The sequence below is a fragment of the Plutella xylostella genome, chromosome 9 (genome assembly GCF_932276165.1).
Source record: "Plutella xylostella chromosome 9, ilPluXylo3.1, whole genome shotgun sequence".
In the NCBI taxonomy this organism is placed as follows: domain Eukaryota; kingdom Metazoa; phylum Arthropoda; class Insecta; order Lepidoptera; family Plutellidae; genus Plutella; species Plutella xylostella.
Genome location: NC_063989.1, coordinates 1,891,407 through 2,010,265, shown reverse-complemented (window position 1 = coordinate 2,010,265; position 118,859 = coordinate 1,891,407). Strand labels below are relative to the sequence as shown.

General features: G+C 37.6%; 6 protein-coding genes across 9 annotated transcripts; 3 read left to right on the top strand and 3 right to left on the bottom strand.

Moving 5' to 3' along the window:
• The first annotated feature begins 5,510 nt into the window (after positions 1–5,510).
• LOC105387280 (xaa-Pro aminopeptidase 1) lies at positions 5,511–11,005 on the top strand. The gene is made up of 11 exons (XM_048623074.1): positions 5,511–5,708; positions 6,318–6,524; positions 6,961–7,177; positions 7,463–7,551; positions 7,729–7,907; positions 8,298–8,562; positions 8,705–8,912; positions 9,451–9,684; positions 9,779–9,850; positions 10,132–10,286; positions 10,713–11,005. Exons 1-11 carry the CDS (start codon positions 5,511–5,513, stop codon positions 10,932–10,934), a joined length of 2,046 nt encoding a protein of 681 aa, XP_048479031.1. The 3' UTR covers positions 10,935–11,005.
• Positions 11,006–13,261: 2,256 nt separating this feature from the next.
• LOC105389137 (STAM-binding protein-like A) lies at positions 13,262–19,461 on the bottom strand. Its single transcript, XM_048623031.1, has 9 exons — positions 19,131–19,461; positions 18,434–18,701; positions 18,065–18,184; positions 17,486–17,628; positions 16,204–16,348; positions 15,703–15,840; positions 14,411–14,523; positions 14,028–14,130; positions 13,262–13,594 (listed from the first exon to the last, which is right to left on the bottom strand). The coding sequence occupies exons 1-9, from the start codon at positions 19,256–19,258 to the stop codon at positions 13,532–13,534; spliced, it is 1,221 nt and encodes a 406-aa protein (XP_048478988.1). The 5' UTR covers positions 19,259–19,461; the 3' UTR covers positions 13,262–13,531.
• Positions 19,462–21,024: 1,563 nt separating this feature from the next.
• LOC119692986 lies at positions 21,025–26,409 on the top strand. 4 transcript variants are annotated; one of them, XM_038114868.2, is made up of 3 exons: positions 21,025–21,789; positions 22,453–22,596; positions 23,289–26,409. In XM_038114868.2, the coding sequence occupies exon 3, from the start codon at positions 23,463–23,465 to the stop codon at positions 25,719–25,721; it is 2,259 nt and encodes a 752-aa protein (XP_037970796.2). In that variant the 5' UTR covers positions 21,025–21,789; positions 22,453–22,596; positions 23,289–23,462; the 3' UTR covers positions 25,722–26,409. The 4 variants fall into 4 exon arrangements, with proteins under 4 accessions (XP_037970796.2, XP_048479150.1, XP_037970798.2 ...); XM_048623193.1 differs by having other exon boundaries at positions 21,025–22,596; positions 23,289–23,882; positions 23,921–26,409; XM_038114870.2 differs by having other exon boundaries at positions 21,025–22,596.
• A 135-nt stretch (positions 26,410–26,544) lies between these two features.
• On the bottom strand, positions 26,545–106,099 carry LOC105389143 (tolloid-like protein 1). Its single transcript, XM_048623195.1, has 21 exons — positions 105,813–106,099; positions 95,184–95,455; positions 59,713–59,957; positions 58,759–59,318; positions 55,310–55,649; positions 54,172–54,392; positions 52,697–52,875; positions 47,787–47,894; positions 47,281–47,403; positions 42,628–42,765; positions 31,174–31,377; positions 30,791–30,903; positions 30,477–30,625; positions 30,065–30,270; positions 29,501–29,673; positions 29,272–29,400; positions 28,826–29,052; positions 28,432–28,546; positions 28,170–28,350; positions 27,655–27,905; positions 26,545–27,477 (listed from the first exon to the last, which is right to left on the bottom strand). Exons 2-21 carry the CDS (start codon positions 95,377–95,379, stop codon positions 27,235–27,237), a joined length of 4,101 nt encoding a protein of 1,366 aa, XP_048479152.1. The 5' UTR covers positions 95,380–95,455; positions 105,813–106,099; the 3' UTR covers positions 26,545–27,234.
• LOC119694574 lies at positions 65,846–68,219 on the bottom strand. The gene is made up of 2 exons (XM_038121250.2): positions 66,365–68,219; positions 65,846–66,102 (listed from the first exon to the last, which is right to left on the bottom strand). The coding sequence occupies exons 1-2, from the start codon at positions 67,449–67,451 to the stop codon at positions 65,861–65,863; spliced, it is 1,329 nt and encodes a 442-aa protein (XP_037977178.2). The 5' UTR covers positions 67,452–68,219; the 3' UTR covers positions 65,846–65,860.
• On the top strand, positions 98,934–99,566 carry LOC125488955. Its single transcript, XM_048623072.1, has one exon. The coding sequence runs from the start codon at positions 98,934–98,936 to the stop codon at positions 99,564–99,566; it is 633 nt and encodes a 210-aa protein (XP_048479029.1).
• Positions 106,100–118,859: the final 12,760 nt, after the last annotated feature.

The following is a 118,859-nucleotide window of genomic DNA, read 5'->3' as shown; positions in this document are numbered from 1 at the left end:
AGCATCGCCTAGGATAAGTCATAAATGTTTGCTTATTCAATCTTTACAATTTACAGGTTATCATTAGGACATTGGCTATTCTATCCATACCTAAGGAATAAGGAACTACGAATTTTATATAGTTTTCTAGAACCTTCATTGATCCTCCGAACCACGGTTGGTAGGGACCATCAGCCATTATAAAATCTTGGAAATTCTGAAAATCTTGACAATAAACCTAGATTTACTTTCGCTAACTGTAAAATAATAAAACACAACGACCTGACGCATTTTAACGCAGTCAGTTCATAAATCATTCAGAATATTTAACGTCCCTCGAGCTATAATCCTCCAAAATTTAAACTCAATAGAAACTATTTCTGATGATGCCAAAAAATAGTCGTGAAATAGTCATAAATAGTCGTGTTTTCCAAAAAAATAGTCGTATCATACTTTCGGAGTTAGAGCTATACTTTATGGAGGATTATAGCTGGAGGTCTCCAGCTATAATCCTCCAGCCTCTGCAGAACAAACGGTAAGGCCTATCGACTTGGTTAAGGTCTCAAAAAATAGTCGTGAAATAGTCGTAATGACATGCCAAATTTCAGAAATAGTCGTCCAAAGATAGCCGAGATATAAAGGTACTTTGCTGCAGCCCTGGTGGAGGATTATAGCTGGAGGTTTTGAAAATATCGAATATCTTTGGAACTACTATGACTATCGGTTTGAATTATGTCTCAAAAAATAGTCGTGAAATAGTCGCTTCTATTTATTATAATTTTAAGCTTGATAAAAGCTGTTAAATAATTATATCAAATTCTTCATACAAATCAAAGTGGACGAGAATGCCAAAGCAAGCCAGTACACAAAAATAATAGCACCGTAGCATTGAAGTACTCATGTCGAATTTATCTATAAATAATTTATTTCGTCATACTTTGCATCAATAGTATCTAAACTAATCTTTGGTATGACATTTTATTGCTTTTGCCTTTACCTTACTGTGTACAGAGAAAACGTATGCCTATACACGCACACATTTATCTCTGTTATCTTGACAAACGATAGTGATGACGACTACGGCGATGTAGTACCTAGGTCAGTTATTGTCATCCCTTACTATCCCGTAATCAGACAAATATTGCTATCCTTGTCTCCTTTCTAACCGGCATGCATCGCACGCATAGAACGCGTGAACGAACGTGTCACCGGTTGCATCTTGACAAGCAATAGCAAAGCGGTATTTATTACGTCCCTTACTATCCCGGGATCACACAAATAGTGCTGTTCTTGTTTTTTTATTAGCGTTGATGTGACCGCCACCTCCGCCGGTGAAATTGGGATTAGTTTTATTGAAGACGCAGTACAGGGTAGCACTCAAGCGATAAGAATAAAATACGGATTTTGAAATATAACTCATTTAATTACAATCACAGGCCGAATGTACTTTTATTTATACTTAAGTTATTCATTAAACAATCTTTAGGTAGATTAGGTTTCATACAATTATCTCAGTATTCTTTGACTATTACCTATAAACATATTTAGTTTAATTTAAAATAATCACAGTTGGTTTATTGCTAAGTAATAATATAATATTGACGTAGTTTAATTAAAAATAATCATGGTATGAACTTAAATATGTAGTTATTTTACTATTTAAAAATAATTATTTTCTAGCCCTATATCATAATAAGCTTAAGTTAAAGTAATCACAGATTGTTCATTAGTAGGTTTAGGTAAGTATAATCACGGTTATTGTCATAATGAAATATAACTCATTTAATTACAATCATAGGCCGAAAGTACTTTTATTTATACTTAAGTTATTCATTCCTTCATTCATCTTTAGTAGATTAGGATTTAATTATTTTTAGTCTCCATAGTAAAAACTCACGTGACCAACTTAGTTAATATTTAAATTCTGATTTCAGTTTCAGGCTTAGATATACCATGCTGCACATGTAGCATTCGGCTTAGTATACCCTTTTTGCAACACCTTGTATAATTGTTTTAATAAATATACCTAAATAACTTCGTAGGTGATAATAGCGTATCTATAATGCCCAGATAACTGAATCCTGTAGGTGTAGAACTTGCAAAAATTATGAACAGCCACTGTAGCTTGTGACGTTATTGAAGAACACACGTAAGCTGCGCTGAAAAAAAAATAAGGCAAATTAACGTCATATTAATAAAAATATTTGTTTTTTTTTTTTAATATTATACATATAAATATGATATACGAGTAGGTAGATACGAGTAGTAATAACGTTATTTCACCTAGACTATTTGTTTGGTAATTTATTGTCATTTGGAGACCACAGCAAACAGTGGAGTAAAATTTCTTATCAGTAACTTATTGCAACAATAACTTGAAACTGCGAACTTTTGTGCGAAAAGGGTAGAGTAGAAATACTGTTCATTAGTGTATTCGCTTTTTTCAATATATATGTCCCATAACCGACCTCTATTGTTTTTGAGCGAAAGAGATAGCTGAGTAAACAATTTAGCTTTTGTCCAAAACCGGTTTGGTCGGACGGTGCGTTTGAAACTTGTATGAAATTTCACAGGGTGTGAATTACTTACATAGGTATTGGTAGTTCAGAAACACGTTTTTGTCGCTTGTAACTGATAGGTACAAATGAGTTTTGACAAGTAAATTGGCTGTTATAACTTTATCAACTTCAGCACCACAACACTGTATAGGCCTAGCATAAGCACAATACCATATGAAAATAGTGATAAATTCTTACCCAGGATTTGTTATCTGGTAGTCATGATAGTTTATCGGCGCATTACATCGATAGGCTGTGTTTTCACCTGAAATAATAATAGGTAGGCTTATAGGTAGGTTACACATATTTTTTTTAATACATATATTTATTTGCCTAGTTTCATTCAGAAATACAAACAATAACGCCTTTTTTTGCTATTGAGGGTTAAATATTCACATTTAACCAGGCCTACCATATGTAGGTAATCGATGATACCCACATATTTTCGTATCTACTAAGATATGTACATGAATGCCTTGATTGCATGTATGCACAATTTACTCGCTCATAGTGTAAAATTGCTAATTGAATAACAATCCCCATACATATTAAGCATAGCTATTAAAAAATAATTTGGCTACGTTACTTCAATAAAAAATCATGTTAATAAATAAGCTGAGCATAACAAAATGGGATGGCTTGCTTTGATATTGAGTATTAAAAAGGATACTTACTTGCAATATTCAAACATAGCACTCACTAAACACTCTTATCTGCATCCACTAATATCTTTTAGAATATAACATCTTGAATATTCATTTGCGTATAGAGCACTCACAATATTTTAACAACCAACAATAACACCGATCGTGACCATAGTTTGCACTAAACTGTAAACAAATTATCAAACAAAACATGCAAAATACTAACCCCAACTCACAGACTACTTAGAAGAACTAACGTCACCGGTGGCGGCGCGCGGCGGCGCGCGGCGGCGGTCACATAAGGGACGTAATAAATACCGGTTTTCTATAGCTTGTCAAGATGTTATGCGGTCGCTCACGCGTTCTATGCGTGCGATGCATGCCGGTTAGAAAGGAGACAAGGATAGCAATATTTGTCTGATCACGGGATAGTAAGGGATGACAATAACTGACCTAGGTACTACATCGCCGTAGTCGTCATCGCTATCGTTTGTCAAGATAACAGAGATAAATGTGTGCGTGTATAGGCATACGCTTTCTCTGTACACAGTAAGGTAAAGGCTAAGAGCAAAAGCAATAAAATGTCATACCCAAGATTAGTTTAGATACTATTGATGCAAAGTATGACGAAATAAATGATTTATAGATAAATTCGACATGAGTACTTCAATGCTACGGTGCTATTATTTTTGTGTACTGGCTTGCTTTGGCATTCTCGTCCACTTTGATTTGTATGAAGAATTTGATATAATTATTTAACAGCTTTTATCAAGCTTAAAATTATAATAAATAGAAGCGACTATTTCACGACTATTTTTTGAGACATAATTCAAACCGATAGTCATAGTAGTTCCAAAGATATTCGATATTTTCAAAACCTCCAGCTATAATCCTCCACCAGGGCTGCAGCAAAGTACCTTTATATCTCTGCTATCTTTGGACGACTATTTCTGAAATTTGGCATGTCATTACGACTATTTCACGACTATTTTTTGAGACCTTAACCAAGTCGATAGGCCTTACCGTTTGTTCTGCAGAGGCTGGAGGATTATAGCTGGAGACCTCCAGCTATAATCCTCCATAAAGTATAGCTCTAACTCCGAAAGTATGATACGACTATTTTTTTGGATAACACGACTATTTATGACTATTTCACGACTATTTTTTGGCATCATCAGAAATAGTTTCTATTGAGTTTAAATTTTGGAGGATTATAGCTGGAGGCACGTAATATTTATAGAACAAAGCTCTACTTTTGTCCTTTTCCCCCTAATTTGTGACACTGCAATACTAAATCAAACCGTTTTAATCTCTACCACCCAGACATACAGTTTTAAATCCAGACGGCAAAATATTCAGTCGGGTTGTTAAAGGGCAGGGGCAGGGCAGGGCCCACTGCTGTCAGAAAAGGGAGCGCGCGCAGAGAGGGACGACAATACTGAAGGATCCTGTTGTCTCGCTCACACTCGGGAGCTTTTGAAAGCTCTCTGTTAAAGACTTTCTCGCGACTTCTGCTCGCCTGGTACATGCCCGCGCCTTGAACAGCGCCGCGGCCCGTCGGGGCGCTTTCTCTTTTGCGGGGCATGGAGGGGCTCACGCGGCCCCACTCCCCTGTCGTTGAGCTTTCGGTTTATCGATCGCTCACCTAGGTATGGGCATTGCATTGAAATTGCAGTTACATATTTGGAATAAAAACTTAATTTGGGTAATGTAAAATACCAAATACCTACATTTATGAAATGAGAGCTTTCTGCTACACACTGAAATAAAGTCAATCCAGGTTACGAACGACAGCTGATGTACTTGTAATTCTACGTTCATTCGGATGTAAGTAATGAATTTGAAACAAAAAGCTCGTCCACGTCCACACACGACCGTCAAAGCTCGACTACGCCGTAGGGTTTCAACCTGTGTAAGCTCAAAGCTCGCATAGCTCTATTAAGCGGTCCAACGCGGCAACGGTTTCAATATTTCAATAGGAATTATTACTTTTGTATTTTCTACCACACTACGACTTACCTAATCAGGTTTTTTGTATTCAGGTTTCAATAAATCTTTCCACCTATGGGTGGCAGTTAAACTTTCATACTTAAGTACTTACATAACATAGGTACCTACATTTTTTTTCAGAGTATACTTTTTCCTATCAACGGTATCGGTAGAGAGTTACTGAAAATGGGAGCTAATGTTATCATTAGCCCATCTTAATTAGACCTAGCAATTACCATCACAAACTTTTTGAAAATTAACTTCTTTGATCATCTTTCCAGCCAGCCACGCTGCGGTCAACCGTCCAGCAGCGCACGCCAGCCCCCCTACCACGACACCCATGGTCCCGCTCCCGACCGTGATCCCCCGTACCACGAGCGCGCACGTGGAGCTAGCCACCGCTCCTGAGGCCTGCGCTGATGGGTTGGGAACCAGCTCTCCTCTGGCCCGGCTGAGAAGTGCCATGAAGAATACTAGTTATACGCAGCAGAATGCCTTCTTTGGCGCTTTTGTGGTGTTCTATACGGATGAGCATTTGGTATGATGTAGCTTGCTTTTTAAAATGAACGAAACTAAATATACTTACAGGGTGTTGCATAAAGGGTAAGTATACTAAGCCGTAAGGAGGTGACTCAAAAGGTCATTCTGAACAACTTTTGTTCTTTGAGTTTTCACGGAAAATCACGTAAAAACTGGTTCAGTATGAACTCGTAGACCAAAAGTTGTTCAGAATGTCCTGAGTTATCCCCTTTTGGCTTAGTAGGTACCTATACCCTTTTTGAAATAGTAAACCATGTAGAAATTAAACTATCTTGTAAATATTCTGGCTGTTTTAATACACAGAGAGCAGGAGTATTATAAGATTGACTGAAGTGTATAGAAATCGGAGCTATAAATCCGGAGCTCACGTTGCGGTGCCGCACCGAAATTACATGGCAAATACTTTCTCGTGTGGCGTAAGGCACCATGTGCTTCCCACATCAACAACTTTTTAGTTTCTTACATGTTTCATCAATATGTTTTTAATTATTAAGCTGAAAATACAGTATAAGAGGTTTTGCTTGCTTTACTACCAGAAAACACAGTATAAGAGGCTTGCTTTACTTCAACCCATTCCTAACACCAATTTCTCAAATCTTTCCCCCAGAGCGAAGACCCGTCCCCCTTCGAGCGGCGCCTCCAATACATCAGCGGGTGGGGCGGCGCGGGCGCCGGCGCTGTGCTGGCGGAGGGCGGCGCGGCGCTGTGGGTGCCCGCCGGAGACGTGCGACGAGCCCGAGAGACTGTGACTTGCGCCTGGCTGGTGATTGATGCTGATGATCCGAGACAGCCGACCATTGCGCAGTGGATTGGGGTAAAAATGAAAGATTGATTATTAGAAGATACTTTATGTATGACTTGGAAATACAGAGTTGACATTGCAAATGTACAAAAAAATAACTTCTTAGCGTGTTGTTAAAAAATATTTAACTAGGGTATGTTATTACGATGTTAAACTAAGATAATTATAGTCACTCTCACTAAATACGATGAAAGTCCAGTCAGATCAGCGTCACATTCTGACTACCTAGGGTGCGCTGGACGTATAAGCAACACACGATACGTCACCTGAGGCGGCTTCGTGGATTCCTCGAGGTGTGCAAATAAAAATACCACAAAAAATAGGTACTTATATCTAGCATATTGTGTCAGCTATGAATCCTTCCAGCTCCATGATTCAATTACCTTCGGTTTACACCTGCAAATATCCACTATACCCTACCCCTAATCACTGCCAGTCCCACCTCCAGGAGCGACTCGGGCGCAGCGGCCGCGTCGGCGGCGACGCTCGCCTGGCCAGCATGGACGAGTGGCAGGACCTGTCGGCGGACCTGCAGCGGAAAGGACTCCAGTTGGTCCACATCCCCACGCTGGTGGACCAGCTGTGGAACGACGAGATGGACCCGGAGTTGAAGAGGCCGGAGTTCTCGAAGATTGTGGCGAACTTGCACAATGCGGAGTATACAGGTTAGTTCGTTTCTGGGGTCCTTTATGATGAGATACAAAAGATATGTCGGATATCTGTGACTCACCTCTCCCGAGTCATATAGAGCGTTATAATGCTCTGATTCCTTTATGATGAGATATGTCGGATATCTCTGACTCATCTCTCCTGAGTTCTATAGAGTGTTATAATACTTTGATTGAACTTTCTAATACAATCACGATTAAAAGTTTGTCGGTCCATTCAATGTTGTCCAAGGAAGAATCTTATAAAATCTTACTAATAAATCAATTTGTGATATTTTCCAGGAGTGAGCTGGAGGGATAAGGTGACAATGGTCAGAGCAGAGCTTCGGGCAGTAGGTGTTGATGCCATGGTCGTCACGGGTTTAGATGAGGTTAGTATACATTACTATGCCACTGAAGATTAAGTGAAATTCATACATAGCCAACCTTCTTGAGTATTTTATTTATTTATAGTAATCCACCGCTCTAGACAAAAAATATAAACCAACATAATCTATCTTAAAATAGGCCATAAACAGTAACTTTTAAAATTGACCTTCATCTCTCAGGTGGCATGGCTCCTAAACGTGCGAGGTCGCGACCTGCCCCACGCGCCTCTCCTGAAGGCATTCGTGGTGGTCAGTCTCCAGGACGTGAGGGTCTACGCGCCTCCGGGCAAGCTCTCCATGCCAGTGAGGGAAGTGCTGGCCGTCTACAACTGTTATACGACTAATGTTAATTGTACCAAGTAAGATATAACCTATTGTCTCCATAAGATCTACTTTTAGAATTTGCTCTTGTAGAAATAGAGACATCGGTTCTTAGCTGGACAGGCTGTGTGAATTTTGCAGTTGAATACATTTATGACAAATACTGACATACCCGCAAGCTGATTTACTACAAAGTGATTCCTTTCATACAAAGTTCAAGGTATATTACACTTAGGGCCTGTTCCACAATGTCTGGTTAGTGGCTACCTGTTGGATAAAATACATGCTGTCACTCTCTGTCATTATTTTTTAGACAGTGACAGTATGTATTTTATCCGACAGGTGACCACTAACCAGACATTGTGGAACAGGCCCTTAGGTACCTAACTCTCTCCCAACCTATAATTTATACACACCACAATACCCAGGGTAAACGACTACACAGCAATCTACACGGACCTGAGGCGTTCCAACGAATGGATGAAGATCCTCATTCCTGCCCCCGGGACCTTCCAAAGGGGGGCTTCGGCCGCCATAGCCCAGAGCGTGCCTCCAGCCAAGAGGCAGGTGCAACTGTCTCCGATCATCTACCTCAAGGCCCAGAAGAACATGGATGAAGCTAAAGGCATGCGTCGGGCTCATTTGAGGGATGCGGTCGCTATGTGCACGCTTTTGAGCTACTTGGAGGGAATGGTGAGGTTTCTTACAGTCCTTAAGCCTTAGTAATGTATGTTTAATCAGTTTGGTTGCTAAAGCATCTCACAGCCTTTCCAGGAGATACATTTTGTGTACCAAGGCTAAGTATTTTTTTATACTATGTCCTTACATTTCACAGGTAAAGAAAGGCCTAGACGAGTTATCAGTGGCCACCAAAGTGGACATAACGAGGGCCACACAAGCCGGCTACGTGGGTGTCTCAATGAAGACCAGAGCTGCCTTCGGCCCCAACGGCGCGGATCCTGACTACCTGGCCACCAACATGACTAGGAGGCGTATCTTCACTAACTCCACGCTGGTGATACGGTCTGGAGGACAGTACGATGGTAAGAATAAGAGTAGCTTTCCACCAAAGATGTGCTGTGCAGCTATACGGCTATGTTGTGAAAGAAATCCGTTCCCGTTCCCACTAGTGCTATGCTATGTGTACCAATGATGATGATGAGTGTATGTCAAACGCATTCATAGCAACGTAGCATAGCACATCTCTGGTTAAAATGTACGCTAGTGAAGGGATTCTGCATATAATGTTGTTTAAATTGGATCAACAGTAAGGGCGCCTTCAAATTAGTCGCTAAGTGTCGCGCGACTGCAGCGCTGCTGCAGCGCTGCAGCCGCGCTGCTGTCTAAATTCCATATAAATTATTAACGCGCGACTGCAGCGCTGCTGCGGCGCTGCAGTCGCGCATCTTTTAAATTACAAAATTTATATGAATTTTGACAGCAGCGCGGCTGCAGCGCTGCAGCAGCGCTGCAGTCGCGCGACACTTAGCGACTAATTTGAAGGCGCCCTAACTCCCCACACCCAAATTTCGCGCTCTAACCGTCACATTCTAACCAAACTATGTACTTTCCCCCAAACAGAAGGCACAACCGTCGTCACCAGAACTGTCCACTACGGGATCCCGTCTCGCGAGGAGCGTAAGGCCTACACCACAGTGCTGCGCTCCCTAGCTGCCCTGGCGTCTCTGCAGACCCCGGCGCTGTTGCCGGCAGCCCACGTGGACCCCGTGGCCCGCGCGCCGCTGTGGGCCGCCAAGCAGGATTATCCATACCCTACAGGGCATGGGGTGGGCGCTGCGCTGAATAGGCGGGAAGGTAATGTTTTTAAATATTGATGATGAAGCATGGAAGTTTTGTGCCACTTTAGCTTAAAGTAAGTATTATTTAATGTGTGTCTTTCTGATTTCAGATCCAGTTGTTATTGACTATCGGCAAGATACCAATTTACATACTCTGAAGGAGGGATACTTTATTACGGCTGGTAAGTCTGCACTTTTGTCACTCTACGGACCGATTTCGAGCATTTCTGGTTGCAACGCCACCTTCTATTATACACCTCCCATCGTGAATCCAAAGACCAATAGCACATTTTTGTTTTGTTTGACATACTCGTAAGCCTTCAACTCTATCTCTTGGTACCAGGCTTCAGTTAGTCTTTTTGTTCGACACAGTAAGCGTAATGGGCTGCCACTATCTCACTCTGCTGTATACCAAACAAAGCATACCTACGACCTACGATTGACTCTAAACTCCCTCTTCCAGAGCCAGCATGGTACGAACCAGGCAAGTTCGGGGTCCGTCTGGGCAACATCGTGGAGGTGGTGCCGAAGCCGCGGGAGTACCTCGGGTTCCAGGAGGCCACCATGCTGCCCTTCGAGCCCAAGCTGATTGATCGCAGCATGCTCACTGAGTATGAGGTAGGACTATCAACTATTGGTTGCACTACGCCAGCGTGGCAGACTAGGCCTTTCTTCATTGGGAGGGTTTAGGTCGTCATGAATTGAGATGATGAATCACATTGATTTAGGTACTTTAAGTGTATGTACTTTACTTTTATCAAAACTTTGAGATAGAAACTTCGATATATTGGAGTAACTATTATTTTGGCAGCTGGATCTGGCTTGATCCCGGAATTCTTACAGGAAGCTAACGGAAAAATAAGGCTCACAAATATTTAAGGCTTTAATTTACCTATAGTTAAGGGAATTATAAGGGATTGTTAAGACGGTATGAAGACTTATTATGTGTACCTCTATATGTCTGGAGATCACCATTATTGTCTAAATAATACAATATTCTCAGTATTCCCGATTGCCTACAATAAATGCACTGTCATCTTCCAGATAAACTGGCTGAACAGCTACAACACTCGCATCCGTACCACCGTGGGCCCAGAACTGTCGAGCCAGGGCCTCATGGAAGTGTTCTACTGGATGATGAACAAGACCGTGCACGTGGAGTCTCCAGCCAGGATGAGGAAGAACATCAACTCTGGCCAACCAGAAGTCTACCCTTTAGGCGTCGCCGCCGTGTTTATTATCGCTTGCTCTTTGATCTTCTCGTAGAGTGTCTTGATGCTTTGATATGTGGAACTGTAGGTATACGTATGATATAAGTTTAGTCGTTTGAAATCGCAATAATTGTGAATTGGCTTGTATTTGCTCTACGTTTTTTTTTGTAAAGTTGAGTTTCATTCGGCTATGTATGTGCCTTAATAGACTGGTTTGCGACGGGTGAAACATTTTGCAGTCATGGTAAGTATGTTAGAAGCTATAAATAATGTTCATACAGTACAGTTGTGTTTAGTTGCCGCATTATGTGTAGGTTTGTCTTATAAGCAATATTTAAATACTTACATATTAATAATTTCAATTAACAGGTAATCACCTAACAGATGAGAATAAGAATATACATTTATATTAGACTTAAGTAAGTTGAAACTCCTCAACACCATATCGTATCGTATTTAAGTGCATTATTAAAACACTATTAGGTAGTTAGATAAAATATGTAGTAGATAATCATAATATCACACAGCTACGTAATAATTAGCACAAGTGCCTAAAAATTATCTTAAGTAAATAAATATGTACTTAAACTGAATAGTAAATTTAAGTATAACTAGGTATGTAGGATCTTGTTGAAGTTCATAAACTACAAGACTATACATACTTACATAATATTATGTAGCACCGAGTGCCTTAAAAGTGTAGTATGTAAAATACAGTAGTAAATATTAGGTATATTAAGTAAGTACTTACCTATAGTAGTATGTATAGTAGCGGCTTTTGAAACTTATACATAATATTATGTATTTATAAAATCCTGAACTCACTGTATTGATAGTATCGTTTTGGCTGATGACAGTTTTAGTAATTATGTAAATAAAATACCATCATAAATTAAGAATATGATATAGTCGAGATTGGTGTCTATTCAATTTAGCTTATTAAGTTTAGTTTGCCTATATCGAACTTATTATATTAGTAAAAATTAAATAAGAGCATATTCGTTGGAATTATAGTTTTTATTCATTGGTCCGTGTTAATTGCACATCACACATACATAACAATGCTCTTAGCTAACCTTATTTAGTTTACTTCAGAAACATAATGGTGGTGGAGCCTACATAGTCACACCAGGTTTTTGGCCAGTTGGCAGAGAGGTATATATGTAAATGATAAATCTATAACAAAATTAGCGTAATACAAGTTTAGTTTCCTCTGTAGTTAAGTTTAACTTGTTTAATGTAGATTTCATAATAATGACATACACCATGCCATAGTTAATTAACGGCTTATTATTAACTATTCATATTATACCTACTAATAGCCAGTAATTTGAATTTATAAAAGTCATAGTACTTTCCACTACAAAAGGTGGAAGTGCCTAAAAATATTTCTGAAGTAAACTAAATATCACATTATAAATTGTATACGTATTCACAAGCTCATAACTCATAACGTAACTAATGTGCGTTTTTATAACTCACTTAGTTCAAATTAGTATCTCTGTCCACTTATCCGTTATACTTTATAAAATATAGCAAGGACCCTGTGACAGCAGTCCAATCCATAAATTTTATGTCATTTTAGTTTTCAAGGGAAAATGAACTTATCCCACAGGCAGAAGTCAATCAAACGTCATAGGACTCTTGCTTTATTTTAGAAATAATTAAGTATAGTTAAAAACAACAACAATTTAACTTAAAACATGTTGGTAAATAAAAACTATTACGGAAACTTTACAAGTCCCGTTAAAAATAAATCAACTCTAAATATTTAATGAACAATATGAACATTGAAATGACTTTTCATTCTAAATAAAAACATAATGATATACGAGTATATATATTTCTTTAACACGTACCTAAAAGCTTCAGTCTTCAGGCATAGCCGTGATATCACACGAGAATGATAGTCGTAATATAAATTATATTTTCTATACACAATAAGACACTTCACTTTTATGGCATAAGCTTCGAACAAAGTGCTGGTATACTATGCAGAACCGTTTACTACACATTTAATGCCCATAAATCTTAGTTAAAATTTTATTAATACTTTTAGTATAATGGCCTTCTAACCAATAAATCTGCAGCCATATTCCTGCCATGCCAACTTAAATCATTTCAACTTTTTTTTAAAGTGAATATTAGTTTGAGCTACATTGACGCTCAAGTGTTGAGAATTGAGATAGAGTAAAAGAAACTCGTACGGTAATGGACGACTCACTATCGTTTTCATAACGCAGTCATAAGTTATAGGTAGAACACAGTAAGTACCGATTTTGAGTACTTAAATTATTATGTCCATGTTTGTTCACCGTACGTATATACTGTCTTATTACTTTTAAAACCCAATGTGACGATGACCGATACAATTGTAGTTCAAAATATACGTTAGCTATAAGGTTAGCTAACCCTAATCACCGTTTAAAAATTTCATGCGAAGTAACATGACAGGTATTTCTTAGCCAACTTTACTTTACTAATGACGATAGAAAAGTATAAATTGAAGAATGGTTTGATTATTTACAAATGCATTAAAAAGCCGTGAACTGTGAAGTCTGAAAATATGTTATAACTTAGTACAATAGTAAAGGCATTCGTAGTCTTTCGAAGCGTGGTTGAATACAATAATTTATATACCTTTGTCTGTATTCATCTTCTAAGATCGACCATTTCCACGGTCGCCGCCGGATCTACTTTTATGTGAGTGACATCCTGAAATAAGTATAAAATATATTTTATAATGAATTATTTATTTATTTATTTATTTGATACTTTATTGCACAAATATGAAATATAAGTGTACAAAAGGTGGACTTAATGCTAAATAATTGAGCCAAAGCGGCGTATTAAATAATGTATACCTACACATAATTCATTAACTGAGCAATTATATGTTATTATTTATTATACATAGATTGACCATTAGGCTCATAAAACAACTTAAAAAACGGGTACTCCACTGCTATACTACTACTGCATATGCCTCTCCCAAGGAGCGCAACATCTCTGCCATTCCTCATCCAATCCAATCCAATTAATACTGGCTACTGGAAGGGCGTCCCACGCTACGTGCTTGGCCGTGGTCTCCAATCACGAACTAGTTTATATATTTTTTTAATATGCAGTGAAGCAATTATTAACTCACGTAGAACAGTGGCGGGTCCTCGGGGTGCGGGTGGAAGCCGGTCTGCCTGCAGTTGGCTATGAACTGCATGCCGTGGTTTGGCGTCAGAGCGAAGTAACCCGTCCTGGAGAGTAATGGAAAAAGAGATGGGTTTAGTTTGTAAGTTAGTCAGCTGTAAAGTAAAGTATGTATATTATACATTCTATATTATACATTGTATAATGTACATAGTTAAAGAGTAATAACGTAACGTAACGAGTAACGAGTAATAGCTCGTTTATTTAGTCTACGTATTTAGCGATTGACGCTGCTCTGACTATGTAATCCTTTCACCACGGTGATTAACCGTAATCTAATACCTCTTTTGTTTGTCACCGACACTGTAAGAAGAAGAAGTAGCTTACTCGTTGTATTTGGGCGCGCAGACGATGGCTATAGCCTCGGGCATCATGAGCTGGTAGGAGCACTGCGTGTGGAGATCCACTGAGGATAAGAATGCCGTCTGCGTCGGGTGCGTCTGTAACAACGACAATATGTTTGGTAATTAATCTTTATAAACATAATATATTAGAAAAGAAAATTATTAACGGGAAGGTGTAAAGAAAATTATGATCGTAGATAAACGTCAATATAGCGCCAATCGCCATAAATACAGTGCTGTGATAAGATGGAACACGCATTAAACGAGTTTATCGACGTCGATAACAGACCCGTGCCGCGGCTGCAGAATGCGTTAAAACTAGAGATGCCACGAATATTCGGCAACTATTCGGTATTCGGCCTATTCGGCCAGTTTTTTCAGTATTCGGTATTCGGCCGAATAGTGCGTACTATTCGGGCCGAATACCGAATACTGTAAGTTTCGTAAATCATGTAAAAAATGACTTGTTATTTTAATCAAAATTGTGTATTTATTTCTAAATCACAAAATTTTATTACTTAAAATTAATCAGTAGTAAGTTGTGCTGGATAAAAACGAGCATTTCAGCATTTTTTGGTAGACCACGATTGCGCTTTTCATTGTTACCATCCTCAGAAAATAACCTCTCACTATAAACGCTACTTCCAGGTGAAGAAAGATAAGTTTTTGCAAATTTCAAAAGGTTCGGGTATTGTTTTTTTGTTTGCTGACCACCACTTGTAAGGATCGGCCATCCGATCTAGGCGAACTATTATCAAATAAAAATTCAACTCGTTTGCCACAGCATTCTAACTCCTAATAATTAGCATTTCTCATATAATCTGTAGCGACTTCTTCAAAGCAGTTCCAGGAACAAAAAAACAGGTTGTAGCGCCGAATATTCGGCGGCCGAATATTCGGCGCTTCGGCCGGTAGCGTCGCCGAATATTCGGTATTCGGTATTCGGCCAATTCACTATTCGTGGCAACACTAGTTAAAACCAAGTGACGCCATTGGTGTGCGCTATGCCGCTACGTCGCTATTCATTTATTAAAAAAATATCGCGCTCTCTTAGCATTCGTTCACAAGAGTATAATTATCAGTATGCTCACCAGTACGTCCAGTACGAGTTTGCAATTTACGTAAAACTCAACGAAAAGTTTACGCTTTGTCCGGTCATCTGCATACAAATCCATCAAGTGACCTCACTGTTGTTGTGACACATAGTATGACGACGCTTGGGGTCGGAAGGCCGTGTGTGAGATGTCACCACAAATTATTATTATTATGGCTCACATGTATCCAGCCGAGGGTGATGAGGCTATGCTGGTCCTGGTACATGAAGATGTCCTCCTCGTTGTTGGTGCTGCACGAGTCCGCCGAGCCGCTCTGCTGCGGCACTATCACGTGCGTGATCTTCAGCTCGTTGCGCTCCTGGTAGCATGGAGAGAGAGGAAATGTTAGAAATGGGGAAAAAATAAGTGTGAAATCGGCTGTAGCTGTAGTCCTCTATACATTTGACAAAATAATATTATGCTCCCCATTATGAATTAGTTACCCATTAGCCCGTTGTTCCTAAAACCGACATAAAATCTCAGTAATATCCACTCTGGTATGCTACTATTGCAGTAAACTCATCACCAGCCATGTACTCAATATACTTACCCGTAGTATAAAGTATGCTTCACTTGGCTAGTATGCCGGCCAGTACGCCGCAAGTCTCCACCTTAATATTAATATTTTTCGGCATTATCACTTCCCATTCCACATCACTAGTATTCACTCCAGTACACTCACCAGTATACCCGCCAGTATGCCGCAAGTCTCCACCTTGTTCTTGGTGTTAGTAGCGGCGATGTGCAGGAACTTGCTGAGCACGGCGCCGGGCACGCGCACCGGCCGGAGACCCGACATGGGGTGCCGGGGGGAGGGGATTAGGTCTCTGGAAGAGGTAAATTAATATTTGAGTGGTTTGTGTGAATTTGAATATTATTATGCTGCAAAGAAATATGCTCTTACGATTTTAAGTTAAAGTAGTAGGTTGTACTTAGTCGATCATGTCTGCTGCAGAATTTGTAACTGTTGAAATAGGTGTTTTCTACAATAGTTCACAAACAAACAAGTTGCCTGTTGTATTTACATGTAGTTGGGTGTGGTTACACGGCCAACGACAGTAGATTCTCTTAAGACGCCTAAGACCAACAGTACAAGATATTTTAGATGTAGAATATTCTAGCTATCCTTAGTGGCGCCCACATACGTAAATTCAACAGCAAAGATTATCAGCTGAAAACCAAAACATTCTACATACTGCATAGGAGCGGTGGTAGCTCAGTCGGGTAAGCGCCCGCTTCTCACGCAAGAGATGCGGGTTCGATCCCGGCGCTGACATGTACCAATGAGTTCTTTTAACTTAAGTACATGTAGGTATACCATCGCTCTTACGGTGAAGGAAAACATCGTGAGGAAACCTGCATATCTAGATTTAGCACATCTAGATATGTGAACCCACCAACCCGCAGTGGACCAGCATGGTGGGAAATGGTCTAAGCTTAGGAAGGCAGTTTAGACCTTGGGGATCACAAAGGTTCCACTCGAGAGAGCCAGGTGCAGGTACTTACACCCCCACAGAGAATAGAATAGAATAGAATACATACTGCATCGGCCTCGAGGGCGGTATGAGCGGCGGTCCGGGCGCGTAGTGATGCGGCGGGGCGCGCGGGGGGGTGGAGGCGAAGTCGTCCGGGTACAACACTCCGTCGGTAGCATGGACCGTATTTACAGATATCCTTGTGAGACGCCTCAGTACAAGATGGTCATATCTTACCTATTGAATATTCCAGCAGTCCTTGGATGCGCCTAATCAAGCAGCAGAGATTATTAGCTGCAATCATTGACTTATATATTACTAGCTTAAGGACAGGGCAAGCCGCTCAAGAAGATGGCACCCTCGCGCTTGCTCGAAAATCTCATATATCTGCCATAATTTGATCGAATTAGGGCCAATTAAAGACATTATCTTTAAGCCAAATGTTCTGACCGGCGCATCCTTTGGCTGAAACATAATGATATAACATACTGCATCGGCCTCGAGGGCGGTATGAGCGGCGGTCCGGGCGCGTAGTGGTGCGGCGGGGCGCGCGGGGGGGTGGAGGCGAAGTCATCAGGGTATAGTACCCCATCCATAGGGGGCGCTGACGGGGGGAGGGACTCCCATTTGTCCTGGAATGGGGTTTTTATAAAGTTGATATAAGTACAATGATGGTAACATAATGTAACATCGACATGTTTTACTAATTCACTATGGATGTTATATCTAAAAATAAATGTTTAATAATAATTATAACCCATGGTTCTTTTTTATCTTCAGTTTGGGGGCAATATACTGAAGAAAGTTTAACATGGATTCTAACAGGGTCTTAGGAATAAGGTAGGTGTAGCCCTTGATAAGTATCAATAGGATTTTATATTGTCATGGATATATTGTAGAGGACACCACAATCATGATAAATTAAAACATCTTATACAAAATTTGATGTTATGACTTGTAAGGATTTGCTAGGCATTAGAAAATGAAATACTAAAATGTGGATAACATAAGATCTAACCAATCATATTTTGTTCATATCATAAAATATTATTATCTGTCTTATCTCACCGTATCTCTGAGATGGGGCGTGGTGGTTCTGTTGTCCTCATCCGCTTGCAGTCTCTGGGCTAGTTTCGCATCTTCATGCTCTTGTTTCCTCTTCTTCTCATTCTCTATGTGTTTGTTTTTCTGTGAAATACATATATTACATACATTATTTTTATGGCTATCATGCAGTGTTCGCATTGTATTTTTGATGAGGGTAAATAATAAGTATCTTTTAAATTAAAAGATTCTCAATCATTTCTAGATATCTCCATTAATTCTAACAATATTGTGATTATTTACAAGTTTTGAAGTTATTTTAGAACCCCTGCTATTTTTTCCTATGTAACTACAACAACAGAAAGCATTATTTAACAAGTCATTCAGCTATACCTGTTCTTCAATATAAGCAAGATGCTCCTTAGTATAGTTTTCTATTAGCTTTTTCTTCAGCGTCTCAGCTTTAGGCATAACCTCTTTAAGCTTGGCCTGGTTGACGGCCTTCACTTGTGCAGGAACTTGGGAATATTCCGGATGTTTCCGGATCTTCTCCAGAAACAGAGTCATGAACTTCATGTAGAGAATGTAGGCGTTCTCGAGGCTTCCCTCCGCCAGGTACACGTTCGCCATCCTCACCATCTCTAGGCCTGACCTGTAATATCTGGAAGAGGAAAAGTTTTGATTAATTGACTGATTCAATTTGCAGTTTTTAATAACTGGTTTTTTTAAGGTGTGGAAATTAAAAGTATAAATAAAAAAATGCAAGTTTTGAAAGTTTGAATTATTATTGTATAACGGAGAACTCTGAAATTTGACACTATTCAATTCGAAATTTTCATGTTCATATGAGTGATATGAGACGCTAAGTAGAAGGTGAATATAATATCAAACTCTACATGATGCAATAAATGAAAACCTAATCAAATATTCAGAGGCAATGCAGTGACTCACTGGAATTGTGGGTTATAGGCACTTCATATTTTATCTACTTTAAGTACAAAACATTATACAAAGCAGTAAATATACTATCATAGTACATACAAATCTAACTGAGAAAGGAGGATATTATTTAAAACATAAATATTCTAACCTTCTTGGTGGTACATTGGGGTCCACCTCTACCATAGCTCCGTAGTTGGCGAGTTGCTTGACCCTCGCTGAAGGCTCCAAAGAGGCCAGATCTACATTCTGCCGGCTCCGCTTCTCTTCAGACTGCATCTTCAGTCTACAATCTTTTGAAGATGTAAGTAAACGAACACAATTTTGATGATAGCACTTTCGATGTCAACAAATAGTTAGGTACCTATTCTAAACTGCGGGAGAAATTATTTAAATGGTTAAATTGGCGTGAAAATTATATTTATGAGTGCATAGGATTTATTATTATTCGTAATTTTCCCGTCTAAAGAAAATATTTTTATTTTGACGTAAGAAATTGATTCATAATCATAATTTGACATGACACTCATGACAGTGACACTGACAGTTGACAATGACAGTTACGACAGTGGCAGTCAATTCCGTCAATAGGTCAATGTTAAAGTGATGTCGATCTACTATCGTATAAAAAAATTGTAGCGCTAGTTACCTCACTACAGTTAAGGTCAAATATAGAAATATTTTAAGAGCGTAGTGAATCGCTACTTGCTTCCTTGGGTTGGGTCATAACTACAGACCACTTTCTGAAAATATTCAGTCTCCGGTATAGGGTATAGGTCAACTATAATAGGTAAAGTACGTACCTCAGAGAAGTATACAATACATGTATACTTACTTCTTAAGGTAACGTCCAGATAGTTGGGTAGGTCTAAGTAGCTGACTAACTACTTGATTGTCACACTGAATTTCTTGAATAAAATAAAAAAAAAAATACATTTTCATTCAGTTTATTAAAAATAACTTTTCTAATCTATTTTCGTCTACATAATATAAAACGCTATTAGTAAGACGTTACTACTTGCTTGAAATGTTTGTATTGGGGTACATTAACTACTTTGTCGAGTAAGTTATACAACATACCTACATAGGTAAGTATCTTTTAATATGCTTCTTACCTAGATACCTGTAGGGAGATTGGTAGGTACTTATAAAATATAATATGGTGATGTTTGGTAAGTTTTTTGGCACAATTCATGACTTAAATACTTACTAAGATATACATTATAAGTACAAAATAATTTGTATTGTATCTACTTGCAACATTTTAAGCAACTTCTTAACATTACACTAAGGACCTACTTCATTAGTGTAGGTTATTCAGAACCATTATTTACACAAATTATCAATCGGGATAAATTATTAATACCTACCCGGGTATTGTTGTTCTTAGGACCTAATTTACTTTATTCAGCTTCCTGAACTCTAGAACACATATTATTAAGGTAGCTCTATGTTAAGGCTAACTCTATGCCTACCCTAATCCATCCATAACATTATGTCTTCAGCCTTCCTCACTCAGCCATGACCGATATAATACCTACCTATAAGGTCTACTATGGTATCCCACGCTACCAACTTAGGGTGGTAGATCAAAAAATACACCATAATATCAATAAAATTCATTAAATTATCTTAATAGCTACAATATTGTCATGATATTTTTCCTTACAATAAAAATTATGCATTAGGTTTACTTTGTGCTCAAGTGAGTTCACTGCAGGTCCAATTTATTTATTAAAAAAACACAAAAAAAAAACACGCACTCACGCCTTGTACTAATGTACTCCCTTGCGGGGTAGGCAGAGGTGCATTGCTGCACCCACTTTTCGCCAGAGTGTTATGTTAGTCCCAATGTAATAGGGGGCGGGCCTATTGCCATTTTACGGGCACATCCAAGACCCGAGAACAAATATCTGTATTTAAACAAATATCTGCCCCAGCCGGGAATCGAACCCGGGTGTTGGCAACATGAATAAATTGTCTTTGCCGTGTTGGCATAATAGATTTAAAAAAGTTAAAATAAAAACACACGACAAGTTGTACCTAGCGGCGCGAGTATCATTTTTTCCCTCTCACTCGAATATAAACCAGCAAATAGCAGCAAATACTGTTTTCTTCATGGTCCTTCTGGCCTAAAGTGAGAAAGTGAAAGATCCTGCATAAAAGTTTGTTTAAAACTGCTGCTCCGTGTTAGTCGTAAGGCTACATCAACCACGGCGAGGACAAAATTTTGTCATGGCGGCAAACAAACTGAGGTGGCTCAAGGCGTGAGATTGCATCCAGAACTATCCCGGAGGCTGTGCATCTGGTCTGGGTGTAGTACAATTTCTACACATCGTGTCATCATCAATTCCTGTTTACCTACACATCGTGTCGACAAAATCGTCAATAACCATCGTTTTGGCGGTAAGGTAAACCGGCAAATCCGCGGGAAACCCAAAATCGGACAGCGCATGCGTGAGTTTCTTCAAAAAAAAAAAAAACTTTGCATCTCTATAGGCGAATTCCGAGTTTCTCGACGTGACATTGGCAGAAGTGTCATTAAAAAAAAAAGTAAAGTGAAGTTTTGTTTCAAAGTTTTACCAGCATTATTTCTGTGTTTTTTCTGATTTTATTACTTGATTACTATTGTAAATCTCGACAAATTCGCTAAATAATGGAAGATACCGACCGAAAAAGTGCAATTGCGAGGCGTGCCTATTATAAGGGCGCCATAACAAAACAAAAGGCCAAGCTGCAACAAGAAAATCTCAACTTGGCAAGTGCTGAAATGCTTAAGCTCAAAGAGGCCAAACTGATAAAGATATATGGTGAGTACGAGGAACTCTGTATTCAGCTTGATGAGGACGAGGACGATGCGACTGAGGAGGCATATCTGGAATGCATGGAGAGGGTACGCATTGCAATGAATCGCTTGAATAAGCCTCAGTCGGGAAGTCAAACTCAGTCGTGTTCCAGTTCCAAAGTGAAGCTCCCAGATGTTAGTTTGCCTATATTCGACGGAAATTACTTAGAATACGGTCCCTACAAAGAAATGTTTGATGCCATGATAGACAGTGATCCCGACATTCAGGATATTCAGAAACTCTTCTACTTGCGAAGTTATTTGCGTGGAGAGGCTCTCGATTTGATAAAGAATATGCCTGTAGTTGGGTCTAGCTACAAAGAAAGTCTGAATATCCTGGATGACAGATATAACAATAAGTCCAAGATTGTATTTCAACACATTTCACAGTTGTTAGACATTAAGCCTATCTCTAAGCCAAATGTACAATGTTTAAGAACCTTGATAAGTGAGGCAAAGCAGCATGTTGCAGCTCTTAAGAACTTAGGACAACCTGTTGAGCATTGGGATGCTTTCCTAGTTTGCATATTAAGTAGGAAGCTTGATCAATTAAATAGTAGGGCATTTTATCTTGAACAAAGCTCACCTTCTGTTCCTACTTACACTAACTTCATAAAATTTCTTGAAGCACGGGCACTTGCACTGGAGTCCAGCAATGTTCGTGACAATACAGTGAAGGACAGAGAGGTCAACATGAGAGCTGGTTCTACTCTACAAGTGAGTCAAGCCAAAACAACCCACGTAGCTGTCGACGCATCATGCAACTTCTGCGGTAAGTCAGAGCACAAAGTTTTTAACTGCCCTAAGTTCACACTTGCCTCTTACAAGGAACGGATTACATTTGTAAATTCTAAACAGCTGTGCAAAATTTGCTTAAATAGCCACAAAAATAAATGCAAATATCATTTTAAATGCCAGATTTGCAAGCTAGGTCACAATACACTTATTCACAATAGTGAACAAGTACCTAGTCAACATCAATCGTCAGGACCACAACGTAAGGCCACCAACAACCACTCTGAAGAGACTGTAGCCCTGTTGTCAGGGACAAATTACTGCGGTCAGGTGCTTTTACCCACTGCCAAGGTAGAGTTAGTTAGCCGAGGTGGTAGCAAAATAATTGTAAAGGCACTTCTAGATTCAGCGAGCCAATCATCCTTTATTACAAGTAAGTTGGCAAAACAATTAGGCAAACCCTTGGTGCCAAATAAAACTGGTGTGATTGGAATAGCCAACAACAGCAAGACTATAAGTCAAGCCATCACCACTGAGGTGTATTCATGTGCATACCCATATAAAGTTATTGTAAACTGCTTAGTCACTGATGCAATAACAGCCAAGCTGCCGCAGTGTGGGTTCAGTTTAGCTGACTTAAATATACCCAACAATATCAAGCTGGCAGATGACACATGCAATGATCCTAGTGAAATAGATATTTTACTCGGCGCTGATATATTTTTTCAGACCCTGCTGCCGCAGTCTGAAGAGCTCACCCGCCACCACCGCGATGCTGCACAACCGCGCCTAGTTCATACTCAGTTTGGGTACATTCTGGCAGGTAACCTTCCTGAATTTTCACATGGGAATTCTGCTGTTTCTCTATTCTGTAGGGACTGTAAGACTGATCTTAACAGCACAATGAAGCAATTTTGGCAAAGCGAGAGTGTGCCTCAGGAGTTCACAGAACATGAGTCTGAGAAAGTACAGTGCGAGGAGCATTTTCAAAAAACTGTAAAGTTAGAAAACAAGCAATTTGAGGTTTCAATACCATTAAAGGTGCCTATCTATGATATAAATAATTATATAGGTGACTCTCTTAGTCTCGCTTTAAAAAGATTTTTGAATCTCGAGAAAAAACTTCATAATGACCCGTCATTATTCAAAGAATACAAAAGTTTCATTGACGAGTACATTGACTTAGGCCATGCGAGTAGTGTAGACATCAGTCAGTATGACCTAAACAAAGATCCTATATACTTCATTCCACATCACGCCGTATTAAAACCTGACGCAGTAAGCACGAAACTTCGTGTCGTCATGGACGCTGGTATGAAGGGATCCAACAAAATGTCACTGAATGACCTAATGCTAACTGGTCCAGTAATACAAGCTGATATGTTTGACATCTTATTGAGGTTTAGGGTGCATAAATATTTCTTTCTCTGTGACATACGTCGCATGTACAGAAACATCCTGATCACTCCAGAGCAGCGCTCCTTACAAAACATTTTATGGCGGGACAGCCCGCAGGAGCCAATAAGCTGCCTGCAACTACAAACTGTGAGCTATGGGCTCCGCAGTTCATCATTCCTAGCCACACGATGCTTGTATGAGCTAGCAATAAGATACAAAGATGAATTCCCTTTAGGGTCAAAAGCAATTCTTCAATCAAGTTATGTTGATGATATTGTACAAAGTCACAATGATCTCGATACCATCATTAATATAAAGAGGCAGCTAATTGATTTGCTTTCACTTGGAAGTTTTAATCTACACAAGTGGTGTGCTAATAATAGTGCAATTTTAAGTGACATACCCACCGAGAAACAGCAGCATTCCGATGAACTTGAATTTCAGAAGGAGATCAAAACGCTAGGGCTAAAGTTCAATGTAAATAACGATTCCTTTCAATTTGCTCCTATGCTTGAGCAGCCTGCTACCACAAAGAGGCAAATATTAAGCTTTATAAGCCAGTTTTTTGACCCGCTTGGTCTGGCTGGTCCTTTATTTGTGCAGGCAAAGGAAATCATGCAGTCGCTTTGGATCTCTAAGGTAGGTTGGGACTCTGCACCCCCACCAGAAATATTAACTAAATGGCAGGAATTTTATAGTAGTTTAACCAGAATGCAGCCGCTTACAATTAAACGCAATGTGTGCTTAGATAATCAAACAAATGCTGAGCTAGTCGGCTTTTCCGACTCTTCTGCTAAGGCCTATGGCTGTGCTATATACTTGAGATCAACAGATAAAAATGGTAAGATATCAATGTCACTGATTTGTTCTAAGTCTAGAATAACTCCACTAAACAGTAATCTGTCAATGCCTAGACTTGAGCTAAACGCGGCCCTTTTGTTGGCTAAAACTATGGCTAGGGTGTATGATTCATTAAAAGATGAGTTACAGATTCAAAATGTGTATCTTCATAGTGATTCACAAGTAGTGTTAGCTTGGCTCAAAACTAACCCAATCAAGCTAAATGCTTACGTTGCTAACCGCATTAAGTTAATGCAACAATTAACAAACAATTATCTATGGTCTTATATTAAAACAGACCAAAATCCAGCTGATTGCCTGAGCAGAGGTGTCAGCCCATGCGATTTGATGCAACATCCACTATGGTTTAACGGTCCCAAGTTTATGTTAGATCCTGATTATAAATTTACTGAGTTTAACTATGAGGCGGTTAAGTGTAATTTACCAGAAATTAAGGTAGTGTCAGGTGACTTGAACGAAGGTGGTCCGGTGTGTGCAGCATCGCTGAAGGTAAACAGTGTAGTAGGGAATATTATTACAAAATATTCTTCTATAAGTAAGGCTCAACGAGTACTTGCCTATGTGCAACGCTTTATAAGCAATCTAAAGAAAACAAGGTCTGAACAAATAAAATGTAACTATTTAACATATTCAGAGTTGAATCAAGCTTTGCTTCTTATAATAAAGCATGAGCAAATGAAATACTTTTCAAGTAACATTAAAAGGTTACAAGAAGGAAAGCAAACTGAGTCATCATTAAAAGGTTTAAATCCATTTTTGGATGCAGACGGCTTGATAAGAGTCGGTGGTAGGCTGCAACATTCTGCTTTGCCTTACGCCCATAAACATCAGATTATCTTGCCTAATGATTCATATGTAACACAGTTGATAGTTAAAAATGAGCATGTAATATTGTTACCATAAAAAACAAGAATGTTACGTTTATTACAAGAATTTGTATCTTACCTGTAGATTTAGACTAAGTTATTTGTTTAAAGTAAGCACAATCTTTTGTAAATATTATATTTTATGCTTACACATTACACATCTATCTTGTGAATTTAGATTGAAGTTGTGTACTTATGTCAGTTATTTCAGATTTGTTTCAGAAAACTTACCTAATCTTTAATGTATAATGTCAGAGTTTATATAAGTACTTATTTTAAAGGCATATGTTTACTAAATAACCAACATAATAAGTTATTTTTCCACTAGCTATGTTAAGTGGTCTATGCCCATTATTTCAGATAGTTTTTGATAAAACTTATCTAATTATTAATTTATAATTTTGAATATGTACTTACCTTAAAAGCATAAAAAGTTATTTTTGTATACTCTCTATCTATGTAAATAAATTTACATCTTAAGTAAAGGTATAATACTCTACCATACATAACTATAGTTTGAAATAAGTAATTACAAAATGCCAATTTGTTCTATGTAATGTTTTCATTAGCCACTTACATACTTACCTAGCTATGTTTTATAAAATTTACAGTCCACTCACTTTGTCGTTGGGAGTATGTTGGCAACATGAATAAATTGTCTTTGCCGTGTTGGCATAATAGATTTAAAAAAGTTAAAATAAAAACACACGACAAGTTGTACCTAGCGGCGCGAGTATCATTTTTTCCCTCTCACTCGAATATAAACCAGCAAATAGCAGCAAATACTGTTTTCTTCACCGGGACCATCGGCTCAGTAGTCAGGGTCACTAACCACTACGCCATTCGGTCGTCTTTTTATTTATTACGGATAATAATTATTATGTTGCACCTATGCTAAAGTATTATTAACATAAAGTAAATAACATTACGTTATCTAAACTATCTACTAAGTTACTTTCCTAAAATGGCACTACATACTTTGGTTTCATTGCTGAAATTACCTATTATAATAGTTCAAACATTGACTTAGATTTATACCTAACGGTCCATCCATCCTATTTCAACTTGCATTATTAAGTAGACCACTAGTTACATTAACATTAATAATTATGCCTATGGAATAATATTATGCTACGAACAATATGAATAATTTATGTACAATTTTCAGTCGTGAAAATTAATGGTCAATTCCGAATTGGTGTGCTCTTGTAGTTAATTATGCACATTGTACTTACTAAACTTGCACTACTAATAGCTTATTATTTTGCGAGTCAACCGCTGAATCAATTAAGACATCTGAGCCTTATGTATTTAAATAAATAATACCTAAAAAGCCAGATATTACCAAAGAGTATCACACACAAAAGACTCAAAATAACTTGCGATTTCCAGACAATCCGGCACCGACATACTTTCCGAAAACCTCATAAACTTGAACAAATAAATCTGGTGTTTTAGCGCGGGCGTTATTCTGTTTCCTAAAACCTGTCGTGATGCATGCGGTGGTGCGGCGGCCGCCTCTGCCTCGGCTGTCGTGGTAGAGGCCATCGTCACGCCGGTCGCCTCACGAACCGTGGTACCGGGGCCCGGAGGCCGCGCCTCCCAACCACCAATGGGGGCATCCTCTCGTCTTCTTCTTCCTCCTCGTCCTCTCCCCCCTCTATGCTGTCCTCGTCGCTCCATTCCGGTTTTACTGCTTGGTAGGATGCGGAGAAACCCTTGAACATTACTGAGTCGTCTGTACGGAAACGCACTAGGAGAGCTTCGGTGGTTGAAACGATTTCTGGTGGCATCTGTGGGACAAAAACTTTAAATAAGAATGTGTTTTTACGAGTTATAAGAGGCTCTGTGCTGATAATCTACATATTTCCCTCTTAACAAATACTAAATATGTATTAAAACCACTCACGATCATCAAATAAATGCAGAGTAGGATAAATTTAATAATCCAAATAACCATAACCACCAACCTTAGTCCCACAAAACGTGCCATAATCCCCGGCACTACCCTCCAGCCCTCCGAACACTTGCACATAATCATATCCGCAGTTGGCTTCAGGCTCGAGCTCGAAGGTCAGGAAGGTGAGCCGCACGAACCAGCCGGTCGGCGCCACGATGCTCCAGTCGCAGTCAGCTCGGGACTCGTAGGAATCGTCCCCGTAGCGAGCGTGGGAGTAGAGGTGCTTGACTGTTTCGGAAGCGCTTAGGTAGCCGCCGCAGGCTGGAATTAGAAGATTTGTTATTATTTGGTTTAAAATTTCTTATAATATAAAACCCGTGGTATATTTTTGATGATTTTGGCTCGCACACATAAGCATAGAGTAACTTTGTAAAACGGAAACAGCTAAGTATAAAAGCACGCCTCCAGGGCGTCTCGTCAACTCGGTGGTAATATAAATGATGCACTCACAAAGCTTTACTTTGAATACTACCTAACTATCTACTTTAGAAAAGCTAGTTCAGTATTAGATCTTTATTAACTTACCAGTTGAATGTGTAGCCAAGAACCCTTTCCTCTGCACGGAAGCATCAGACTTGAACACGACGTACATTTGGTTCTGTGATGCCACAACCGGGTGTGGTAGTTTACTGCCACAGAAATGTCCCAGCGTCTTTTCATCAGCTGAAGCCCCATCGTATATTGTCACGTGATCGTAAGCACATTCCTGAAAGAAAATTATCAGAATTTAGGGCTCGAGTTAAGGGGACTAGAGTTTATGGAAGGTGCTGCAAGTGAAAAATCTTACCTGATGAGGTTCTAATTCAAAGACATTGAAGATCAGCTTGATTCTGTGACCAGGAGTGGTAGAGAACTGCCATACGCAGTCTTTTCTCGAAGGATATGTATCAGGGTAGTTGGGGCTATAAACGAAAACACGTGCAAATGTTAGCGAGGGTTTCATTACCGTAATAGGTTTAAGAGCACTGTATGTATTATTAAGAAATATTATAAATAAATGAAAAATAAACAATAAATTGGCCAGATAACTACGTATGATCAATCAAAAGCAATTTCAGATAGAAAAGGCTAGAGTATTGTTTGCCTTTCAGTATTTATTCTAGTTCTGATTTCCCCAATAGAAAACGCTCTGTTCTCCAAGAGCTAAAATACGCCATTACAGGCGATAAAATAAGTCTCACCTAACAATAGTCCCATGAGGCTGCGACACGTCATGCTTGCAGCCACCCTCCTTGCAGTCGTGTTTGTTTGGATGCAAAGTGAATCCGCTGTGACAAGCACACTCGTAGCCTCCCAGAGTATTGTGGCACTCATGCTGGCAGCCGCCGTTGTTCTCCGCACACTCGTCCACGTCGATGTAATATGCTGCTGCGAAGCCTGAGCGGTGCACTGACGGGTCTGATGTGAACTGGAATAGAAAATGTGCTATCAAAACATGAATAATGTAGGTCAAATAATGAATCACCTTAAAATATAATTATGTATATCTTCCCTTATGTGTGGGAGATTGATAGAGATAACTGTTATAGTCCACTGTACAGAGATGGTACGCGATATAAATATTGCTGCTGCGTTTTGTTGGAAGTTGACTTAGCCTTTCATGCTGTAATTAAAATAAGAAACTCACTTGAACTCTTAAGACTGATCCATCAGAAGTGACGGGAGGAGGCAGTACGGATCCACAGAAAGCTCCATGTCTTCGTAAAACATCAGCCCCGAGTCTTGAATGGACCGTTACGCTGTCGTACTCGCATTCCTGGAAAATAACCATTAATTTGAATGAATGTTTTTTCTTGCGGACTTTTTGGCCTTATGTTGAGACTACAGAGGTTTTCCTAATCATCTCATTAACTCACCTGTTGGTACATGTGGTTCCCTTCTAAATCAAAGTGAGTGAAGTTGAGCGTAATCCTGTGTTGCGGTGGAGCAACTATCTCCCAGAGACAGTTCTTAGAGGGAGGGTAGAGATCAGGGAACGAGGGTGATGTGATCGTGCCGTTCGGAGCGTAAAGAACTCCACCACATGCATCTGTAAGCGAGAAATACATCGTTACATCGATCTGGCAATAGCTCAACATCCAATCGCAACCAAACACTAGGTTGACGGAATTCTTCATAAAGGTCTATATTGTCCTTTATATACCTTAAATAATAGATACTTGGCACAAATTGGTAAATATTTAACCACCCTAAACACATAGTTGTACCAGATAAATGTGGGATCGATCCGTGAAGTCTATGTATCTGGATGATTTGATACTGTATAGACAATGCCCACAATCTTGACTGTTCAGAGAGAGCGGGATAGTAATAATAGTATCCATTGGAATTAGGACCATGCGTGCGATATAAATTATCTAGAGAGCGGGATATAGTATCCAATCAATTGGAATATAATATCAAATACCCTTAATACTCACTTTCACAGCGTTTCCCGTCCGAATGCAGCTCGTACCCGATCTCGCACGAGCACTCGTACCCGCCGAGCGTGTTGACGCACGAGTGGCTGCAGCCGTGCTCGATGGACGCACACTCGTCGAACTCCTTCATGAAGGTCGCGGAGAAGCCGGCTTTTTGGACGGTGCTGTCCGACTCGAAGATCACGAGCAGCTTGTTGGATGTGGACCTGAAGGAGAAGTGCGTTAAATTTATGATGTTTGGGATTGATAAAAAAAAACAAGCACATGGAATATGACTGTGTAGCGGCTTTCAAGACTGAAATCGGCAGGATGATTGCCCGCCTTCATTAGGAGACGGCACTTAAATAAGAAAGTGATAGTTACCTGAATTGAAGTTGTTATTGAATTAATAATATTTCCAATCGTGCCTCACCTGATATCCGGTGGAATCTTGTAACCGCAAAACATGCCAATAAGAGGACTGTCCATGGAGTCACCATCTCGCACCTTCACCTTGTCGTATGAGCACGTGTCGTGGTTCTCTACTTCGAACGAGTGGAATCTCAGAGCCACCTGGTAGTCCTGTAATACAACGGAATAAAATTATGTAGCCCCCTAAACGTTAACTACGTAAAGGGAATAAAGAGGTCTTTTTTTACACTGTCTATTTTGTGTAGAAGACAGCTCTTTATTCACAGGTTTGGCATGCTCTCAATCTCAATGTTTTGAGTTATTTTTATCACTCACCTGTGGCACAGTAAGTCTCCAGACACAAAGCTTGTTGGGCTGGTAGTCATCAGGGTAGTTCGGAGACTCCAGGTGGCCGCTGCTGTCCACTTCTATGTCTCCTCCGCAAACAGCTGGAACAATTTTTTATTTTAGGGAATGTAATGATCTCCGAATTTATTAGTTATTTTCACAGCACAGCAGTTTCACTTCTGCTGTGTTGCTCTGCCCTCATATTATGTTACCACTACAGCTATCAATCTAGATCAGTCCAATGGACTGTCCCACTCTCCATTTGCCTATTAGGGTTTCCACTAGCTGCCCCATGTATTGTACTCCTGCTCCTTGTTTTTTTAACTAAACAAATTTCGCCTTACGCTAAAAAGTCAAGAACCCCGACCAACCTTCATAATGCGCCCGGAACCCTCTCTGAGGGCGCGGCCTCGCCCCGGGCTGGTACACCACGGTCAGGCGGGACCCGGACGACCTCATGACTGGTCCCTTCCCCGAGCCGCAGATCCGGCCCAGCACGGGCGCGTCCGCGGCGTACCCGTCGCGCACCTCCACCCACTCCGAGCGGCAGTCTTCCGACTTGTGGATGTCGATCTCTGTGGAAGAATGGAAAGGGGATTTTTACAAATCAGTTGGCGAGTCAAAGTCGATCCAATGTGCATACTTATATGTGTGCGGTGTGAAGACAACTGAAAACCCAAATTTGGCGAGGCACGTCACCGTTGCCGACCCTTAGGGCTATATTTCATCGGGACACCATGGCGGCGCAACCAGTCGCCGCTACCAACAAAATGTATAGAGCTCTACGGAGAGTTACTCACCTGGTGTGCGTTTGGTTGCGCAACCGCTCTATACATTTTGTTGGTAGCGGCGACTGGTTGCGTCGCCATGGTGTCCCGGTGAAATATAGCCCTTAAATTAGCAATTTTTTGATAGTGCGATATTTTTGTTAATTGATTTATAATACAGGTCGACGAGCTCATTGCTCATAAAAAAATGAGAATTGATATAAGTATTCTGAACAGCACAAAAAGTCACTCTATAAAAATTCGTAGTGCGCCCACTCTTTCACGCGAAAATTACTGAAGGGATTTTCATGTTTTATTTAATTCACATAGTAGGTACTTATATAGCTACCTACGTACTCGTATATAGCTGAGGCTAAAACTAATATTTGGTGTACCTACCCACGCGAATTTCAGAACTAGCATGTAAATAACACAATAATTATATTGCCAGCTATTCGCAGAATTACCTACAAACTATTTGCACACAATTACAAACATTAATTAAACACACGCACTCCCGTGTCCAATGTTTCAGTATCAACAGGAGACAAGATAGTCGTCGACAAGCAGTCGAAATTTACGACGAGCAGGAACCAACGCACCTTGGCCTCTCCAGCCCTGCACTGTACAGGGTGTTACGAAAAGGTTGGGATGTTTATAGTGGAGGTAAGCATGCACACATTCACACACACATCAAAGAAATTAGACAATGACATTGTAACAACGTTTTCTGCACTGATGGAAATATACTAAAAAATATTATAAGTACACCTTATATTTATTTAGTTATGTATAATAATATGCAAATAAATGGTTAAGTACCTTGGTTACGCGCACGCATCTTTCACATACTTTTCTAGACTATCCAAAACTATTTATTTAATTTAATCAGAATTTTCATAATCCCCTTCCGGCCTCCAAACCCCCTGCAACACCTTGTATACCGTATTGTATTTTACATGAAGAAGGGATTCGAGTGGTCGGAACTAGGGACCAGGATACGCTGGTCGTTTCTAGTCGGCATTTGCTACTATTTGCCCCGTCCAGCGTAGTGGAAACTTATTGCTTTTACATTCCTTTATTCGGCCGTTGCTAACGCTACGCCTTTGACGGTCTTCGCGCGTGATTTCGCTGTTGACGTTACTTCGGTGATTAAAAGCGAACGTTTGTGTATGGGAAGTGAAAAGTCAGAGGCTGTGATCATGGCTTCATCTTAAACTGCATTGGATATAAATATTGTATTTACTATCAAAGCAAAGTGTTTATAAAAGTAGGTAGGTACGTAAGTAAGTACATAAATAAAGCCGGAATGAGTAATACCTACTAAACTATAGTGGGTCTAGTCTAGTAGCAATGCTACCATTGTGCGTTGCGGGAAGGAACAAAAATAGTTATAATAATGATATTACTATCTTATACATACATGTATTATTAAGTACCTACTTATAAACTATCTAACATCCTTATGTACCTATACAGGCAAGTCAAGTCAGGCTAGACAATCTGGACTTTCCTCAACACTCCGCCATCGGCTTTCATTGTTCAACTAAAACTGACTACCAACTACGACTGTCTACGGCTATCGTTCTAAATTAAAACCCTAAAAAGATACTGCTATAAATGCACACCCAAAGATGGGCAAGTTTCCTTGAACAATGTTAAATAAGAAACTCTTGATAGCCATCTGAGCGACGCACTTAAAGGGCCGAGTAGAAAGCTTGAAGCGTCCCCATTGTTTGCCGAGACTCGAACCCAGCCCCCCTGGGCCCCTAGCATGGCACTCACTACCCAATCTTTAAATTTCTTCTCGTTAGTGACTGAGCTTTTGTGAAATGGTGATAGGTTAATGTAGACATAGACACATCGTTTGTTTACTAAAAAAATACACATCACAAATACAAAATAACATCAATAAGAACAGTGATATGAAAAATCACAATAATTGTGGTGTGTATTATGTCAGTAAAATGGCTCTGACTCAGCATGTGCTGTACAAACAATTATACAGCGCTGATAACTCTGCCAGAACCAGCGAGTTGGGGTGGTACGCGGCTAAAATATAATATTATATTTGTGAATATAGTCATAATAATGCTATGAATATAGTCATAATAATTGTAAAATTTAACGTATGCATTTCATTTCACTCGTTATAAATGAATCTTAAAGCAAACCTGAAAATTTGTCATACGTTTGATCCTAACTTTGACTAATGAAACATGCCCCATGCCAATCCCGATTAGTACAACTCGTCGATCACAAAATACATTATTTTGGTCGGTCCATCCATTTGAAGATAGCGCCAGACAGATACAGAATAAGTACGTACATTTACTAAAACATTATTGTTGTCCCTAACAACTTTCTTCTTAGCCGTGTACTAAGAATAGTACCACTGCGTCATCTGATCCAGCAAAACAGGGAACTGTGACAGCTTAGTCCATGCTAAGCCCCCTTTCTGAGACATGATAGACACTTCTCAACCAAATTGTTACGCAAAATGCCACTGAATTTGCTCACATAGCAGATTCACTGTTTCCACAAGATTTTTGAAAACATTCTTCTTGTTTCTTGGTGGGAATTCCGGGAGAAAATGCCATTGTCATTATCTATGTTCAAAATCATTTGCGATGTGTTATTAAAACAAGCAAAGTTTCATCTTTATTTACCTAACTAACTAAATACAAGTACGTATCCCACATACGTACGGAAAATATGTAGGTATTCCCAGAGGCACATAATAGTCACAAAAGAAAGAAAGTTCGTACAGAACATGTTTCTTAAAATGTTAGTATTAGTGTTATACCTACATAAGTAATTATGTCCAAAAGTCTAATAACAAACGAACTTAAGTTTCTTGAGAAAAACATATTTCATGGATCACAATTTCTTATAATTGAAAAATAAGCAAGGAAATTAAAAAACTTGCCCATAATTTTTATGTATGAAAGCTACAAAAAGCTCATACTTGAAGTAACTACCGCTTTTTAGCATACAATCCCTCTTTTTAACACCCTTTATATCTATACTAGCTGTTCCCGCGAGCTTCGCTTCGCCTTAAAAAGTTTTCCCGTGGGCATTCCGGGATAAAAAGTTCCTTCCCAGAGTCTAGCTAGACCATCTGTAAACCAAATTTCATTCTAATCCGTTAAGTAGTTTTGGCGTGAAAGCGTTACAGACAGACAGACTGACAGTCAGACACAGTTACTTTCGCATTTATAATATTAGTTAGGATAGGATTATAATGGATTAAAGTTGAAATCAAAACTGCCACAAAGTTACTCAGTGTAAACTGCTCCATTATTCCCTATTTATCTATTTCCAGTGTAAAGGCATGATTAATGGAGTGAGAGCTATTGAAATGTTCGCAGAGAACGAGCAGGTGATATCATAATATTCCTAAAGTATGAAAGAAGTGAAACTTTTACAATATTGGAAAATATTATAATAAACACACCTGATAGACAATTTATAATAGACTGTTAGGTATGTAATAAACCGTTGAATTACACTTATTCTCTATTGAATGATTGATTCTGGTGAGGAATTGGCTTAACATTCTCAACTTCACAAGTCCGGGACAAAAAAATCTGACCCCTCTCAGAGTGACAATGGTGCTTAAATTAAAATGGGTCAGGTTTCTTAAACTGCACGTTATAACTTTTCCTGCCAACACCAGACAAAGCAAGTTTCATAATCGTAGATTAACTGTAAATACGTTTGCAGAAACTGTCGGTAAGACTACTGTGTTTCTAGACAAAGGGTATATCTTGAGATCCGTCTTGTCACGACGATTAATACCCTGTTAGACATTAGTTAATTAATTTCTTAGTCGGTTCTGTGCCAGACATTAGTCATAAACACAGTTTACATCCCGCATTGTTTACAATGAAGTAAATCGTCAAGCTGATTAAAGCGACCAGGGTCCCGTGTTCGGATCCTGCCGGGGCAAACATTTGTATAAAAATTTGTTCTCAGGTGTTAGTTGTTGTGCCCAGCTATAACGTACAGAAGCGGTAAAGTTAGACAAAATGGGGTGATTCTGGGGGTCTAGATCAAAAGTTTATCAGAATAACGCACTGAGGTGACTCCTGTTTTAGCTTGTACACTTTTTTCAAAATCCTGTATAGCTAGTGTCCTAATTAATCCCCAAAAGCACAGTGCTACAATACGTGGTCAAAACAAAATAACTTAATTTTCGATTATTTCGTTCGTTGATTTCACACGATTTAAATTGATTCGTTTGCCCTTTGTGTGTTAATTGTAAATTCCTAGTACATACGTACACATTGTGTTTAAGGACGCAATCATGCTACAAAACAGGTGCTATTTTTTTAAAACTTTTATCCGGTAGTTAGATTTTTTCAGGCACCTGCCAACGCAACTTTCACAGAAGTACATGCAAAGTACATTACATTATATAATTCTTATATTTCTTATACATGTCTCTAAATTTAAAGCTACAATTATATAATTTGAATCGGGTTCCAAAACACATAGATTTACCTTTGAGTAGGTAAGTAATATGATTCCCTTGTATACCACGTCAAAGAGCTAACAATCACACAGACAGGTAACAATGGTAATTACCTCGCATCACCAGTTTATGGAATTACAGGTGTGTAATGTGTATTGATGGATTCAGGAACATTCAGAGCAATGTGGGATCGACAATGGGTCGAAGAGCCATTGTGTGCTAATAGTCATTATGTATGTAGGTTTACATTATCATTACTTATGTATTACGTTTTGAATATCATTCGATATCGTAGAGACATAGATATTATAGGTGATCGTAATGGGAAATAGTAGATGAGTACGAATGTACATACTAGTTTGGAGGATATATAGTGCCCTAACTCCTAATTAGCTGTTTTGTTTTATGTAGCTACGACGACCGTTACAGTAACAATGTTTAGTCTTAGTTTTACAAGTTCCAGGGCGCAGGGTAACATGGGACTTTAAAGTTAGAAAGAGTATTTAGTAAATGAAGCATGATTGAGTTTTATAGATGACATAAAAGTTTTTTCATACTTTACCCAATAACGTGCACCTGAGCCAAATTGTGTAAGGAAGAAAATAAAGTCTTAACTTAATGATAGTGTTAGGTTAAGAACATCTTTCAGGATAAAAATAAACTTTGAAGTCAATTCCTAATAGAGTTGGAAGCTTAGAAATTTTTTATTTGGCTTTCCAATAGTGTTTAAAAGAGCTGCCAAGAACACATACCTTTTTGTAACAGGTGTAAGGTTGCTTCTTACTACGCTTAAAATTTAAGTATTAGTATACCTAGGTAATTATACCTAGGTTTGCGTAGAAAAAAAATAGTAAGTACTTAATGTGTATATGTAAAGACCTATGGCCTATGGAGTTTTCAATAGTGATACTTAACTCCTACAATACCTAAGAAATTTTTACTATCATTTACGACGTCCAATACTTACTTACTTATAATATTATAGTATAATTTTTGCCCAGATTAAGTTCTAGAAATTACTAATACTTAGGTATAAATAAGGGGAAAAGCAGGAAAAATAAAAGCACCAAATAGGATTGCAACAAAATCCCCTATAAAAAAACAGAGGCGGAAGATTTATGAACCGCCTGTGACCGGTCAGATGCGGGCACTTAAATAAGGGCCCAATAAATTCATTAATTCTAATGTAAATAGAGAGGAAATTCCACCAGCCCTCTCCGTAACGAAGGTAAGAATCTATAATTTGTTCTGAGATTTTGTGGTTTCTTAGCCAGTAAGGTAAATAAGGAAGAGCAGCTTTCATAACTTTAAGATTTTAGCAAAGTTAAAACCTAGTTTATACAGGATGTTGCAAAAAGGGTTAACTAAGCCGAAACCTACATGTGAAGCATGGTATATCTAAGCCCGAAAAAGAAATAAGAATTTAAAAATTCGCATTTTTTTTTAACTTTCCATAGAAACGATGTTGTTCACGTGAGTTTTCACTGTGGAAAATGACTTTTTTTTCACGAATTTTGCATGCAGGTTTCGACTTAGTATACTCTTTTTGCAACACCCTGTACCTATAGTGTTTTAAATGTTTTCAATAAATGAATTGGGTATTTGTTTGTGTTAAGATCACTTTTCTTTTTGTAAATCGTGGCAGTGGCATAAAATGCACCCGAATGTAACTGATACATAAGAGGCACTCATTGATAACTCGAAATACAAAAACTCTTTATTCTGAATAGCTTACTTCTTGTTCATTGACTTAGAAACACATTAAAGGAGGAAACACGTTAGGTGCTTATCTATTTACATGCACCGAGTTTTGTCTCTACATTTTCTCTACATCTACATCATTAGGTCCGATGAAGCAGGATAGGGTTCGATTTGTGACGGAATATTGGTAAGTTTTGGGGTTTCACGCCTAATTACCAAACTACATGCAAACTTTTAGTAAGATTTTTTCTTCGTATTATAGTAGGTTTAGGTATTCCATCCCACAGCTCTAATCAGTACTTACATTATTTTTTTTACTGTATAAAAAAGAAAGAAAACGGGAGATAAAGTTTTGAAATTTCTTTGCTTCTTAGTAAAAAGTAAGAGTACAAAGCAAGTGTCAGGCGAGGCGCAAAAAGAGCCATCTACATAAGACTTGACCTGGCCCTGTAGCACGGTACGCTATTAAGACGTGACAAAAGTTCTCCGTCGCGCTCGCTCTTGAGGCTCCGCGATATGTGTGAGCGCGATGCAAAACTCTTGTCACGTCTTAAATGCGTCCCGTACTAGCCCTTCTGGTGTGAGCTTCAGAAATGAGCGAGGAAGACGCTGAAAAGTAAAAATGTACCGTCATTTCTATAAGCCTCTAGTTACCTGTGAATCCTGTGATGCGGTAATGTTGGAAATACTATACTTTTGAATCCCGATTTTGTTTCACTGGAGTAATAACTTATTTGCAAGTTTAACGTGAAAGTTTAAAATCCCAACCGAAAAAGAAGGGTGTTATACATTATAACCCATGGACCGTATTCTAACCCCCTTATTCATAGAGAAGTTACAAGACGTTTTAACTAATAAACTGTTTTGTCCCTCTCTGTCAAAGAACAAATTGTTCCCTGTCGGAGAGGGACAAAACAGTTTATTAGTTAAAACGTTTTGTAACTTTTCTATGAATAAGGGGGTAAGTCTTTGACCGTATATTAAGTTTAGAGAACGTTTACAATGTAATTCGAAGCACAGGAGTAAATATAGACTCATTGTGTCAGTCAAAAAGTCAAGATTCGTAAATCGCAATGTAATTTGTAAACCTAAAAAGCTCTACAAATTCTCGGGTAATTCTATGGCGCTATGTATGACTGACCCAATGCCAGTACAGCTTGCAGCTTATCTAACCTAAGTGTACAGTACTGTCCGTACTACGATATAGTTTGTCTAGTGTATTCAAGAGATAATAATGGTGAACAGCCAATAAGCGCTCCACAACAGCTTGTCAAGTGATAGATCCACTTGTCTGTCCACCTGTCATAAACTTAGCTCGATTTATAATGTTGACGTATTTATGTATAGTATTATCTTTAAGGGCCCGTACAGGGTGACGTGCCGCGCCAATTTTGGGTTTTCAATGCTCTTCACACAGCACACGCAGTGACACGCACACATGTAAGTTTGCACAGTGGGTCGATAAACTTTTACTCGCCAACTTTATTGACAATTATGTTCAAGTACATTTTGGGTGATTTTAGGGTAAGTAAGTATAATTCTTACTTACACTGGTAGGCACCAGGAAAGAGTAGAAATTAATAGGGGTGCCACTTTACTCTATACTCGGAACCCGATTAGCTTTCTCAAACAAATGTGGTATTTACTTGTAGAAAGGTAACTACAAGTATTAAAGTGTAGATAATAAGTTTCGGGCATCCTCCAGCCAACTGAACCCCGACGACAAAGCAAAGTAAATACATAGTGTCGCAAAAGGGCTATACTAAGCCAAAAGGGGATGACTCAAGGAGTCATTCTGGACAACTTTTGTTCTACGAGATTTGCAAATTCGCGAAAAAAAATATTCGTTTTCCATGGTAAAAAGACACAGTCATGTCCAACAAAGTTTCTATTTTGATGTATGAGGTATTGTTAGAAGCGTATTGATGGCGCGATGGTTATAGGCTATGTGACGATCCATTAAAATGTACATAGCGCCCTCTAGAGGACATAACGTGATGATCGAAAAAATAATAATTCAACTTTGCCGTGTAAGGTATCAAATGAAAGGGCTTGATTTTCACATTACAAAAATATGCATATTGAAGGTATTTAAATAACAACACCAAAATTATTGAAATAAAAAATGATCATGAACTACTGACGTAAAATTTCATAAAATAAAAACAACTAAAAAGTTACAAATAAAAAAATACAATTATAAACAAACGAAAAACCCGACTGTACGCTAAAAACATGAAAACAAGTCCCAATGTTAATGGAAAGTATCGCAGGCGGGGAACAACTTGACCGCCACTCAAGGCCGTTTTCTAAGTAACATTCAGCTAAATGGTGAACCCTCTGCTGGTCCCCGCCTACGATACTTTCCATTAACATTGGGACTTGTCAAGAAAACTCAACAGGGGTTTCCATACTAAAGTGAACAGGACTGAAAACCATCACACTTTTTACCTTTAAATTGCGCTAGTTTTGTTAGTTTTTCTGTTGAATTTTGTCCACCTTTTCTGATTGTTTTGGCCATATCTTGGTGATACCTAAATCGATTTGATATTGAAATATCTCATTTGAAAGCTTATAAGTTGACAATGTTTTTAGGCTGAAGTGCACAAAAAATTGTTGTATGAAATTCTTTTTTAATTTAACTTATTTCTTTTTAGGTTTTGAATATTTTAAAAAAATGTTTATCTATTTTGAGGTATTGTGTCTAATTTAAGTCAAATAATGCACATTTGATTATTTTAATAAGTTTATTAAGATGTTACTAATTCAAAACAAACAAAAAAAGTATTGAAATATGGCTAGTTTTTTATTTTCGGTTTTAAACATGAAATTTTGGCAAAAATTCAAAAAAATCTTTAAATATTAAATATCTTAGAAATGGTTAAGTTTCGGATAATGCATTATAGGGTATAATCGACTGGAAATGCCTTTCTCTATCACCTCCTGAAAGGATCAGGTCTACTTACCAATAACCCTGTATACCGCTTTTTCAATACCATTAAGTACTTACATTTTTTGGTAGCAGCATAATATTTTTACTTAATTTTAGGGTTTCGAACGTCAAAAGAAAAAAAGCAACCGTTATAGGATCTCTTTGTTGTCCGTCTGTCTGACTGACTGTCTGTCACCGCCCTTTTTCTCAGAAACGGGTAAAGATATCAAGCTGATATTTCGCATAGATGGGGAGTACCCCAAAAAAAATATTATGGTACTCCCTGTCCCACACAAGTAAATTGGGGCTTATATTTTTTCCAGTTATTTTGATGTGTATCCTTTTTTTTCTTTGTTGTTTTGTATAAGTATGTGTTTCTTTTCTTTAAATCTGTATTTTTTTTGTTGTTGCTGTCTATGTGTCGAATAAATGTATATTTATCTTCAAATCACGCCGTCTATCGTTTGTTTTTTTTGTGGCTACTGTCTATAGAAGAAATTCCGTCATTGACAATTTTACGTTACGAATTTATTTTTATTTATATTATTTTTATTTTTACATTTTCGTGGAGAACCAACAGCATTTTGTTAATAAATAATTATTACTTATGAACACATAACAACTTGATGCCATTAACAGAATGAACTTAGTAAACCCAGTAAACCTAACACATCCAGAGGAAAAATAAAATCTCTTTCTCTCTCTCTGAAAAACATACTTAATAGCCTAAACTCGATGCTTTTAGCTATTAACATCTTTGAAAAAAAATTGAGCCACCACCGTGTTACTGCCCTCATCAGATCCTCACGAGACCATACCTCAACCAGCACCAAGAGACTGTATTTTTGATCCCTAACCTAATGTTCTTGCGTATTGTCATCACTTAGATCCATTCGCTATATTCCTGCTCCTCATCAGACCTTTACGAGACTGTAATGTCACGAGAATATTGCACACTATCTAATTTAATTTAATGTATTGAATATACTGGAAGAATTATGCTTCCTCAATTTCAAATCAAATTATGTTGGTGTCATAAAAGTAGAAAAAGTGCAATGACAACCAATGTGCAGTGATTTTGTATCTGTACACGATAAGATCGCGAGCTGTCAGTGCTGCCTAAACCGACGTGGCCCTTCTTTGGAGGCCAGCGGCCAACTGAGTCAAACGTCACTTGTGTTTATGATTTTATAACACAGAAAGCCGCCATAGATATTTGTATGAAGATTTGAGGGAAAAAAATTGCTCAAGTTTGGGATTAATTTACACAAAATAAGTGTGTGTTTATTAAAAAACAAGGTATTTAGCGCCTAGTCCAAGCCTTTAACTTTATAATATGATAAAAATCATATGAAAATTCTTAATAATTACGACAAAGTTGTTACAATACGGGAGTGTGATTTTCTGGTTTTTCGTCATATTCTGAATTTTATTTACAATTATCCATAATCATTTACTTGAATTCGAATCATTCAGCACCTAGCTAGACTCTTCGGCTACCTGTGTGATTTTTTTCAAGGTTGTAGAGCATCGTTTACTACATAATTCTATGACAATGCCAACCCTCGATTCCCCCTTGCAGACCCTTAATTGTAATAAGTAATTTAGTGCATACTTGAAAGTAAAATTAATTACAAAATAGAATGGATGTTTAACAGCTATACGAGGATTGGGTGAAAAACTATAGGATTTTGCCAAAAGGGGGTAGGACAATGATTTAGCAAGTCATTATAAATAAGTTTTTAAAATCGCAAAGGAAAACTATAAAAACTACTCTTCATCCGTAAAAAAGTCACATATAAAAAGTACTATGTAGACATGTCTCCCGTGGTTACAGGATTTTCAGGAGTTGAGAATAGCTGAGATGAGAGGGCGCTGCGCTGCGGTTTAACCTCAGATCATAAAAACTAAAGGAAGTAAGTAAGTTATCTCCATGATTTAAACTTACCAGTAATATTGAGCACGACCCTCTCCCCGTGAGTTGCCACGATCCGCCACTCGCAGCGCTCGGCCGCGGCGCTAGTGTCGACGCCCCAGCCGGGGGAGTTGAACCACCCGGAGTTGCCCAGCAGGGTCTTCCCGCACTCTGGAGAAGGGGAGGTTATTGTGAAAAAGGGAATGGTAATTTACATTACGTAGGTAGAGTCAGAAAGTGGTAATTTTTGCAACGGAAACAATAAGTGCCGACACTGAAAAAGTATAGTATAATACACAATCGGTAGGTATACTAACCTACCGATTGTGCATAATACTGGGAACGCAGCCTGTCAGGTACTTATCTACTAACAACCTTCTGCCACATCTATGGGACATAACTGTTTTGAACTAAAATCTGTAAATCCCTAATTCTACAGCTGAAAGCATTTCAATTTCATATTCCAAATCTCACTGAATAGACGGATTACGTAGAGCCAAAGTATTGGGCTATTATAAAATTTCTATGGGACATTGTCTACAAAATATTCAATCTGGCCGAACTGGATTTAAGAACAATGTGATGGAGTAACAAAAGCAGGGGCGTATTGAAAGATTGCGCGCCCTGGGCTCCCGTAGTTTTCCGCCCCATCAAGGAATGAAAGAAAACAAAAAGAGCAGTCAGTGTAGAGTGGTTCTACCTTTTTTGGCCCAAGATTTATTTGCCTAATCTCATATTGCATAGTAACGTTTGGTCAAAGTCTCGTTTCGCCGAAAATCGTATGGCATAAATCTCTTTTAGTAAAAAGATATTTCGCATAATCTTGTTTAGCCTAATAATGGTATGGGCAAATCTTGAATAGCCTAATAATGCTATGACATAGGTTATACAAAGTAATAATGTTCGTTTAGCTTTAACTTTGATGGAGCGTCTCCCTACATAGCGCAAACTGGTGCCTTGTATTGTGGCCGCTGTGTGAGAAACGCTCCGCTCCGCTGCTTTTGACGATAATGTGCACCTAACACGCTCCTCCTTGCTTTGCTCGTCGTCGCACCTATCTTTAGGTTACAATCCCATGGGGTTTAATGGCCTTTGTAATCATTATAATGGTCATTCACTTTCGATATTTTATTCATTCAATATCGTGATTTTCGGGATGTAGGAGAAAAATACCACAATTTGTACATTTACAACATACTGAATCGTATTTATTAAGATAATATTAGGAGAAACAAGATTATACCAATACGAACAATTTGAGCAAACGAGACTTAGGTGTTTCAAGTTTGTGCCAAAAGAGTTTTAGACGAAACGAGTCTTATTCCACATACGTCTTGGCGAAGTGATGATTCTACCAAAAAAGTTTAGACCTTACGAGTTATGCGAAACGAGTTTAGGGCAATAAAGATTAGGCGAGATGAAGGGCCATGAGATGACATAGTTATTATGGCGGAAACGCTGGAGGAGTTAGGCGAAATGCTCACAGACCTCAATGATGCCTCTAAACAAGTTGGGCTGAAAATGAACATGGACAAGACAAAGGTCATGTCGAACGAACATGTTTCATCATCGCCCGTAACTGTAGGAGGTGTCACCATCGAAGTTGTCGATCAGTATCCCTACCTAGGACAAGTGATCCGATTAGGTAAATCCAACTTCGATAAAGATGTAGCTCGTAGAATCCAACTCGGATGGGCAGCGTTCGGGAAATTACGACACATCTTCACTGAAAACATACCTCAGTGTCTGAAAACAAAAGTTTTCAATCAGTGCGTGTTGCCAGTGATGACTTACGGAGCCGAGGCGTGGTGCTTCACCAAAGGGCTTATCCACAAGCTCAGAGTTGCTCAGCGTGCTATGGAAAGGGCTATGTTAGGCGTGTCCCTGCGAGATAGGATTCGTAATGAAGAAATCCGCAGGAGAACTAAAGTTACCGACATAGCCAAAAGGATTAGCACGCTGAAGTGGCAATGGGCTGGCCACGTAGCCCGCAGAGCCGACGACCGCTGGAGTAGAAAGGTTCTGGAGTGGAGACCCCGTGTCGGCAAACGGCGTGTCGGTCGCCCCCCAACCCGTTGGTCTGATGATCTGCGGAAGGTAGCGGGAAGCCGCTGGATGCAGATGGCGGGTGACCGTTTGGGGTGGCGATCGTTAGGAGAGGCCTATGTCCAACAGTGGACTACAGAAGGCTGAGAGAGAGAGAGAGAGATGAAGGGAACCCGTGTAGAGTACCTACCGACCTACATATGTAAGTATAAAACATTGTGGTGATAGATTTGCATAGATAATGATATCTTCCGAAAAAAATAAAGATTTGTTCTTAGATTTCCATTAAAAGAATACCGTGGTGGAAAAAGACTACCACCGGTTCAGTAAAGAACAAAGGCCGGCTTTCATACAAGGTAGACCAAAAGAAGTCATCCTATGTTGATTGGCTCTATTTTTTTTCTAAATGAAAAACTTCGTTTCTGTTTTTTGATTATGTTTATTTGAACCTTTACAATTTTATTGGTAAAGTCGAGAAGATGATATCGGCCAAATGGGCGCCGTCACAATTGATTGCCGTACGGACTCGTTTTATGGCTTTTTCATCGAGCGAGCGAGAACTTAAGGCGAGAGATTCTCGCACTCGTGTCGAATCCAGAGTTACACGGGCTTATTCACATTAACACGAGACTTCAAAAAACACCACAAAAACCGTCTGAAACGGTTAAATCGGGCGATATTGCAGGAAAAAATGACAGATAAAACGAAAAAAAAGGCGACCCGATAACTGAATAAACACAATTATTCCACGTTCTTGTGCATGTATGGCGTTGTGTTCTGACCTTGTATTCTGCATTTGTCTAGTCCACCAATATAAAAAGAGCACACACTACGACCTACATATGTATAAGAACATTGTGGTGATAGATTTGCATAGATAATGATATCCTCCGAACAAAAAAAACTAATCTGTATAGACGAGTTCATTTTAGAACGTTTAGAAAGAAACTTGTGCAGGGCGACTGAGTGAGGAAAATCACTTTTTTTTTCATTAGATTTCCTCAAAAAAATACCGAGGTTGAAAAAAGTTTGACTATTCCACCGGTTCAGAAAAGAACAAAGGTCGACTTTTATACTTTAAATTTATTAAAACATTAAATCAACAACAACATGTGGAAAGATGGCTCAGGGCCGTTCTAGGCTTACGTCCTAAAATTTATTAAAACATTAAATCAACAACAACATGTGGAAAGATGGCTCAGGGCCGTTCTAGGCTTACGTCCTAAAATATTGTTCAGTACTTTTTTAAGTCTCCAACCTAAAGCCTAAGGGCGGCCTACCGGCCGCCCCTGGGCCGCCCTCCGCCGCCTGCCGCCCCGGTCTGTAGCCCTTTTAGCCCTAGGGTAAATACGCCCCTGCCGGCTGCAATTTATTAAAACATTAAATCAACAACAACATGTGGAAAGATGGCTCAGGGCCGTTCTAGGCTTACGTCCTAAAATATTGTTCAGTACTTTTTTAAGTCTCCAACCTAAAGCCTAAGGGCGGCCTGCCGGCCGCCCTCCGCCGCCTGCCGCCCCGGGCTGTAGCCCTTTTAGCCCTAGGGTAAATACGCCCCTGAACAAAAGGAAAAGTGTGGAATAAATGGAAATACTTCGACGAGTTCTGAGTCACCGGCCACTCCAGATTGATGGCCCTAAAGGTTTGCAGTCATTAGATACTGAAGTATAGGCATAAGGGTATGTTTACTTGACACAATAATTGCAATAACGGTATGCCGAGTCTAAGTTTTGATTCTCTACTCAAAAAGTTGTTTATACTTATAATGAAAATAATACTGAAGATTTAGGCAGTTGATAGGTGAAAGATTCAAAAGTAGGTATTGTGTTTACGCAGCAATCCAATGAAAACCAAAATTAATATTTTGCAGAGTGAGCCACACGGATGGATGTTATCTTGAAATGTTTTGATGAAGATAGGTATATTGGTATCAAACAGGAATCGACAATTTTGAGCGAGCTCGAGTCGTGTCCTTAGGTTTTAGTTACATTCAAGTGTCAGAAGTAAGTAAATTAACTTCTGAAAGTAATTAGTTGACGTAAAAGGCTTTGAGTCTTTGTAGACTATTCATTTATATGGGCAAGTTTTATTGAGCGAGCTACGCTTCGCGTTTTCTGGTTTCCAAGTGGGAATTTCCGCACAAAAAGTACACGTATAATTGTAAATAATTTTTCAAAATCGCTTCGTGCGGTTTTTACCTCTAGAGGCAGATTGGTGGCCAGGTACAAGGGTACATGCCCGTACTAAAATACGGTTGTCGCTAGCTGGACAATCGTTCCTTCCGTCAATTCCCATCCATTTCATGATCCTTCGGGCCGGATTTTTCATCCAACCATCCTGTACCTGTCACCAGCTGCTTGTGCACATAATACAGAGAGTGACTCGATGACCTTTTGACTCAACAGTGGCTCATACTCGTGCCTGTGACTGTACACATGTGACTCATACTCACTAGCACACTTGTACAAGAGGTTCCTATGCACCTCCAGCGGCAGGATGGTGTCCAGGTGCGTGCCTGTGACTGTACACATGTGACTCATACTCACTAGCACACTTGTACAAGAGGTTCCTATGCACCTCCAGCGGCAGGATGGTGTCCAGGTGCGTGCCTGTGACTGTACACATGTGACTCATACTCACTAGCACACTTGTACAAGAGGTTGGTCTGCGCGACGTCGCTGGCGCTGAGCCGCACGCGCTGCCCGATCTCCGGACGCTTCTTGCCGTGCACCTCCAGCGGCAGGATGGTGTCCAGGTAGGTGCCTGATGGAAGAAATGCTGATTAAATTGGATCCTGTGATGTCGAGGATAATTGTTGGCTACGAATGGGTCAGCAGCGACGTATAAGAGGTTAACACTGATATTTATCAGTCATTCAAACAGATATCTAACGCTGCCGCTGTGTTAAATACAACAGTAAATACAATAACAATAGAGTTTTCAAATGCTTTGATCCGAAAATAATGCAATAGAAGCTAAGACTGCACTCCACATGGTTTATGATCAGACGACCTCAATCTACAGTATTTTCCCTATTATAAATCTGCTAAGCAAACTTTAAACTCCGCAAATATAACATAGCTTTTTAAAAGCGTTTATTTATACATAATCCGGGTGGTCCACTAATAAATTTCCACTCTACCTACCTTTACTAAAAGTGTTCCTGGCGTAGTGCATGATGGAGTCGTAGTCATACGTCTGTCCGAGTGAGTTCACTTCCTCCTCTGACAGTTTGTTGAAGTTGTACTCCTGACCTGAGGGTAGAGAGGGATGGTTAATAATGAGGTTGTTGGAGAGAGAGAGAGACAGAAGGAAGAAAGAAGATACTTAATTGAAAAAACACAAACAAATATGAAGGTATGATGCGCTGTAAGAGGTGATGAATGTATCGATATTTTCCGCAATGGCATGTAAATAAAAGCTATAATAAAATCTATTTACATTCAGCAACACCTTAGCTAGATTTGTTTTGTTATGTTTTTGCTCCTAGGATTTGGTTGTAGTTACAAAAGGTTAAAGTTAGTACTTAATAAAATTAGTTGGTGGTTAAGATAAGTGCCGTCTAATACACACGCCCCATATCAGTTTCTGTGTAAATACACTCCTAAATGCACTTAAAACTTTAGTTTGTTAGAACTTTGCGCACCCGAAATTGCATTAAGTTGTTGGAAGCAACTCGTATAGGATTAAAATTCAAATATTAGCCTACGTTCTGTACCTACTAAGATAACAATTTCAATAAAAAACCAAGACTCTCTTTTTAGACATAAAAACGAGAAATTGTGACATCAGTCGATTTACTTGGTAAGGAATCACTCCTATTTAAAACTTAATTTCTAACACCCAAGTGTTTCTTATTTCTATAGCGTTATATATGAGTACTATACAAGTTGTTTTCAATTTGCTTTCAGTGAGTCGTAATTTTTGGCCAAAATTCATCGAGTTACCCGATATATTAATTAGGGTTCACGAAAACAAGGTTAGGGCGGGCGCACAATTCGGGGCCAATTCGCATTATTCGTACTATTGAATGGGACTTATAGTTTAGTCCTATTAGTTTGAAGTACGTGGGTGTCTTTTATTCCCCTCTTATTGTTTACGTAGAAGTTCCATTTGTATTTTGCATTGTATAATTTATCGCTGTTGAAAATTAGTAAGTATGTGTGAACAGAACAATAGACAATCATCGTCAACATTATTGCTGTACTAACTCTCTTAAGCTATATAGGTACATAGGTACCTACTATTAGGTACGTACGGAGTAGTGAAAGATAAAAAACAATGAACCATCTCATTACTTACTCAACATACTGTTTGACTTTAATTATGGGTCCAACTCTGATCTCTGAAATATTATTTGATTTGATTTAGTAGTGTTTTTTTTTATGAATTTCTAAAAGTTGTTTAGAATGTTGAGCTTGATCCCCATTTTAGCTTATTACCACTTATGCTATCGATACTACTGATTGATACTACCTAATTTAGTGAACGATCAGTTGATCTAATTCCTCGAAATTCGCCCAACTTTGTCGAAATCAGGTAAAGTATTTATCATCGGACTTCGCTTCGGGGAATCCCGTGGCCCAGACAAGTTTACCGAAATATCAGTGATTCCATCCAGGTTCACGGAATATTAACTGGGTTAGTCGATACCCGCTGAAAAAATGAGATACGGATCTCACAATTCAAAGAATGCATCGGCCTCTGTAGGTACATAAATAGAAATCCGTGAAAAAAACAATTTATAATTTCTCCGGTTCAGATGCTATTATAAACCTTTTTCCTGAAATTCCTACGGAATGCCTTAAAATGTGATTCAAAGCTTGCACGGATAAGCTATCGAACACATTCCTGCAAGAGGCTGAATAATAGAATATAATACTCTTTATTTTGCAATAATACCTATACTTACCTATTATCTTTAACTAATTATACTTATTATATTTTATACTTAGGTATATAAAATAAATAAAATATCTAATACCAATAACAAAAGAAACAGTCTTACCTTGCAGTCCCCAACAAAATACCAACTTTCCAAGGCGCTAACAATGCGATGAGATGACAATAATATAAAGTTGAAAACTTTGCCCACTGTTCGAGGAACCAAGATTCTTTGCAACTATACTAACTGTGCCGTTGACATGCCTAACTTTAGATTAAATTAAAATTTGTAGGATGTTAAAGTAGCAAGTATATTTTTAGAAATTATTTTGAAAGGTATTATATCGCCCATTGGGTTATAAAAAAGGGAATGGACAGATTGCTCTTGAGTTCTGCGCATATACTGGTCAATATTGTATACTACTCCTGCCTAGATGGCTGAACTCAATAGATAATGTATGTCACCGTAACGTAAGGTAGTAGAAATGCTCCTAGTAGGATCTCATAACGCTCTAATGTTGGCTGTTTTCTATACTTCTGCGGTATGAAAACTAGGAATCTACGAGACAAAACGACAAACTATATACACAGCGCCCGTTCTTTAGAAATAAATGTTTTCGTTCATTTTTTTTAAATATTGGTACTTAACTGTCTTGAGTATAATATTTCAACTGTGGCGGTTAAAAGGCGCAACAGTAAGTTAACCTCTGACCTACATACGTATCCCATATTCAAAACCAAATCCGTGCCTCTATTCTTTACATCACGCATCAGAGGACATCTCTGTCGTGTTGTATTAAATCTTCTGAGTATAACAATAGGAGCTATTATCGCTTAAAATAACCGTCTAAAATAGTAGACTGTTAGTGATGATCCGGAAGCTGCCTCCCAACTTCTTTGTTTTAAAGATGGCGGATAGGGGCTTTTACGTACTTTTATGTTTGTGCGATTATATGAGTTAAGCATCGTATCAGCAGATATACCTAATTATTTTTATTTCTATTGGCTGTAGGTACGAGTAATACCTATATAGTCCGTCCATCCATAGGTTATCTGGCAGATATAGCTTTAAATGATAAGACCGGCTTTTGCACCCGTTAAAAATTATGTTACAACTTGTTAATTTTATTATTCTTTTTGGCGTAGAAATAAAGAGTAAGTATACAATCTATGTATCTATCTATTAGTTTGTAAAAAGTATAATGTACATATTTATGTACTTACTTATAGCTGAACTACCCTAGCATAACTGAAAGGCTCATTCTGATTACCATGAAAAACTGAAATGGAGTAATATTCCCATCAACCAACGCCTAATGTGCAGTAAAGGTGGAAGACAGATGATAATGTCTTAATAAACGAATGCCAGTCAAATGAACCAAATTACTTTCCACGCTAACCTAAATGGGGTGTGAACACGCAAACCTCATTAAACGCGCTAAAATTAGTCGGGTATGTACTGTAGGTGTTACATTACAACACAACAAGTACATTATGTATTTTACGGTGACGGTATACGAGTGGTAGTTAGTAGATATACCCTTACTGAAGCACCGAAAACACCATATTTTCTTTTAATACTTATATTTTTTCTTTTGTGCGAATGAAGGATGATATTATATGGCAATGGCATAGCATCGGCGAAAATTGGGTAGGTACATCAATGCACCATTATCCACCCTGCACGAGATTACAAGGAAGCTTCCTATACCTACGTGTTTAATCTGTATCGAGTTTATGCGAAACCATTGGCAAAGCTCTGTCATATTAATTTCATATATTGCTATGATTTTTCAGAAAATACAAGTTCAAATATTTCAACCTTTCAGATAATTTTCACTCAATTACGCTATAAGCTTGTAAACAATTTTCTGAAAGGAATTAAATTATATTCAGAGCGCTACTGTTTATTGCCTGTAATCAGAAGCTCCTAATTGAACTCTAATTAATCACCCGAAAAATGTAACAGGAACGAGCTCTAATAGACTTTACTTATCAGCAATCATTTTATTCAGACTCTGAACTTTCACTTACCTACTAACCCTTAGATTGCAGTGTCTCTCTTGCCAGCCAAAATGTGTCCTAAATGATCAGCACTTGTTTTATCACCAACAACCGCTGGTGGCTCTTGATACATTGCACATGACAGAAACTTATAACCAGCCAGGCTGTCTCTTGTTCACTTGTTGCTGTCCTATGGTACCCCGGTGGTACAGAGGGCCTTTACAAGCGTGCGCCACGCCGTTCTGTCCTCAGCAACCGCTCTGGCTTCCGTCCAGCTCAGGCCTTGCGCTCGCAGCTCGCCGTCCACTGTGCGCCGCCATGTGTGCACGGGGCGACCGCGTCTGCGGTGGCCGCCAGGCGGTTTCCATTCGAAGGCAATGCTCGCTTTGCTCTCGGCTCCTTTTCTGATTGTGTGGCCAATCCATCTCCATTTTCGCAATGCGATTTCTTGTTCGATGGAGGTCTGCTTACACACGTTCCACAGGTCAACGTTCCGGATTGTGTTCGGCCAGAAGATGTGGAGGATCGACCTCAGGGATTTGTTGACGAACACTTGTAGTTTGTTCATCAATCCCTTAGTCACTCTCCACGTTTCACAACCGAACAGCAGAACCGATTTGACGACGGAGTTGAAAAGGGAGATTTTCACGCGACGCTTGAGCACGTTGGAGTTGGAGTTGGACTTGTTCACTTAGGGCGAGTTTTTTGATCCGTAGTCAACTTTAACCATTAGTCAAGTCACTTGTCAAACATGACAGCTGCATACGAATTTTGTTGAATTTTAACATTTTAACTAATGGCAGCCATTTTTGACCAATGGTTGAGTTAACTAGGGATCAAAAAACTGGTCCTTACTAGCCATAATGATATATTGTCCCTTATGATCTGTCCTTATTGCATCACCTACCGCAGACTTCTATTTCATGCATTGCACATGCATGATACAGACTAGCCATGCTGCTTTTTTCAACTCCACTTACCAGTCATAATATTGTCCCTGTTTATCGCTCGTACCGAAATACCATCACATAGCCCACCCTTCTACACCTTAATTTAGTAGCCATAATATTGTCCCTATGATCTGCCCTTATTCCAAAATCAACACCCAACAATCGAACATGTTCCAAACGCATTACGAGCTACACTGCCTGTCTTTATCTCGACTTACCAGCCATAATATTGTCCCGGATGATCTGCACGTGGTGATCCCGGTCCGGCCGGGTGTGTTCGTGCCAGAACCCCACCACGTGGCCGAGCTCGTGGACCACGATGCCGAACTTGTCACAGTTCTTGCCGATAGAGATGGCCTGGGCGCCGCCGCCGCGCTTGCCCACGAATGAACAGCATCTGTGAAGAAGATAGATGAGGTGATGTCTGTGATCTGTGTGTGGTGGTGTCCAAAACGGAAGAACGAATTTTGGATTTGTTTCTTTTTGGTCATAGGTGATGTTACTCCGAGTGTTCTAGCAATACTTTATCACAAAATCGGCTTAGCCGTTTAAAAGTTATGCGACTTGTAATGTTTAATATCAAGGGTTTTTTTACCTTTGGTTATGGTTGTAGGTGTGTATGGTATGGTTGGTATGTATGGTATGGTTGGTATGTATGGTATGGTTGGTATGTATGGTATGGTAGGTTAGGTTAGGTTAGGTTAAATTGACGATGTCACATGTGAAACCGGGTCAGTAGTCAAATTAAGCAGAGGTCTAATGCGACACTGTTTTATGTTTTGTAACATGACGTAATAAAATGCTATCTGAGACGGACGGAAAACATCCCTTCCTGCCATCAGTTTCGTGGAAATATTATGGTACCAGTAAGATTGTATGTTTTTGTGCGTAATGTACATAAGTAAATTTTGATTATGTTTGACTATGGAGCAGTTATTTGGTAATTATGTATGAAATTTATCGTAGGTTGATAGCAAAATCTCATAATAAATGACAAAATATCAACAACAACAACAAAAATACGATAATGGATGAGGTTCGTATTTATGATTTTTACAGAATCACTTTCGTTTCTTTTCAGGCCCCAAAACTTACCCGCACGGACGTTCCGTAAACACAATGTAATCCTTATGATCGGGCTCCTTCTCCACAAACTTGACACACGTGAAGTTCTCCCAATGCCTCATGGCTTGCTTGAACAGGAGGGTTACTCTATACTGACGAAAAACGAACGAACGAGAGCTGTGGTGCAATTGGTACCTTTTAATGCTACGAGATAGAGTCGAGGCTTGTACAGCAGCGCTCCAATTTTCAGCAGCTTAGTTTTTCGTCATATAGAGTGACTCCCGAGGTGACCTCTGAAGTTCCTGTCGATTTATAAAGACCCGTCTTTTTGGTGTCCGAAAACTTACCCGCACGGACGTTCCGTAAACACAATGTAATCCTTATGATCAGGCTCTTTCTCCACGAACTTGACACAGGTAAAGTTCTCCCAATGCCTCATGGCCTGCTTGAACAGCGACTTGTGGGTGTGTGTGCTCCACTGAAGTTGCCTTCGATATCTAAAGACCCGTCTTTTAGGGCCCTAAAGGTTCCATTCGAAAATCTAAAAAAATCGAGCCAGGTGCAGGTACCTACTGACACCCCTAAAGAGATGAGATTAGAATAGTGCCCCAAAACCCCCAAAACTTACCCGCACGGCCGTTCCGTAAACACAATATAATCCTTGTGATCGGGCTCCTTCTCCACAAATTTCACACATGTGAAGTTCTCCCAATGCCTCATGGCTTGCTTGAACAACGACTTGTGGGCTCCGCTGAAGTTGCCGTCGATCTCGTAGGGTATGACTCCGTTTTCCCAGATGCGTTCTTTACGGTTTGTTGCGGCCCTGGGGGTGCGGTGGCGCTTTCTTATCTAGGGTGGAAAGAAGGGTTAGTTAATAGTTATCCCCTTGGGTTTTGTGGACATTATTGATGACATTAGTCATCATCATCAGCCTATAGCAGTTCACTGCTGAACGTAGGCCTCTCCCAAAGCACGCCATCGGATGCGATCTTTAGCTTTCCGCCATTACTCATTATACTTTATTATTTATAGCTGTATCTCCGCGCATTTGTAATGACCAAACATTTCATTTAATTTCATTTATTTATTGTCACATGCTTATAACACATATTATATTCTTGAATTAGCCCTGCAAAATCTCATATAATACGAGATTTTAAGTAAATTATTTACAGTTCTAGATCTTATTATCACTCTCAACCAATGAATAACATAAGTCTAGTTACACTTTAATGACTGTTTAAATTTGCAAATTATGATTTCTCGATATTTTAAAGGAAAATCTATGTTATTAAGCACTTGATAAATAAAATATAAAATAGTTAAGATTATCTATAAAAATATAGCTAGGCACTCCATCAATGTAATGATCGAACTACTTAAAAGGCGGCCATTGTGAACGTTTTCATTGAAATGGCAAAAGGCTTCAGATATAACGACACACAATACAATTCGATTTCAGCAGAAGATAAACAATGATACGAAACGATTCCATTGAATTGCTAAAAATAAATGTGATTGGTGTGGTTATAAAAGATAACTCCACAAAACTCTCGAGCCATAAATAAACATGAAAGGCTAACAGACAATTTCTATTCCAATCCCGATAGCATGGAGTCGTAATAAATTGGAAAAACAAGTTGCTTGATTTTCGAAACATCATTTGTAAGTCATAACTTTAGCCTAGATTTAGGTGATTACAGACACACTAATAATGTTCTCCTAACGACGCAGCATTCACTTCAACAAGTGAACAATTTACCAACCTTGTGTCGCGTCTCTGTTACATTTTCGACGCGACTTTCCTCCGCGTCTAAATCCTTGGACGTGTCGAGAAAAAACCAGTTCTGAAATTGCTGCGTTTCTTCCAACGGCTTCGAGAAGTTAACCTTTGGCGGCGGTTTAACTTCGAATTTCTCTTCGAATTCGTGTTCAGGAATTTCGAACTCTTTCCTTTCGTCCTCGCGCTGCCTTTCTTTGCTGCTGTGCTTTTTGTGGTGACGAAAAAACGTTTTCCGAACGAACTTTGACTCGTTCTGGTTTTGATTCTCCTCCGATGAGCGTAAGGAGTTCTTGCCTACTCGCTCGCCCGACACGTTTCTGTACCTGAAAAATTAAGTAAATAAAGTCATGCAATGAAAAACTTACATTGAGAAAATTACCATGGAAAAAAGTAAGTAACTTAATGACGCCTTCTGCAATATTTAAGTACATTAAACGGTGCATCAGAATATAACTAACTACGGAACCAAATGACCCCAATTTTTCAAAACATTTAATATAGAATTTGATCAAAATATTTACAAATCATAAAGTAATATTCTGTTAAAAGGTGCTTCAATATTGCAGACGGCATAAGCTAGTCTTTTCCATTTAGGAGTAATTCAGTGCTTTGGGTTTGGTTACGGGAACTTTTTGATTGCTGGTGAGTGTATTAAAAACAAATTTGTGAATGAAATAAAAGCCCCTATCTGCACTCTTGATGCACCAACACAACGCATTTATCACGCGGTGTCAACGGCTGCTGTGATTGCAGTTATTATCAGCGACACATTGACTGGTGCAGGAAATCAATATCGCACTCCATTTATATTTAAAAGTTGAAATTTGCATTGTTTACACTGCTCTCCGGCCGGGCGAAAACAAATAACAATTTCAGTAAGAGGTTTTAACGAGTTCTGAAATTATGATAAAAAGTATATAATAATAATAATAATAATATATCTTTATTTCTTATTTATATGAAAAGCTGGTGAAATGTTTCGCTCTCTGCCGCTTGCTGAGCGTTGAATGGTCGTATTAAGGGGGAGTTTCAATAAGACTGGGTAAGTATTTGACACTGTGGTGGCGGTGGAAACGCTCGCGCTGCTAGTTAAAATGGCCGCGAATAGGAAATAACAGCGACGATGCAGACCATTGGAGTCCTCCTGAAAATCCGCGATCTAATTATGTAGGTACAACTTTAATGTTCCTGAAGTAGGCTGCGATTACACTTTTATTCTTGGTCAAACAAACTGTAAATTTTAAAAATAATGTACCTATAGGCGGTTTATTACTTTGAGAAGGTACAAAAGTGCATTCATTGCCTCATTGCCAACTTCATATCTATCTAACAAGTTATTTAAACTGAACTGTACTTGGCCTTCCCCGACTAACGTCGGTCATCCATAGTCATGCTCTGTTAGTAGGAACTAGTAGTAAATAGTTACCTATAATCTGACCCAGTCTGGGTTCGTTCATCTGCGAAACCTTAGCCAAATGTGAAACTTAGTTATTGACACATTTCTCGTATGTAGCTAAAGTATTGACACATTTCTCGTATGTAGCTAAAGTTTGGCTGTCGTTAGTAAGTTACTTGGACAGGATGAATGAATAACGAACCATAAATATCCTATGTCCCTACAACAAACTACCTATATTGCCCAAAATAGGGAAATGTTTTGTTATATATACCTACTAATTTTAAGTTCCTGTGTATCAGTGCATCCTCCAAAAATATTAAAATCCAAAAACATATTATGAAAGAATAAAATATTTTATCCTTATCGCCTATGAAATAAGCACAAGAACCTACTTAACTACTATAACTTTTTCGTGGGCTGGTGAAAATAACTTTATAAAATTTGCGTCCCCGAGTGGCGCCGCTGCTCTACCCACCTCTGCTGACGCGGTGAAGATGAACCAATTACGGCCGCGCAAAACGAGTCTTATTCATCGCAGCCGGCGATAGAGTCGCATTAAAATTGGATTTTTAATAAAATAATTACGACTTCTCTCTCTCACGCTTCGAGCGCCTTAATTCGGGATTTCGCATTCGCTGTTTGCGAGTTTTGAATCGAGTGAATGGCAGGTTTTGTTGTTGGGAGTATTCGATTATAATATTGGGTAAAACATATTTTAAGCTATATAGCCTTAGAACATTATATAGCCTAGTTTAATATATTATGATTGATAAAGCCTACTTAATCATATTATCAATCATAATATCCGCAATAAGTACCGTGAAATGGGGTGAATGGGGATGGTTTTCAACTTTGAGTGCCAATTTCTAATGAATTTTGTACTAACAACTTTTAGTTTACCATATTAAAAGTTTAGTCTTGACCTGTATTTTATGAAAATGCATACGAAAATCTTTGATGGTCAGCCAATTTTATGTAAATTTATAAAATATATGATGTCCCTATTCATACATGTATAGGGGTTAATCGGGACGGTATTGAGAACAATAGAGAAATATAGTCATGGTTGTCACAACCCCTAAATAATTTTTTTCAGTAATATGTAGTCAAATGTACACTATACCTCTACATATTTCATTGCTTTCCTAGTTAAAACTTTAAAATCAGTTTTTGTAAAATTAGGTATATATTTTTAAAAAATACCTGCAAAAAGTACCTAAATGTCCCTAAACATCGAACTAGAAAAAAGTTTTTTTCTACTTGGATGTTCCTAAGTATAAAAATTTATTAACACACTATTATGTAATAAAGAAATAATTTTATTGTATAAGTACAGATACTTACTGGCGATATAGGTAAGTGACAACCCTATCAGTCCCTATCCCTATCCGTGCTTTAGTGTCCCTTTTCATACAACTACGTCCCTAGTTTATGGGACTCTTGTCCCAATTCACCCCACAGTCGTCCCAATGATATCCTGTAGGCGTCTCTATTACCCCCATTTTTAGAGAAATTTACCAGGTCTTATTAATTTTCAATTTAAACTAAAATTAATAAATAAAATCGCAGTAACTTATTTAAATTGGATAGAAAACAAAATTACTTTTCTAATTTAGTACGATTTATCCAATAAAAATAACATTTAACGTCTCTTTTTCCAAAGTTTCTGAGGAACAAAATTTCGACCTTGTGAATGGCGAACTTCAGATGTGTTTTTTTCTCACTTGTAACCATCTTCACGTCAAAAAAGTGTTACTATCAACAAAAATCAATTTTCTACTTTAAAAATCATAAAAAATCTGACCATTATCATTTAATTTTATAGTAGATTTTCTGCTTCAATTTCGTTCATCGATAATATCCCTATTGACCCCTGAATTCCTATTCACCCCGTTTTACGGTATACAGTTTTACACCGTCCTAACTCTCTTGAAAAAGCTCCCAAGTTTCTTCAGTAATATCGCTCTTAAATATGCATGGCAATGGAACAGTGAGAAAACTAAACTGATAAACCAACTAAAACAAAGTCATACCGTCTCCCATTACCGTGCCTGCGGCGCCGCCGCCTCCGCGTATTGGCCGGGTTCTCAGCCAGAGTTGGCACGGTATCCGTCGGCTTCACCAACTCGTTAGTATCAAAAAACTTCGCATCCAGTTCTTGCGCCGTCTTATTAATCTCCGCAGACCTCACTATGTCATCGTCTACATCGCTGTTAGACAGCACCCCGTTCGTAGGCGCCGGTGCCACGGTCACATTGTCAGGCATCTCTTTGAACTTTAAATTGTTTTTTGAATCACCAGTTATCTCTCTACTATTGCTCTGTATCTTGTTTGTAACTTCGTCCATTTTGTTGCTGTTGTTCGAGAATTGTATTCTCGGGTAGAACTCGTTGTATTTGAGCATGTTGTCGGAGGATATGTTAACGACTAGAACGCCATCTTGTTCTAGGCTTTCAGAGTCCGTGAGGTTGTCCGGGGCGGCTGATTGATTGAGTGAGACGGATGTGGCCCTCTCGACCGAGTCCAACGTCTCACCGGGCTGGAGCTTTCCGTTTTTTAATGCGACGGACTTGTCCACACCTGCCGGCAATATCTGTAACATGAAAATTGGTTACTGAAATAGGTCATACTTGTTTACGAGTAGGTACTATTAACTGTAATTCGACTCATAAAATACGTTACAGATTCATTTAAGGGTTTAAATATTCAGTTTTTTTAATAACTGAAATGTGGCTTTAAAGGGAAACTTTTAATTTTGAGGAGCTTAACAAGAGATTACGTTAAAATTTGGTATAAAATGAGTCATTATAAACGTAAATCGACATTGAATCGATTTCTATCACAATACAGGGTTCTTTGATCCTTCAGGAGGTGATAGAGGAAGGCATTTCCAGTCGATTAAAACATCATTTCCGTTTAGTGAGCTTAATTTCAAGATCTACAACTACAGTTTACAGTCACGCCAATAAACTACCAAACCCACGAACCTTAGCCGCCAACGCCGCGTCATTATACTTCTTCGGCTTCTCCAGCGGCACCGGCTGCTTGGTCCTCTTCCTCAATATATCCGTCAGACCTTCCTCTTCCACCTGCAGACCCTCCAGTAGCACCTCCTTCTTCAGTCGTTCCACCTCCTCTTGTAAGGACTTGTTGATCTTGGACGCGCTCGGGGGGTTTGAGGGCTTCTTGAGGTAGTCAGCGTCGGGGAGCGCGATGTCGCCTTGGAAGTTTTCTGCAACAATTTATTAAAGTTTATTGTAATGTGGAGAGTCGGGTCGTTGACGGTGAAGAGAGAGCGAGAAGGTTTGTTTTGTGTTGACGGTGAAGAGAGGGCCAGAAGGTTTTTCTTGTTGACGGTGAAGGGGTTACCTACGATTGCCTGGTGCAAAATAATGAACAAATTGTACAGGGTGAAGGTTGCCGTCGCTCGGTCAATTGAGTTATTTAAAATAGTAATGTACAGCTGGTTTATTTTAAAGTTATTCAGTAATCAGTATGTTGGATACATTACAACATGATACATTACATGACAACGGGGACATCACTAATAATATTCCACCTGTATGGTTGTATTACCTTTTCAAAATCTATCTTCTTGAATGTTCTTAGGCGTAGTTAGAATATTATAATGTAATATGTTACGAACAGCTCCAACAGAGTGCGCCAGCGTGTATGCAAATCTAGTAACTTGGAAACGCTTCCGCACATTGCATGCTCAATTAAAATGGGCTATTTTTGGCTGCACGGGTAATTGGATTTGTTTATAACTTTATTAAAGAATTTGTAAATCTAAAATGTTTCAGTATTACAGCATCACTCATAGAAATATACTCGCAGAATCACTCATAAAAATATACCATCCTACGAAAGGACTAACTGTTTCAAAGATTAGTAACAGCCGGTTTCAATATAAATATCTATCTGTGATTTTGCTTACTAAAGTAAAAATTTCTATATTTCGATAGACTTGTATCTTGGCATATCCCTCAATAAACGACAATGGGACGGTAAAATCTGTAGAAGAACTAATACAAGTTTGGGATGGTCGTAAATTTAAATTGAATAAAAAGCAGTAAGTATCATAATGTAGTCATCGACCAAATTACCATTAGTACACCCAAGTTTGGTCTCCTGTAACAAAACCTAAGCATGTATCCTTAATTCGTATTTAAAAACAAAATACACCCTCGAATTAACCCTAAGGGTGCTTTTCCACCAGAGATGTGCTATGCTACGATGCTATGGATGCGTTTGATATCCACCAATCATATTATTGGTGCACATAGCTTAGCACTGGTGAAACGGATTCAACTAAGATATGTTTTTTGTATGGAATGATGCGTGCTATGGATGTGTGCTATGGATGCGTGCTATGGATATGTGCTATGGACCATCGCGAGTGGTGTAGCTATGTATGTGCAGAGCAGACCTACAGTATGCCCGCGTTTTTCACTGAAAGTAGACATGCCATCGTGGAAGCAAAAAGTTATTTTGTATCTCGCCTCTCCCCTCACCGCGCCGCCGCCCCCGTCGTTTCCCTACTATCGATATGTCGCAGCCGGATCGTATAATCCGCCGTATTACATTACGGCTGGCCGCATTACAAGACAGGGCCGCTTTGTAATACGGCGTATCAACGTTTAGCCGGATTGTCATTTCGATACGTTCTTCAATACGGCGGTCCACGTTTAGCCGCATCGTACTACTACTAAATTATAGGGTGACCATGTCCATACTAAGCATGACATTACTGCTGAAGGAATTTTGCGGTTTCGGTAGTTTGACAAACATTTTCTAATCATAAGAGTAAATATGCTATCATATGGACTTCCGTTAAAGTATAAAAATACTGTGCATGGGCTCTACTCGGATGGTAGGATCTTTGAAATTATTATTCTTCATCATCATCATCACTTCTGGACGTAGGCCTCTCCCAAAGCACACCACTGGATGCGATCTATAGCTTTCCACATCCAATCATAACCAACCACCTATCGTAAGTCGTCATTTCATCTAGCCGGAGGGCGTCCCACACTACGTTTACCTGGTCGCAGTCTCTTCAAGATCAAATAATCTTTGCCGGCCACAATTATATTTTTTGATCCAGTGATACTGTGTGGAAATCCGCCGACTAGCAGAATCCATGGTCACTTTAGTTGTTTGATGTGCGTTATAACTTTTGTACGTTTTCACTGTTCCGCATTGATCGGAATAGATATTATTTAATTTCGCGTGAAAATTCTTCTGGAAGTCACTGTTTACTATTTACACAATTTCTTTGTTTTAATCATCATCAAATATCTGTATCCAACGCCATTATTGTTGTTATGTCAAGCAGCGCTACGAGTGTTAAAAAACGAAACTAAAATCTTTTGATGCGGCGGCTAATCTCTCGCCGTATTACATAACGGCCAGCCATATTGAATGACGTATGATGTCGAATACAATCCGGCACATTTTCATTCAGCCGTATTCAATACGGCTAAACGTTGATCCGCCGCATTACAAAGAGGCCCTGTCTTGTAATGTGGCTAGCCATAATGTAATACGGCGGATTATACGATCCGGCTGCGACAGATACATAGCATAGCTCGAGATGCGCATCTTTCTCGCACAGCTACTTTGCGGCGGCGCATCTTCGTAGCGCATCTTCCTCGCACAGCTACCTAGCGTAGTATTGGTGGAAACGGTCACATATTTTCGTAGCGTAGAGATATCACATCTTCGCAGCATAGCTGCATAGCACATCTCTGGTGGAAAAGCACCCTAATAGTTGGGGAAATTCGTGTGCAGTGCTATCTTATCCGCGCTATTAGCCCGGCCATTAGTGGCAGCCCCCGCGAAGCCTCCACGCCGTAATGGCGACCGCTGCAGGTGCAACTAGACACTGACAGCTCCATTTGATTATTATAATATAATAGTTACATAATTGTTGTAATCTCAGAACTATAATTATCGCGGTTCTGTTACATTCGGTATTATTCTCGAATCGTATGTTCGAATTTAAGTGTGTAAGGGCAGATTTTTCAATGGTCATATAAACGTTATCTGAGGAATAAAATTGTTGCTGTCACTATCTAATACAAATATTCAGATGTGATAGCATCAGAATTATTCCTCAGACAACGTTTACCTGCCCATTGAGAAATCAGCCCTAAGATACGTACATATTTTAATTCATAGATTATCTCTTCGTTAGAATAATTACGTGACTCGATTAAAAATTCAAATACAATTTTGGAACACCCTATGTTTATATTATTTATTTATTTATTTATTTAATTCTTTATTGCACAGATATAAAATAAATGTACAAAAGGTGGGCTTAATGCTAAGAGCATTTTCTACCAGCCAACCTACAGGAGGTACAGGAAAATTATATATATATATTATATTAAGGATTCTTAACTAATGAAGGGTGCGTAATTAACGAGAGTCATCAATCAATGAGTGAAACAAATATTGGGAATTCTGAGCAAATATGTAACCTTGAACTGTTGAAATGGATCTCAAAGAATTTGTTGCTTTTAACGACCATAAAAACATCATCAAATTTACAAACAATGAGCGACAATTTTGCGGTGAAGATAAAATTCGTAACAGCCCTATAAGAAATCAATTTCCTAGCGAGGATAAAACGATATTTCACGGAAATTCCGGTCTAGGATCGCAAACCTGGACGCTTTTTTTATTGTGGAATACGTAGTTGTATTCGTAGAAAATGTTAAGAATAAATTATAGAATATTTGTAAGTACTCATGTGTAAAATGATAACTTAGGTAAGTAATACAAAATTTAAAAAAACCTGACATAAAAAAAAAACTTTTAACGCTTTCTTTTGACCTCGTTTTGACGAATTTTCCAGTCTGACATTCCCACTTGCCTGTCGAGCAATAAATGTTTTTTATCGGATGTTCCAGTGGTGGAGTATTTTATTTGAAGCTAGTCACACTTGTCGGCCACCTGTTTACATGACGTAAAATACTCATACGATAAAAATCGGGCCCGACATTCGACAAGAGTTCCCTCTCTGGGTGTCGATCAATGCCAATGTCAGACTGAAAAAAATCATTAATGAATAAGTTTTTTCACAGACACAGAAATTACCTACATCGTTTATATTAGTAATTTACATTGTATAAGCCAAGACTAAGTATAAATAGGTATACAGGTACGGTACGTATCTACTAGTAAGTATGTAGGTTCTCTAAGTCTAACATCGACACGATTGATCCTGAACTCGTCGATATAATTCTCACAGAATCACCCAGCTGTTTTTGACACGTCGTAGGGTCTGCGTTTGTAAAACCGCTGGTGTGATGATGACGTCGGCATTATGCCTTAGGCCTGGGTCTCCTATTTACGCCGTGGGTCGCGACCAGCGTCACGCCGTAGGCCGCGTCACGATGCTCACTATAGAAATGTACTGATACGGTCTCCCTCACACGGCGACGTTGGCGCGTAAACGTAGTGAGCATCGTGACGCGGCCTACGGCGTGACGCTGGACGCAACCTACGACGAGAAATAGGAGACCCCGGCCTTACCACCCGCGGGCGTGAAACTATGCAATACCACGCGTCAAGAACCACGTAAACACGTTTGAAGGGTGCTATTATAATAATACGCTGTTTTTCCTGCTTGCAGATTGTGATTACGGTGAAATAAAATCATGCGTCTGACAACTCTGACATCGATAACTTTGCAACGGGTAAATAACAAAAACTCCCATTTCAGTTTTTTTACGTAGAGCAAGACGTTACAATTTTACTGTTTGAAAATTTCCGTAAATTTTATTTTCCACTGGTTTGACATGAATAAAATTATAATTTAGTGCCTTTAGAATCGACTTTATTGTTGCCCTAATAAACTTTTTTTTTGTATTGAAACAAAGGAATCAAATATCTGCAGTCCAACCTTTAATATCAATCCAGATAGACCAAAATCCACAAAGCCCAGTCAGTAACTCGATTTGAATACCTAGGTCATTCATGATAAAACCCCACAAATCTATTTCCGATACATTTATCATAGTTTAAGTGAATATCTAGATTTTCATTTTCAGTCCTGCGTTGTGCGCCTTCAATTCAAAATATAACGGATATTTTAATACTGAATAATGTGTAGATGATGGTGATGATAATATTATTATGAGGAAAGCCGAGGACAGAATATTGTAGGTAAGAGTTTATTGAATATTTTTAACTGTCAGTTGTCTGCTGAAGGTTTAAATTATTATTATTGTTATTGATTGGTGAAACGCATATTCAACGAGTTTATAGACGTCTAAGGGTGAATTCGTCCAAACATCACGTTACACGAGAATAACTATACCGGAATTAAAATTATACGCGAGTAAATATCTAGGATAAGTACATTTGCATTCTACCAAGTTATACCATGATTAAATTGAATGAACGAGGAACGAAACTGTAATGCAACTAAAATAAAAATAGCTGCGTTTCAAAGCATGCAATAGAAATGACATGCCAACTTATACTCATCACAATATAAGAAGTCCGTTTGGACAGCTGTCATTGTGACGCCATTAGGGATGTGACAAAACGAATCGTTAACCTGAAAATCCGATTCTCGAATCGAAAATCGATTCTAAATGGTCTGATGAATTTAAACAAAAGTAACAATTGATACTTTTAATCATTTATTTATCATTTTCTATATACATTATTAGTAGGTATAACATGTTTTGAATTAAAAACGTTTCCTGTTTATAAAATTATAATTTACTCGCAGTAGGCCATCAATAAATTACTTTAGTTGGACCTACCTACCTCTTTTAATTACCTGCCAGTAGGGACGGTAGGTAAAACAGTAGGGAACGCGTCACACCCTTGGGAAGTAGCATTACCTAACGTTTTGAGATGACTGACTGAACTTTTCTTATCAGATGCATAAATTACAATACAACATAATGGTCAAGGTTAGGCTGGCCTGCATGCATTGTTATCGATAACCCGTTTATTTCAGGTAAGAGCTAAAACAATGAGAAGGGTTAACTACCTGTCACTGCTATTGAGGTCAAATTTGGGCTAGTTATTCTATTTTTGGCTAGTTATACCTTTTTATGAAATGAGTATTGCAGCAGAATTAAAACAAACAGATTAATAAATAAATATTTATTCACTTTCGTCAGAAGCATAATCCGTTGAACTATCGTCGCCTGTGTATATAATTATTTCGTTATCAATCATATTGTCAATATTGATGTCCCTATCAAAATCAGCCTTTATTAAATTTTTCGTTCTTTGCACTACCTTTGCCCAGTCTTCTTTTGTGATTTTTGCACAAGCTTCCTTCAATAAACCCATCATTTTCTTGGTGGAGAACGGTCGCTCTGTATTTTTTCGTGCTGCGTAGCCTGTCAAAAGATTAAATTCATATGGTTATTCAGTAAAGATGCCTTGTTATGCATAGTATGCCAGGTAACGTAAAAAAATAGTAGGTAAGTACATTTTCTGAATTGTTGTCACCCCACTATAATAAACAACCCTGAGCAAAATGAATCTACTATACCATGGCCTCTCTAAAATACTGAATGAATTTTCTCCAACTGGCTTTCACTGCTCAATAAATAAGTAATAATAATAAGTCTACATAAAAGAATTAATTAGAAAACTAACCTTTAACTTGAGCCCAAATTAACTCGATTGCGTTGTATTGACAATGGTACGGCGGTGTCCGGATGACGGTATGTCCATGCTCTTGTGCAAGTTCGTCAATTTCATATCTCGGTGTTGTTGGTTTATTTTCTCTCACCAATTGTAATAACTCGGCCTTTAAACTGTTCAGGTCGGCTTCGATGCCATGTCTTTCCAACCATGCCACTATATCTGCCTTTTTGTTTGCCTGAGTGGGTGGCTTATCAATGTGTATCGAATGGTACGGTGCGTTATCCATAATTATGATAGATTTATGGGGGAGGTTAGGAAGTAAACTTGTTGCAAACCACTCTTTAAATTTAACAGCGTCCATTTCCTCATGGTATTCCTTTGTGCTCTTTGACTCAAATGCAAGCAAAGCATTGTCCACAAAACCTCCCCCAGCTGATCCAGCATGGCAAATTATCAGTCGTCCACCTTTTCCCATCGGCACATTAGAACATGATGCCTTTGTGTCATCAGTCCATGATTGTGGCACTGTATGGTTGGAATTCAACCATGTCTCATCGATGAAAACTACGTTATCCCAATCAGTTATCTTATTCATTTTTTTCAAAAATGAAACTCTTAGCAGTACTAAATCATACCTCTCCATAATTATCTTTCGTTGGTCACTCTTTTTATATTCGAATCCAATTTGTTTCATAACTGTGACTAGAGATGTAGCACTGCCAGTAAACAAGCCAGCTTCTTTCAGTGATACCAAGAGTTTGCTCACAGTAGGGTATTCCTTTCTTGAATAATATCCATAAATATGGTTCCGAATTGCATCTGCATCAAATGAGTCGATACCTGTCACTGGCTTGCTTTTCTTCCGCTTTTTAGGAGTACGTAAAACATTGTCTTCACTGCCGGAAGGCCCATACTTTTCCTTTAAGACTTTCCGTATAGTTTTCGTACCGATCCCAAGCGCATCTATGATGCGATCATGTACTTGAGCTACCGGTACTAAAGGTCCACCATTCAGCGATTCCCGTTCAAAATAATCGTGCAACTTCACAATCAACTCACGCGATTGGCTTTGAATAGTACGGCCTCTTTTCGACATTTTGAAAAGAAGTTCACACACCACAATCGGCACAAACTGCAGAAAAGTCCGAATCACAGTGCTCAATCAAAGTCCAGAAAACAGTAGCCAAGGTCAACGTGATAGTAAGAGAAACAGTCCAAAATCAAAACAAAGTCACAAAAAAAATACCGAACCGCACTGTTAACTTCCAAAATGGTGAATGAAATGGATCCAACAGGAACGCGGACTAAATAGAAAGGCTAATTAATTAATAGTGTTGCCATAAAAAAAAAGTTACCTGTGAGTGCAAAAAAAATATTCCATTATACTTTTTGTAGTAAAGATCGACTAAATTCAATGCATTATGAATGATTGTTTAGGGAGAAAGATGTAGTAAACGATTCTTTAAATTTGTTTGCGACGTCAATCGGATATTATTTTATGCTCTTCCATTCGATTCGATTCGATTTTTTACGGACTTAGATAAAATCGGTAAAAATTTACGATTAATCAGGTACAGCACTAGTGTTTAAAAAAAAAAAGGCTGAGAACCTAACTTTTTTTGATACGTTTCGAGGCAATTCAAAATACATTTTAATTAGGAATTTACTTGAACAAAAAAATAAAAGGAGACATATTCTTACATATAATATAACGCTCGAAAAAGAAATGTGATTTTGTAATCCAAAAAGAGAAGTATTGATTTTAAAATGTTTCGTTCATCTCAAACGTAAAGTTTTTTGGTTACATTCTATTAAAATGATGATCTGTCCAAACGGACTTCTTATATTGTGATGAGTGTAGTTTGAATGGATTATAAAAGTATGAAATTGTTTATGTTTTAATATTTTATTCGCTGTTGTTATTCTGAGACTTTGCCTTTTAACGTACTTTTGTTTATGTTTTGACAGATGTGTTTATATGTCATTATGACGGTTTTCTAATCAGCTGATGTGCTGCCGCCATTACAAAATTACTCTCGGATAAGCTCGTTACACGGTCAATTTTGGCGGTATAACATTTTATTCTTGGGATAAGCTAGTTATCTTGGTTTCAGGTTTGGTAGAATGCAAAATCTGCTTACTCGCGAGTAACTGGTACTTTACTCGTGAGTAAATAGTTACTCGACGTTGGCCGAATCCGCCCTAAGTATATTAACGAACCCTGTTCGTAGTGGCTACAGTTTCCTTCCGATGTTATCTTTCAGTTAGAGATTCTATGTACATTATTTGTATTAATTGTATTGTAAGTAAGTAAGTATCTAATTGAATTGTACTCGCATTCGCATTGAACCAGTGGAGCATAACATAAACCACTGCCTGCACACTGCACAGTGACCAAACACGGGCCTGCAACAACAACCCACGAGCACATCCCAAACAAATCATTAACAACCGCCACCACACGGCTGCTGCCATCATAAAGTTTAAGGACACATCGCCACAGCTGGCGTCCACTGCTGGCTGCCAATTAATTAATCGCTGCTACATGCCCGCGCAAGTAGAATTGGACAGCTTGGTTTACAATACAGCCGCCGTATGAATATTCATACGCAGGCTCGGTTCTAAGATCGAATCTGTTGTTTGAGGGTCGATTAGTGGTGATTGGACGCAAATTGAAACTGCTTTTTGGTGCCAAAAATAATATGGTGATAATTTTTTCAGTTTTAAACGTACCTACATATTATTATAATATATACAAGGAGGTGTACGAAAGTGTCTCGAAGCCCTCAACACTTCAATCCAAGACGTGTGCAAGAAGCAGCTGATTTCAACAAGTAGCCAGCCTTCCTTTGAGGATGTTATCAAAAAGGGTAACAACCAGGTCATTAGACCTTCAAACTCCAGCTCTATAGCCATTTTCCCAGCTAATAAAGAAAAAAGTAGTGAAGATACCAAAAACTTAGTCCAAAAAATAATCAGCCCTGAAGAACTAAAACTGCACGTGAATAGCGTAAGGAAAACAAAGCACGGCGGTGTCATTATAAGCACTGAAAGAAAGGAAGACATCCAGAAACTGAAGCAATGCGAAAAGTTCAACTCTTCTGGCCTAACTATCTCAGAGGTCAGCAAACGGAAACCAAGAATTGTTATTATTGATGTCCCCAATAACTTAAGTAATAACCAAGTAATAGATTACTTATATGAACAGAATATAGCTGACCATTTCCCAAACTCAGAACGAGAGTCTATAGTAAGCAATATTAAACTAAGTCATCTCTCAGGAAAAAAAGGAGGCCTATATTCTAACTATATTTTGGAAGTCCCAGCTGACGTAAGGAAACTACTGATATCACAGCGTCGAGTATATCTTCACTGGTCATCATGCCCCGTAAGAGACTACACATATGTCTCGAGGTGCTTCAAGTGTCAGCAATATGGCCACTCAGCCAAATTTTGCCGAGAGCCCGAGTCAACTTGTGGTCACTGCGGACAAGTCGGCCATAACATCAAAGAGTGCCCCCAGACAACTGAGCCTCTAGTATGTGCGACGTGCCTCCGCTTCAAAAAACCTAGTGACCATAAAACCGGCGAGGAAGCCTGTCCAGCAAGGAAATTTGCCGAATTGAAGATGATCAACTCTACTGATTATACGAGCGGTCTAATTTAAAATAGCCTAGTACGTGGTAATTTACCTACGTAATTATAATGTATGACACCGTTTTATTTATCTTAATGCTGACAACTCTTTTCACATGCTGACCTAATAATAAAAACCTTGCTGACAAGTCTACAATAGTCTTGTAATAATTTTGTTTTGTTTACCTCATTATGCCAATTTACCTAATAACCTAGTTTTTATATCTAATTCAATTTAAAATTTTACACCGTTAGTTTTATATACTTAGATCGGATTAACTAAATTTTACTGTATTATTTTTGGATTTTTTATTTACATTATGTGCTCTTTAAGCATACCTGAGATACAAAGTACATAGCGTACCTTAGTTCAGGTTTGATTATATTAATTTAAGTAACATATACAACATATTTAGAATAGTTATAATTTGTATGATTTTTGTGGAATTTTAATAAATTTATCTTATCTTATACATAAACATTTAGGATGAAATTTTCAAAATTTTTGGTAGGTTAATTTACAGGTCCAAATTATGAAAGCTACTTAGAATGCTAAAGCTATTTAAGACCAATGTTAATCTAAATATAAATAAAGTTTATTGAATTCTCCTTTTTGACCACCAAATGTTGAAAAGTAATGTTGCTCAACTCTTAACTGAAAAAGACCTGAAATATTTCAAAGACGAGAATGCTTATAAAGCGCTTTTATATCGCGATAACAATAAAATAGCCCCAAAATAGATTTTGTGAGGTGGGTTACAGTTTATTCAATTTATATGGGTCGCAACGTCAAAGTTGAGATTCTTGTAACTGTTTACCGCTAATGTTGATTTTTACTGTAGACCGATTAGGTAACTCTATAGGAACTTTATATAATTTAGACGTTTGCGTTTATTTTGGGATTTAAAAGTTAGCTAACGAAACAATGAATTGTTAGGGTAGACGAGTACTCGAGCATTTCATGAACATGCAAACCTAGTGTGGGACACCCTCCAGAGTCCAGATTTTTTACAGGTATCTGGTAAGCCTGATTGTAGAGAGGGCAAGTACTGAGTGTTGTACCTCTCGGGAGAGGCTTCTTCCAGCAGTGGATTAATGAAGGCTGTTGATGATAAACAGTACTCTTACATACTATGCAGCATAGAGTCTAAGAGCCGGTTTCGCAGTGTTTGGATAATTGTGAAACTCTATGTAATAATGTTTTAGACAGATACCTACATCATGTATACATTTTATCCCACAGGTAGCATTACCCGGACATTGTGAAACAAGCCCTTAATAACATAGTAGTGGTACACCAAGACCTCACCCCAGGAATTCTCATGTTGCGATTCAGTTAGTGCGTTCCCGATATTGCATGCATACATTCAATTACGTGGTTCACTAATATTTGGCAGCCAATCTGCACCGGAGGCGGAGAGTATATTGTATTGTGTATCTTCAGTACCTAGATATTATTATGATAGGTATGTATGTGTATCCATGTAATTGGTACTTTGAAGTAGGTCACGTGTACTACTACATACTGGGCTTGCTACCCATGCTTACTTAGGTTACATACTTTACAGGTAACCCCATAGGATTATTTATTTCCACCATAACTGTATATTAGGGTGACCCGTTTGAACTTTTTTTCGAATTTGGAAAAGTTAGGGGTCTGAAAAGTTGCGTATGCAAACATTGTTTTCGTATAAAATAATAATAAAAATATTGAATACTACTTTTAGCCCTCTACCGAAGGTCAAAGTTTCAGTTTTTTGTTAATATTGCCCTAGGTTCCATTTGATTGAGTACTAATTTTATCGGTCGAAAAGTGTCGAAGTAACACTCGAATCATTGACAGTAGGTATTATTGTTAGTCAGTACTTGAAATTTTTGGAGTAATTTATACGTAGCTAGACTTAAAAAATCATTCTCTAAGTGACAAACTTCAGTACTATTGCAGCGCTCGGCTCAAAAGTTATTTGATTGAAAATAAAAACAATGAGTTCGAATTATGTTAATAGGTGCATTGCAGTGTATTGTTTCATTATTGGAGCACCATCAGAACTCAAAAATAGTGTGTTAACAACGTATTTACAATTGCTAAGATACATAGAGCATGTAATATACCCTACTAAGTGCAGGCGCTGCAAAGCAGCCGGCGATTTCCGATTGTGAGCAAAGACGTGAAGAAGATATCTGAATCTGCTTCCATACCGACAGTGAGTACCTTCGAGTTATTCAGTTACTAATAAAATTGAGTACAATGAGTACCTAAAGCTGAAACGATGGCCAGGAAAAAATAAAATACAATTTTACATGTTATAGTGCAAACATTCCAAAACAGGATTACATCTGGTTTGTTAACTTCATGCTGCTGATCACAAACTAATAAAGTACCCCGTAAAGGGCAAGATTTCTTGAATGATCAGCAAACGGACCGAAAAATTACCATTAGTACGGTCGAATTAGTTGAAACGAGAAAACTTCAAAAAAGAGCAACCGAATAGTTAAAGCCAACAAACACTGCAGACTGAAATATCAATTGCAGTGCAACCGGAACCCCCAACGAGAAGCCAGCTGATTAAAACGATACCACCACCAGTATCCGAGGACACTCCTATGAGGAATGAGCCTTCAACATCTGGACTTTCGATATGTAAGAATAATATAATTCCGATTCCGGTTCTGCAACAATTTATGTGATTGACATGGCATCTCTGACCGATCAGCAGCCGCTGTCGCCACGGCCGTCCTCCAGGACTTTGGGCTCGTCACGAGTGAAGCGGAGCAAGAGAAACAGTCCGGCATGACATGCAAAAAAAAGACATTGTCATGCAGAGAAATTCATTTTTGGCTATGATTATCAAAGATAGACGCCCTATCAGAGAACTAGGTCTAAGAAGAATCATCGAGGCACGTAAGGTCAAAAGTAACTCTGTTCGAGTTTTCAAGTTACCAAAACTGAACTTTCAAGCTGCTGACTACATTGACATAATTTTGGATAATGTAGTTATCTTACGAAGGTTTAAAGGGAATGGTCGAAAAGGAAAGGTTCAATGATATCGCTATTCCAGCATTCCCATGTCACACCCAGGCTGTGGAAAGATGTGTGAAGTTAGTGACTGAGTTGCTGGTCGGCTGGCCGGTGTCAGTTGCTGGACCAAAGGCCGCAGATGGATTGATTCGGACCAAATTAATGTCTCGAAGTAAAATGCCTACTTTTAATTTTAAGGGTTGTTACAAGGCTTGGATTTTTTTTATTTAGAGTTTATTTAATATAGTTTTTTATATATTTTTTGCTTTGTTTGTCTTTAATACCTAATATTAGATAAATAATAACGAATAAGGTACTAAATGAAATAAATATAAAATATTTAAGACGTACGATAATTCGAAAAATATTCAAAATTCCAGACCTGGTAGAGGGCTATAAGTACCTATAAATCCAAAAACTAAAAATGCAGTTTTAAACTACGCACTAATACGCAACTTTGGAGACCCCTATGTTTTTGATATCTTGAAAAAAAAATACCTCCATACATCAACGGGGCACCCTACTGTATATCAGTAAAGATGATAACAATTCAGGGTAATTGCGTTCAGTAGCATAAAGTACCTATCGCAAAATGCACCGCGGAGAAATTATAATAATATAATATAATAAAATTTTCATACTTTAAACTTTTTCTTGTGAAAATTACAAAATTCCCGGAAATAATTAAGCCCCCCAGAAATTAAACCTTCTGTGTCGCAGTACCCGTACCAACAGCAAAAACACCTTGTGTAACGGGTTATCAAATGTCTAGGTATATATATACGGACGTTTGGCCTAATAAATTGGCACCCAAAAACATAGGTGCAAAAGGTCAGAACTAGATTGGCAATCCTTCGTCACTTCGTCAAGCTGAAATGGTCTACTCTGCAATTTAGCTAACAAATAAGGAGGGTTGTAACAAAACATTCAGCCAACAATCCGTCTTATCTCAAATTGATTGACAGTTTCAAATACAGTAGGCATACCCTTTGTTAACGAAACCTTATTTTCAGCAAGGGTTGAGGACATTGTGTTTTCTTCACGATTTTTCTTGACAGCCCGGAAAATGTCGCAGGGTTGCCATTGTGTCACTTGATGAGTTATTAAAAACCCGTTTGAAGACGTCTACATTAACCTCCTGTTGTGCCGATTTTATTTTATGTTGCTGTGTGTTTTATTTTAAACAATTTACTTATACATAGGTATAAGGTGTTTTCATGAATGGTAGCTTCTTATGTATTTTTGTTTACTTATTCAAAGTGCATTATTTTTTTATTTTGTTTGCTCCGGAAGAAACTAAGTTTGCAAAAATTCCATGACTAGATGTACCTAAGTATTCTGTAAAATGTGTCGCAAACACTAGCTAGCAATGCTGATTATAAACCGACCATCCACATACTAACACACATAGACTCATATCAACTGCCACTTTTCAAATGGCATTCACGGAAATGTAGGTTTTATCACAATAGGAATAAAGTAGAAATGAAGTAGTAAATGGGCATGTCCAATGAATGTCTATAGTGGGTAGCGAAGTACTACCTCGGTACGGATATTGTATCGACACCTATGAAAAGGGATGGGAAATCAAATAAGTAGTTTACGAACCGACCAATGAACCTTGCTAGAAATTACGGACATAAACTATAGCAATACAATTTGAAGCCAAAAATCGTTGTCCAAACAAGTTCGCAGTAGCTGCCCTCATTAGGGCAAATTAATTGATGTTTATATATTTGCAATTTTGTTATCTGTAAAATTTATAAATGATAGCTGTTCCCGCGCGCTTCGCTTCGCCATAAAAAGTTTTCCCGTGGGAATTCCGGGATAAAAAGTAGCCTATGTTCTTTCCCAGGGTCTAGACCGTATGTATACCAAATTTCATCCAAATCCGTTCAGTAGTTTTGGCGTGAAAGAGTAACAGACAGACAGACAGACAGACAGACAGACACAGTTACTTTCGCATTTATAATATTAGTTAGGATTAGGATTATAGAAACGATGCAGTGAAATGGTTGTCAGGTAGTAAGTAGGTACTTACCCCGGCAAAACTTTTGAGGTAGGTAAGTGCTGCTGAAAGTCTCGTTTTTTGTGATATATTTATGTATGTACTAGCTGTTCCCGCGCGCTTCGCTTCACCTTAAAAAGTTTTCCCGTGGGAATTCCGGGATAAAAAGTAGCCTATGTTCTTTCCCAGGGTCTAGACCGTATGTATACCAAATTTCATTCAAATCCGTTCAGTAGTTTTGGCGTGAAAGAGTAACAGACAGACAGACAGACAGACAGACAGACAGACAGAAACAGTTACTTTCGCATTTATAATATTAGTTAGGATTAGGATTTTAGTCTGTAACGACCAATGTTTTCAAAGGGTAGAAATATATAAGTCAATGGTGACGAGTGTGACGACATAGCCCCATCCCTGGTTGCATCGGGCACAGACTCCGTGGTCCAGCGATCCCGCTCATGTCGATTATGTCGCCGACTGTACCGCGATATGTATCGACATATTGTGCTGTTTGATGTATTGTATAGTAGTTATTTTTATGCTGTATTCTTTTCATAAGTGTTGATAGTTTGGTAACTTGTTATTTAATGTTAAAGGTATTTATTAAGAAGGTATTTGGGTAATATGGTAGGGGGAACACGTTAATATAGACAAGCTGCGAAGGTTTAACTACATAGATGAACCACCTTATTCATAGCAAAGTTACAGAACGATTTTTTTTCGCTAATTTTGATATTCTGATTTTATCTTCGGGCTTAGATATTACATGCTGCACACGTAGGTTTCGGTTTAGTATCCCTTTTTGCAACACTCTGTAGAGTGGGCGCAATACCTATGAGCATTTCGCCGCCCTCGTCCAACAAAACATTAATATTTCGAAAAACCATTAACCCGGATTTTAATGGGCTGCCTATTTTGTTGAAGCATTTGCGTAAATTGGCAGACCAAATCTGAAAACTGAGTATTTTTACATAAATTCAAACTGCTCACAACTGTTGTTCGATAGATAGTCAGAGTCTGCTTTTACGTGGTAGGTCGCGAGTCGTATCAAAGTTTTGGAATAAGTAAAGTACCTACTTATATTTTTCAATATGGGACAATATAGTACAGCCGTTAATTAAAAAAAAGTATAGCCACCAACTTTAACATAAAATGTCTATTTGAAAATTTTCATTATAAGTAAATTACGATGCATGGAAAAATTGCACAAAAGCTCAGTCGCTCACTGAACGCCGAGCGCAACGCACGTCAAACATGTCAGCTATTGACGGGCGACACGACACGCCGACCGACGCGGCGTGACGTTGCCGCTTTGTGCCTGCATGCTACAGGCGGCCAAGTGGTAGACGAATGAAATGCGCTTTCAATGTACTCGGAAATTGCTTTATTTATTTATTTATTTTAATATTGTCCGATCACTAACAACTATTTATTACTTGGTAGCCACTATTATAGTAACAGCGAGTCATTTAGAAGTGACCACTGTTAGGAAACAGATAATACTGATCGTAAGCTCTTACTAAAACAAGATAGGTACACCAACTAAAAACTAACTATATACTAAAATATCAATCAACTAAATAAACTTATACTAAGGATTATCGCCTACACTGAAAAATAATGAACTAATAGCTCGCCTCACCTTTGCAATACTTGTTGTATAGTGGTTTGCAATGGAAACCAGCAATCATGTAAACAAACCAAATTGTCACGATTACCCCGTAATCACATACATTTTCGATCAATTTATGAACATAGTCTGATTTCAACGAACACACCATTGTTTTCACATTATCTTCAACACGATTTAACTTGTATTTATAAGTTAAATTTGTTAAAACATTTGCAACGTAAAAATTTCGAAGTATTTGACAAGCTGTCATCTTAGTTTTTTACTCATCGAACTCTATAAGTCATTGAAAAGTTAGTGTTGTTCGTAATCTGAAGTTATCTTTTATTTTTAATTTAATAAATTATTTTAATTTAATATTATTTGAATACAATTTAAAAAAAATTCAAGAGCTTAATATAATTAACCAAAACTAAAAAAGGAAGAGGAAGAAATGAAAAAGCTCGACGGCATTTTAGACATGGCAAGCGATGACATAGTGGTTCCATTTATAATTACGGTCACCGGCGACACTTCTGATAGTGATGATGACGAAGACGAAGATTTAAATTTGTTTTAATAAACACTTTTTTATATATAATCAGTTTTATTTTATAGTCTATGGCTTATATATTTAATCTAATTAGAACACTATGACATCACTATGGGCATAAACAATACGCTGTCAATGTCAGTCCGCCATATTTGTTTACATGATTGCTGGTTTCTATTGCAAACGACTGTAAATAGATCCAGATCTACTTCACGCTCCAGTCTATTAAATGTCCTGCAGGACCGCACGATAAATGAGTTAGCTCTATAGTTAGTAGATACCGCTGCGGTATGAAAAGTATGTTTATTTCTAAGTTTAAGGTTACTACAGCGGAATAAGAGCCTACTTAGCACATCAGGACAGTCAATCTCGCCTCTCGCAATCTTGATTAGGTAAACAACATCAGATACAGTTCGACGCTCATACAGGGGGAGTAAATAGCGCATTCTACAAGACTCTGCATAATCACTTACATTGGTAAAGTTGCGAAAGTTGAGATGCCTCATAAACTTTCTTTGTACTTTTTCAAGTCTATCGATATTCACATTATGGGTGGGTTCCATACTTGCGACGCGTATTCTAAATTGTTGCGCACATAAGTACAGTAAAGAATTTTTAACACTTTCGCCGTTTTAAAATCTTTGGAGGCTCTAAGGATAAATCCAAGGACTTTGTTCGCTTTAGTCACTATCGATTCTATATGACTATCGTACCGCAGCTTGACATCCTGAATTACACCCAGATCCTTAATGGCTACTGTTCTAGCAAGTGGAAGCCCTTTTATGCTATAGTTATAGTTGGTTGCTTTCAGGGCATAGGTACGGTGGCCTGCGCCTAAAAGTATACAGGCGGAATTTTTAAAATAGCGATCTCAAGCTCACATGCTGCTCAAGCACATCCACATAAACACCACTGCTACACACATCACACACAACACGTCCCCGGATTTATAACACATATAGCTGGTCCCTTCATCATCAGGGATCGCTATTTTAAAAACTCCGCCTGTATACTTTTAGGCGCAGGCCACCGTACTATGTGACAGAAATGTTAAAAAATATATATTTACAAATGACATGGAATTTGGATTGCTTCTTTCAGCGTCTAACTGAAATGTTAAAATTTTAATAAGTATGCAAATGACATGGACAATGGATACTGCGCCATTTTCGAAACACCCTGTTTAAAGACACACCTTTCTTCATCGGTCTAGGTACTTCATTATCTTTCCACCCAAATAAACTGAATCTGAATGAAGAAAGTAGACCTTAGTCTACTTACTTAGAAATTAATTATTTTACTTTTACAGTAAATCTCGTCTCGAAATCTGAATAGAATTGAGGAGAATTTCACGTTGAATAGAGACGACTGACTTGAATACTAAATTCATCATCAAACCTTTTATAGGGTTACGAAGATAAAATAAAACAGCCAGACAGTGGAAATTCAAACCTATTTTGCACTTACGTTACCTACTTCGGAGAAAGACTAATTTTTACTTGTGTGTAAGAATCAATTCATATTTATTTGTCACCACTGTACCTATCAATTATCTATGATAGGTAGGTATCTCCCAAATACTTTTGCCGAAAAAAGCGGTCTTTTCATATTATTTTTTTTCAGCTACCTGCAATAAATTTTACAGATCCTACTTTAATTCAATATGATAGCGCTAGATCATTCAATTCAACGTCAACCCGGACATATGCATCCGACCATACAAACCCGTGTAGGTACACTCGTGTAGACTTGTAGCTTTCATTCTGCGTTTCGACAAAGGCCCGCCATGGCCAGTATTGACGCCGAGTGGGGGCGGCAAACATTTGATGTTGCTACAGCTTGGAACATCACCGTATTTTATTGTGTTTGCGACTGTACCTATTTGCTCTTTTGAAATTTCCTCCTTTACGTATGCTAGTAGGTAGGTATTGTGTTAGATAGCTGTTGGATCGTAGAATGCGACGTGCAAGTTTTAATTTGTGTAGAACCCGTGCAATACTTATGCGTGCGTCATACTTATACCTTTATACGCCAAGGCTTCGTAACTCACCAATAACAAACATTGGTTTTATGAAACGTTAACTATGTAAAATTCACAGTTTTAGGTACCTAATGTAAAATTCACAGTTTTAGGTAGGTACCTATCTACTTACGACTTAATGAAATTAAACAACGTCTAACGGTCCATCGACATGACACGTTTATCGGGAGTTAAGAATAGCATCAGCGTTAGATACCGCTAGTCTATTAGTCTATGGCGCTAATAATCTATTGAAGACTGTCTAAGTTTTTGTATAGTTAGAGCAGTCGGGGGTGTCATTCATTAATAGCCGTCACAAGTCCCAGACATAAAGACAACGGTTGTAAGTAAGTAGTATGTACATAAGTGATGTCCGGATGTTCGTCGCGCGCCGGCAAAAGTTTCACGGAAAGGAAGACTTTTTGTAGAAAAAACCCCGCGGCTCTTTATTCGATTTGTCTCATGCCGCTGATCGAATCCGACTTGTATTTACTCGGAAACTTCCCTTTATCATCTTACCCAGCGACCTCTAATTTGTAAGAAAAGTTTTCAATTTGTTTTAAATTTCTCGACAATCCTCTGTGATGACAACGGAAATAAATTAGGAATTAAACCGCTCTTACGAATTGTTTGGATATGTCTCCCCCGACTTGAAAGACCTCGCATCAAAATCAAGTAACTAATTCAGCGTCTTCTTCTTCTTCAAGTGCCTCTCCACTATTGGAGGTTGGCAGTCAGCTACGCATACTATTTTCCTTCTCTTGCCAAGTGAAATAGGTCTTCATCACTGGCAGTTCGTGTAAATTCAGCGTAAAATTATAACATGGTTTGTGATTGTTAGATCATCAAGATACCTAAAATGAAAGTCTGTTCTTGATAAAAAAAAAAATCCCAACCCATTAGCAAAATAGAATAATACCTACCTCTACCTACCTAATAGGTATATAACGTTTACGGGTACACTACAGAATTCCGAATTACTTTTTTACGAATATGAAAATAACGATTTTCATAATTACGAATTTCATAGTTCCGAATAATTCACAATCCCGAATTTTTAGTTTCCGAATAGCGAAAATCACGAATAGTATAATAAACGAAATTTCAAACAACAGATTTATTAAAATAACGAAAGTCAATTTTCCGAATATTATTATTTCGATGTTTCCAAAGTACGATTTTTTATTATATCGAATTGTTAAAATTACGAATTCCGAAGTTTTAGTATTCCGAAAATACAAATTCCGCAATGTTTCTTAGTGAATAGTCAGTGTTTATTAACAGCATAATCCGTATACAAACAAAAATAAATAAGCTATAATATATGAAACGCTCCGCTCCGCTTCGCTGCGCTCCGCTTTGTTTCGATATCTATGTGCACCTAACACGCTCCTCCTCGCTTTGCTCGTCGTCGCACCTATCTTTAGGTTTAGGTCCTAAGCTTTTTAAGATGAAACACCGTAAAAATCCGAGCAATTGTATTGCTTTGTTCTGTCACTTAACAACAAGTACTAAAAATAGTTTACTATTTAACAAAACTTGACAAACTTTGTTTACTCTATATTTGAAACGCTCCGCTCCGTTTCGCTGCGCTCCGCTTTGTTTTTCGATATCTATGTGCACCTAACACGCTCCTCCTCGCTTTGCTCGTCGTCGCACCTATCTTTAGGTTTAGGTTCTAGGGTTTTTAAAGTGCGTATGATTTGCTTTGATTTGTTGTGAAACTTAACAACAAATAGTTTTCTATTTAACAATATGTCTTTTAAGCCGTATGTTAAACGTTCCGCTGCGTTCCGCTTTGTTTTTAGACATCTTTGTGCACCTAACACGCTCCTCATCGCTTTGCTCGTCGTCGCACCAATTTTTTGGTTTAGGTTCTAAAGTTTTAAAGACGTTTATGCGTTTTTGTCAAAATCACGAATTATCATATTTCCGATCGGGATTTTAAATTTTCGTGATTATAATAAATCGGTATTTTATTTTTCGTATATTAAAGTAATCGTATTTTTTTACGTTCGTATATTTAACAATCGTAATAATAAATATTCGTGATTTTAATATTCGAAATTATAATTTTCGTGATTTTTATAATTCGGTATTTAAACAAATCGGTATTGCAATATTTCGTAAATTACATATTCGGTGTTATCAAATTCGGAAAAAAGTTTTTCGGAATATTTGGGTGTTCCCAACGTTTACTATTACTTAGTTAGCTGACCGCTTGTTTTTACTTCCTGAATGTTCAATGTTCATATTTGTTTAGTTAAAATAATAGTGAGTTGAATAACAATTCATGTAGGTACTCATAACAATTGAGAATAACAGTTCATTTTGCGAGTAACCCCCGCACTCTGCTGTTGGCAGGCGGCAATACGATACCGTATGAAATATACCGTTATCGATACGATATCGGGCCCGCAGTTTCGAAAATACCGTCCCGTGGAATATGTAGGCTTTTTTGTCCGGCACAAAAATAAAACTGTGTTTGAGACATGGAAAAATCTGTCGGCAATAACTAACTGCGTATTCGCTCGTTCAGCGGAGCGGGAAACACAAATAAATAAGGCAAGAATTGAACCAACGATGAGGGTCAAACGACACGAGTTAACGGGAAATTCAAACTTTTAGAACTTTTTAACGAAACCCGTTTACACTGATGAAGGACTAATAAATTCTTTGCCGATTTCAGGGATATTCAGCACCATTTATACAACCTTAGGTATTTTTAGAAACGTAAACATTAAAACATAATTATTTCTCCGGTGCCCTTGCTGTGTCACTGCCAAATATCACAGGCTTTCATTTTTATTTGCCATCACTTTACTCCATTTTCTTTATAAATATTTGAGGTAAGATTTTTCATAAAACATTTTATCAGGGCTTCTGTTTTTGGAGGGTAAGTATTTTGTCTAAAGATATATTTTCAGGCCGTATCGTGTTATTTTAAATACGTCCTTATTTCGAAAATTAAAATGAGACGTAAAAGGAATTTTTATATCACTTGGTTGGTTAGTATTTACTATTTGTGTCGTCACGTATAAAGGATTATAAATTTCAACAACTGATAGGTGGGTTACAGCCTAGCAATCTAAAACCTAAGGAATGATTTATAACCATTACTATTATATTTACTCTACAAGTCCACAAACCTATAATAATCAAACCTAGAAACCACCCTGACTTCTAGCAGAATCTCTGAATAGCATACGTACGACGAACGTAGGTATATACGATGAATTCACAGGAAGTTAGCTTCGAATAGAATTTCAGTTACAGCTTCGGAAGCCCCCATATTTGTTCACAATGAAGTGATCTAATATTCAAATAGTTATGGAAGATACAACAATGGCCTCGTGCGGTCTGAGGAACTAACTACTCTGCTTACGAGAAACGAAGCAAAATTCAGCCTATATGTGACGTCACTTCCGGGTTTAAAATGACTAACTTTGAAGTAAAAAATAAAATGGAAATATATAAAATATGTATATAAAAATTTAAAAAAATACCGGTCCTCTAATTTTTTATAAACTTTCTGAATAGCTAGTAAAATATAGGGTAAAAAATAAATGTTGTCCATTGCATGGCAGGTAGCGTTCGTTTGTTTTTTGTAAACTCAGCCCTGGACGCTGAGCTTTCATGTTTGATCCTACATGATAGCAGATAATGGGGGAATGCAACTAATCCAAAATCCAACTTTCAATTTAAAGTTGCTGTTAGTTTTAGGTTAGGTACAAACTACTACAAACGTAAGGTGAAATGGATTGCTAAAATAAACACTTGCTAGGTAAGTACGTATATTTTTTTTCACTGATTTATACTTAACTGTTAACTAACATTGACCATAAAAAATGGATAAAGGGTTGCTCTAGCTTCACAAAAAACAAAAAAACCAGATTTATCATGCAATCGGCACATTCAATACAACGGGATAGAGTTGTGGTTGGCACATTCTCCATAACTTCCTTTTTCGTAAGCGAAAGTGAACACCTTGCGTCTAGTTGTCAGTGTGCGCAGGAATGCAAGAACTTGGTAACTACCCCCCAAGTTGAAAGAACAAGATGGCGGGAGCCTACTTCGAGAATGTTCGAGAAGACCGGACATTCCACAGCTGAAAACCTATTCATGGCCATAAAGAAAATTTATTATAGTATCAGGCTGCGTCTTTTCACTATTGATCTACATACATTTTATAACACTTCATACACTTAGGTTCAATTCACACGTACCACAACCACACCACAACGACGCCGTGTGGTCAGGCGTTTATTTTGTATTGAAAATTAATAATCCAATTCACACGTGCCACATTTTGCCGTTATCACCATGGTTATGGCGCCACGCGGCGGCGGCACCGCGGCCACCTGCTCTCCCTATTAACTGCATACGACCACGTGGATACCACATCGCAACGACAGCGACAACGCAACCATATCGACGTTTTGTCGCTACCACAACGCAACTGCAAAAATATTCACACGTAACCACAGCTTGACCACATTATGTCGCTGCGACGTGGTGTGGTTGTGGTACGTGTGAATTGACACTAAAACAGGTTTTGCCAAGTACCTACTTAGTTGTATCTATAGCCTGGCTCAATATCTGTTTAAAAATCTTCCTCGTGATACTTTACTGTAATACTTTTATATATAAACCGTAGATCTCAACGTCAGAACATCAAAAGCCTTCTCAGATTCTTCTCCCGTTGCGGATAAAAAAAAGTTAATCTTAAACAGTCGCATAAGCACATCTCTGTAACATCATCTCAAAGAGAGCAGCTGTTGCTATTAACTTGTACAAAGACACCTTTGTCGCACCACTGCGGAAGACGTAGATCAATGCCCTTTGAGTAACAACTGAGCGTTGGGTTACAGAGACAAAGTTCTAATTGTCAAGTGCAGATGCTATGGTGATTTCAAGTTGCGGCTTCCGTGTAATTAGTGTAACATATTATATTATGTATGTAATAATTTTATTTAAACTACTATTTATTGGCTTGTGAAACGAATCTAATTAACTGTAATAGCTCATTTTTTTTTGTTGTTCTAAATAATAATAATTATCACACTTATGAGTTTATCAAAGTTGCTATGTGAACTTTCTGTAAAAAGGTAGATATCGGACAATCCTACAAAAAAAAACTTAAACTTTTGAGAAGTCAATTGCTCTTTTACTTATATGCAAAGTTATAAGTAGGTGGTTGTCGTACCATAGGTGATAATGATGATGATGATGATGGGTCTGACAGATCCTTGGAAACTTGAGGAATCTAATTATCAGCTTGTAGGTAACTAGGTGCGTTTGTATGCAACCCCAGGGTATATGTGAATACAAGATTGAACAAAATTATACTGTAGGTACTTATTTAAATGACCAATTCAAATATTTTAATTTATGTATCGTACACAACATAAATAAGGGAGGGTGCCCATTAGAACAAAGTGAGCTGGAGCTTCCGCTAACTTTTTCTGCATAAAAAGAGTGAAAAGGGTTTTTTACGCCCATAATTTTGGAAAGTTAAACAAACAATGACAAATGTACGTGTTGTTTTCGGACAGACCTAAGCGGTATGTTGTAAACGCTTAAACGGTTTAAAATTATAACGAAAAAGGTAGTAGGTAGGTTATCTTTTTTACTTGCATGATAAAACGTAAGTTTGCTTTGCGGAAAATAATTAAAGTCGTCGGAATAATGCGTTTTTTTTACAAATAAGTACCTTACTATGGAAGATTCTTGCATACTGGACGAATGCAGTTACTTACATCATGTCATACATATTTTTCAGACGCTGTTACAGACAGACAATAAAATAAGTACCTACAGTAATTCAATGTCTACAGATTATTTTTTTTCAGCGCATAAAAATTAGGCATAAAACAGGTAGGTAACCCAGCTTTTATAAAACGGTTTAGTCCCTCCATATTTCATACTTACCTTTCATTATTACGTAGGTTGCTAAGCACTCTAATTTAGGCATTTTTAAATGTCTCTGATGTTTCTTATAATTTATTACGAAGACAATTTCGCTCGGCTTAACACTGCTGACAAATTAAATAATTATAAACGGCTATTTATTACTATTATGATGCGTAGCTGTTAAAATCGACAACCCTCTTCTTTTTATACAGTGATGGTGACAACACTAGAGGTGGATTAGGTTTTGTCACCGTGATAAGAGGAATGGGCCAGTCAGATTAGTTGTCAACACTCAAGGGACCTATAAAGCCTCGAGACTACGAATACCATGAGCTATTTTAGTTTCGTCGGTAATTTTGCGTGTGGATTGTAAGTCTGCTTTTAAATATTCGATAGAAAATAATTTTAAAACTTTCTAACTAACAGCTAGTAAACTAGCTCGGTGTTATCGAGGCTTAAGATATAGTTGCGTTATTCACAGCAGCTCATTTTGCACCCCATCTGCTAGCTGAAGTGGCAATATACCACACTAGCTACCTTTCAAAGGAGGACAGATCGGTTATAAAGTGCTGGCACGTTTCACTCTTGTGTAGTAACTATGAATGAATGGACGAAAGTCACACGCACATAAAGAAATAGATAATGATTTTTAGATGAAGAGGATTGCATGAGTTAGTCAGGCATTTACTGTTTCTTTATCTACGTGCATTTTATCACGTTCAGGATAAACGTTTAAAATCAGTAGAAAATACATGAAGATTTTTATAACAAAGTACCTGCAGAACATGGAATAGAATATTCCACCGCTAACTGCATTGAGGAAGGATTACGGGCGATCAGTGGCGCGATCATGGACCGGAGCGGGGCTCTGAACGAATTTCAGAACAGTTTAGTCGACAAATTCCACAAGAGGATTCTCCTGGTCGACGATAAACTTTCTTTAAAATTTTGATGGGTATAGTAGGTATACCTAGTAGAGATTCAGAAGACACCAAATTAAGTAATTCAGTCTCAAAACGTAAATTTGATTTCTTAGTCGGCGTGTATTTAGCAGATATGTTACTGTTTAAGTGCATACAACGGCGTGTTAGTAAAGTGCTGTCTTTGCCACTCGGATGTAGAAATCAAGGACGATTTTAAGAAGCCAGAAGGGCTAGTACGGGGCGCATTTAAGACGTGACAAGAGTTTTGCATCGCGCGCACTCACATCGCGCAGCCTCAAGAGCGAGCGCGACGGAGAACTTTTGTCACGTCTTAATAGCGCCCCCTACTAGCCCTTTTTTTCTGGTAGGTATATTTTTTATTTATTGTTGTTTGTTATTATTGTCAGAGTTCTTCGCTACAGTGAGGTTAAATTAATCCTAACGACGACGCACACACAGTTTCCAAGAACTATTCTACAGAAATTTCTTCAATTTATTTTTCCCCACTATCCCATCTGAATGAATGGGCCTTTGATACATATACTTATATACAGGGTGGAAGTTAAAGGCCGGGAGCTGCTCTAAACAAATGCGAGCAACAAATCAGGCTTAGTGGGAACAGTGCGGCTTCGCCCCCGCCCGCCCTGCCCGGTGGGGGGCCCTACTCCCACACTGAGGGCGTAGCGGCAGTTTTTACATATGCTTTCTATAGACCCACTGCTATGAATGAAAGATGTGGCAGCACATCTCAACTTAATTAACTTTTACACAGATAAGTAGCTAGTTAGATACGTACAACACCATGATTTTTCTCAAAAGCATTGATGCCAATGTTATAAATGTGTATTTACATAGGTGACGCTTAGACGAGAGAACATATTCCTCGGACACGGGCATATTTAATTATTTTTAGAATGTATAATTCCAACTCTAAAGAAATGCGCGATACTAAGATCAAGTTGCTATATAAATTACTAGCTTTTCCTGCGCGCTTCGCTTCGCCTTAAAAAGTTTTCCCGTGGGAATTCCGGGATAAAAAGTAGCCTATGTTCTTTCCCAGGGTCTAGACACAGTTACTTTCGCATTTATAATATTAGTTAGGATTAGATTGCTATATGATAATTTACTGACAGTGCTGGCATTGCCACGTTACTTCAGTACTTATATCATAAACGCATCGCATAAGTGAAGCGGGAGTAACCCCCCGTCTTCAGCGGTTTGAGAAAAAAAACAATGGACAACATTTCATTTTCTTTACCCTATATTTTTATTAGTTATTCGGAAAGTTTATACAAAATTAGTGGACCCGTATTTTTTTATTTTGTATATACATAAATTTTTGCATGTTATTTTTAACTTTAAAGTTAATTATTTTAAAACCGGAAGTGACGTCACATATTAGGCTCAATTTTTGTTTTTGTCTATTGCCTGAGTCTCGAAAAAAAACACAAATGACACTGACAAGTGACATTTAAACTTTGTTTACATGCCAACCAACAAATGGGTCATTTTCAAATGACCTTGATATTTCTGATGATGGAAAGTAGGTACTTATCATGTAAAAAAATAAGCAGAAGCATTTTTTCAGCTGTGTAGGCGGTGGCATGCTCTGGGACATATTATATAGAGGTCATCTCTTAATAATAAATAAAAAAAATAGTCAGAAAGTGTCAGAACAGAATTAATGAAAATGACCCAAATAAACCACAACGTCACGATAAAACGTCAACGTCAATAAAAAATGAAAGTGACAGTTACTTTGTTTTTAAATCTATAGGCTTTGATCATCAAAATGCATCGCACCTGATGCATGACGTCATCAGCACTTTTTTAATATTTTATGATTTTCTCGAAAATGATACACCCAAAAAATACAAAAACATTTTTTTTGTGGCCTTTAGAGCTAAATCTCGAAATGGTTTTCGATTTATAGCAGCTTTAGTTTTTTGAAATGTTGTCCATTCCAGCTGGGAAAATACTGCAGTCGACTTTTTAGATTTGTGATCTCTTTCGTACGGTTTTTAATTAAGAATAGCTGGTTAGTGATTCATATGCCGAAGCTACCTGCTGCAGATTTTGCGATTTACGTTTCTCTGAATAGCTGAGCGAAATACGTTGAATATAAGTAGGTAGGTACTCTTATTGTTAATCATGATTACTTTATTTTACTATTATTTTAAGAAAGAAGCAAGAAATCGTTTCGACGATCCAGACGTTTTTTTGTCATTCAAACTTGTTAATTTGTATAATTATTGTTAATCTAAGATGAACTTATTCGGTACTTTCGTTTTATTACGCGTCATGTTACGTTTTTTAATCGCTACATTTATAAGTGAAAAGAGTCGTTTCAAGGAAAAATTATGTCGTTTAGGTTAGCGCAGCAAGAATTTATAAAAAATATTAATGTGCACTTTGAATCAATTTTGCAAAAACCTAAATAGATGGTACTGTTTTTTATCCAATATCTTCCCACTGAACTTACTCTAGGTAAGTACATATTTTTTTCCTCGTCAGAACTTTCAACTCTACAATAGCTTTTAGACGCTTATTTATAAATAGCAACACAGTAACCAGTAAACAGCGAAGTTGTAAACAAGTTAAGGGCGAGTTCTCAACATAATTAAATGTCTGGCGACAATGAATCTCATTACATCACGCGTCGTGACGTCACAAGCTGTCGCTCTTGTAACTCAAGTGTCACTCAAATTAGATAAAATATGACGAACCGTCATACAAAGCGTTAAGCGTAAGCTAATTCGGATGAACTAATTAAATTTAGGCTAGCCTAATTATATTTAGCAAGCAGTTTAGACCTTGGGGATATGCACAAAGGTTTCACTCGAGAGAGCCAGGTGCAGGTGCTTACCACCCCACAGATTATAGAATAGAATAGAATAGGCTAGCTTTTGCGAGCGAGCTTCGCATCGCCTTCAAAAAGTTTTTAGAAGAGTTTCGAAATATAAGTATGTGAAAACATTTCAGGGATCGAATAAGGTCAGAATAAGCAAGCAATAGATTTGAATGCGTTTGTTACAAGCCAACCTAAGAACATCATTTTTTTTTGGAAACCTTAACTAAGTAAAGATTTATAATTAAAAAAACTTAGAGTTAGTTAGTCTTAGTTCTAACTCTAACAAGTTTCCACCTTCAAGATACACTTAATAATAACAAAACACCGGTACAACACGCTTTCCCATACATAATCCGCCATGTTGCCTCGCTCCTTCAGATAGGAGATAGGACATGTCTACGCGTGACCCCGCACCTGTGCCTAACAGCCTCCGTAAACGGCAAGGGTTTATGGACCACTTTGGTTTACGGAACACCGGGGTTTATGGACCACGCTGGAACTATTGTTGTTGCACGCGTGTTTGCCGTATGCAAATTTTAGCGAGTGTGTTTAAGCGGGATTCTGTTGGTAAGTGTAGATAATTCCGGTTGTTCTACTGTTTGTTAAAAGTACTATAAGTTTTTAATTATTATTCTTATAGTGTCAGTGACAAACGCAAAAACTAGGCTAGACTAGACTAATTTTGTTTTTGCGTCCTATAGAACTGAATTTTCCGAAAATAGAAAAATAAAAACTGTCCTGAGTCCTTCTTACTCTCTTTCGACTTAGTATACCATTTTCGCAACAGCCTGTATGTATAAAAGTACTTTTATGAGATGTATCTAACCGGGCCCATACCATTGTTACTCGTAGTACGTTTGAAGGATATAAATATGTAAATAAAGAGGGCTGACGATAATGATGATAACATGGTATGATTATGATGATGATACGTGCAATAAACACACACAATTTTGCATACATGCATGTATAATGTATGTAGGTATTTATAGACGAAATCGTAATAAAATTATTGTATAGTGCCACAAACTTATCTGTTCCGGTGACAGCGAACTAAATTGATCCATATCTCATTACTTACTAATGAATTGTATATTTTAAAACATTAGATGGGTTTATTAACACCGCAAGAGCGAAATAACAATACGAGCAAACTTCAAATCTTATAGAATTAAGAAATATTAGAGATTTATTTGAGCTGTCACCGGAACAGATAAGTTTGTGGCACTATACCTACATTTTGTGCAAGACATTACAATTTCTTATCTGTCGTCGTCGTCTATCACACATGAAATATTTTCGCCTAACATTTTACCTGATGTTATATTATTTCATTCGGAAATTAAGGATTTATGGTTCGCTTAAGATTGTATAATGTTTTTTTTTATCTTCACACCTAGCATTAGACTTATAATAGGTATCTAATAAAGTTCAATAATTCAAGTAAGTAATTAGAACACCATCGACGGACAGGCGAATTTTAAATAATTATTGCTTTAATTTAAATAATAGGTACCTAATCATATTTCCACATACTTGCAAAAAGTACGACATGATAATAAAAGACAGCAGGCAACTCTCGTCCAAAACAATTTGAAACCGTAAATATTTAGTCATCAGTAGTATCAGTACCCGTATCACGAAAATTCGAGCTAACGAATAGAATCGAATGCGAGTGCGACTTTTGTCAACTTGACAGCACTTTCGAACACTTTTTACCTTTCGAATGAGTTTCGAAAAGAATGACCACAGAATACATAATGTTATTCTGACCTATGGAATGATAGCTGTCAAATTTTCGCAAATCTATGCACCGCCATTTTGTTGTTGACAGGTTGACAGCACTTTCGAATAGACTATCGAATAGAATGTGCTGCGTTTTTTCCGGATCGCTCCACTGTATGCGCGTCACGGCTGATTCCGAATAGATCTAACGAGCGCTGACAGAGGACTAAAGGGGTAGGTGTAACGTGACGTCACTAACAGATTTTAAAATTCATTCATAAATAATAATTTGACTTCGTTGTAATTATAACTAATGCGGACGACCGAATGGCGTAGTGGTTAGTGACCTGACTACTGAGCCGATGGTCCCGGGTTCGATTCCCGGCTGGGGCAGATATTTGTTTAAACACAGATATTTGTTCTCGGGTCTTGGATGTGCCCGTAAAATGGCAATAGGCCCGCCCCCTATTACATTGGGACTAACATAACACTCTGGCGAAAAGTAGGTGCAGCAATGCACCTCTGCCTACCCCGCAAGGGAGTAAATTAGTACAAGGCGTGAGTGCGTGTGCGTGTATAACTAATGCATTCAACTTGAAAAGCTTTGGTCAGGACATAAATAGTAAATAACTTTTTATGGGATAACAAACGAAAAGGTTTTTTAGATTAATAACTAACAAAACATTTATCAGGAGGACCTTATCAGATTTGACCACTATTGTCATACTAATAAATTAGATCTAAACATTTCAAAATGCTACACAGTATCTTACACTAGAAAAATCCATATTTACCTATCTAATTACACTCTCAGAGGTTTACACATCCAGAGAAGTAATAACATTCGTGATTTAGGAGTTATACATGACTCGAAATTGGTTTTTGATCAACATATAGATGCTATAACTACAAAAGCTTTAAAATCCCTAGGTTTCATCATGAGAGTCTCTAAATCTTTTCGGTCATTGAAATCTCTGAAGGTTCTCTACTGTGCTTACGTAAGAAGTAGTCTGGAATATGCCTCCCAAATTTGGAACCCTCGGTACAAAGATTACGTCTCTAGATTGGAAAAAAATCAGAAAAAATTCATACGGTTTTTAAGATTTAAATTCCACTTGCCAAAGGAATCATATGAAATGTCTTGCAAACGCCTACACTTACTTCCACTTTATATAAGAAGAGAAGCTGCCGATATTTCGTATTTAATCAATATAATTAATGGTAAGACTGATTGCTCAGATCTAGTCGCAAAGCTTAAATTTTATGTCCCTAGTCACCTACCCCGTCACCATTCCATAATGCAAATTCCACTTGTAAAAACTAATTATAGACAGAATTCATTTTTTATACGTGCGAGTAATTCACTTAATAAAATTTATAGCGATTCAGAGTTTGATCCATTCAGTAAGAAACATAGTAATGTTAATAGATACCTAACAGTTGCTTTTGTGAACAAAATAATTTAAGTCAGTCTAAGTTAACTTAGTTGTTTTTTATTAAGTAAAGATATTAGTGTTTTAGTATTAGTGTGTGTTACAGCTGGTGTCGTGTAACGCCTAGGTATAATAACTAAGGATTGAGTTCTGGAACCGGTCTCAGCGCTGAATAGCGAAGAGATGGGTTCTAGAATTCAATCCTTACCATTGGAACCATATGTGGGAACTTGTAATTGGCTAGTAGCTATTTACCTGATATGTTCAAATTGTGTTGTAGCTGTAAGTTCTCCAAATATAATAAAATAAAATAAAATAAATTTATGTAAACTTTTACCAAACGTTTAAATTTGTATAAACTATAAATAAAATAATAGCCACATTTTGTAATAATTGACAGACGTTTGACAGGTGACTAAATACGTTTATTTTTTTTTTGGTGAAAGTCCACTTAAATAATATGATCCAAACTGCAAAGTTAATCTGTGGCTACGAAGGCCTTCGTAGCAACTGCTACGCTCGCTGCTACGCCGCCGCTACGAATATCGTAGGCTTCTTCTCTACATGAAAATAATGTAAAAGAACAGAAATGACAATGGGCGTTTTGGGACCTATGTCCAATAAAGATGGGTCATACATCGTTGGATAGCTCTTTTCAAGTGAGCAAAAATATATTATGACGACAAATCCGTATGAGTTGTCCATTTTGAAATATATTCGTCGGTAGCAAGTATTTTTCTATGGCATTGCACTCTCTCTCCTGATGACAGTTGGGGCGTAATACACGTAAACACGTATTATTAAAATGGGAGAAATTACTTTCAAGTGGTTTTATTTGCTGAGATAATAAAGAAAAATAATAATATAATGAATGATGATTATTTGTTATAAAAATTCAAAATGATGTGAAAAAATAACAAAAAACATTAAAATTACAGAAATAACATTTAAAAACTTTCAAGGTACGATTATTCTAATTGGACAGTAGATCAGGACTAGCGCTTCCGTTATTCATATTCTGCAAAAAAATACCTTTTCAACGACGTATCACTCATTTCTATTGGTGATGGTCCCAGCTTCCATACATTGGTGCCCATCATCATTTATGGTGGGTATTTTTTAGTAGTTACAAAATAATAAATGGAAATGATATCTAATTTAATATTAAATAATAAATGATTCAAAATTAAAATATTATTGTTAATATCCCTGTAACTATGTTTAAAAAAAAACAACAAAAGAATTTGGAAAAATATCTGTAAGCCTTTTTCTAAAGCACAAACGTACAAATATATTTGTAGAAAAGGATCCAGACAGCCTTTCTGTCATCCTGTGAGCCTGAATTTTGTCCAGCCGTGTCTATCAGCTGTCCCATTAGGTTGAGAGTGACTGATAGTCCAATTTGGACGGAAATCGACCAGAAATTTATATTTACAATAAGTATTAATATCGCTTGAAATCTATAGCACGAATAGATTACACTATGGGCTGTTTTTTCAATGTCAGATAAATGTTATCTTAGGAATAATTCTGATACTGTCGCGTAGCGTACTAGGTAATGACAGCCAACAATTTCATTCCTCAGATAACGCCTATCTTGCTATAAAAAATCAGCCTAAGGTGGACTTTCATCAAATGTTAAACGTATTTAGTCGTCTGTCAAACTTCTGTCAGTACAAAATGTATTTAAAATATTATTATTATTATTTAATTCTTTATTGTACAAATATTACAAATAAAAGTACAAAGGGTGGACTTAATGCTAAAAGCAATATTAAATAAATTGTTGTAAAATTCACCCCAAAAAAAAGGTAAAATCAAAATATTATTTAACCTTTTTATGGATTTGATCGGAATTTTTCCGTGTCAATTGACAAAGGACGTTTTTATCGAGTTGAAAGGCTTATAGAGTGGATCCCGTGTGCTGAACTGTATTTAGTGACGAACGATCAAAGTTTGTTTGGTTAAATACTTGACAGTTTTCGTTTTTCGATTGTTTGTGTTTGCTTCGCAATATTTACACGGCGAGTTATGTTTGTTAAGTTGATTTTATCTAATACCATGTCAAATAGTTTAAACATACTTTCGCCTTTTATCTTACAGAATCAAAATAAAAAATTAACTTTCGCTGGCGAATATGACAAAGAATAAAACTGAAATTCCGTGAAGCATTTTCAGCGCCTTGAAATGTTAGTCTAAATGGCGAAGCTTAAGTGCTGTGGACATCGCAATAATACGAGGCACACTCAACCGCCAGTGTTCCGGCCATCCGCTGTTTGCACTATCAAAGAGAGAGAAGTGAATAAAAGCATCTTAAAATCCTAGTAAAAATAGAGCTACAATAAAAAAAAACTGAGGTTTGGAGTTTTTGGGTTCCAGGTTCTTGTATTGTTTATTTTATAAAGCGAGAGGCAAAACTTTTCGTAAAAAATCAAGTACCTCTAATTAACTTTATTGAACTAAAACTGCATGGTGTAGGGTTTTTCACATAATTGAGAGAATAAGCCATATTTAAGGCTGATATTGTACGTCACTCTAGGAAGCTGCTTTCGTGCACCTCTTTAAAGCTACGCATTCGATGTAGCTAAAGTAAAGCCGCAGCTTTTTAGCTTACTTACGAAACTTCACTTCTCGTCAGGTCTCTATTCTAAATTCCGGTCCTCTCCAGTTTTACGATTTGTTGTTGAAACCTTTGTGTGGAGGTCATTTGGGCAGCTGTCACATTGTTTCCATTATGGTTCGTTTTTCAAAGCCTTTTCATTAGATTTTAAGCCTCGCTTTAAATTCCACGGTGTGTCTCTCTCTATATTGGTAACTAGACTCTAGTAAGAAGAGAGATCTTATTGCACAAAGGTTATTGTGTTTAGGTAACTTAATATTTAGGCATCTGCTTTGTAACTATGTAAATGTATCGTCGATGATTCAGTTCAAGTGGTCTTCTGGAGTACCTAAATCGTTTGCTAGGGATTACTATGGATATTTGTTATTATTAGTTTCCCCTGTAGTGTTGAATTATGTAAAATGGTTTGGCTTAAGTTTCGTAACCACGTTACGTATCGTGTCGTTTTTGGTAAGTAACCACAAAAAATCATCATGAAATATTTATTCTTAAAAACTAAACTGATTATAAGCACTCACCAGCTTTACAAGGATCCATGCCGAGGTCGCCCGAATCTTTCATCTCAAAGTCCATAGACAATAGTTCGTCTATGGTATACTTGTGTGGTTCTTGCCGCTCCCCCTCCACGGAGGTTATTTCGAGCATCGCACACATAAAAACTGTCACTAGAACTCCGACCGCCGGAGAGGTCGGACGCATTCTTAACCGCAGCATCTTGATGGCGCTTGTGGTAGACTTAGATATTATTTATTCTCACTGGCATAGTAGATTGATTTTGTTTAGGTTCCATCTGAAACAAGAAAGAAATATTGATTAAGTATCTACTTACCCATATTTATTTACAAGCGATTCATATTTTTCGCACATTTAAATCCATTTATTCATCACGTTTTAATAATATAATCAAAACTACCAATAACCAAAAAGGAACTTTCTTTGAATTATTCCAACAATCATAATAGTGACAAAAATTTACTGTAGTAATTACAACCACAATGTTTAATTTCGAAATAAACTTCAAATATTAATAATTATCAACTGTGAGTGGAGTGGTTATCAATATTAATTTTGAATGCGATCGACTACAAAACGTGCTTAAAAATTACAACAGTGTTCGGAAAATATCCATCAAACTCAAATATATTATTGTGATTATTGTTGAAAGAACAAAAAAATAACTTTTGAGACCTTCTGAATAAATGACTTAAGTACTGTATAGTACCTAACTACCTACACAACAATAATTATTTAATTAAATCTGAAACTAAGTGGGTTCTGCCAGAAATTGTGTGTACGTAAATACTTTCTATCATAACTTAAATTTAAATTATCATAGAAAATTGAATAATGTATATGATCTATAGACATTGCAGGCATGATGTGCCATCATTAGGAATATATTACGTTGCGGGTGCTGTCGGCAACATTTCCATAATTAAGTCAATCTTCATACATATCAGTTCCAATGCGTATTAGGGAGGATCGATTGTGAGGCTGCGATTCATAGCTCTTTTATTGTTAAGTTGTTAACCGATTATTTACTGGAACTGTAATGGCGTTGATATGTTAATGGGTGGCGTTGACCTAAAATTTTACAATTATTTTTCAACTGTACATTTCATTTTTTGTTCCTTGCTAGGATGGCTTATTTGCTATTTATTGACTTTTTTTTTTTTTTTTTTTTTTTTTCTTAACCTCTATTGTCCCACTGCTGGGCAAAGGTCTCTCCCTGAACATTCCACTTATCCCTTTATTGGGCCTGCTCACACCATTCCGTGTTAAAATTGTCCAAGTCATCCCGCCATCTCTTTCTTGGTCTGCCTCTGCGTCGGCGGCCGTTGTTGGGTTCCATTTGGTGGCATTTTTTGCCCACCTCTCCGGCTGCATACGGCAGACATGCCCCGCCCAGTCCCACTTCAGTTTAGCAGTCTTGGCACCCACGTCAGCTATTTGAGTTTTGGAGCGCAGGTCGGTGTTGCGAATGCGATCTGTTCGCTTTACTCCCAAAATACTGCGCTCCATCGCTCTCTGACAAACCTTGAGTTTGGACTTTTGAGACTCAGTCAGTGACCATGTTTGAGCACCGACATTTATTGACATGGTTATTCTTATTAAGTTGATGCCGTTGAAAGTTAGTTATGTAAATTAATCTAAGCAATTCCTTGGTGGATGGCTGAAGTAGGCTTTGCAACTGGACTGGAATTGCGTGCTGAGTTCAAATTGATTACAACTACAATACGGATTTTCAATCCCGTAAGCTTACGCGATCTCGTCTCATTTTAATCATGTCCGGAATTCGTACAGAGACGCGGGATCGTGGATGCGAAATAAATCTCGTGAAAAGCACCAGAGGGGTTACTTACTACTATAGTCGAACGAACGAGAGCCGTCATGCAAACGCCGAAGGTCTCTGACGACTGCTGCCGAAGCAGCAACCGGGACCCACGGCTTAACGTGCCGTCCGAAGCACGGAAGCGTCCAGAAAAGAACCACTTGAAATCGGTAACCCATCCAATGACTGCGAAGCTTAGGAACAAGAAAACGACTGCGCTAACTATGACTCTCGGATGTGTAATGATTCTGGTTCGTTCGTTCGCCCATTTAAAAAGTGACCTAATGAACTAATCCTGTTAGACGACCAGCACAATGATATAGTATTATATACATAATTCTGGAGCGTAGGTATGGAAAAGTAGAAATATTGTTTTAAAAAAGCCAAGATTATTTTTTATATCATGGTTTATACCTCTTTTACTAGCTCTAATAATTGGTTAATTAACTGTAACAAAACCAAAGGCTACACAAAAGCTTTTACACAAGTCGCCTAACCGACTTGCAATTATGATTAAGTTTAAAACTAAAAGGGAATCCAGTCTTTGATGAAACTAACTAGTTAGCTAAGTTTAAGTTAAGTCGTGGGTAAGTCGCGTGACGTCGAAACATCGGCATTACACAGATTAAATTCTAGGAATTTCTCGCAACTTCTCGTAGTAATCTGTGACTTTGGCACAGTTTACATTGTCAGTGCTAATAGTTTCATGAGTAAGCAACCTCTTGAAACTAGGAGGGAATAGTTCAGTCCGTAGTGTAGTAGCAACACAATAAAATACCTACTTCATGTTTTTTTTGAGTTTTTTGAGCTATTGTGCAAACAGTGGAATGAATAAAAGCGAATCAATCCTATTAAAGATTCTAAGTACTCTATGTATAAAATATATACTTAACTAAACTATGATGAATTTAAATATAATCTGTTTTATAGACTTTTAGGGTGTTACCGTTACCGCGAAAAATATACTTAAATTAGTAAAATAGATTGAATATATACTATATTCTCTATTATAATAGGTACCATGTAAAAATCTCGCTGAAGCTCCCTCAACAACTTCCTTTTTTGTATGAATCCCTAAATAGAACTGCGTTACATTAACATTTTTGCAAAGAGGGCAGTTATATTCATCAGTTCTCTTTTGGCCAGCCTTACGAGTACACGTACTTCTCTGTGTTCTTAATAGTTTTAAATTGTATTTATTTAAATCGTAATTGGTCGAGGACCCTTGCGGCCGTTTCCTGCTCTATCTTGTGGATAACTTACGGCAAGCTCCTCCTACTGGGCGTGTCTGAAGTGAGACAGCTACATTTGCCTTAGCTGCGTGTTGAGTGGACGTAGTCTAATTAAGAAAATTAGAAAAGTGGAAGACGCTTTGCCGAGGATCGAACCCGTGCCTCCCCGGTGAGTGAACTTAGTTCCTGACGCCTTAACCGCTTGGCTATCGGAACCGTAGCGCGCCCGCTAAAATTAGCGTACGGATTCTGTCTAAGAGCTTTGATCTACGTGCTACGAGATATTGCTACGGAGTGAGCGACGTCGTCGAAGCAGTAAATTCGACTTACGCACGCCTGTGCTACTGATTGTGCTGCTTGTACTAGGGGCTTGGCTTGAGCTTTTGCTTCATTTTGACCAGTCAGTTATGTTGTGTCTTGATTGCAACGTCTCATGTGGCGATGGGGTCACCTGTTCCGGGTGTAAAAAAGAATTGTGTTTTGGTTGCGCTAATATTACTGAGCGAGGTTACCGCAACTTAGGGGCTGAGCGCAGAGCTGGATGGAAGTGTCCAAGATGCAGAATTTCATCTCCGAGAGTTCAAAGTCCAATAAAACATAAAGAAGCTTCCCTTGATGAAATTATCAGTCGCCTAGATATTCTAACAAAAAAATTGGATGTGCTGCCTAAGCTTATTTCCGATGTAAACGAGCTAAAGTCTAACATGATGGAAGTGGTTAAAAGTTGTGAGTTCGCGGGCCAGAAAATAGACGATTTCGAGTCGAAACTCGTTGTGCTCACGGACAGGGTTACGTCATTGGAGGTCGTGAAGGAAGCTCTAACAAGTACACAATCTACCATGGGGTTGGTTCAGCAGGATTTCAATGAAAAAGACCAATGGTCAAGGCTGAACAACGTCGAGATTAAAGGAGTGCCACTCAAGAATAATGAAAATCTCTTCAAGATAGTCGAGACCCTTAGCGAGCACTTAAACGTACCCATTTCTAAGGCCAACATTAACTTTGTTTCTCGTGTGCCTGTTTTTAATACAAAGGAAAAATCAATTCTACTTGGCTTCGTAAATAGATACGTAAAGGAGGACTTCGTGGCCGCAGCAAGAGCTAGGAAAACTACTAAAGCTTGTGATATCGGCTTTGCTAACTGCGACCAACGAATTTACATAAACGACCACTTATCACCCAATAACAAGAAGCTGCTAAGTAGAACCAAGCAACTTGCGCGCGATAAGAATTACCTCTATGTCTGGGTGAAACATGCCAAGATCCATATTCGGAAAAATGACTCTGCACCAGTTTTAACAATCAGATCCATCGAAGATTTAAACAAACTCAACTAATCAGGTTCTTTTGGCAGTTAAGATTAAGTTTGATTGTGCCGAAAAATAATTATTTGTCAGTGTTGGTCTGTTGTACTGTATATTCTAAGTCTCTTATGTATTTGTTTTTATTAGCTATTTATGTTGTGTGCCTTGCTTTCTATTTTTTGGGTGTCTCTACCTGTATTGAAATCAATCTACTCAATTTATACTTTAGTGTCGTTATAATTATAGTTGGTCACGTTTATATTTTCAACATTGTTTTGACTGTTATATTTGAAGTGGAGTTCCATGATGAAATGAGTTCTGTTCCGGATTGTTATCTTATAATGTTGTTAATCAAGTTAGTTTTCAACTTAGTTACTTATTACAATGCCTAACTTAAAAATATATCATCAAAATGTCAGGGGCCTACGCACCAAAACAGATATTTTCTCTAGAAACGTAAGAATCAATAATTACGACATAATAACTTTAACAGAAACCTGGTTAAACGACGGTTTTTTCGATACGGAATTATTTGACGACCGTTATTGTGTCTGGAGGCGCGATCGCGATTACGCCCGCACAAAACAAGAGCGCGGGGGAGGGGTTTTAATCGCGATTAAGAAGCAACTTATCGCACATGAACAACCCAATTGGCGTTCATCTGCCGAGGATCTTTGGATCACGGTGACTCTACGGTGTCCGACATCCAAATCTCATTATATCCTTAGTATTTGTACGCTATATCTATGTGCCGAAAACCTAGGTTTATCGTTTGTGGACCAATTATCGGCTTTTTGTGATAGTTTAGAACTAGCTACTACGTCGAACGCGTCCCATAAATTCTTAATTTTAGGTGACTTTAATATGAGCGACATTGTTTGGACTACAATCAACGACCATCTCGAAGCAGCACTAAACTCTTGTGAATACATAAATAACTTTTTAGAAACCCTTCAATTTTGTGGTCTTCAGCAATTTAACAATATCAAAAATGAATTTAACCGTATTTTGGATTTGGCCATCTGCAACGAAAATGAGCAAGTGCTTGTTGATGCATGCTCTGACCCTTTTGTACCTGAAGACCCGCACCATAAAGCGCTCTCTATCACTTTTACAATTATAGACCTCAAACCACTTCGTCCACTAACTCGCTTAGTATATAGCTACGATCGCGCGGACTATACTGTTATTAATGATGAAATCTGTAATATAGATTGGCTATCAATCCTAAGTTGTGGATCCGTTGAAGAGGCTGTAATTAAGTTCTACGATGTTATTTATAAAATTCGTGATAATCATATTGCTCAACGTACTGGTTATACTGGCCAATATCCGCCATGGTATAGTAGAGCTCTTTCTAAAGCAATTAAAGAAAAATTCAAATTTCACAAGAAATATAAAAAATATGGGAATCTCTGTGACAAGGCAACTTTCGAGTTACTAAGAGAAAGAGTTAAACGTCTTGAAAAACAGTGCTACGATAGTTACATGAGTCGCATCGAAAATTCACTTCACACCAACCCGAAGGCTTTCTGGTCTTTTATAAAGAACAAACGTAAAGGGTCCTCATTCCCATCCACTATGAACTATCTAGGAAACTCATCTTCTTCTGGAGATGAAATAAGCAATTTATTTTCCTCCTACTTTCATTCGACATTTCTTCAACCGGAGCCTGATCAAAATGCGGATGGTGGTACTGTGGACGATGCGACTCCTAATATTGCGGACGTAAGCTCTATAGAAATAACCGAAGACGCTGTCCACAAGCTATTGAGTTCAATTGATCCCAATAAATCAGCAGGACCAGATGATCTACCAGCGATATTCCTCATCAAATGCTCAAAGTCGCTATCAGTCCCCATAGCCACTCTATTTAGAAGATCCTTAGCTGAAGGCGTAGTTCCTGTGATCTGGAAATCGGCTTTTATCAGTCCTATTCATAAAAAGGGTCCTAAAAATCAGGTAGACAACTATCGACCTATTTCAAAATTATGTTTAGTAGCAAAAGTATTTGAACGAATAGTCTATAATGAAGTCTACGTTTCACTTAAACTTACTTTTAATCACCAGCAACATGGTTTTTTAAGGCATCGCTCCACCGTTTCTAACCTGGTACTGTTAAATGAGTTTATTACCAAGGAAATGGAAAGTAACAATAACGTTGATGCAATCTATACTGATTACAGTAAGGCGTTTGACCGCATCGATCACAAAATGTTACTAAAAAAGTTACTTATGGCTGGCATTCGAGGTGATCTGTATCGTTGGTTTTCTTCATACATTTGTAACAGAACTCAGGCAGTAGTACTAAATGGCTATAAATCTTTATGGACAGATATTCCGTCAGGAGTTCCTCAAGGATCATTGTTGGGACCTTTATTGTTCGTTATTTTCATAAATGACATAGATACTTGCTTCCGTTACTCCGACTTTCTCCTCTTTGCGGACGATATGAAAGTATTTAGAGTAGTTAATGACTCTCTAGATTGCTCTTTGCTTCAGGATGACCTTGATAGAGTGGAACAATACTGTCGCCATAACAAATTAGACATCAACGTATCTAAATGCTTTTCTATTACATTTAGTCGGAAAAGAAATATATATTTAAATAGTTACAAGCTGAACCACCAATCAATTTCCAATTGTTCCGAAATAAGAGACCTAGGAGTAACAATGGATTCCAAGCTTATCTTTGATACACATGTTCAAACTATAGTAAAAAAATCCTACAAAGCATTGGGCTTTCTTATTCGCTCCTGTAAAAATTTCAAAATGATGAAGTCCATAAAAATTCTATACTGCTCCCTTGTCAGGAGTAATTTAGAATACGCGAGTCAGGTTTGGAATCCACTATATAATGTTTACATATCACAGATCGAATCAATTCAAAGAAAATTTATTAAATACTTAGGTTATAAATTCAGAATCCCTAAAGGTCAATACGAATTTATGTGTAACAAATTTCATTTATTGCCCCTCTATATACGGCGTGACGCAGCAGACATCGCATTTATTTTAAAGATCGCTCAAAATAAAATTGACTGTCCGGATTTATTAGGTAAAATTAACATATTAGCCCCCGATCGTCAAATGAGACAAAAGACTATTTTGCATGTACCAGTAGTTCACACAAACTACCGACAGAACTCATTTCTTTTAAGAGCCTCACGATCATTTAACTCCCTGACCAGAGAATACCCAGGTCTTGACTTATTTGTTAGTAACCCTAAAATGGCATACTTCTGTCTGACCGACAAATTCAGCTCAAAATTTGTTAAGTAGGTAGATATTTATATAGATATTTTGTGTAATAGGCACATTCACTTCATTTATTTGTAATCTCACTTATAGTTACGTAAAGTTATTATTTAAGGCTATTTTAATGTTTTTTACTTTTATTTATTACTATTCACTGAAATAAGTAGAACTTATTAGGCATAATGGCAATATTTTGTTTCTTACATGTGGAAACTTGTAATTGGCTGTCTGTCTCATACTTTGCTATTTTTACTGATATCTCTAGCTGTAAGTTTTCCTTTAATTAAATAAATAAATAAATAAATATTAACAGGCCCTTTTATTTCCCGCTCACAGTCACATTATGAATGTCCGTTCATTTACGCTCTTATCATTAAACACAACACTCATTGTAGCTGGCAATCATCATTACACATAATCAACCACTGATCTTTGACCTGGCAACCTTTGTTTGCGAAACTCCACCCTAATGCCATGAACTTTATGATGATTTTACGTTGCCAGTGATGCTGGTTGAGACGGTTGTCCGGTTATCACTAAGCGATATGTACGATACATTCCAATTATAGGTTTAGTAAGCTTTCTTTATCGAGATACTTGGGCGCAATGGCCCTGGATGTGTTTATAGAGCGGCTGTATTTAACATACTAATAGGTACCGACTTTATTTTGGCAACTTCATAGTTTTTGAATTTACTGTGGGGCGTAGACTAGACGTATAAATTGGTCTGAATAAGTTTGCTTAGAAGATTTGTGACTTTATTCATTGCTACAACTACAATGGTTGTCATTACGTTGAACTTAAAACGGTTTGACGGTAATCAAAATGCGGCTAGTTTTTGCTTTGTTTTTCTATTACATAGTAAGTAACTATTTAATAGATTATACGCATCATTATATTTCAAAAGATAAGACGGACCTTGAAACTGATCCTTGTCCTATTGACACGGACATAAGCCCAGGTTCAAGACAATTGCGGACTACCGGGATGTGCCACGCAACATCATCTAGGTCACGAAATGGGTCTAGGCATCTGTCGAGCGCTGGATGAACCAAAAAAATTACATAACATTTAGGTGGAATTTCACCAAAAACGTATTATTATTTTAAAACGTCTGTCAGCTGTTAGTAGGTAAGTACAATATTTAGGTACCTATTATGAAACATTTGATTAAAATAAATTTTGTATTTGGCAAAAGTGACCCTTAGAGTATACACGTTCAAATTGAAAACTAATTTAGATTATGAGATAATTTAGATTATCGCTTTAAAATTTTAAATTAAAAATTTGCAAAAAATATTCTGTCTTTAATACAGAATGTAGAGTTTGTATGATATATTTGACAAAATAAATGTCTGCCCCGGCCGGGAACGAACCCGGGGAATTCGGAATAGCAGTCAGCACTAACAACCACACCATTTGGTCGTCAAAAAAATGCTAGATGCTAGCTACCAATACCAGGGTTAAATCACACGCTATTTAGCGTAGACCACCATCCTTCCAGTTGTACGGAGTCAGGAGCCAGCAATAAAACAGGATCTAAATGAAGCGAGATTACCGACACACGTGATGACGTCACGTGAAAACGTTTCGTTGAGCCATCTCGTAAATTTTCGCACTGGGCCTCAAGTCTGCTAAGGAATGGCGGCTCAATGCTGTGTCTGAATGGTTTTCCGACTTTAGGTGTCCGTTTTCTCTTGTTTAGTGAGTCCCAGTAGTGCATTATGAAACACTTAACACTTCATCACGACCCATTACGTCCCCACTGCTGGGGCACGGGTCTCCTTCCAATGAAGGAAGGGTTTAGGCCTTGTCTTAACACTTATTACTGTTTATTAACGTAAGTTCTTTAAAAAAGATGCAATAAATATGTCCTAAATCGCAGAAAATGAATAACACAGTGCGAAACCCATGCTGCCGACACACACCTGTGCCGCCATTCCTTAGTAGACTTGGGGCCCAGGTGACACGCGTTGAAATGTAATTTAGATTTTACACCGCTACACATTGAGCTTACAATCGGGTGTATCGTAATTAAAAGCGTGCGGTTTGAACTCGCTGACTGTGCGTAGGTTTTGGTACCTTCTTGAATGACCTGTGATTTTGATTAAATTAATATATAATTAATAGTGTAAATGTGTAGTTTTAAATACAAAAAAAGAGAAAAACATGGTTAAATTGTCTTAAATGTTTTATTTAAGTATATAATATCACTTATATTTTTTTAAATCTTGAAGAGGATGGTCAACGACTTTTCGCAATTTTGGCTATAAAATCTATTTTCAACAATTTATCTATGTCCTATGATGTTGGTATTTCTGTGAGTAACTATTGGCTGTTAAAAGATCTAAAGTTCCATAGGAAAGGTTTTTAATTATTATTAATTTCATTGATAATGAATGTTGGTAAAAATTTAAATATAATATTCTGTCTTTCTCTTGGCACGCGTAGGTACTCGTAGATTCAAATCTTTTCAAATGTAATAAGTAGGTACCTACCTAATTCGTTTGTATAGCTTATATGGTGACAATGTTTCAGGGTAGAGGTATGTGGTAGTTTATATACCGCCCGTCCTTGTGAAATGGAACAGATCTTTGATTGTTAAATGTATATTTTAGAGTTATGTACACAACCCAGTAGCTATTTATTTTTTAGTATAAAATCATTTTTTTTATTTTCTGATGTAAGTATACATATTTTTTATCATAGAAATTGCAATTAATGTGAGTAGCAAAGGATAAATTCAAGTGAGTCTGGTATGAGCACACGAGCACTAACATCATACATAACTTCTATAACCTAGATAGGTAAAATGTTATTTTCCCCCTCTCAGGGTAATTAATGGCGTTGTCATTGTTGGGAATAGACCGTTTTTCTGTCACCTGAGCAGAGAATCCGCAGACAACCGAACATTATTCCACTGAACAACAAATAAATTGAATTACTTCAACCATAAACAGACACAACTGCTTTACCGAAATACCTTCTAACTTAATTGTTATATAACGCAGTAATACTCACATAAATAATTATATTGCACTTAGCTGACTAGACTTTAGAAACTAACTATTCAAAAACACTTTCGAACTCGCAACACCAAACTTTCTAATAAAGACCACTGAAAACACGAACCAGAAAAAAAACAAAAGCTGTCACTGACAATTCAAATTTAAAATTTGGAACGTTTCCCAATTCTTGTCGTCAAAAATGCAGTTTTGAAATTGGAATTGGAACGTAGGGACGTTCAAACGTTGACGGGACAACGTCGTTGGTCGATCCGAGATACGCACGCACCCGTGACCCGCGGTGAATGACAACTGACACCTTGTCACAGTCGGGAGCCCTCTCAGGAGCGATAGCAGATGAAGCGGCGTTTTTTGTTTTCGAGTAAAAAAATTAGTACGTTTCTGGCTGATCTTTTTATGAAGCACCGTCAGGGAAAGAGAGGTTTTATAATTTTGCGTATGCATCACCGTGTGTTGGTATTTGGTATCGTTCTATCTGGGCTTCTGTATGAACGAAAAAAAAGTAAGAAGCCGCTAGTATCAGGATTAAGAAGGGTGAAGACAGAGTATAGTAGCCTAAGGGTTGAATGTGGTGTTTGTGATGATATTGATGATTATTTTCTCTACAAACCTCTGCCCCTGTCTGATAGAGCTCCACAAAACTCTACGCAAACGTAGAACTCTATAAACTTAAAGTTAAAACAAAATAAATTTAATTGAATGACAAACCCTTATTGTATACAATAAATCAAACAATACATTAGACCCAATTTTTTTTTTTAATAATCTACAACCATTATCTAATTTTTGTTAAAAAGTTTAAACTTCCACCCTTCCCTTGCTGTCTCTACGATAAAAATGGCCTCTCTGATTCAGCTGTCAAAACTAAGCACAACAACGAACAACTAATACATCACGATAACGGTTTATCTCAACTCGTAAACAACTAACTGCTGGCGGCCGGTTTAAATATGGAAACCAACTGTCGATAGGTAAACATAGTTTTTATTTAATTCCTGCTAGCAGTTTTAATTAACACAAAAAGCTCAGAGGCATTGACAATCCCATTTGATTGTTAACAACTATCTGAATTTCGCTATTTTTATACTTAACCTAATCAAACAACTTCTGATGACAAATTCTTCCAACCGTTTTCAACTTTCATGCACCCATACACCGACAGTCACGAAAAAATTTCACTCTAATTTTTCGACTAACGTCAAAAACCACGAACCTCCGCCACTTGAATTGTATTAGGTAACATTATACGAAATACCCTAATTCAAAATACCGTCAGGCTAGCCTCTTCTCACTAGTGTACGGTAGAGAAAGTAGACTTCATGCAAAATACAGTATAGGCAATACGGGTTAAGGGCACTTATACCTACCGATTACCTGAAAGGGTTGACGATAGGTCGACATAATACAGAATTTGCAAAAGTAGGTAAAAAAACATAAATAAATAAGAAGAAGAAAAGCGGTTAAGAAAAACTTATGTCCTCTATCTAGGACTTTTGGAAATTTGGACAAAAAATCATAGTTACCTACTGATATCATAATTTTATTTAGCGGTAACCTGTGTATGTATTGTGTTCAGTAAATAAACTATTTATCTATCTATCTAATACCATACCTTTATAGTTAGTACGAAATTATCATAAATTACCCTCACTTAATCATTACCTTAATTTAGACGATCCCAATGTGCCAAATGACTCAATTTAGAGACTGATCTGTTCACTCTTACATTTCAGATGACTCCTTGATTTGAGAAATAGACTTTTGTCTGAATCTTAACGGATACTGCTTAGAGCCAGTTTTCCCTTGTCAAGTTCCCTGGGGCGGGGAACTTTCTTATCCTGAGAACTAGACAGATTTATGGCACTTGACACCTTTACTGTAGTCAGTTTATCAACTGGCAAAATTGCTCGTCTAATAAGGGCTGAATTTATAACGAAACTGTCACAGCTTTGACTTCCATACTGATATCAGATTATATTGCATTGTGATCGGTTGGATATATGATTGGAAAAAAACATTTTACAGAGTAGGGCAAAACACCCAGTAACTGACCACCTTAAGGGAGTTGTTCCAGTAATTTATCTGTAGCGGGCTCAATTCTTATCGCTTATTAAATCCGATTTTTGTTTTAGAAACTAGAATAACAGAGCTACATTCCTGAGTAAATAGCAAACATGTAGAAGTTACTCATTTTTTTATATATTTTTGCAAACAAAAAGTAGTGATTTTCCCAGTAACTGACCACTAAAATCTAGTAACTGACCACACTCGATGCCAGTAACTGACCACCAATTTAAAATGGTTTAAAAATGGAATTACGATTAAATCTTATTATTATTTATTTATTTGATTACTTCATGTAATAGTACCGATCCTCTGGTCTCTTTTAATGTGTGACACATCACTATTGCTCAATGTTTCTTAACTGAAAAGTGCATTAAATTAATGCATCAGATTAATGCATAATTTAAATGATATCTTATCCTAATAATCAACCATTTATTTATTAAAAACACAAGTTAATGCATTTTTGTTAAATACTAAAAACAAAGGAATAAACACACATGCACATAGTGAACACGCATTTTAAATTTACAGCTTTCAGGGAGATTAAGTGGCCCCAATGTAGTACCTTCAGATAAGTCACAGAAAGGGCGACTTTGTTTGTCCGGAACAAGCCAGGATCAGTGGGACAGGCCCATGAAGCATTCATGGTGCCAGAAACGAGCATTTTCTTAAATATAAAGTAGCGAATCCAAGCGCTAAAGCCGGTCTTTTCCATATTCGGTATCAACTGATGAGGAGGAGGAATCGTGGCGGATTGTATTGTCGGCCTGGGAAAACATAAATTCCCCGCCGGAAAAGTAGGCCCTTTCCCCGCCGGTCCTTTCAAGGATGTAGGACCAGAGACAGATGGTTTTCATTATTGCTGAAACCCCACCCAGAGACTTTCAGTGCGGCTAAAAGAGTCATTGAGGCTAGCCATTGTAATTATGACCGAATCAGATATTGGGGGTTAGTTTTTCAGGAAACAAAGATGGATGCCTTGACGAACGGGATTTCAATGACTTTGTTGAGGATTCAACTGGAATATTTTGGATGCTGTTGAAACGTGCTTTCGTAGGTAAGTATTTGGCCAAAGACAGGAGTAGTCATTTCACAGAGACAGGGAATCTTTGCCTCGTTAAAGAGGCGTCACTGAAGCAGAACATCGCTGTACTTTCTGCATTTTCCGCTGCTGGACTAATGTGTCTGCCAATGATAGTATAGCGTTGCCAGTGGATTCCGGATAGTTATGGTATCGGTTCCAAATGGCTGGGGTGTTGGTCGTGGTAACAACTTATAGAAGAATGCCCCATTTCTTGTGTGCCAATTTTACCGTTCTGTTTGAAATCGTGAGTACATAATTACTTTTGTATATTGTGCAATGAAGAATAAATAAATAAATAAATAAATAAATCCGCTGGCCGTTCATAATGCCATTGAAGGGCGTGTTGGTGCACCGGCTGAGGGTGCTAGCATTGTAGTGATGCTTTCTATTTCCTATTTTGCTGAAGTGGCTTAGCCTGTCTTTGAAAAAATGTGGAGGCGCGTTTCGTCGATAACGTATATTTGGGTTGGGTCATTAATAGCGTCATTGAGGTCTTGTTCGCCAAGTGCTTTTGTGCTCGGGGAACCAATTTCATCGGGTTCACAAGCGCTGGCATTGGTTAGGTACGCCTTAAGCTGTTCTGAAGATAGCATTTGAGTATCTTTTCATAGAGTGAGATGGTGAAAGCCATTTGTCTCCTGTTCTTGCATTCTTGAAGGGACTGCTCCAAGGATTATCTTTAAGGAAAAATGTTGACATCTGTCTTTATCCTGGAGAATCCACATTATCCTAGGCTGATAGTATGCTCCACTAGCGTTTTTATCTTTCTCATCAGCTAATACCGAATCTGGAACAAACTTGGACTTTGTGTTTTAATTCTCTATATTTTAAAAGGTGCTTGCATGTCACCCTGAATTATTTTGGAATGTCTTGTTGATCCTAGTTTGTCTCAGACAAGTGGAATTGCCTTTTCTATACTTTTTTTGCTATTTTGGCGCTTCTTCATCTCGCTGAAAGCTGTAAAAATATATCATATATAATAATACCAGTAACTGACCACCAATTTACCCAATAACTGACCACCTATGTCAGTAAATGGAAGGAGTGAAGATAGAATGCTCATATTTTGACACAAGAAAATGGCACATATGAGCTTTAATATTACGTTCTTATTTTGCCTAAATTCAGCTTCAATCAAAAATCCCAATAACCGACATAGGTGGTCAGTTATTGGAAAATCGCCGTTTTGTCGTCCAGTTACTGTCCACCCCATTAAAAACAATCAAACGGGAAATAACAAGCTGAATATTATCAAAAACGTAATCTTTATAATTCAATCTATATGGTATAATTTTTTCTTTCAATGATTTCAATTTTTTTCATGGTAAATTTTACGATCAAAAAATTCCCTTACCTTAACAAATACGTTAGTCACAACTGCAATTTACTCGGTTCGCGCGCCAACTGAACTTTTTCGATCGCTCACTATCCATCTGTTGGCGGCTGGCAAAATCTTTTGTATCAGTAATGCTCTCAATGAACCACAAAATAGACTGGATGTGCACTAGATGGCCCTGCTTGGCTATATTTCTTATTTATTGGAGTTGAAGAGGAAGGTGGTCAGTTACTGGCACATGGTCAGTTACTGGGTGTTTTGCCCTACCTAAGCTTGTGCTGATTGTTTTTGTCAAATCTATTATATTATACAAGCTGTCGCAAAGGAAAGCTCGTAAAAAAATAATTGCAGCGGCGACGACGCGACACGCTGCGATGACACAACGCACCAATGGGGACTTGCCCTAAGATTAATGTCGCAGATGACACGCTTACTGCAGACGCATAATTATGATCAATTTCGCCTCAAAAGGTTACTTTAGTTTGTCAACGAGCAAACGTGTAGTGTCATGCAAACGGTTTTGGACTTTTTTCGTATCGTGTGATACCTGCAATGACCTCCCCTTTATGGGCTATCAACCGAAGTAAGTATACTTACCTACTTACAGTAACTCAACGTTGATTGTAATAGGTACTTAGGTATGTGTGGCGGATTCGCCTAAAATAAAACTAATAAAACACGTATTTGAAATCAATAATTAAAAACATATTTCTAAACAGCCATGTCTAAGTTACTTAAAAGTGTTTTAATAATATGTCCCAATTCTTTTAAATATCAGTTGGGATCAATCGAAAATGTGCCGATATTGAAATTATTAAGCTTAGAATGAGATCCGTGACATTACGGAATTTTATTACTCGCGGGGAAATACAAAAAACGTTCCCTATTCATCGATGCCTTTAATCTATTTAGCTGCGTCACTGTGTAACTTTGTATTTGAATTACAAATTGTTTTTACTATATTTTACAGATAGTAGATAGGCTAAAGGTGTAAGACAAAAGAGTTATAAGAGCAATATTTTCTTATCATGTGTAAATGTAAGCAATTTATCTGCATTTTCAATATATTTACTGCTGTGCTTATCTTTACGAAAACTTTCTAAAACGAGGAATCATTGCAACTAGGATAACTATTTAAAATCGGGGGTAAAAGAAAACTGACGCCTCTGTCGGTTACAATTCTAACTTTACATATTTTATAAAAAGTCTTGATTATTGCATAAAAGAAACAAACGCATATAAAAAAATAAAATTACTAATGTATTAAAAAGTTACTTCACATTCTACCGACAAGCCCACACAAATAAACACTCTAGTTAAGTAGTTGATTAAAAAGCGGCTTTTCATTAATTATGAAAATATCACTTTTCAGTGACTATTGTGTCTGAAACTGACCACGACAGCAGCGAAGAGTGCTATTGAAATGTGTCACATGAATTTCAGGCTGAAATTTTGAGTCCAATTCAATTTAGTTCAATTTGAGTTAATGCCTATTATTGAAAAGGGTTTACAGCACGTTATTTATAACATTTAACAAGTTCCTATACAAATGTATGCAAAGTTCATCAATAAAGTAAATCAAAACGCATAATATATTTTTATAACTATATATTAATCATTTAACAATTTAAGTCGTAGTTACACAACGATCTCCAAGCGACAAAAAAGGGAAAAATCTATTCCTAAAAAAAAATATAACACAATATTTTTTGTGAATTTTCATGCCCATTCCACGTAAATGATGAGGGTCAATTCTCTCGCAGGTCGCCATTACTCCAACATTTATTGAAATAAAACCGTGACCGTGACAGCCGCTCGATAACATTCGTTTGTCAAAAGTGAAGCTCCATAACCGACACGCAACAATGACGGACTTTTTGTAAAAGATATACATATAGAGCGTGCTGATTGCAATTAAATAGCGCAACGCACACTTGAAGATGGTAAATATTTAATCCTTTATTGCACAAATATAGACATAAGTGTACAAATTTTATTTTATTTTTTGTTTTCTAAAGTATTATTTACATTTTTAAACAAAAAAATATATTTATACAATTAATATACATATAAAATCTAAATATCTATCTTAAATAATCTTAAATAAATAAACAAGTACAAATTGTGTACTTGATACTTACCTACTTTAAGCATTGTCTACCCACAGTAGGTGCAAAAAATTTTTATTATAAGAGAGAAAGAAAATCAAACTACTTAATTTATTTAAACCAAATAATTTATTTTATAAATCAGATGAAAAGTGACCCGATCATCCTGTCCTACAATCAGTGGGTCGTGTGGAGGCACTCCTAAACCTATTGGAGTAAAGCCGTGACCGTGACAGTCAGTCGAAAACATTCGTCTATCAAACGTCAAACGTGAAGCTTCATAATTCTGCTAATAATGTGACGTACAGGCCGTCGCCTTATAGCATGTGATTTGGTTCAACAGCTCCCAAAATGTTTCGATGGATATTTTTTTATTGTAATGGTAAACATAAAAGCATGTTTAGAAGGTTAAATGGATGTATCAATTCAAAAGTCGATATCTACATACAGACGAGTACGTGATAAAAAACTGTAATTCGTACTAGATAAATTAAATAATTTTGTGGAGATAATTTATTTATTTATTTATTTATTAATGAAGCATGGAAAACCAACAGCATGGAATTATAGAACTAGGAATAGTTAAATTAATAGTAACAAACATGCCAGTTAAAGGTTTTCACATATAGAAACCTTATACTTTACTTAAAATTTACGATTAGCATCACAGTGAGCTAACAAATTTATGAATAATGTGGTCCTTAGTTGAGTTATAACTACTATAAAATTATAATATAAACTTTAAAACACAAATATTATGATAATAATACTAAATCTTTATTGAAAACAAGCAGATATTATTCAAGAAGAATTTAAAATATACCTACTGTAGATGTAGATTGAATACAATAGTAGGTACACACGGCAACGTCAAATGGTTGGCAGAGCACACTAACGTAGTGTATGTGTGCACACTTACGTTGTCTATGTGTGCATAAACGCAGAAATTGGTTTACACACCAGTAACAACCCACACACACACACACACACACACACACAACAGCACAAACGAGTTTGCGCGTAGGCAAACGCCCTTACACCAGCGGTGACATAAAAATATCAACCGGTCGAGTAAGTCAAATAGTTATAAAATTGACTTGAAGCAAAATTTCACAGCTTGTAGCTATACTCTTCGTAGCTCATTGGTAGTATGTTAGACTTATGAAACATAGGTCGTGAGTTCGAGTCCACTGATGGGTATTTTTATTTTACTTTATTTAAATTTAGCGTTAATTTAAACGCTGTTGAGTATAAAATAAATTTATTTGAAACTGACAAATGACTACAAGCTGCATAGCTGTCGACTATTTATCTTCGCAAAAAATATATGATTCGTTCTTCATTTGAGAATTAAAACCATTCTACCCTCATACAATATGAATAAACGAAATTTGTTTTTAGTTTTAGTGACAATTCACCTCTGCATCTGCAAAGTGATTCACTTTGTGATTTGTCAATTTAATTAATTACTCTTCGCAGTCAGTATGGAAAGTCACTTATAACCATGTTCAAAAAGGCGGAGATAATTGTATTTATATGAACAAAACATTACAATTAGTGAAATCGCAAGACGTTTAACGGTAAGTAACATAGAATTGTAAATATTTTATTTGACTGTTAGAATATTTGTATTTGTATAAGCTAAGTATTTGTTTTTTTTGTTTGCAGAGGAGAACTGTTCAATTATGGGTTCACCGATACGCAGATTCGGGACATGTAGACAGTAGTCGTCTATACGGATGCATCACCACGCCATCGAGAAATCGTAGCTGCACATAGCGCTGATCCGTTCTGCAGCACCCGTTCTACGGCCACAACACATAATCTATCCCTACAAACCGTACGGGTTCACTTGCGAGCTGCTGGGTTGCGGTGTCGGAGGCCGACGAAGAAAATTGTTCTAACCGATCAGCATCGTCGAAACAGAGTGCGTTTTGCGACTGACTATTTTAAACTTTGATTGGTGCAACAATTTGGTGATATTTAGTGATGAAAAGTCCTTTAAGTCAGACAAGGATGGACGTAAGATATTATGGCGAAAAAGTGGTGAAAATTATAGTTATTGGGGTTAGCTCAGTAATTTTTATTTTTCCATTTGTATAAGATTTTTGTTATTTTGTTAAATACTTATTATTATTTACAATTATGGGTAAGCCAATGTGTTTATGATGTTATTGTTACTGAGGTTGGAATAAGTTATCTTATTTCTAGCTAATTAACATGTTTATTCATATAACTAATGACTTGCCTATTTACTTTAGTAAAACAGCCAGTCCATCCTTTTCTGATATTTATTATGATTTAAAACTGCTAATTGAAAATTTAACTACAACTATGTTTTAAAACGAAAAACAACAAAAACGTAACATCCTTAATGTTTATGTTACGGCAAGAATAAATTTGGTAATTTTAACACTTAATAACTTGTTTCATTTACTTTCTGTGTTGCTTTTCTTCGCTATATACTACAATACTATTATTAACCATCTTAAAAAATAAATTAAATCTATAAAAAAAAACAAAAAAGGAAACTTGTAAGTTCAGTGGGATTTGAACCACCGTACCGATTATTACAAGTCTTGTATCATACCAACTGAGCCATTCAATCTATTACAAGCCTTGCAAAATTTTGCTTCATATCATAAAAACAATGAATCATTGTCACTGGCACAACTACATGCTTACAATATCCGTGTGTGGGTTGCCCAGAACTAAATAATTACGTCGACGTCGCTGACACACACATACACTGCCTACGTTAGTGTGCCCTGCCAACCATTTAACGTTGCCGTGTGTACGTCAGCAGGTAGTAATAGTAATAATCATTACTTACTAAAAAAAACAAACACTCACACCTTGTACTAATGTAGGTACTCCTTTGCGGGGTAGGCAGAGGTGCATTGTTGCACCCACTTTTCGCCAGTGTTATGTTAGTCCTAATGTAATAGGGGGCGGGCCTATTGCCATTTTACGGACACATCCAAGACCCGAGAACAAAGATCTGTATTTAAACAAATATCCGCCTCAGCCGGGAATTGAACCAGGGACCTTCGCCTCAGTAGTCAGGGTCACTAACCACTACGCCATTCGGTCGTCACTTACTATCTCGTCACAACTATATTAATTTAAGCTATAACTATAGTCATCGATTTGAGCGGCTCTGGCAATTTCCAACGTCCGAATCCTATTCTATGAAGCCACGCAGTGTAGTATGTAAGCTTATTACCTACGTCGTTTCCGAATCGTCATTTTACGTATATTTTTTGTGATGAATTAACGAGTTTTTGTGACGTTAACGATAAGCCCGTGTCGGGGTAAGTATCGAAACGTGTTTAAAAGTTCAAACATTGATTTGTGAATTTCGTAACAGTTGAATAGGGAGTTGCAGATTGAAGGGAAGCTGAATGTTTTATTGGTTTTTGATTCACGCTAAGAATGGGGTGCTTAAATAACAAAAAATGGGTGCGTAGGTAACAAAAAGTGAATTTTGCAAGCCTCAGAACAAAAGAGACTCATGTCATAATTTCACAGATTTGAGTTACAGTAATAAAGACACAAAAATGTATGTCCTATTCAATAATCATGAAAACAGAGGCTTTTGTATGTTACAATGAGAAATAAATACATTAAATCCTTGTTTTCGTGCTCATCGCATACATAAAAACATACTTTTTCAGTCTTTCACTAAACAACTTTGTGAAATTTTCACTTTTCACACTTTTGTCTCGTTCGTTCTGAGGGTGCGTTTTGTCTTAAAAACCGTTCGATAAAAACATTATTTTCAGTCGAAGATAAAGTTTATTTGCTTTTGACCTTTCTACTTTATCAATACACTTGATTAAATCAAATATGAGAATTTACCAGTAGAAACGGATCCAATCAAATACAATGAAATGTTTATACAAACCTAAATTGAGTTGAGTAGTTACAGTAATAGAACAGTATGGGGTTGAATGCACTACGTTCACTATAGATACGTACATAGTATGGGGTGAAAACTAATCTGTCTGGGAAATATAGATTGTCCCGTGACAACTTAAGATTTACCACAGCCACGGCAAACGCAGGTCTCTGCTCTGAACGAGAATATAAAATGTATTGTTAAAAATATTTTTGTTGTTTTTTGATAATCTGGTTATGAAATGATTTGGGACAAGCTTTAGTGAGTGGACTAATAATAACTACCTACTATATATATTTCGTGTAGAAAATGGCTCGTCAGTCAGTCAACGGACCCAAAGTTAGTGGTTTATTGTTTTCCCCATCCAATTTAATCATCCTTATGATTTAGATTGCGAATCTAGAAATTATATAATATGTTTATACTCGTACTGTACTTGTACTACGAACTGACTTTGCTATCGCCGTTTCACCGATTGATATTACTAATAAGACTTATTAGTTATAATAAATTACCTACTTAGTAATTAATTATTAAAACCTATTGTGACATATATAATAGGTATTTTACACTTGAGAAGGTCCAGTAAAACGCTGTTTTTTACCGAACTGTCGTTGATTAGGCGTAAGTTCGTGCTAAGATAGATTACTTTTTGTACCCTTTGTACTTTTATTTGTAATTTGTACAATAAAGAGTTAAATAAATAAATAAATTACTCAAGTTAAATCCTGGGTAGGTAAGTACATAGAACAACATGGATTCAGGTGTGTAAATAAATAAGAGCAATAAAGAGTACCTAATGTTCTTTTAAAAATCCTATTTTTTGAGTTGCAAAAGACAGTATACCACCATCTCTTCATTTCACAGGTTCTTCTTACGAGATTCCTTGTTGGCACACTTTTTTGCTTCATAAAAGACGCACCACTTTTCATCCCCCTTTCTCAGTAGTGTAGTGTACAGACAGATAGTAACGTACTAAGGACTACTACTTTTAGCTCTTTTTCAGTGAGGCACGTTTATTTCTTTTAGCGTCAACTCAACTGTTTCTTTCGGTTTTTCATATATTAAGTATAATAAGTAATAGGAATTAAATATGAAGTTACTGATTTAAAAATATAAATTTTGAAGCCTTTTAAAATGAGGCTATTAAAAAAAACTGTTTTCAAAAAAACTTTCTAATGTCTGGGAAATATTAATAATATTTTCAAAGTTTCTGAAAAGCAACTTGCATTAAAGTACGACCTCTATTATTATTAAGTATTTGGATTTTTTATTCAAAGGGGTATCTTTTTGCAGTAGTTTCTTTTGTTGAAAAAGTATACATAATATACATATACAAGTTGCCACGGCTTTCATATCTATTCATGCTAGCATGGCAGCGCGTGTGTGCTGAAAGATAGGAAACAGTAGAAAAGCCCCCTATTGTGACGTCACTACGCGCTTCATAATCATAAGCTTAGTTTGCCTTTTGTTTGCGGAGTATATTTTCGTACTAGTATACAGGGTGTTGCAAAAAGGGTACTATAATAATAATAATAATTCTTTATTTATAAACACTTTATTGTATAATGATAGACACAGTTACAAAAATGGACTTAAAACTAGTAAGTATATACAGAGGCGGGCTTATTGCCAAGAAGCAATTTCTTCCAACCAACCTTTGTTTGGTGGAAAACTAAAGTTCTTAAACTCCCTTAATACAATAAAAAGCTATAAGTACCTACTTGAATCAATTTAAGCAAAGAAAAAACAATGTGGAAAGTACCTAAACTAAAACAAACTACAAACTAAAAATACAAACTAACTAAGTACCTATTTAACTTAATAAATAATAATAATACAAATACACATAATACCTAAATGACAAAATAGACTTAATATATATCCGCTATATTTATATAAATACATATATAACTATATAATATAATACATATTATTTACCAACCTAAGGTTTTATAAAAGTGATCCTTTACGCGCTTTTTAAAGGTAGCAAGTGAAGGTGAAAGTCGCACGTCTACGGGCAAGGTGTTCCACAAACACGCCGCCTTCACAGCGAACGAGTCACTGTAAGAAGCAGCGTTGCGGTCAGGCACACTCAACATCTTGTTCTCTGTAGATCTCAACGCTCGGCCGTGGGAACATAGGAATGAAAACTTAGATCGGAGATAATGGGGGGAAGTAGGGTTATTCAAAACATTGAATAACATGTTGAGAATGTGGGTATTCCGGCGAAGGCGAATTGGGAGCCACTTCAATTGAGCACGATACTCTGAAATGTGATCATACTTACGTAATCCAAAAATAAATCGGATACATAAGTTCTGGAGACGTTCGAGTTTGTTGAGTAGCTCTTCAGTGAGGTCAAGATAGCTTACGTCAGCGTAGTCGAGAATTGGGAGTAGTAGAGACTGTGCCAGCGTAATTTCTTTATTTCGGATATCAAGATCCATATAAAAGCACACACTATACAAAAAATAATAATAGTAATTTTAAGAACATAAAAATATTAAAAACTAACTAAATACCTATACCAAAACATACTAAAC

What these genes read in the sequence shown, in the direction of transcription:
- LOC119694574 (XM_038121250.2), bottom strand. Translation starts at nt 67,451, where the DNA reads ATGTCGAAAAGAGGCCGTACTATTCAAAGCCAATCGCGTGAGTTGATT. An exon ending in AATTTGGGCTCAAGTTAAAG is followed by an intron (nt 66,103 to 66,364) that starts GTTAGTTTTCTA and finishes ATCTTTTGACAG; the next exon opens with GCTACGCAGCACGAAAAAAT.
- LOC105387280 (XM_048623074.1), top strand. Translation starts at nt 5,511, where the DNA reads ATGGTCCCGCTCCCGACCGTGATCCCCCGTACCACGAGCGCGCACGTG. An exon ending in CCATTGCGCAGTGGATTGGG is followed by an intron (nt 6,525 to 6,960) that starts GTAAAAATGAAA and finishes TCCCACCTCCAG; the next exon opens with GAGCGACTCGGGCGCAGCGG. An exon ending in GTCTGGAGGACAGTACGATG is followed by an intron (nt 8,913 to 9,450) that starts GTAAGAATAAGA and finishes TCCCCCAAACAG; the next exon opens with AAGGCACAACCGTCGTCACC.
- LOC125488955 (XM_048623072.1), top strand. Translation starts at nt 98,934, where the DNA reads ATGATGGAAGTGGTTAAAAGTTGTGAGTTCGCGGGCCAGAAAATAGAC.
- LOC105389137 (XM_048623031.1), bottom strand. Translation starts at nt 19,258, where the DNA reads ATGCAGTCTGAAGAGAAGCGGAGCCGGCAGAATGTAGATCTGGCCTCT. An exon ending in CCGCCCTCGAGGCCGATGCA is followed by an intron (nt 16,349 to 17,485) that starts GTATGTTATATC and finishes TACCTCTTCCAG; the next exon opens with AGACCTAATCCCCTCCCCCC. An exon ending in TGCGCGCCCAAATACAACGA is followed by an intron (nt 14,131 to 14,410) that starts GTAAGCTACTTC and finishes ATTACTCTCCAG; the next exon opens with GACGGGTTACTTCGCTCTGA.
- LOC105389143 (XM_048623195.1), bottom strand. Translation starts at nt 95,379, where the DNA reads ATGCTGCGGTTAAGAATGCGTCCGACCTCTCCGGCGGTCGGAGTTCTA. An exon ending in GGTCGTGCTCAATATTACTG is followed by an intron (nt 31,378 to 42,627) that starts GTAAGTTTAAAT and finishes ATTCTTCCACAG; the next exon opens with AGATCGACATCCACAAGTCG. An exon ending in GGACGGGAAACGCTGTGAAA is followed by an intron (nt 29,674 to 30,064) that starts GTGAGTATTAAG and finishes TCTCGCTTACAG; the next exon opens with ATGCATGTGGTGGAGTTCTT.
- LOC119692986 (XM_038114868.2), top strand. Translation starts at nt 23,463, where the DNA reads ATGAAGCAATTTTGGCAAAGCGAGAGTGTGCCTCAGGAGTTCACAGAA.